The sequence below is a fragment of the Epargyreus clarus genome, unplaced genomic scaffold (assembly GCF_041222505.1).
Source record: "Epargyreus clarus isolate Ecla_fem2 unplaced genomic scaffold, WU_Ecla_fem_2.2 ptg000031l, whole genome shotgun sequence".
Classification (NCBI taxonomy): domain Eukaryota; kingdom Metazoa; phylum Arthropoda; class Insecta; order Lepidoptera; family Hesperiidae; genus Epargyreus; species Epargyreus clarus.
In genome coordinates this window covers 2,020,855-2,126,368 of record NW_027332236.1, presented here as the reverse complement: position 1 = coordinate 2,126,368, position 105,514 = coordinate 2,020,855, and the positions used below count along the sequence as shown (strand labels likewise).

The following is a 105,514-nucleotide window of genomic DNA, read 5'->3' as shown; positions in this document are numbered from 1 at the left end:
ACGTTTGCTGTTATTTTAAGGTAGTTTTTATTAGTACTTTAGGAAAATTTGTGTTGCTTTCTGAAAATAATAGTCAAATGTTTAGAGATGTTTATTTTAAAAAAAAGCATAAAATAATGATTTACATCTTGCTATAGAGTTTCTTGTGTTATGTTATATTGTTGATGTTCAAAATAAATGTATTTTTCGAATAAATTGCCATGATAGTCTCGTGGTAGAAACTTGACTTCTCTCTCTGATTTTTCAAAGTTACTTATGTGGATATAAAATATTTATTATCACTTGCTTTAACGGCGAAGGAAAATATCAAGAGAAAACCTGAGAGATCTTAAAAAATAAAGTTTTCAAAGGTATGTAAAGTCCAATATACACTTGGCCAGCGCGGTGGACTATGGCCTAATCCTTCTCATTCTGAGAGGAGACCGGTGCCCAGCAGTGACACAGTAATGGTTTGACGACACTCTAAGGATATTCAAAATACTTTTTGAATCTGCCTGCAACTAAAAATACAAAACGCAATCACGTCTAAAACATTATTTGTCTTTCCCTTGTTTTCTTTTGCTATTAAGTAATAGTACTAAAAGATTAAATTTGGCGTTTGGCTCAAATCTAAAGCAATTTTGAACGAAATGGTCGGAAATTTTGGCTCATTAGATATTCAAAAGACATGCCCAAGCCTGTTGCAGTTCGCCTTCATTATTACTTGGCAAACGGTTTATACTGATCATCTTGTTGTCAAATATTTGGGGTTGGTAGTAGGGCAGAGGGTATTAATTTTGGCAAGTCACATTGGAAGTCCGAAGTTTGATTGCCAGGCGTCTTTTCGGCTATTCTGAGGATATGCGTTTAGCTCTGATTCGAGTATTTCCTTTATAAAATAGTTAAAGTAGTAGTAGTAGAAGTAGTATAGTAGTTATAGTTTGAAGGTGGTAGAACCCTTTGTGGTTCGACTCCGGCGGCACCACCGCCACACCTATTTCTACCTAATAACTGCAGTGTTAGGTGCTGCTGTGTTCCGGTTTGAAGGGTGTGGTAAGGGAGAAAGACTTTTCCGAGGCATTCCAGCTTAGTCCTCAGGGGTAGCGGCGCATCTGAGGCGGACCTCAGGTAGGAATATATTATCCTATCTGGGGTTTATTACAGATGTCCATGGGCGGCAGTAGCCACTTACCATCAGGTGGACTGCATGGTCGTCTGCTACTATTATATTATAAAAAAAAAAGTTAACTTTGAAGGTGATAGAACCTTTTGTGGTTCTACTCCGGTAGCACCACCGCCACACCTATTTCTGCCTCATAACAGCACCGTTAAGCGCTGCTGTGTTCTGGTTTGAAGGGTGTGGCATACTTTTCCGTAGCGTTCCTGCTTAGTCCTCAGTAACTAATAACAGTTGTTAAACGCCTCTGGTTTCTAGTTTGAAGGGTGTGGTATAATATTCTTCAGCAACGCTTGGTGACGTCGTCGGGTAGAACTCTAATGTTTGGGGTTGTTTTCAGATGTCCATGAAGAACAGTAGCTACTTACCAGATGGACAAATGCTCGTTTGCTAATTCTATATTATAAAAAATGCGAGAGAAAAATATTCTGTGTATTTTTTATTTAGCAGACGTATTTAAACCACAGGCATATACTTCAAAAATTTATTCGTAGAAATTACAAGTAACAGTTGATCAATGCAATAAATAAACAAATCTATATTAATTTCATGGATTAGTAAAGATTACTCACTCCTAACAAAAAAAGGAAACTAGTTTTGACAATTGAAATTGTCACTGTCATCTAGTTTCGTGTTTGAAAAATATTTAAAAAAAATGTAGTTTTTAGAGCATTCTCCGCAGATTTTCTTTGATTTCGTGTTGTTTTTGCACCACTTAATTGCACATGTCGGCATTGTTCCGCGGAAATTACACCATAACAGTCGGAGACGTAATGGGAAGACCGTCAGCCATTTTACGTATGTGTCAGCCATTTGTGGCTTCCTTCAATTACAAGGCGGTGAGATATCTTTACTAATCTATATTAATTTAATCATCATCAACATCACTGGACAGGTATCGTACTTCGGGGTCTCTGGTCTGATGTCCTCGGAACCTGGCGAGGGCTATCCGCACCCTGGTGCTGTAGTAACTAGCTCTGATGACCAGACCAATCATCACGCTCATTGTCAGTATTAGAATCACTATGCCGACTTTTGCGCCTGTCGACACCGTGCTAGGCCGAGTTGCTAAAACAAAAAGTTTTGATTTCAGTCGTCCATTGATGATGTGTTCGTTACACATTATCAATGGATGGATGTTATGTGTTAGGTAACCATTTCTGGTTTCGGAAATAATTGGTCAAGTGCTAGTGGAAGTTGCATATGATTCCGTATCAAAAGTTTCCGAGGCGTTACAGTTTAATCCTCAGGGATAGCGGCGCATCGGTGATATTTCAGGTATTCCAGGTAGGAATATCTAATCCTCTCTGGGGACGATTACAGATGTCCATAGGCGACAGTAGCCACTTACCATCAGGTAGCCACCTACCATAGCCACTTACCACTTACCATCTGTATGCTCGTCTGCACCTCCTATGTTATAAAAAAATGTTAAATTTTTCTATAAAATTTGACTTACCTTTAAATAGTTCATGATTACTTTTCCTACTTTCTATATTTATCTCCTTATTATGTTTTCCGACGTCCATATTATCACTTTTCGGTAAAACTTTTAATTTGTCGGCTTGTGTAGTGGATGTAGTTGTCGTTGTTGCTACTGTCGTCATCTTTGCAACTTTTGTAGTAGTTACGATATTTTTTGTCGTTTTAGGAGCTACTGTAGTCGGTTTGGTAGTAGTAGCTTTTGTAGTTGTAATCTTGGTTGTAGGAGGTTTTGTTGTAGTAATTACTTTTGTAGTTGGAGGGTTAGTAGGTTTAGTTGCTTTAGTGGTTGGTTTTGGTGTCGGTGTAGTTATACGTGGTGTGGGTTTCGGTGTAGTCGTAGTTGTTGTAGATTCTGTAGTCACCGCGACTAATTTGAGGGTCTGTGGCGCTTCTTCTTTCGAACTCTTTTGAGTAACGGCGTCGTTTGATGAAGTAGTTGATGATGTATCTGTAATATAATAATTAATTGTAGACACAATTTGGAAGGTGGTAGAATCCTTTGTGGGGGTGGTAGAGTACTTTTCTGATGCGTTCCAATTTACTGCTCATGGTATCATTATGTATTACTTTATTTTATTTTATTTTATGTGACGTATTTATATTACACTGTATATAGTGATCATATTCCTAATTAATGTTTTCTTTCTTTCCTTCCTTAATTTCATTCTTCCTTCCTTATTTCTTTCTTTCTTTCTTTCTTTCTTCTTAGGGTTCCCTAATATACATACCAGGAGAAAAGATGCAGACGTCCACGTAATCTGGACAGCAGTCACCACGGCTTATGCACAGGAGGGTACAGCTGCAGGTTCCCATCAGCCGAGGTCCATTACAGCGGTCCACGCAAGATTCAGCTGGTAAGTATCAAAATCAAAATTAATAGATACATATATTTTATTCTACTGAGATTCCTTTTGAACGTGAATATATTCTACCACCACTTCTTGTTATGTAGAATAAGTGCAAAGGATTCTCTAGAATACGCTTTTTTTAAATAAAAACTCGGAGCCCCCAATTAAAAAGACTTTTAACCTTAGGCTATCGCTGCCGAAGGAAATAATTTAAATAATATTCTTTTGAAGAACTCACGGTAATAGGGCGTTGGTGTCGGTGGTGTGGTGGCATACCTCGCTGCCTCCGTGCAGTTCTCCCCTTGTAAGATAGCTACATCGTCGATAGCGATATCACTGGTGTAACTCCTCCCTCGAACACCTTCAATTACAATCTGGGGAAAATGTCACCGGTAAATATAATATAGGAGTAGCAGACGAGCATGCAGTCCACCTGATGGTAAGTACCTACTGCCGCCTGTGGACATCTGTAATGAGTCCTAGATAGAATTATTTTCCTACCTGTGGTCGGCCACAAATGCACCGCTACTCTTGAGGTATAAGCTGGAACGCCTCGAAAAGTATGTCTCTCTTACTACATCCTCCAAACCGGAACGTAATAGCACTGAAAACTGCTATTGAAATCTATTTGTTCTTAGACAGAAATAAGTGTAGCTGTGGTGGTGCCGGAGAAAAAGGACTCTACTACTTTGAGACCTTACCGTTTACCATTTATTTATTTAATTAAAAATACCTAAACTAATCATAAAAATAACACTATTAAAATAACATAGAATAAGCTATTAAAATAATAACAATAACATAATATGGGAAAAATATGACCGGTAGTGCCTAATCACATGTATTATACCTATTACACGTAACTGCGTAGGCGGTGCAAAATATAAAACTGCATTATATTATTTACAAGAAAACATTTTGCTATACAAATCAAAAGTATACTAGCCACATCAATACTTTAAATACAAAACAGGTACAATTTTTTTTTATAATATAAGAGTAGCAGACGAGCATGCAGTCCACCTAATGGTAAGTGGCTACTGCCGCCCATGGACATCTGTAATCAACCCCAGATACGATTAAATATTCCTACCTGAGGTCGGCCACAGATGCGCCGCTACCCCTGAGGACTAATGATGTCGTTGTACATGACAGGCTGGCCAATTTGTAACAAAGATATTTCTTGTAAATACCACAACCACTTTTCTACCTAATAACAGCTGTGTTCAGCGCTGTTCTTCTAGTTTTAAGAATAAGGGAAACGTTTCTCCGAGGCGTTGCGACTTAGTCCTTATGAATAGCAACGTCTCTGCGGCCTACCTCAGATAGGACTGTTATCTGTGGTTGATTACAAATATCCAGGGCCGGTAGTTGGCATACTAAGGTTGCCTGCATGCTTATTTTATGAATTTTGAAGATTATTTTTAAATATCAATAAGTTATCATGGAGAATTGCCGAATAGTATTAATTAATAAATAAAAAAGTATATAATGTATATGGTAACTTAAAGTTTATTAAAAATAATTGTATATAGAGCTAAAATATTTTAGACTACATAACAGCAAAACTAGTGGCACTCCATAAGTACATTATTGAAGTAAAACCATGAATAAAATTGCTTGTATTGTCCTGAAGAAACATATTTTAAATAAAAATAAGCGACGCGTTCTACAATTTTGCTGAAAAGTCAAAACACATGTCTGTCACGTATTTTCACTGAAATTACGAGTATTTATCTAATAGTGGTAGAACACTTTGTATTGCGACTCCGGCGGCACCACCGCCACATCTATTTCTGCCTCATTACAACAGTGCTCAGCGCTGCTGCGTTTAATCAGGGATAGCAATAAATCTGAAGCCCACAGAAGCAGGGCTTATGTTGGGTTTATTACAAATGTCCTTGCTCGGTAGAAGCCACTTAACATCAGGTGGACTGTAAATTCGTTTGTTAAAAGAGTTGAAAATAATAAGTTTAAAACCACGCTAAAATCGCTCAAGGAAAATCGTTAATCCTGACGATGCTGATGAGAAGAATGGGACAAAATTATTAAAATCGTGTATTGTCATCAGTTCTGGATAAGTTTTCTAAATTTCAAATTAATCGGATCTTTCAAAGTAGGTAAAAATCGAGTTCAAAGATTCCGTTACATCCATACAATACCTAAAAAGCGCAGTAATAAAATCAAATTTACCTGAAAGTCCACTGAAATATTTTTCAAGGGGACAACAGCGTTGTACCAGATGTCGCCGAGGTTTCCCCATTTTTCAAAAATAATATACTTTTGTCTCTCTTCATCTGTCACACCCATAATTCTTGGGAGAGCTACATCATCTGGTTTTTGGTATACTCTTAAACCTCCACATGTCCTGGAAAAATATTTTTTAGTATTAGTTGAACTTAAAGATGAAGCAGACGTGCTACCTGATGGAAAGTAGTCAACGTCACCTATGGAAACTTGCAACACCAGAGGAGTCGCAACTGCAACGCCAATTTTGAAGGAGAGCTCTTTTTGCACATTTTTGAAGAGCCCCATGCCATAGCGCTAAAGGGATTATTCAAGAGGAAGCTCATTCTACATTGTGGAGAAACTTTGGAGGACCGCCCCGAGTCCAGTTGGTGTGGATGGAACCTCATTCTTCGGCGAGTGATGCCATGGAATAGTGGCATATGCACCAGGTCAAATGTTTTATGGAACATTATACAAAACTATTATATTTCATTCATTTTTTTAGTATTTGTTGTTTTGCGGCCGTAGCATAAAACTAACGCGAAAAAATCAGACTCAATTTCGTTTCAAGAGAAATAACCCTGTGTCAGACAGACAGACAATGGAGTTTTAGAAAAAGGATTGCTTTTTGAACTTTTGGGTACCAACCCTAAAAACCCTTTAAACATGTTCCTTATGTTTCATTTTGTGTAGCCCTCTCCTAACATAATTTATGGCCCTAAGGTTTCTCGTAGGTACAAGCTTCGCATAATATCAGTCGTAAAAGCTCTCAATCATCAAAAGTACGGTGACGTCATAACCTGACCTTGAAACACTTCGTTTGTTGATTTTTGGCCGCGCGCCAAGTTCGCGATATATTATATAGGGCAGTGGTTTTCAAACATTTTAATGACGACCCCCTTGGTATGATCAAATATTTTGCGACCCCCAACTTTCCATTTTCATTACCTTTTGTTTAAGATTGGAGTAGCAAAAGAGGCAGTCCACATAATGGTAAGCTGTCACTACCGCCCTTGGATATCGTCCAACTACATATAGAGTAGGTTCTACCTGAATCTGATCACAGATGTGGTGGAACTCTTGAGGATTAAGATAGTCACAGCATTGTATCATTGTATTGGTCGATATCCTCAATTTCACATCCTTCGACCAAAATGTAAGAACTATTTCACATTCAACAGGTAAAATATTACCTAATAACAGTAATTTTAAGCGCTATTGCGTTCTGGTTTAAAGAGTGTGGTAAGGGAGACACACTTATCCAAGGCGTCCCAGCTTAGTCCTCCGGGGTAGCGGCGCATCTGTGACCGACTTCAGGTAGGAATATTTAATTCTATCTGGGGTTGATTGCAAATGTCCATGGGCGGCAGTAGCCACTTGCCTGCAGGTGGACTACATGCTCGTCTGCTTCTCCTATATTATACAAAAAGCTTTGGCGGTGGTACTTCTCCGGCCGAACAATTCTGACGGCAGTGTCAGACCTTTCAAACCTCTATTTTAAAATGTTACAAATATCAACTCCTTACAACATTTAAATTTTCATTATAAAGTATTTTATTTAAATATTGCAACCGTCCTGGGGGGTCGCAACTCTCAGATTGAGAGACACTGCTTTAGTCTTAGCAAATACCGATGTTATACTTGACAAATGTAAACTATAGCGGTATAAAGAAATAGACTCCATCTATAAGTGAGAGACCAATGCAGTGATAGCATAATGGCATACATTTTGGATGAATGTTACCTGATAATGTTGACTGCCTTTCTTTTATAATATAGACAATAATAGATATAGCAAATGAGCATGCAGTCCACCTGATGGTAAGTGGCTACTGCTGCTAATGGACATATGCAATCAATCCTTGATAAAATTATAGTTCTACCAGAGATCGACCACAGGTACGTGCGGTCTGAGGACTAAGTTATAACGAGGATAAGTAAATCCTCCCATTTATCCATCGCCACACCCTTCAAAGCGGAACACAGCAACGTTTAACACTGCTGATATTAGGCAGAAATAGGTGTGGCGGTGGTGCCGGAGTCGAATCAAAAAGTTATATCACCTTCATTTTTTTCAAGTTTAATATAAAAATACATTTTATTTAATGTCAAGATGATTTTAGGATACTCACTGGCCATACATGTGGTAGGAGAGAGAAAAACATCCATTCACCGTAAGAGATTTTTCATAAATAGGTGATATAAGGCGAGCCGTTTCGTTTTCTAAGCGAGATGAGCTTTCGATGTACATGAAGTAACCTGAAAAATAAAAAATAAGTAGGTAAAAATAAAACGTATAAAATATGTTTAAAACACATCATCATCATCAACCATAACTGTCCCACTGCTGGGCACGGGTCTCCTCGCAGAATGAGAAGGCTTAGTTCTTGCCACAAACGATCAAGATGTGGAATGACCTTCTTCCTGAAGTATTTCCAGAGCACGCTGACATGGGGCTCTTCAAAAAAGGTGTAAAAAGAGCTCCCATCCAAAGCCGGGCGACTCCTCTGATGTTGCAAATGTCCGGCAAAAGGCGGCGTTGACTACTTTCAAATAGGACGTCTGGTTAATCGTTAAGTTAAACATGCAAAAAAATACCATATTGTCCAGCCCCAAGGGTATGATCAAACGAGGGTCCAGTGAAGTGGATAGAGCTGGGTGTCTTCGAGTTACGTCGGGTCCAGTCGAAGTCATGGAGCTCGTCCTGCGTCCAGCCACAGATGCCCTGGTCCTCGAAGTCGCAGCTCAGCTGTGGAGCCGCTTTGGACGCTGTAAATCATTTTTTATCCAATAAAACTTGTACTTAATAAGATTATAAATTATTACAAGAACTAAATGCAAGTGTGACAAAAAATATAGCATATGTTACTACCATAATTTAGAAGAATCTAACGACACCTCATATGTTAAAATACGTCAAGTTGTTTGGCCAATAGGCAGTGCCAAAGATTGAGACATACATATATACGTTAAAAAAAGTTCCCTCAAAAACGTGAAATCCTTTGTAATCGCTGACGCAAAAAGAAAGACGGGTTACCATTTTACATTTTTCTGATTATCTAGCAGACGAGCATGCAATCCACCTAAATGCCTTGCCGCCCGTGGATATCTGTAATCAACCCCAGATAAGATCAAAATCCTACTCGAGGTCGACCACAGGTACGCCGCTACCTCTGATGGCTAAACTGGAACGCCTCGGAAAAGTCTGTCTCCCTTACCACACCCTTCAAACCGGAACACAGCAGCGCCTAACACTGCTGTTATTAGGTAGAAATAGGTGTGGCGGTGGTGCTGCTGGTGTCGAACACTGAGAGTTCTACCACCTTTAAATACCTTACAATAATAAAGATCTTACCAATACAAGTGGGAGCAGTAGAGTTCCACTTGCGTCCATCACAATAAATGACTGAAGAGCCAGCAAGCTTGAAGTCAGGCATACAGAAGAAGTGCACCCAGGCACCACCATGAGATGCCATGGTCAACCCGTTGGAAATCCTCTCTGGGTCGCGGCAACCTGGCCCTGAAAGGTATCCACATTTTTACATGTTTACTTAACTTGACTAGTGTTCTTTATTTGGTATAGTTTAGTTCCAAAAGATTTTCAACACTGCCATCAAATATTTCAACTCTGTTTGGAAAAACACACTTAATAAAAACTTACAAGTTTATAAGCTGATCCGTCCAAATTATAATTTTTTTTTTCTTTACTATGGGAGTGTCTCTCTTGGTGCCTTTTTTTTTTTTGATAACGAGGGGGAGACTTTCAAAAGGTACCCGGTGCCGTGGGAGTGACACAGGGTTATGTGGGACTTTTACCTCGCTAAAACCCCCCCGGTGGCGGTCCTCGGCGCTGCGTAGAGAACTCCGGGATCTCCAAAGGAACGCGACCAGAGTCCTCTCAGCGCACTGCCCCGTCGGGCTTCGCCCAGGTCAGTTTGTGTCACCACACCGTCTGGTGTATACGACGGAATGCGACCACACGTACCGCCGCCCTTCCCGGGGTCGCTAGCCGGGCGGTTCGAGCTCCCACTCTTGCCGCACGCAACCCCAAAAGCCCCTTTTAGTCGCCTCTTACGACAGGCAGGGGATACCGTAGCCCTATTCTGGTCCCGGAACTAAAGGGACAGTCTGTCTTGGTGCCTAAATTTGCCCTAACAATGTATGTTTAGCTTAGTGAAGTAATTCTAAATCCATTATCCGCCATTGATTTACTTCCCAATATGGCGGAGCAATTTTTTTACGGTCGGCTACACATACCTACGTAGCAAAGGGTAGCAAACCTTGAGGACTAAGTTCGAACGTCTCGAATAGTATGTCTCCCTTAGAACCAGAGTCCAGCAGATCTTAACACTGCTGTTATTAGGCAGACATAGGTGGTAGCTGCTAAGTCGAATCACAAAGGATTCTAGTTTCAAAATAGAATCTAGAAACTTTTTTAGAATTTTCACGAATACTTACGGACGCATACGGGGAGCGGCACGTCCCACTGCCCGTCCCGGCAGGTGGCGTACTTATTCCCCACCAGCCAGTAACGAGGAAGGCAGGTAAACTTCGCCAGCTTCGACCTCTGACGCATACGGATCCGCCCATTTTCGAAACGCGGCAGCGTGCAATCCGAATTTACGCTTCCAAAATAATATTCTGAAACAAGTTTTCAAATCAGAAAATCATGTTATAGAAGGAGAAACAACAGTACCCTTACCATGAGTTTTTACGTTTGGACAAATATGACTGTTTTGGTATTTGTTTACGTATTTGCCCATACAATTTCCTATCAGCGCCCCTAGCGAATTTTATCAGAACTATAGTGTCAGTAACGTAACATAAAATGTCTAAATTGACAAAATGGCGCTTTATGTTTTGTCTCTCTTTTTTGCGAACATAAAGTTTATCGTCACTTGAGCAATTACTTGTTGTTACGTTTACTCAGTCTACTGAAGCAAACGGAACAGAATAATAGATTGAGTAAACGTAACGTAATATTGTGGGATGTTTTAAAAACTCATGGTAAGGGAAGATAAGATCAGAATCCTGCTACCCCTGAGGACTAAGGTCTTTTAAATGTCGAGTTCATTCGTTTGATTAGTCCCGTGCGCAAAGGGTAGAAATGGGAACCTATGACGAAGCCTCCGCTGTCTGTCTGTCTGACCCGCGGTTCTATCTCGTGAACCGTAATAGACTCATTGACCTGGTTGGTTCCGATGAGCTTTTTGCAACTGTGTTTGGGGGCCCATCATGATCCACGGATCTATGCATCATGTTATTTGCCACAAGTTGAAAAGTAAAAACAGCATGCAATTAATAAACAGGGCGCTATCAGCGGACGCTCGCTCTTGGCGCGACCTCGGGACGAACTTCCTGTTGGTAGCACGTGGGCGGTGGAACCTTCGATGACCTCAGCTTTGGTTCAAGCCAACGTGTCAATTGTTATTGAAGTGAAAACTAGCGGCGTTACGCCCTTTTGGGACAAAAAACGTTAAACTCGCGTCAGGACTCGTGACCTGATCGAAAATTCGTAAGAATATCGTGTTTGTATATATCATACAATAAGCTCAATAAATTAATATTGTATTTTACCACATAAATTATAGTACTTTTATTCCCTAACCATTCCAAAATATCAAAAATTCACAACGTTAATATTCGAGTTTTCACTTCTACTGGCACTCCCGGAATGCAACCCCTTGATTTTTTTTATAATATAGAACTGGAAAGTGCAAATATAGTAAGTGGCTTCTGCCGCCCATACCTTTAATCGACCCCAGATGAGATTAGAAACACCTAAGGATTTTTATAATATAAGAGTAGCTGACGAGCATGCAGTCCACCTAATGTTAAGTGGAAACTACCCCTGGACATCTGTCATCAATCCCAGACAAGATTAGATTCCTATTTGAGGTCGGCCACTGATGCGATGTTACCCCTGAGAACCAAGTTGAATCATAGCCTCTATCATAGCCTTCGCCACGCACCTCTGATTTTTTAAAGTTAAATGCGTATTAGGAATTATCTATCACGGCGAAGGAAAACATCATGAGGATACCTGCATACCTAAGAAATCTTAAAAAAAAGATTTTAAAGGTGTGTAGAGTCTACCAATTCGCTTTTAGCCAGCGCGGTGGACTATGGTCTAATCCTTCTAATTCTGAGAAGAGATCCGTGCCTAGCAGTGGGACACGACAGAATAGGTGTTTAGAGTTGCCATTTAATGTTCTCATTTTTCCTGATATTGTTGTAGATTTAAAAACATCCGTGGAGCGCATTCATATTTATACAGTGGGAAAATAGTGTTTACAATTGAAATCACTCTTTTTTAATGTATGCATACTTTCAATTGAATCACTGAAAAATAATTATACCTACTTAAAATAAATACGGCCCAATCCAATAAAAAATAACACCCAACTGTATACCTTCAAGATTTGATATAATTTTAAAAATTCATAATATATATACTGCATACTAGAAATAAAAAATGTGTATAAAATATTGAACTAAAGCTAAAAAATATATAAAAAACTTACGAGCGTCTATAGATCCCAGAGCAAACAAAACCAAAACGCACTTCATAAACATATTGCACAGATTAAAAACTAAATTTAGAAATGTATAATGTATAACCAAATGTATAACCAATTCATTAGATACCACGCCCTTCCAACTTTACATTTAGGACGACTGTTCTGTAATTACTGAGGGCGAAATATTTTAAAATAAATTGTATGTCACATTATTTTTGATGCAAAGATTATATTGGTTCGCAGTAATGCAAGTAGGCACGAACCGCCCTAATAGGTACATTTAACTTTGCAACTCGACGACTTCGACATATGCTTTCGTTCACTGCATCTAGAAATTGCCACAGTATACATTTGGGGACATCATTTTATTATTTTTCGGATAGTAATTTATATTTATTCTGTTGTATTTGAAATATGAAGATATTATGATTCAATTGTTTCGAAGAAAATGATGACTATGAAATGAATATTTTGTAATTTCATTATTATAAAATATAAATCAACTTACTTGTTGTTATTTTAATATTATGTAAAATACTAGATACTGAAGTAACTAACCTAGCTACAAATAAAATAATTTCATAAGCACTGACAATAGCTCATGAAAAAAACATATTCAAATATATTTTTGATATTGCTTTTAATTTTCGCTACGCAGTAAGTTAAAAGCTAAGTTAGACTAAATAGTTTTTTTTATAAGAAAAAAATATCGAGAATAATTCTTGCGTTTGTTTTTAATTTAGGTAGTCAAAACGGTATAAAAAGATATCAATACACTCATGTAGGTACCTACTTTCAAAGATCTAAACATGAAACCAAAATGTTAATCTTTGACGCAAACGGGATGCGCCCGCGCAGCTATCACAGGAAGCGGTCTTTCCGATATCGACTGAATACTATCAACGTGGCGCATTTCAATGAATAAGTATTTATCCCAACTAATCGTTTGTTATCTCCACAATCTAACAATAATTTGGCTGTGATTCATTATCTCCGAATGTCTTGTTTTAAATTGCAATAGTATTTGTGTAAATTACGGAACTGGATTCCTTTATTTAGTTTATGTTCTTGAATATATTTTAATAAATCTATGTGGAGTGTACGTCCTACTCATCGCGTGGTATTAAAATAATTTATAAAACTAACCATGATGCGGCTAAAGACCTGTAAATGAAGTTGCAGTTTGATGGTGGTAGAACTCTTTGTGGTTCGACTACGGCGGCAACACCGCCACATGTAGGGGAAACATACCTTTCCGAGGCGTTCCAGCTTAGTTCTCAGGGGTAGCGGCATATCTGTAGCCGACGTCAAGTAGGAATATGTAATTCTATCTGGGGTTGATTACAAATGTCCATGGGCGGCAGTAGCCACTTACCATAACATGGGTTGCATGTAGGTTTGCTACTCCTATATTAATAATAATAATAAAAATGAAACCGATTAGCATAAATTGTGTATTCTTTGTAAACACATTTCTGGCTAGGCACCCCTAGTTTCATATATTAGGTATTATATTTCCCCCTGAGGAATATAGGCGTGTTAAAAAGGTACTTAAACCATACCGTTACAGGTCGTAGTAAAAAGGTATTTTTTATCTCTCACGATAAAATGTTTCTTATAATACCTACATATACCAGTTCACTGATCTGAAGGTGGTAAAACCCTTTGTGGTTCGACTCCGGCGGCACCACCGCCACGCCTATTTCTGCCTAATAGCAGCAGTGTTAGGCGCTGCCGTGTTCCGTTTCGAAGGGTGTGGTAAGGGAGACAGACTTTTCCGAGACGTTTCAGCTTAGTCCTCAGGGGTAGAGGCACATCTGTGGTCGATCTCAGGTAGGAATATCTAATCCCATCTGGGGTTGATTACAAGTGTCGATGGGCGGCAGTAGCCACTTACCATTAGATGTACTGTATCTCGTATCGCTTGCTCGTCTGCTACTCGTATATTATAAAAAAAAATTATACATTGACTACGTAAAAGAATTGGCTTTTAAAATCAACTGCTATAACATATGCTAATATTTCAACCCTCCCCTAGTGGGTTTTGCGTGGGTTTTTATGTTGGTAACCGTAGTCTATGAATAATAACTTCGCAGGAAAACCTACGCATTTCCTGGTATTAATCTCTAAATTTCCTCTGGCGATATCCATGGGAACTGAGGGAGGTAATATTTATAACCGATATAACCACATTCCCATGTTCATAAATAATAAGGTTGGACAAATTCTTTAGTACCTACAATTTTAAATATCAATGTTTATATGTTATGTGTAATTTACGCGGAACAATGCCAACATATGCAGTTAAGTGGTGCAAAACTAACACTAAGTGTGGAGAAATATCGTTTCATTCGTAAATGCTCTAAAAACTATTTTTTTTTAATATTTTTCAAAAACGAAAATAGATGACAGTGACAATTTCTATTGTCAAAACGGTTAAATTTTCGTGTTAGGAGTGAGGATCTTGACTAATCTATGCAGAAAATAGGTCTTTTTTTAGAATAAGGGGGTTAATAAATAGACCTCATTCCACCGAGGTGACCCAGTGTGAATTGGTAGATGGAGTCTACCCCCTTGACAACTTTTAATCAGAAATCTTACGCGTTTAGGTTTCTATACAATATTATCCCAGTAGTTCCGGGATCAGAAAAGGCCTACAGTATTCCCAGTCTGTCGTAAGAGGCGACTAAAAGGGGGGCGGAAGTTCAAACAGCCCGGCCAGCAACCCCGGGAAGGACGGCGATATATTATGTGGTCGCATTCCATCGTACACATCAGACGGTGTGGCGAGCGTCATGCTCGCCTTCCTTAAATAATCTTTGAACTAATAATCATTAAAAAAATATAAAATTTGTAGATCTTTTACCTATAACTTTCCCAATTTGTATTACCTATAACTTTCCCAATGAACTTTTTTTCATGGGACTTAAATCACCTATAATTTATATTTCCCTTTTTTTGTTATATTCTCTTCCTTTTTCAATAAGTTTCATCCTATGGTTTCATCCTACTTTTTTAATTTTTCATTTTTTTTAAAGCTATCTGCACTGGTCTATAATTACTCTGATCTAGCAACACTCTATTATAGACGGCAATTCCTTAATGCATTTAAAAATCGATTTTTCCAAAAGAAAAATATCGATTTTTAAATGAATTATAATCGCAGTCTGAAGATTCGACAAAAATATGGAAGACGTTCGATTTTTTTTAAATCGATCAGAGAATATTTAGCTTAAAATAAAAAGGGTTCCCACCACCGAAAATAGTCCACGAAAAAAGGATCAATAAAAAAGCGGAAAGCTTTCATATTATAACTATATTAGAAAATTAAATTGCAACGGACAACTCATGTTTCTCTTAACTGCGATTATTCACAAAATATGTAATGATCTTAGTATCAATTTTTAAAAAGTTTAGTAAATATATTATTAAATCAAAAAATCGATTAACTAATAAAGGATTTCGTATCGTCAGCGCAATCGTCCATGTCTAGAGTCAGTTGTGAGTTTGTGACGTTAGTAACTTAGTACTGTCAGTTCTATAAATTAAATAATGATGTGCCGAGTCGGCCATTTTTGGTATTCGAGTACTTTAGTACTCATATAAAAAAGAATCGAGTCAGTACTCGAGTCCAAAGTATTCACAAAGTACTCGAGTACTTTGCACAACATACAGTCCAATAGCACGGAAGAGCAAAAAAAAAAAAAAAACGCCACTCACTACACAAAATTAAACAAGTTTTTGCTTGTACGAGTAATAGTTGTAGTGTACGAGTATCGTCAGTATTCGAGTATTACTGGTACTCGAGTATCACTATTGGTACTCGAGTATGCGAGTTTATGTAAGTACTCGAGTACTGACTCGAGTCGACCTGACTCTGCACATCTCTAAAATTAAATATTATCAAAATATTGTCAAGAATGTCAAGATGTATCTAATGAATGGATTTTTGTTAAATTAAGATCGTCAAATAGTACTGTGTTTCATATAAATATTTAAATCTGAATAAAGTAGTTGAGCGTTCAAAAATGGATTTGGACAAAAATAGCGATAAGTTTCAATGTTGCTTGGCGTGTTTATCAAGTGGTAATGACAGTGCTTTACAGCGGTATAAGATAAACAATGGAACATTGAGAGCGATAATTCAGGTAATATATAGGAAAATATTTGCTACTACATTGAAATAAGTGTTTGGTGTCTTTGCAAGGAGTTACATGATGACTTTTATTTATAAATTCCGATTTTGAGTTAAGAAGGCACTGTTGATTGTGATTGGGGCTGTTTCCGCGGGAGACCTCAACGGAACATTCCCAATATCAAACATAATGCTTGGCTGTCAACTTCAGCTCTGCTTACAACTGTGTTGCTTCATCATCAAGCTATCACTGTCCCACTGCTATACTCGGATTTCCCCTCAGAATGAGAGAAGTTAGGCCGATGTCCACCACATTGGCCTTGTGCAAATTACTAGACATCACCTTGGGACACATTTTTTTCTTAAAGAATGAGAGAGTTCTTTTCAGGCAGCTTTCCTTACAATGTTTTCCTTCACTGTTATAGCAAGTGATATTTAACTCAAATAATTTCAAATACAATAATCTTGAAAAATCAGGCATGTGGTTGCAAACCTCAGACTTAGAGGGATATTCAGTCACCAGGCAAATATGACTCACTCCTTCATTTTGAAAAAAAAAAACGAGTTTTTTCACCATTCATCAAGATCAGAAACAATTACTCATTTATGTGTTAATTAACTGACCCGGCAAACGTTGTGTTGCTATATAAATAAAAAAATGTTAAGGGTGAACAACCCTTTTCACTTAGGGGTATGAAAAATAGATAGTAGCCAATTCTCAGACCTACTGAATATGCATATAAAATTTGGTTAAAATCGGTAAAGCCCTTTCGGAGGAGTATGGTAACTAACATTGTGACACGAGAATTTTATATGTAAGATATTGATATTGATAAAATGTAAAATGTTTTCCACAGATAGATGAAATATGTCTATGTTATATATGTAGGCACTTAGCTCAGAGGACAGAGCTATTTATCCAAAATGTGCAAAGTAACCAAACACTTCTAGAAAATATTCATAATGTAAGTATTAACCTATTAATTGATTTTATAATATACAGGGTGATTTTTCAAACGGGCCTTCAGGGTCAAACCTGGCAGAATTTATTTTGGATATGTTGCAACATTGTCTTGTACTTAGACTCACTAGGAGACCATATAACCGAGTTACTCTCCAAATGACTCTTCACCAAGGCTTTATATAAGGCATGCAACACACTCACAGCCCCACACTAGGATTAGACTAGGATTGTGGGTGCCATGGACACACACAGAGACAAATACACAAACACCCAGACCCAGGAACAGAAATCTATATTCATCATTTAGATTTCTGTCTGGCCGGGGATCGAACCCGGGACCCTCTGCGTGTCAGACCGGTATGGTGACCGCTCCGCCACGCGGTAATCATAGTAGTAGTATGATTCCACTGGTGTTAAGTAATGTTATGTATACTTATGTTATAATTTCAGATCACAGACACATTACTCCAAACCGCAAGGACACAGTCGCAACTGTTTTGTCTTACAAATACAACATTAGACTCAATAGAAGTCGGTAACAATAAGAATAAGGAATTATCAATAAAAATTGAAGTGAAAGATGAAGATGGATTTTCAGATCAGTTAGAAGGCGAATTTATTGAAGATGATAATGGTATTTGTTTTATTATTTTAAAATGTTATTAGTAATATTTAAGTATACTATTGATATAAAATAATAGTTAACTACAAATTTTAACATGTCTTCGTAGACAAGTTGATGTGAAATTTTATTCACAAACTCTTTAAAAAAAGTTTTTTTTATATATAATATAGGAGTAGCAGACGAGCATGCAGTCCACCTGTTGGTAAGTGGCTACTGTTGCCAATTGTCAGTAATTAACCCTACATAGGAAGATATTTCTACCTGAGGTCGACCACCGCGCCGATAGCCCTGAGGACTCAGCTGGGAACCCCTCGGAAAAGTATATCTTCCTTACCCTTCTTCCCTTCAAACCAGAACACAGCAGCGCTTAACGCTTCTGTTAGGCAGAAATAGGTGTGGCGGTGGTGCCGCCGGAGTCGAACCACAAAGGGTTCTACCACCTTTAGAACAACCTTTTTCCTTCCAGTCTGTTAAAACTACAGCTTAATCTTATATTACATTGATTTTTTTAGATTTCCAAGATTCAGTTGTGAAGGAAGAAGATGATGATTTCCCATTAAAAGATTTATTGAAAGACGAGTTTGCCTCTGAAGGATTTGGTATTAATTTGAGAAGGTCTTTAAGAAGAAGCAAGGCAGAGAAGAGAAGTAGTAGGAAAAAGAAATCTAGGAATAAAGAAGGTATGCTTTGTTGTGTGATGTAAGTATAGAACAGCACAACTCTGTCTTGTGATTCTCTATCTCCAATTTTGAATTCTGGGGATGCAATTTTTGTAAATTTCAATATTGATATTGATAGAGATATACATTATTACTAGTGGTGCCCGCGGCTTCGCCCGCATTTTAAAGAAATAATATGACATACATAAAACGGAAAATTTGTACCTGCATTGGAATGACAGTGGTGCCATCTACCGGAAATTGGTCTTACCAACTCCCCAACTTTGCTAAAGATCATCACTTGATCAAATGCATAGTTTCCGATTCTATAACTACTTACGAATTAAAAATTAATTAAAAAAATATTTTCCCACGGACTAAATTGTGAATCTAAGCCATTCCCAAGTCCCCTTGTGTGTGTTCACACAACAAATTTCATCAAAATCAGTCCATTAGGAGGAGTTCAGTGACACACACACGCACATAAGAAATATATATATAAAGATATATATTAGTAATATTGTATGACAAGCGATATTAACAATATTTAACGAAATACTCAAGTAAGAGGTTATTTCTCTATCATCCACTTCATCATCAACCCATTATTATCCCACTGCCAGGCATGGGTCTACTCTCAGAATGAGAAGGCTTAGGCCATAGTCCACTGTGCTGGCCAAGTGCATATTGGTAGACTTCACATACCTTTGAAGAATTCTTTTTTTTATAGATTTCTTGGCATGCAGGTTTCCTCATGATTTTTGCCTTCACCATTTTTGCAAATGATAATTAATTTCGCGCATGACTGAAAAATCAGAGGTGCGTTCCTGGGATTTGAACCTCGGACCCCTCGATCAAGAGGCAAAGTTTCTTGACCTCTAGGCCTAATGATTAAGAATTAATAGCCTAGTGGTTAAGAAACTCTGCGTCTGGCATATAGGTTTATTATGATAAATAATTAATTTTTAATATGAACATAACTAAGAAAATCTCAAAGACAAGCTTGAGGAAGGTGACTATTTTAATTTACAGATATTGAAGAAGGTCACACAAAAGAAGATTATCCATTAAGTGACTTGTTGAAAGATGAATTAAACGGAGAAGATATAGTTGCAGAGGTTCTACAGAATGGAAGTCAGAAGACAAAACTTTTTGACAGCAAAAAGGGTAAATTATTTAATTATTCTTTATAGTCCGCGCCAAACTTCTAGTCCGCTCTGAAGTTGTTGCGCGCAGGTTTAGTTAGCATATACTCCATAACGTTAGGGCACACTAACGCAGCTAGCTACCCGCGGGCGAGAGCAGGCAGCGGACGGGGGGGGGGGGGGCTGTATTCATCCCGCTAATATCTACAATTTGCTATTGCGACACGACTCGTTTCTATATTCGGAGTGGACTAGCAGTTTGGCGCGGACTATACCTGACTTCCGAGAGTAATTAGTTTTGAGGGTATGTCACATTCTTTGGCACGCCGTACGGCCCGAATAGCTTGACGGATTTTAAGGTGTGAGGTGTCGTTAGATTCGTCTAAATTGTGGGTGTGACAAAGGTTTTTAAGCAGTTCAGTTTTGGTTCTAAAAATTTTTCTCTAGTTGCATTGGGAGTTAAAAAGGTAGATAAAGCTTAACAAATAAAGCGGTGGATTTACAATTAATATTAAAAAAAAAATGATAATATGTTGATTTTTGAAAAAGGAAGATTTGTGTGTAAAAATTGAAAGAGGTATAAATTACTTTTCTGGTAATCATAATTGATGTTTCAAAAATGGTAGAAGCCTCTGTGGTTTGATTCCGAAGCCATCACACCTATGTCTGCCTACAACAGCAGTGTTTAGTGCTGCTGCGTTCTGGTTTGAATTGTGGTAAGGGAGACGAATCGAGGCATTCTAGCTTAGTCCTCAGAGGTAGCGGCATCTCTGTGGTTGACCTCAGATAGGAATTTCTAATCCTATCTGGGGTTGATTACAGATGTCTATGGGCGGAAGTAGCCACTTACCATCAGTTGAACTGCATTTTCTTTTTAATTTTTTATTGGTTAACCTAACGATTAAGCAGACGTGCTACCTGATGGAAAGTAGTCAACGCCGCCTATGGACATTTGCAACACCAGAGGAGTCGCCAATACATCACCGGCTTTGAAGGAGAGCTCTTTTTCCACGTTTTTTGAAGAGCCCCATGTCATAGCGCTCCGGAAATACCTCAGAAGGAAGTTCATTCCACATCTTGCACGTCCGTGGCAAGAACGTCCGTGCAAACCGAACCGTGGAGGACCGCCACGAGTCCAGTTGGTGTGGATGGAACTTCATCCTTCGGCGAGTGGTGCGATGGAGGAATGGTGACGCAGGCACCAGGTCAAACAGTTCCTCGGAACACTCACCATTGTAAAGCCGGTAGAACACACAGAGGGAACCTATGTCCCTCCGCAGTTTCGAAGGTTCTAACTAATGCAAAGGTTCTACCTGCATGCTCGTCTCCTACTCCTATATCATACTTTGCTACTACTATTATTTCTTGAATATCATTAAAAAATATATATTAATTTATAAATTTCAGATTTATTCAAAATTGTGTATGTGTCAAGAAAGGAATGTATGGAGGAGAGATTGAAAAAGGCTGAAGATAAAAAATACAAAGATTATACATACAAATGTGAGGATTGTATTAAAGGATTTAATTTTAAGGAGAGTTATGATAGACATATGGAAAGTCATAGTGAGGTGAGACGGTAAATTTAATTTAAACCCTTTTTGCTTCGACTCCATAGGTATAGGCCGCGCCAATGCTAGTCCATCTTTTAAAAACCATCATAGTTCAGGAAAGTTTTATTTCGACATTGCATCAGCATTACTTTGTTTCGGACCCCGACCTCCTTAAAACAGTTTTATCTTATTCCTGCCGAGTGATGTAAAATAATGAGTAATTTGTCTATTCCTTATCCAAAAGGAAACTAGTGTCATCTCTTTCGCACCACGTACTTGATTGTGTTCTGTCATACGCAGTTGAACAAAATTAAACCCTTATTCACTTTTCGCTTATCCATTGTATAAAACCAACTGAAATTGTCATTTTGCTTAAAAAGTTGAATATCCTGCAAAAAAAGAATGAACAAATTCGACCGCCATAATACAAAACTGCTTATTGTAATATTATAAAAACAATCTTACTTTAACGAAGTCGTAGTACGACATTTCAATATATGATTTAAATAATATTGTTTTAAGATATGGTAGTAATCCCTCAGGTGTAGTCTGAGCGGCAATGCGGTCGAACACAACTACAAGCATATACTCCGTAGTAACAGTAAGGGCACACTAACGGGCAGCCGAGGTGGTCCCGGCGCTGTCTTCGTTCCATTGATACAAGTTGCTGTTGCGACGCACCTCATTTCTATATTCAGAGCAGACTAGAAGTTTGGCGTGGATTATACCACCGCTACATCTATTTCTGTCTAATAACAGCAGTGTTAAGCGCTGCTGTGTTCTGGTTTGAAGGGTGTGGTAAGGGAGTAACAGTTACCCGAGGAGTTCCAACTTAGTCCCCAGGGGTAGCAATACATGTTCAACGTCAGGTAGGACTCTAATCTTATCTAGGGTTGATTACAGATTTCCGCTACCCATAGAGCAGTGGCCCCTTACTAGTAGATGAACTGCATTTGCGTTAGCTATTTAGACACTACCCTATAACTATGCGAATTTGTACTTTTACCGGTTTGCGGAGGGTAATGTTTTTCGAGTGTATGTTTGTTTGTATGTATGACTTATTAAAACATCCTGTAGCGCAAACGGCTTGACGGATTTTGACATATGAGGTGTCGTTGGATTTGTCTAAATTGTAGAAGTAGACTATAATCTTCAGCAGTCAGGTTTTAGTTTTTTATAATAATTTCTATTTTTTTCAGTCTATGGGTGATTACGAATGCGATATATGCAAACAGAGAATGAATTCCAAGGAGAAGTTGTTACGACACAAGAGGAGTCATAAGATGTAAGTTATAATATATGAGTACATATTTTAAACCAGGAATGTTATGGAACTCCATAACCGACTCCGATGTAAAAGTTTCAAGTGATTTCGGATAAGGGCGGAGTCTTAATGAGACTATGTATTATGAAGCGTTTTTGTCGGACGACGCTGTTCAGTCAAATCAAATCAAATCATTAGCTATTTTTTAATGCTATTTATATTTATTAACACGCTTTTATTAGCTTGGGTTGTACGTTTGTATGTATGTACGTAACAGTAACGGAATCTTTGAGCCCGATTTCTATCCACTTTGAATGTTCAGTTTAATTCAAAATTTTGAAGAATGATCAAGAACCGATGACAATACACGATTTTAATAATTTTGTACCATTGTCCTTATTAATATCCTCAGGATTAACGATTTTCGAGGCGAGAGAAAGCGCCTTATGGAGCGTTCAGGCAAAGTTACTAGATTGATTTTTAGCTTTGGAAAATAATAATGTTATTTTCCTATAACTCAAATGTACTGAAACATATCTATAATGCCATCTTGTAGAATGATTTTTAGGATTCCGTACTCAAAGGATAAAACGAAATCCTCCTATACAATTTACTGTTCCTTAATTTATTCCTAGATTGAAAATTATTTTCTACTTTTTAGTTGATTTTATCATAAAAGCGTGTTTTTTAGTTTTTTGTACTATATTTATTTTTTATTTTAGTCTCAAATCATAAATTGTAACTTTTTAGACTTTATGTATGTCTATTATTTTTCATATAGCCCAATTGCGACGGACTTTAATATATGAACTGTCATCGGATTCCTCTTAATTGTTGTAGTAGTGTAAGTCACATAACATTCCCTTTCAGTAAATGATTTAAATGCAATTTTGTTGAAGTGGAAACTTCTCTAGCGACGTTGTGCACTTTTTGTGATGGGTATAAAAAGTTAAACTCGCGTCAGGACATGTGGCCTGATCGAAAATTCGTAAGACGGCAAAGCAAACTACAAAAGTCAAGATGTCATGCGCTGTCAGTATGGAAAAAATATGTCATTTTTTATTTATTATATTTTATTATATTTTATTACTAGCTGACCCTGCAAACGTTGTGCAGTGATATAAATAGAAAAAATGTTAAGGGTGAACAACCCTTATCACTTAGGGGTGTGAAAAATAGATAGTAGCCGATTCTCAGACCTACTGAATATGCATATAAAGTTTGGTGTGGCACGATAATTTTATATATAAGATTCAAGTTAGGTTTCGAAAGCTTTCCCTTCTGCCGGCACTACCGGAGTGCAATCCGTTATTTTTGGTTTCTAACATTAATGTTATTACCATATATTGTATGTTTACAGACGCTACAAATGTATGGAGTGTGGTTTGACTAGGATAAATCGATTGACAATAAGAGATCATTATAACGCCCATCATCTCAAGTTGCATTCATACAATTGTCCGCATTGTTCTAAGACTTTCAAGTAAGTATTTATGAATGCAATGATAGCTTAGTGATTAAGAAACTCTGCCTCTCATTCTGCATGTCCGAGGTTCAAATCCCAGACATTTGTAATTTTTCAAAGTTTTGTGCGCATTGGAAATTAAATATCATTTGCTTAAACGGTGAAGGAAAATATTGTGAAGACACCCGCACGCCTAAGAGTTCGAAAAAAGAAAAAAATCTGAAAATGTATGTATGAAGTCCACCTAGAGCTGTAGACTATGGCCTACAGCTCTCATGTAGAGACCCGTCTCAGTAGTGGGAGAGCAAATGTTGACGACGATTTATGGAACCAAGTCAACATAAACTCAATTTTTTTTTTATTTGAGTTCAAGAGTTGAACAATGTTTTCTTATTGTATTAAATAAGTGAACGAGCATGCAGTCCACCTGATGGTATGTGGCTACTGCCGTCCATGAACATCTGAAATCAATCCCAGACAAAACAAAACAAATATATATATACAGGGTGAATTTTCAAACGGGCCTTCAGGGCCAAATCCTAAATTATAAGGATTAGTGAAAAATGCTGAAAGGAGTTACGAGGCCGATTTTGATCAAAACTAAAACTGCATCATTAGTTTTTTAAAATACTTTTTCCCTAGCCGGGAGTCGAATGAGTTCATTTTGAAAAATAACGCCTCTATATTATTCCACTATCGGATAGTATCGCTTATAAGGATCACTCCTTATAGTTTCGGAGTTGGCCCTGAAGGCCTATTTGAAAAATTCACCCTGTATATACATATTTCTAAATATAAAAATCTTTTGTGTTATAGGCGACAAGTATCACTAAGAAAACACGTACGTTATATACATCAGAACAAAGTGCGCGCTAAATGTCAGCTTTGTCAAAAAACATATGCTAACAAGGAGGTTCTGAAGTCACATATGATTTTGTAAGTATTGGAAATAAGATGTAAGAAAATTTACTCCGAATCTTATTTTCGACAATAGAAAGTATATTTTAGTCTATAATGTCAATATTTTCATTATTAATTATTGATTTGATAATGATGGATTTTTTAATCAATAACATTAATATTTTGGAGATATAATTTTAATATTTTAATATCAATAATATTATTTTTTATTTTTATTTTGGAGGTGCCTGATGATATTGATGATAATTGCTTAAATTATTCATAATGATCAACTCATAATGATATAGTTAAAATGTTGATGATACTGATAATGTTTCTGTTAATTAAAGTATCGGATATGTCTATAATGTTGATAATGATGCTCATTCAATTTTAATATTAAGAATTTTAGTATGGTCTTGATAATATTGATGAAGACGTCCACTTACTAGAAATTGTGATATTTCGATATTTGATAGACAAAGATTTTATAGAATGTTTTTTTTTTTTTTTTTTTTATAATATGAGAGTAGCAGACGAGCATGCAGTCCACCTGATGGTAAGCGGCTACTGCCGCCCATGGACATCTGTAATCAACCCCAGACAGGATTAGATATTCCTACCTGAGGTCGGCCACAGATGCGCCGCTACCCCTGAGGACTAAGCTGGAACGCCTCGGAAAAGTCTGTCTCCCTTACCACACCCTTCAAACCGGAACACAGCAGCGCCTAACACTGCTGTTATTAGGTAGAAATAGGTGTGGCGGTGGTGCCGCCGGAGTCGAACCACAAAGGGTTCTACCACCTTTTAAATTCTTCAAAGTTTATTTACTATTATCAGGAGTATATTGATAATGATGATATCTTTGAGTGTTTAGGCACCAAAATATTAACAACAGTTAATAAATATCACGGTGATGTTGATAAATTCATGGAGTTGGCTATGTTGATAGTTAAAATGGTTGCTGTTGATGATACTGATGATAATAATTTATTTTACGACGACCCGCGTGGCGGAGCGGTCACCATACCGGTCTGACGCGGAAAGGGTCCCGGGTTCGATCCCCGGCCAGACAGATATCTAAATGATGAATTTATATTTCTGTTTCTGGGTCTGGGTGTTTGTGTATTAGTCTATGTGTGTGTCCATAGCACCCACGACACAGGGAATCCTAGTGTGGGGCTGTGAGTGTAGAAAGCGTTTATTTATTTATTTATTTATTTTGTAGGAGACATTCAAGTGAAGTTTCAGCGGGCGATGTGCTGAAGCGTTACGTTTGCCAGGAATGTGGTATGGCGTTCAAAGCACCGTCGCAGCTACGGAACCACAATGTTAAACATTCACACAAGAGGGATTATTACTGTGTTGAATGTGATAAGTGAGTATGAGGTAGCAAGTTAGTTAATTCGAGATTGAAGGTTTCAAAATAAACATTTTTTGATAATAATCGTCATTCTCGTGATAAATATCAAGGTTTACGATTAGCCTATTAACTCTAAATAGACTCGTATCAATTTTCTTTTATTAATATGAAGTCGCCAATGAACATACAATTTACCTGTTCATAAATGTCCAATGGACAGTTGAACTCAATCCTTGATTTGAGTTTTACCTGAAGATGGTTACGGATGCGTTGCTTTTACTGAGGACTAAGCTGGAATGCTTCGAACAAGTATGTTATTACTTACCACACCTTCAAACAAGAAACAACAGCTTAAAACTGCTGTTATTTGGCAGAAACAGGTGTTTGCCTTCGAAGTCGAACCACAAGGGATTCTTCCACCTTAAATTTGTATGATAATATTGTATTTGTATTTTGACATCGTTTTCAGAAGCTTCAAATCGGAAGCGGCGTTGAAACAACACGTAAAGATCACAGCGCCACATAACAATTATTTAGAGTTACCGTAAGTACGTAAATATTATATTGTCAGCAAAATCCATACTCTGCCATAGATTTTTATGAAATATTCTTATTTCACCCGTTTATAAAGTCAATAAACAATCTAAATATATATACCTAACTCAAAGGTGACTGACTGACATAGTGATCTATCAACGCACAGCCGAAAGCACTGGACGGATCGGGCTGAAATTTGGCATGCAGGTAGATGTTATGACGTAGGCATCCGCTAAGAAAGGATTTTGGTCAATTCTACCCCCAAGGGGATAAAATAGGGAATGAAAATATTACTTCTTAACGCGAGCGAAGCCGCGGGCAAAAGCTCGTTATCATAATAAAAAGGGCGCACAAACTCCCCTTTTATACATATAATAGTAAAATAGGCATGATAAAATAGGTCTAGTGGTCAAAAATCTTCAAAACAGAGCATCATCTGTCATAGATTCAATTTATTCTGATTATGTTGTTTTTGAGCGAAACACTTGTTTTTTTAGTTGTGTATGATGGTGTATATTTTCTATTTTGAGTATCCTATGTGGAAGTGAGGCAGTACATATTGCATGGTTTAAAATAAATATAGTCTGCGCCAAAATGCTAGTACGCTCTGAAGTTGTTGCAAGCAGGTGTAGTCATACAATTTGCTATGGTGACGCAATTCATTTCTATATTCAGAGCGGACTAGCAGTTTTAAGCGGACTATACCATCATACATATTTGTATAGGATTGTTGCGAAGTAGTTTTTATTCAAACTTGTCTATACTAATATTATAAAGAGGAAAACTTTGTTTGTTTGTTTGATTGTAATGAATAGGCTCAAAAACTACTGGACCGATTTTAAAAATTCTTTCACCATTCGAAAGCTACATTATCCACGAGTAACATAGGCTATATTTTATATGAAATATATTTGATAAATAGATTTTGAGGCGGTACAAGGTTTGCTGGGTCAGCTAGTAGCTGATAAAGTTAATCATGTTGATAATGATGATAACTAGGGTGATGATTATGATTATGATGATGATGATGTTATCCTTCCAGGTTCCCTTGTACAAGTTGCGATAAACGTTTTGCGATTCGCCGGGATCTCGAGAGACATACAAATAGGATTCATTTGAACATTCGACCATATCAGTGTGATAAATGTGATAGGGTAAGACAGATTTCATTTTTTTAATATAGAAGTAGCAAACATGCATTTCATTCGAAGGTGGTGAATGCTACTGTCTTTCTTGGGCATCTATAATCAAACCCAGATAAGATTAGATTCCTGCCTGAGGTTGGTCACATATGCGCCGCTACCCCTGAGGACTAAGCTGGGACGCCTCGGAAAAGTATGTCTCCCCTAACACACCCTTCAAACCAGAACACAGCAGCGCTTAACACTCCTGTTATCAGCCAGAAATAGGTGTGGCGGTGGTGCCGCCGGAGTCGAACCACAAAGTGTTCTAGCACCTTCAATTTTATAATATAGAATTAGAAGATGAGTATACAGTCTTCTTGATGATAAGTAGCCTTTGCCGCTCATGGGCATCCCTGATGAACCCAGATAAGATTAGATTTCTACCTGATGTATGTCTATGCGCTGCTACCCCTGCGGACTGAGTTGGAAAATAACTATGCCTCTCTTACATTCTTGCTATTAGGCATACATATATGTCCCCCGAAGGGCTCTACCATCTTCTGTGTTAGTTATAAGTAAATTATGAAATGTATCGTTACCATTATAGGTTTATGAGACTTTTTTTTAAATTTGGCCAATTGGCTATTGGTTTTGACGTTATTTCTAATTCTACAGGCATACGTGAATAACTGGTCTTTGAATGAGCACAAACGGTTTGTTCATGAAGGGCAGAAGCGGCCCTTGAAGTATCCTTGTTCGATGTGCGACAAAGTGTTTGATGTAAGTATGATTTATTTTTTATAAAACTTTTTTTTTTTTGTTAAAACTTTTTGAGGTTTGACTTTGAAGACATCATTTATTCTAATTAATCCCTTATAATTATTTATTACTGTGTTAAATTAGAGTAATTATCACTTGCTCAAAACGGTGAATGAAAACATCGTGAGGAAACAGGCATACCTGTGAGATTTATATAAAAAAATGTCAAAGGTATGTGAAGAAGGGGTTATTTTAGTTATACTCTGGTCCCGAGTCTATAGGTATAATTTGACTGACTAAGAATGCCTTGGATTTTAATAGTGTTTGAGGCTGATTACCAAAATGATGTCCAACAAAGTTTTTTTCTTAATGGAGAACCCCTTTTTTTGTTTTCGTTCACACATTCCAGATAATACTTTTTCTTGCCCTTATATAACATAATATAAGATAAAAACATAACATATTGTTAACAATCATGTATTCTTAACAAATCAAAAATGTATTCCTTTATGCAACTCATTATAATGATTAAGTCTTGACTTATATTTCCCATCCCACAGCGCAACCAGACGCTGAAAGCTCACGTGCGCACGCACACGGGCGAGCGGCCGTTCCCGTGCGCGCGCTGCCCGGCGCGCTTCGCGCAGAGCAGCGCGCGCGGCACGCACGTGCGCCTCGTGCACCTGCGCCTGCCGCGCGCCGCGCACACCACGTAGCGGGGCTGGGGTGGTGGGGTATGTGGGTACTAGAAGAGTGTGATTAAATGTGTGACGTTATCAGGGGTTGTGTTGGGTTTAATAAAAGCTTGGAGAATATGATAAAAAGAGTGACGTCATCAGGAGTTGCTTCTTACGAGGTGTTACATTCTAATTTTTTGGAAACTAGTGACGTCATACCCTCTACTTTTGACACAAGGTGTGACGTCATCAAGAGTTACGTCATCAGAGTGAGTTTTTTAGTAACTTAAGAAATTTAATTTTGGTCAGGATGAAAATAGTTACCTATCTATAAGAAACTTCAGAATTTAGTAAAATTACATATTTCGTTTTATTGTTGACACTTGGGTGTTAGACGTTTTTCCCAAATATAGGAAACTTGATAGTAACTTTTTTTTTAAAATAAAGATATTCAATAAAATTGTGCGATATTACTATTGCGTGTTCATTTATTGATATTTACCTTGTCCTCCTTCCTTTATCCCTTCTTACCATCGTAACCAGACGCTTAAAGCGCACGTGCGCACGCACACGAGCGAGCGGCCGTTCCCGTGCGCCTCGTGCACCTGCGCCTGCCCCGCGCCGCGCACGGGAAGTAGCGGGGCGACTGAGGGCGATGTCCACTAAGATCCATTGTAAAAAAAAAAAAATCCATTGATGGATCTTTTTGCACTTTTTTGTCCACTTTAATCCATGATACAGGATTTTATTCAAAGTGGATCTTTTAGGACTAACGGGTGTCGGAAGATCCATTATGAATAAAAACATACTAAGAAACATAACTTTTTTACGGACATCGCCCGACTGAGGTGATAGTGTTATGTAGGTCTTTGGAGAGTGTGATTAAGTGTGACGTGATTATGGTTAGCTAGTTGGAATATATAGATCTTTGGAGAGCATAATCAGAAGTGTGACGTCATCACGGGGTGTTAGCTTGGTTACATAGATGCTTGGAGAATAATATTTCATCATTCACTACCCCTGAGGACTAAGCTGGAACGCCTCTGAAATGTCTGTCTCCCTTACCACACCCTTCAAACCGGAACACAGCAGCGTTTAACACTGCTGTTATTAGGTAGAAATAGGTGTGGCGGTGGCGCCGCCGGAGTCGAACCACAAAGGGTTCTACCACCTTCAAATTATTATTATTATTTATAGAATATTTTATGTCATCAAAAATTTATAATTACTAGTTTGAGTGTTAACTTCCTAAAAACTTTACTGTCAAGACGAAGATAGTTATCTACAAGATCGAAAACGAAAGATACAAGAAACAAAAAAATATAGAATTTTGTAAAATTACTCTTTTCTCCCACTGTTGGGCATGGGGCTTTCTCTCAAATGGAGAAAACCCGAAGATGGATGGTAACTAGTTTTTAGTGAAGAAATCCAATAAAATTGTACAATAATTATTGTGTGTTTATTTATTGATATTAACCTTCTTCCCCTACCTTTATTGACATACGTCATGACGTCACTGGCTAATCTTTTTACCCTACTCTGAAGGGTAATGTTTTTCGAGCGTATCAAACCAAACGGCTTGACCGATTTTATTAACCGACTTCAAAAAAGGAGGAGGTTTCTCAATTCGACCGTATATATATTTTTTTTAACATATGAGGTGTCGTTAGATTTGTCTTAAATGTTTGAGTAACATAAATTGAACTCGGCCTCTCGATCGAGGGGTCCGAGGTTCAAATCCCACGCACCTCTGGTTTTCAAAAGTTATGTGCGTATAAGAAATTAATTATCACTAGCTAACTGGTAAAGGAAAACTGTGAGATATTTATAAAAAAATCTCAAATGTATGTGAAATCTACCAATACGCACTTGGCCAGCGCGGTGGACTATGGCCTAATCCTTCCCATTCTGAGAGGAGAGCCGTGCCCAGGCAGTGGGACAGTAATGGGTTGATGATGATGATTGAACATAAATTATATTTTTAAGCAGTCGGGCTTTTGTCTTTATAATCATTATATAGTTTATGAGATTGGAATAGCTCATGTACCTAATCTATCTTGATAAGTGGTCACTGCAGCCCATGGACATGCCAAAACACCATACAAATCAGGGATTCTGCTTAAAGCCGGTAACAGATGTTAGGTATCACTCCTGAAAACTGATGGTCGTTTATATACATAAGTCAACGAGAAAAGGCATCATTTCCCGAATTAAAAGAACTACCCCTTACCATAAATATACGCCTTTTTACGCTAGATATTTACACCTTTTTTATACATACATAATATAAGAGTAGCAGACGAGCGTGTTGGTGGTGGTATGTATGGTGGTGTATATTTTTAATTTTATGCACCTGCACGCATCCTTTGAGGGAGGGAGGTTGGTAGGTACCTACATACTGCATGGTTTAAAATATATACCATCATACATATTTGTAGCGGATTGTTGCGAAGTAGTTTTAATCTTAACTTAATAGACAAGATTTCCGCAAAGTAACGCCTGATACAAATAACTACATAACATACTTTCCATTTGCCGATATAACAGTGATCTAAACAAATTCGCTGCAGGGCCTCAGCATTGTCCTTATTTATAATATAGGACGAGCTTGCAGTCCACGTGATGGTAAGTGGCTAATGCCGCCCATGGACATCTGTAATCAACCCCAGATAGGATTAGATATTCCTATCTGAGTTCGGCCACAGATGCGCCGTTCCTCTTGAGGACTAAGATGATCCGCCTCGGAAAAGTATGTCTCCCTTACCACACCCTTCGAACCAGAACAAACAGCGCTTAACACTGCTTTTATGAGGCAGAAATACAATACAAGTACCTACATAGGTGATTAATATTACGGTCTACGTATAGCTAAGAAAAAGGTTTAAAAAAGGGGGTTTTTCAGCAGCGCTTCGCTGCCATTACGAGAGTAATATAGATATAACAATGGTCTTGCACGAACAACGAAAAAATGTTGAAACTTAACCATTATGTCCGAGACTATTTAACAAATAAAAAACCTGCAATTTACAATTTAACTCAGAACATAATATTAGATAGGTAGGTACTATTAGACCGAATTAAAGGTGGTTTTAGGTGTTTCGTGGTTCGACTCCAGTGGCACCTTAATTATTTTTCTTAAGTTATTAGACTCCATTCATATCTAAAGTGGATAATACATGGGCAATAGTTACTTACCATCTTATGGACACCATGCCACTTCCTTAAAAGTAATGTAGTTCAAATCAACTGCTACATACCATCAATTGGACTACATCCTGATTTACTACTATAATATAAAAATCTACACTAATATTATAAAGAGGTTAAGTTTGTAACTTTGTTTGTTTGTAAGGGTTAATTTTCGGAAATACTAAACTGATCACGAAAATTCTTTCACAATCAGAAAGCAACACTATTCAGGAGTGGCTATAGTCTATATTTTATTATGGTCGAACAAAAATCGGGCGAAGCTGCGGGTACTGCTAATTATTTAACGTTTTTTTTTTAACTTTATATACATTGCTTAGGAAAACATTACAGAATTTATCTAATTCGTTTGTCTAGCTTCTCTAGAAATTCCCCTGCCGTCCTGCGAAATACGGCAACTGGAGTAAAGAAAACATCTACTGCTGGATTCCATGTCAGTAAACCGTTGAGTTAATATCTATTATAGTAGTATGTAGTAAATACAAGTCGGTGTCACGTAGTAAAGGCAAGTGCAGTGCGGTCCCACGGGAGCGTCGCGCGACTTCCGCGCCCGGACGCCGCGCGGCCGGCACAGAGGGCTCCCTCCCGTGGATATGTCCGGGGATATCATTATTTAAATTACAGTAAATTTATAAAACTTGAATAATATATACAATTTGAATGTGGTTAAATCCTCTGTGGTTCGACTCTGGCGGCACCACCGACACAACTATTTCTGCCTAATAACAGCATTATTAAATACTGCTGTGTTCCGTTTGAAGGGTGTGGTAAGGGAGACAACTTGAGTTACAAGTATTCCATTATTTAGAGTATGTCGTATATATGTGGGGTGGTGTCGCCGTAGTCGAATCTCAGAGGATTGTATCATCTTTAAAACAGGTCAGTAATTTGACTGTAACGACACTGCACCTGCTTTCTGCCCAAACATCTTGACAGCATAAAGCGCATATAAAAAGGACCTATTTCTAGTTACGGTCAATCACGAATGTGTTGATGGCTGAGGATTAAGTAGTAAATTATTTTATTAATATCATTTGTAAGGTATACTTTATCTAACAAATCAGAACACGATAGAGCTAAACAAGTAAACACTGCTGTTATAAGATATAACCCCTGTTTATTTTTATTTTTAAGTGAAGTTGATTACAGATTTCCATGAAGGGCAGTGACCAATAACCGTCAGGTGGAATGCACATGCTCGTTTCTCATTTTAATTAAAAAAGAAATACATCTTAACTAATATTATAAATGTGTTAAATCACATTCACATTTAATATTAGTTACATAATATTAGTTAAGATGTATTTGTGTACACTGTGCTACACTTTCACGCCTTAACCGATTGTGAGGAAACTTTGTGATAATTTTGCGAAGCTGTGAGTAAAAGCTAGTAAAAACCCAAATCTCACGACATATCCCGACACCCGTTGCCGTGTGTATCCGCCTGTCACGTCATGCGTTCACACCTAGCCGAGGAAGCGATTACAACGCTTCCCGCAGTTCCTGCCGAACCGGCAACTGGGTCATATAACTCAGACACAAAGTGGCCACGCTTCAAGCTGCGCTCTTGTAAACCTTTTCTCCCTAGGATTGGTAACTTGGACTTTTTTGAAAGTCTAAGTTACCGTTAAGTTTGCAAAGTTTCAATGGTTGGTAACTCGGATTTTTTGAGTGAAAGTCCAAGTTACTCTTAGGAAGAGATTCGAAAACTTAGACAACTTTATTGGTTACATGGATGTCCATGAGCAGCAGTAGCCATTTACCATCAGGCAAGCAAGCCAATTTGCTATTTCGTTTTTATAAAAAAAAAACTTTTATTTTTTTCTGCAAGGAATTTTTTGAGTAACACATTTTTTTAGTATACAGGAGTAATAAGTTAACGTGCGTGCAGTCCAACTGATGGTACTTACCCTGACCACTTGGTCACTCCCGCCAAATGCCATCTGTAATTATGATAGGATTACGGTCCTATCTGAGATTGGCCATAGATGCGTTGACAACTATGATAAAATCTTTTTGAACGTTAAAACTTTAAGTTAGAACACTCTGAGGACTAAGTTAAAACGCCTTATAAGTGGCCCTCACCACACCCATTAGGGCATGAATAATGTCTCGGGCAACCGCAGAATAAATCACTTACCAACTCAAACAAAACAAAAGCCTTCCCACGAAGACATTTGCAAATTTATGCTAACACCGGCACAAATCCAAGTTCGGTATGTATCGATCTTATGACCTAGTTTTCCATGGGAAATGGGGGTTAAGGCGAAGTTTGTATAAAATAGAACAATCGGACAAAGTTATTAAATTGTGTATTGTCATCGGTTCTTGATAATTGCTCAAAATTTTCAATTGATCTGACCGTTCAAAGTGTGTATAAATCGAGTTCAAAGATTCCGTTACATGCCCATACATAAAAAGCTAATAAAAGTTTGGAAAATAGGCATAATGGCAGTATGGAAGAATGAAAGAATAAAATATGATTGTAGATAAAAAATACAAAAGAAGGACTATTAAAACTACTTTATTAAACCCAGTTTTGATATAAAGTTTTACATTAATTTATAGTATTTGAACAAATTAAAAGTATACCGGTAATCTTTATGTATTTTCCTAAATATTAGATGTGTATGCAACATTGTGTGTCACAGATTATGTAATACATATTTCTATTTTACATGTGTATAGTTTATGTGTGTAGTTGGTGATAGATTAAGTTTCACTTCGAAGGTACCCCCGTCACATGTGTTTATGTCTTATAACAATAATGTCAAATATTGATGTGTACTGATTTAAAGGGTGTGGTAGACATTTACACGAAACATTCCGATCTAGATAAATCGAAATACCTGAGCCATGTCAGGGGTAGCAACGCGTCTTACTTTAGTTCTATTTGGGGTTAATTTTAGTTATTTGAATAAAAAAAAACACAAACTTCCCTTAACACAAAAATACGCGTACAATGTTATAATTTGGCGGGAAAACTCCGCCACCATTTTGTTTATTTACCGCCCAATGCGCATGGAATGGCAGCTACGAAATGTAGGAATTTGGCGCGATTTGTCGAAACAATGCTTTTTTACGGTCGTGGAAAACAAAACAAAATAAAGATCTTACTTTATGGCCAAATAAGTAACTCTTTATTTTTCTTCTTTTTTTATGATGGAATATTCGAATACAAAGACCTTTGTAAGTAATTGTGAAATTAAAAGTCACTTTATACTCTGATATTTCTATATACATATTTATGTTTAGACTGATTAGATATGTGTTTTTGAATACTGACTTACAATTGTAGCAATTTCAAATTTATTTAAGATAGTGAAGCAATTTAGTCTGGTGGTATGAGTTTAGACCTTTAAGTTAAGCGTCCCGGAATATTATCCTGGGAATCAAACCTGGAAGGGATATTAGGTATATTTGCCGATATATGGTCCGAAACTTCCTCTTTTAAGATGAAATTCTAATTTCGATAAGTAACAGAACCAATATGGTTTGACCGAGGAGTGTCACATAACACCACTTTTGACAGAAGGGTTTAGATGCCGACTAACTTACATATGATCGACTTCAGGTAAAACCTCTGTTCTATTTGCAGTTGGTTACAGATGTCCATGAGCGGCAGTACCAAGAGTTAATTACCATCAGGTGGACTGTATGCTCCTTTGTTGCTTCAATCTTATATATAAAATTCTCGTGTCACGATGTTAGTTACCGTACTCCTCCGAAACGGCTTCACCGATTTTCACCAAATTTTATATGCATATTCAGTAGGTCGTAGAATCGGCTATCTATCTTTCATACCCCGAAGTGATAAGGGTTGTTCACCCTTAAGATTTTTTTATTTATATGGCAACACAACGTTTGCCGGGTCAGCTAGTTATATATAAAAAAACTATTAGCAGCACAGTAAGTATTTCATACAAAGATGCTTCAAACTTGAAAATTATTAGCGTATGTAAAGTGAGTAGACTATCCGACATCTCAATGGAAATACGGGCCATTAAATTGAATAGCGTCTGGGTTCAAACAACTTGTTGAATGAATAAGATGATGAAGTATGGAGTAGTTTTATGGGAACGAAATGGTAAAGAAACTGTATATTTTATCTTTTTTTATAATATATGAGTAGCAGACAAGCATGCAGTCCACCTGATGGTAAGTGGCTACTGCCGCCCATGGACATCTGTAATCAACCTCAGATAGGATTAGATATTCCTACCTGAGGTCGGCTACAGATGCGCCGCTACTCCTAACGACTAAGCTGGAACGCCTCGGAAAAGTATGTGTCCCTTACCACACCCTTCAAAATGGAAAACAGCAGCGCCTAACACTGCTGTTATTAGGTGGAAATAGGTGTGGCGGTGGTGCCGCCGGAGTCGAACCACAAAAGTTTTACCACCTTCAAACACACAGCAGTAGAAGCACAGTAAGTATTTCATACCAAGATGCTTCAAACTTGAAAATTATTAGCGTATGTAAAGTGAGAAGACTATCCGACATCTCAATGGAAATACGGGCCATTAAATTGAATAGCGTCTGGGTTCAAACAACTTGTTGAATGAATCATAAGATGAAGTATGGAGTAGTTTTATGGGAACGAAATGGTAAAAAAACTGTATTTTTTTGTATATTAGATGCGAATAAGCATGCAGTTCATCTACTGCCACCCGTGGACATATGTGGTCCACCCATTATTGTCCCACTGCTGGGTACGGATCTCCTCTCATCATCATCATCATCAACCCATTACTGCCCCACTGCTGGGCACGGGTCTCCTCTCAGAATGAGAAGGATTAGGCCATAGTCCACCGCGCTGGCCAAGTGCGTATTGGTAGACTTCACACACCTTTGAGTTTTTTTTTTTTTTTTATAAATCTCTCAGGTATGCAGGTTTCCTCACGATGTTTTCCTTCACCGTTTAAGCAAGTGATAATTAACTTCTAAATTTGAAAATCAGAAGTGCGTGCCTGGGATTTGAACCTCGGACCCCTCGATCGAGAGGCCGCGTTTCTTAACCACTAGGCTATCATTGCTTTTACCACTAGGCTATCACTGCTTTCTCCTCTCATATGTAAGGGTATATTTTCATTACTATAGTTTTTAGTTAATTTACGTTAATAAGAGTCTATTTAATTGTTGGTGAGTAGCAATGTAGCGGGAAACTATGTATATTAAAAGAAATAAGGATATTATATGTTTTTAAAGAATACGATGTCATGGAATTAATAGTCGGAGAAAATAAATAATGGAGTTGTAATTGAATCTTTTAGTATATAAAATAGTATTTCAGGAATAATGAGCTTACACAGAGATACAGTTCTACGAAGTTTAGGCCATACTCTATCGCGCTGGCCAAGTTGGTGTGGGTAGACCTTTTAGAATTTTTTTTAAGATCTCTACACTATGCAGGTTTTCTCTCGATGTTTTCTTTCGCCATCATTTCACCAGAGAAATCAGAGGTGCCTGTCTGTGATTGGAACATGTAGGTATTAGATCTATCTATCTACCTATCTGAGGTCGGCCACAGATTCGCCGCTACCCCTGAGGCCTATGCTGGAACGCCTCGGAAAAGTATGTCTCTCTTACCACACTAACACAGCAGCGCCTAACACTGCTGTTATTAGGCAGAAATAAGTGTGGCGGTGGTGCCGCCGGAGTCGAACCACAAAGGGCTCTACCACCTTTAAAACCTTGCCTGAACATAAATAACAAACATCAAATGTCTACTTATTCAATGAAATATGAAATAAACAACATTCGGTAAATTGCGTATTTCATATTAATAAACATCACAGATAAAAATAAAGTCTAAGTTACACGCACAGAGTATAAATTCCCAATTTTATCGCATAAAGTTTTCCATACAGTGTCGTTAAACCTGTACCCTTACCATGAGTTTTTACGTTTTGGCAAATATGACTGTTTTGGTATTTGCCCATACAAATTCCAATCAACGCCCCTAGCGGATTGTATCAGAACTATAGTGTCAGTAACGTAACATTAAATGTCTAAATTGGCAAAATGGCACTTTATGTTTTGTCTCTCTTTTTTGCGAACATGTGAGGCAGACAAAAAGACTTGAGCACTTACTTATTGTTGCGTTTACTCAGTCTACTGAAGCAAACGGAACAGAATAATGGATTGAGTAAACGTAACGTAAAATTGTGGGATGTTTTGAAAACTCATGGTAAGGGTACTGGAATTAAACTGTTATAGAATTTGAATCTTACCATAATGGTTTTAAGTTCAGTTTTGTCTAACTGTTTTGGACTAAAATCATTTTGAGATTCGCTCCTGAATATCCTACTATGTTTATTTTTGGTTATTTCAGAAAATATTTATCTTTTTAAATGAAAATGAAAGTTGTGGTAATACCATTTACCACAACTTTCATTTTCATTTAAAAATTGTACCAAAAAATTGTACCATTGTACCAAATAATTATATTTAAAGGTGGTAGAATCCTTTGTGGTTCGACTCCGGCGGCACCACCGCCCACCTATTTCTGCCTAATAACAGCAGTGTTAAGCGCTGCTGTTTTGTTTTGAAGGTTGTGGTAAGGCAGACATACTTTTGCGAGGTATTCCAACATGGTCCTCAATGGTAGCGGCGCATTTTTCGTCGGTCAGGTGGGAATCCGGTCTGGTCTGAGCTTATTTGCAGATGTCAGGTGGATTGCACGCTAGTCTGCTACTTCTATATTATATGTAAAAAAATGCTCGTTTGCATTTATAATCTTCAAAAAGACCGAAGCATTTTGGTGGAAGGGTGAGAAGTAGGAAAATAATCTTATCTGGGCTTAATTACAAAAGTCCATGGGCGGCAGTAGCCATTTACCATCAGATGGACTGCATGCTCGTCTGCTACTTCAGTCATACAAAAACTGTCATAAATAATTATAGTTCAAAAAACTAAAAAACACGCTTTTATGATAAAATCAACTAAAAAGTAGAAAATAATTTTCAATCTAAGAATCAATTAAGGAACAGTAAATAGTATAATTGTGGAAAAAGTGTGGGGTGCTTTTCGAACCTGATAAATGGAGCACCCCACACTTTTTCCACAATTATACTATTTACTGTTCCTTAATTGATTCTTAGATTGAAAATTATTTTCTACTTTTTAGTTGATTTTATCATAAAAGCGTGTTTTTCAGTTTTTTGAACTATAATTATTTATTAATTTTTAGTATTTCTCGCTATAGCGACCACCATTATTCATCGTTTGTAAAAAAATCAAGTGTCTATCTATTACGATTTAAGAGATAAAGCCCAACGACAGACGAACAGACCGCAGAGGGTTTCGTTTTAACCTTTGAGTACGGAATCCTAAAAATCATTCTACAAGAGGGCATTATAGATACCTATGTTTCAGAACATTTGAGTTATAGGGAAATAACATTATTATTTTCTAAACTAAAAATCACGATATAAAAGTTACGCCTATTGAAACTAAATAGCAATAATTATTTGCAATCTAAAGTTGCGATGAACTTTGCTGAAGGTGTTTGAAAAATCTCGCCTCGCCTCGTTAATCCAGAGGATGTTGATAAGGACAATGGTACAAAACTATTAATGTTTAAAATATTGAATTGTCATCGGTCCTTAATAAGTATGCCAAATTTCGAGTTAATCCGACGTTTTGAAGGGGGTTAAAATCATGTTGAAAGATTCCGTTACATACTAACATACCAACATACCAACATACATACGTCTGAAGCTAATAAAAGCGTGTTAAAAAGTAATTAAATAATGATATATTTAATGTAATCAAAATAATTACAATGGAAATTCGATTACATTGTATTTATATCAGAAAATAAAAGCGTACCGCAAATTCAGTATTATTAAAAAAAAACATACAATCTTTTTTCGAATTCGATAATAACACACGAAAAGGGAATAATTACACTTAAATCAAATCGTGAATTAATAGTGAGGGTCTCAGGATGAAGGAACCTTGGCGCATGCGCGTTGACCATTCCCCAGCATCCCCCCAAAATGATCCTTTGTCTCCTCTCAGATCTCACCCTTAGCCGTCGCGTTCGTTGCTGCTAGAAATTTGGGCGGGAAATGTAAGTTGCACTTTTTTATTGTTACGTTAAGATAGATTAACACTGCGTTTTTATTTCGATTTAGAGCTCTCACGCACTGCTTCTTGCTGCACTCTTTTTGTATTTTTGGTTGTTTTGGTGGCAAACATGTTTGTATTTACGTTTAAGTGGCTTGTTTTTGGTTGAATAGTCTCTAGGATTATCCCGTGGACAGATAAAAGGAAAAAACATTGTGTTTTAGACAGAAAAAAATACGCAACTTACCTTCATTTTGGCTCTATGTGATAAAGTATTCATTAAAGTTTAAAGATAAATTCTGTAAAGTTCTAAAGATATTTCAGAGCTTTAGATCTTTTTTCGTTTTCCTTGTTAAATTATACTTGTAAATTAAAGTAAACTTATAAACTCACCGATTATTTATTCATATGCAATAATGCGGTATTTCAGTTATTTTAAATAATATTAATAGATACATACTTAATTATTATATAAATTTAATATGAACATAACACAGGCCTGTCAATGAAATTAAAATTTAAACCTCAAATAACATTACAAAAATTGCTAAAATGTTCAAATTGGATCTGACATTTCCAGAATTAAATTTCAGGCTCGTTGCAATCGCAATCTTATTACGGTATCTTAAATTAGAATTTTCTTATTTAATTTTTGCCACTAGGTGTATTGTTTTTATGATTGGTTTGCATTATGTTGACCACGCTGTCCCAGGGGAATTTGGAAAATGTAAGGGTCTAAAGCAATTTATAAATTACTAGTTTATGCCCGCGGCTTCGCCCGCGTTTAAAAGAAAATAATATAACATACTAACATACATAAAACTGTAAATTCGAAGCTTCGACTTTGCTAAAGATCATTAAATGCATAGTTACTTGATCAAATGTATAGTTTACGATTCAATACTTACTAATATTCATTAAAATAATCGATGTTTTGTGTCCAAAAGATCGATTCTCCGATTAATCGATCTTAGATCGCCATCCCTAGTTCCCGTGGGGTTTCCGGGATAAAAACTATCCTATGTCTTTTCTCGGGTCTCAAACTATCTTTGTACAAAATTTCATTAAAATCGGTTCAGTGGTTTAAGCGTGAAGAAGAGACAACCAGACAGACAGACAGACAGACAGACAGAGTTACTTTCGGATTTATAATATTAGTCAGGATTAAAAAAACAAAGAATATATTACTTACAAAGGTTACGCTTGACTACTTAGCATAATTGAAACACATAACATTATTTGTCACATGAAAGGTGAGATGATAAGTGATATTTTTATAGAGAACTTTAAAATAGGTAGACGGACAACCTACAACAGGGGATTTTTAGAAATAAACTTGTAGTTTTGCAGAAAATATTGATCCCATTTTGAGATTTGCTCCAGAGGTCGATAGAGTTTAAAATTATATCAGAATCATTAAAACTCTGATTTCCTCCCCTATGTTGCTCAAAACAGTGAAAGCCTAGCTTAAACTCGGATTTTCAATTCAATTTGAAGATTAGAATCTGAGGCACGCAACTCAGGTTTTTCATAGAAAATATATTGTCACTTGCTATAAAGGACAAGGAAAACATCGTGAGGAAGCCAACATGCCTGGGAGTTCTCCAAAAACTTCTCAAAAATAGTGTGACACTTCATCGTCCGATATATATAAAAAGCAATAGCATGCAATATAAAAATCGCAAAGGCTCTAAGTTCATTTATTTACCAATCTATATCGAAATAGTATGATGACGTATGCATGATACGAAAATGGACGGCATTATTGAACTTTGTGGCGCGGCAGAATTAATTGGCTTCCTTTAAAATGATCTATTGCACCGGAGAGGCTGTATTTAATCGCATAATCTTAGACAAGCCATTTCTTAGAAGCTTTTCTAGAAGGATTCTGTGCAAATTAATAGAGAGGATACTGTGAAGATTTTCGTACAAATCTTTAACCTTGCTTCACACTGACAACAGTGACAACACCTTGAATCTTTCCACATAATTACTTATATTTCCTAAAAAAACTTGTTATTTATTGGTATGATACTTGACCTCCTCATGTCCTTTTAATAATATTTGAGTGCCTTTATTTGTATTCCTAATCTAATAGAAGGCTTTAGCTCTATCCAGGTATAAAACTGAAATCTATATTATTTTCTTACGAGCAACGTCTTTTATCGAAAAGTGACCTGTATATTATGGTTACTGATTATATTATTGGTTTCAAACAGTTTGTAAATGCCAGCTAACTTACATATGAGGCGACCATCTTGTCTTTTACCATTCGATAAATTGCGTATTTCATATTAATAAACATCACAGATAAAAATAAAGTCTAAGTTACACGCACAGAGTATAAATTTCCAATTTTATCGCATACATTTTTCCATACAGTGTCGTTAAACCTGGAATGGAACGTTTATAGAATTTGAATCTTACCAAAAAGGTTTTAAGTTTAGTTTTGTCTAATTGTTTTTGACTAAAGCTGTTTTAAGATTCGCACCTGAATATCCTACTATGTTTATTTTTGGTTATTTCTGAAAATATTTTTTAATTTTAAAAGATTTTGGTAATACCATCATTGTACCAAATAATTATATTTAAAGGTGGTAGAACCCACTGTGGTTCAATTTCGGCGGCACTACTGTAAGGGAGACATACTTTCCCGAGGTGTTCCAACTTGGTCCTCAATGGTAGCGGCGCATCTGTGGTCGGTCAAGTGGGAAGGTGGTCTTGTCTGGTTGATGGAGAGGTCGCGTTCCGATCCGGTAGTAGTTTAAGAAAATATTGTAACTGACAATTTGTAAGTGCCGCCGTTGGCCTATACAAATAAATATATTTCATTTCATTTCATTTCAGATGTCCATGGGCGACAGTAGCCACTTACCATCCATAGAATACATACTCGTTTGCAACTATAAACATCTCCAAAAAGTCGTTTTAAAAGGTATTATTAGGAAATAAAAACATCCCGGAAATTCTGTATTATTTAGAAAGAAATAATGAAATATTTATTCGCATATTAACTACACGAAAAGGGAATAATTACACTCAAATCAAATCGTGAATTAATCGTAAGGGTCTCAGGATGAAGGAACCTTGGCGCATGCGCGTTGACCATTCCCCAGCATTCCCCCAAAATGATCCTTTGTCTCCTCTCAGATCTCACCCTTAGCCGTCGCGTTCGTTGCTGCTAGAAATTTGGGCGGGAAATGTGAGTTACACTTTTTTTGTTGTTACGTTAAGATAGATTAACACTGCGTTTTTATTTCGACTTAGAGCTCTCACGCACTGCTTCTTGCTGCACTATGTTTGGTTTTTTATTTGTTTTGGTGGCAAACATGTTTGTATTTACGTTTAAGTGGGTTGTTTTTGGTTGAGTAGTCTCTAGGATTATCCCGTGGACAGATAAAAGGAAAAAATATTGTGTTTTAGACAGAAAAAAATACGCAATTTACCTTCATTTTGGCTCTATGTGATAAAGTATTCATTAAAGTTTAAAGATAAATTCTGTAAAGTTCTAAAGATATTTCAGAGCTTTAGATCTTTTTTCGTTTCCCTTGTTAAGTTAAACTTGTAAATTAAAGTAAACTTATAAACTCACCGATTATTAATTCATATGCAATAATGCGTTATTACAGTTATTTTAAATAATAATAGGTACGTTCTTAATTATTACATAAACTTAATATGAACATAACACAAGTTGTCATTCAAATTAAAATTTAAACCTCAAATAACATTACAAAAAATCTGCTAAAGTGTTCAAATTGGATCTGACATTTCCAGAATTAAATTTCAGGCTCGTTGCAATCGCAATCTTATTATGGTATCTTAAATTAGAATTTTCTTATTTAATTTTTGCTACTAGGTGTAATGTTTTTATGATTGGTTTGCATTATGTTGACCACGCTGTCCCAGGGGAATTTGGAAAAATGTAAGGGTCTAAGGCAATTTATAAATTACTAGTTTATGCCCGCGGCTTCGCCCGCGTTTAAAAGAAAATAATATAACATACTAAAATACATAAAACTGTAAATTCGAAGCTTCAACTTTGCTAAAGATCATTAAATGCATCATCCATGCAAATACTTGATCAAATGTATAGTTTACGATTCAACACTCACTAATATTCATTAAAATAATCGATGTTTTGGATCCAAAAGATCGATTCTCCGATTAATCGATCTTAGATCGCCATCCCTAGTTCCCGTGGGGTTTCCGGGATAAAAACTATCCTATGTCTTTTCTCGGGTCTCAAACTATCTTTGTACAAAATTTCATTAAAATCGGTTCAGTGGTTTAAGCGTGAAGAAGAGACAACCAGACAGACAGACAGACAGACAGACAGACAGAGTTACTTTCGGATTTATAATATTAGTCAGGATTAAAAAAAAAACAAAGAAGATATTACTTACAAAGGTTACGCTTGACTACTTAGCATAATTGAAACACATTACATTATTTGTAACATGAAAGCTGAGATGATAAGTGATATTTTTATAGAGAACTTTAAAATAGGTAGACGGACAACCTACAACAGGGGATTTTTAGAAATAAACGTGTAGTTTTGCAGAAAATATTGATCCCGTTTTGAGATTTGCTCCAGAGGTCGATAGAGTTTCAGAAAATTATATCAGAATCATTAAAACTCTGATTTCCTCCCCTATGGTGCTCAAAACAGTGAAAGCCTTGCTTAAACTCGGATTTTTCAATTTAATTTCAAGATTAGAATCTGATGCACGCAACTCAGGTTTTTCATAGTAAATATATTGTCTCTTGCTATAACGGACAAGGAAAACATCGTGAGGAAGCCAACATGCCTGGGAGTTCTCCAAAAACTTCTCAAAAATAGTGTGACACTTCGCCGTCCGATATATATATATATATATATAAAGTAATAGCCTGCAGTATAAAAATCGCAAAGGCTCTAAGTTCATTTATTTACCAACCTATATCGAAATTTTAGTATGATGACGTATGCATGATACGAAAATGGACGGCATTATTGAACTTTGTGGCGCGGCAGAATTAATTGTAAACCAGTGATAGCCTAGTGGTTAAGAAACGCGGCCTCTCGATCGAGGGGTCCGAGGTTCAAATCCCAGGCACGCACCTCTGATTTTCAAATTTATATGCGTATTAGAAATTAATTATCACTTGCTTAAACGGTGAAGTAAAACATCGTGAGGAAACCTGCGTACCTGAGAGATTTATAAAAAAAAATATATATATATATATATATATATAGTGCGGTGGACTATGGCCTAATCCTTCTCATTCTGAGAGGAGACCCGTGCCCAGCAGTGGGACAGTAATGGGTTGATGATGAGAATTAATTGGCTTCCTTTAAAATGATCTATTGCACCGAGGAGGCTGTAATTAATGGCATAATCTTAGACAAGCCATGACTTAGAAGCTTTTCTAGAAGGATTCTGTGCAAATTAATAGAGAGGATACTGTGAAGATTTTCTTACAAATCTTTAACCTTGCTTCATACTGACAACACCTTGAATCTTTCCACATAATTACTTATATTTCAGAAAAACTTGTTTTTTATTGGCATGGTACTTTTCCTCCTCATGTCCTTTTAATAGTAGTTGAGTGCCTTTATTTGTATTCCTAATCTAATAGAAGGCTCTATCCAGGTATAAAACTGAGGTCTATATTATTTTATTACGAGTAACGTCTTTTATCGAAATTGACTTGCGTATTATGGTTACTGATTATATTATTGGTTTCAAACAGTTTGTAAATGCCAGCTAACTTACATATGAGGCGACCACCTTGTCTTCCGGAGTGACAACGCATCTATAACCGACCTGAGATAGAGCTTCAGGTAGACCTATTTAAAATTGGTCGCAGATGTCTATAGGCGGTTTGAAGGTGGTAGAACCCTTTGTGGTTCGACTCCGGCGGCACCACCGCCACACCGATTTCTACCTAATAACAGCAGTGTTAGGCACTGCTGTGTTCCAGTTTGAAGGGTGTGGTAAGGGAGACAGACTTTTCCGAGGCGTTCCAGCTTAGTCCTCAGGGGTAGCGGCGCATCTGTGGCCGACCTCAGGTAGGAGTATCTAATACTATCGGGGGTTGATTACAGGTGTCCATGGGCGGCAGTAGCCACTTACCATCAGGTGGACTGCATGCTCGTCTGCTACTCCAATATTAAAAAAAAAGTCGGCTGTGGGCACTTACAAGCCCATTTGCTATTCTAGTCCTATACAAAACCTTAAACTCAGTTCAAAAATTAAAATGTTCGACTACAGGGATACATCTCGAACTCTACAAGTTAGATCGATATTCCTTCCACGCGGGTAGTCAGTACTTTGACGGGATTTTCCTTTACAAAATACATCTCTAACAAACAAGATACAGCACCAATCTGTAACATATCCCTGCGTACCATACAGATCAACTAGATCATCAAGTGCTAAAAGGTACGCGGTATCAAGGGGGACACACCGAATGATTGAACTAATGAAACAGGCGCAATGTCAGCCGACAATACGCAGGACCCCAACGGCTTCCGGAGGGTCCAAATTGTGGAATAGCTACGCTCATAAATTCTTTCAACGGTTGACAGTTGCGTTGTTCACATGTATACCATCCTGTAGTGGATACCATGTTACATATGAACACGACATTCGTATCGAAGCATGTGGCAGGAGAACACGCGCCTGTCAGCTCCGCCATTTTGTTTTTGACGTTTGACGTTTCGTTGTAGTTCGGATACGCGCACTATTGTTTGGTTGTGTGTGCAATGTGGTTGTATTTGTTTTGCAGTGGTGTGATGCTGGTATTGTTTTTCTAGTAAGTGTTTTATGTTGTTTGTGGTATTTTCGTGTATTTAACGAAGGTTTTTCGTACGAGCGTCGGTGTGAAATTCTGTGCACGATTTCTATAAAATTTAAGTAGTTTATACAGATATTTTTTATTTCAATGTAGGCTATATAAATCCCCGTAAAATTTTGTATTTTTGCGTCAAAGTATTATCAAAATCGGTTCAGCCGTTTTAGTTAAAACAGCAGACGTATAACTTGTCAAAAATGCACAATTAAATGGGTATGTCAACGTTACCGTCAAGCCCTTACTGTCCCGCTGCTGGGCACGGATTTCAGAATGAGTGGGATTTAGGGTAGTCACGAAACTGGCCAAGTGCGGCTTGTTAGACTTCACACACCCTTGAGAACGTTTTGTCCTAGAACTCTCAGGCGTGCGGGATCCTCATTATGTTTTCTTATACCGTTTACGCAAGAGATAATTAATTCAGGTATGTCCTGGTGAATAATTGAGCTTATAACATTGAATGGAAGTAAGTTGGACAGTAAAATTATAGGCTTAAAAAGCTTTCGCAGTACCCCCTTACTACTCCGTAAACCATAGATATTTTTAGGAGAAAAAAAATCTACATAATTGTATCTTCCTGTAAATTTACCTCCATTTGCGTGAAAGCGCTATCAAAATCGGTTTACGCATGCCTTAGATAATCTGAAAGTAAAGTGGTAAATATTTAAATAACTATTTTTTATAAATAAATTAAATTAATGTGCATATGAAATGGCAGATTGATATTTTGAAGAAGTATCTACTTTTCTATTTTTAGTGTTACGACGTTATTAAGTTATTTTTTTGCCTGCTAAATATCGACGTTTGACAATTAGGTACTTCATTGTCAAATTCCATTATTTGGTAGGTAAAGATAGGTTTGGTAAGTATCAGATAGGTTAATTATTAATAATTTCGACTAGTTATCATTCATTTATCACTATCTCCAACTTATTAACACGGGGAGCTTAGGTTATAACATACGCTACAATGCTACTTAGATTTAGTAGATAACGTCTCACGTCTCTACGTGAGTTGATCGGGAATTCATCTCCTTAGTAAAAATTGAAATTGAAGACCTCGGAAAAAGTTAAACTATTCCCTTTTGATAAAATAGCATTGATCGTTAGTAGTTAAAACTTGGACACTCAGTTGAAGGGTCCGAGGTTGAAACCCCAGGCTTCTCTGATTTATCAAAGTTATGTGCGTATTAGAAATAAATATCACTTGATTTATCGCTGAAAGAAGAGATCTTTGAAAAATAAGTTTTCAAAATGATAGTTTGACTAGGTAGGACTGCGTTCCCTTTCCTGGGATTTAAGTCGGAGTTAAATTATTTAATTTGTTTCATAAGTTCATAATAAATTCTCTGAATAATATTTGAAGGTTTCGAATTTAACTTAAATTTCTATTTTTAAAATTGTTCTAAATAGTTTCAAAGATCTGTTTGAGGTTTTGGAAGCACTGACTGTTTTAATATTTTTCATCATGAATTGGAATTTATCAAACTTATAAAGAACATTCCTTTATACCAGTTTTCTCAACCTTTATTCTACGTCTGCATAATAATGCAAAATAATTTACGCTTTAGTGACTACGAACTCAAAAATATTTGACTACAAAATGAAAGCGCTGCAAACTTTTAAGCTATGTAAAAGTTTTCTCAAACGTAACATTTTTGATAACAGTTCAGTTATCTCTGCCTTTTTTACTTTTTTGAAGTTATACTTATGTTGACGCGTTTAGGAAAACAAATTAGTACGTATTTTTAGTGTGGGACGGAATTAAGCGCCGATGTAACACATATTTTTTAGCGTCGGATGAAATACGAGTAGCTCGCGTCGCTGTAACACATAAATTATTTGTACAATTTAGTTTTGGTTTTTGGTCCTTGCTCAGTTATAATTTGTATGTCTATGAATATTTTAATTACGCTACAGAAATATTACTTCCTATATACAAACTTAAGTACAGTCATGATGAATAAACGAGTCTGAGTTTGTTTAGTAAATAAAAAAAATAAAAAAATGTTTTTATTGATTAAGTACAATTATATACAAAACAAGGCGCAAGGGCCCCTGTACTGGGTTGGTAGCCCGTATTACTGGGTGCCCCGCTCATCACCAGGACAAAAATTTAATAAGTAAATGAATATTAATAAAGTGAAAAGATAATATATTTTTTGCAAAATATTTTATTTATATTAAAACTAAATGTTTTGCGTGACCGGTCTCAAAGCAGAATTCTTTATATAACAACGGGATGTACAATAGTATATAATATAATATTTTTATATAACAGCAGGTTTCTCACTTTACCTTCATGCATATATTTGGAAATAAATGCTTTTATGTTTTATGTTTTTAAAGGGTTCACTTTGAGGTTAATCTTGGATAGGACGAGAGATAATATTTTATGAAATGACCCTCTATCTGCGAGTTTCATGACACGATTGCAGCATCTACCTTTAGTTACTTAGGTATCTGTTTAACGGAGAATATTTTGTATAGGATATTTTGTAAAACAACGTTCTAACGTTTACGAGTATTTACAATGGTCTGACGTTTATTTTCTTGCACAATATTTTTAGATATTTAATTAAACTCTAACATTAACTGACCAACAGATAGAGCTTTTAAGCTTGTAATTTTGAACAGGCGTTTCCTAAGTAACGTAATCATCATCATCATTAACCCATTACTGTCCCACTGCTGGGAATGGGTCTCCTCTCAGAATGAGAAAGCTTTTGAAAAATATTTTTTTTTAAGATTTTCCGATATTAGGTTTACCTCACGATATTTTCTTCTACCGTTAAAGTAAGTGATAATTAATTTCTAATACGCACTTAACTTTGAAAGATCAGAAGAACTGGCCTGGGATTTGAACCTGGGACCCCTCGATTGAGAGGGCGTGTCAACCACATTGTCACTAAAAGATTGCAAATTTCTTGGACAATTTATAATATCCTCACATCATAATAATATGTGACAAATGTTGTTTGAGGTATTCCGGTGGCTTAAAAGTTCTCACCCTATAACTGACTCATACAAACATTAGAGTAGCTTGCTGTCATCCATTTTATTATACCTAGAAGAGTCCAATTTGCCTGTCAAATAGTTCAATTACAGGCAGTTATTCTATTTACTACTAACACGAAGCATAAACCAATCATATGTGTCATCAATCATGTCTCGTCATATATATCTCTTACCTGAGTGATATCATCAAATCGTATATGTTATATATCATTCAAAGGGAAAATATGGAACCCTATTACTAAGTCTCCACTATAAGGCTCTATCTCTGAAACCATAATAGAAAGAAAGTAGAAATGTTCACAGAATATGAATAATGATGAAAGGTATAACAACAAATGCTGGAAATAAACAACACTTGATAATAAATGGGGGTCCGTTACAGATTGTTATAGTTGAAACTGTTACAGTTGACATTTTCACAATGCATTTATTTCAACGGCTCTTAGAAGACAAAAAATAAAAAAACAATTCGAAATTAGGTAGAACGGAATCCTCTGAAATCTGTAATTAAACTCCGATAAGATTAGACTCTTAACTAAGGTTGACAACAGATGCATTGCTACCTCCGAGGACTAAGTTGGGTAGGTTGACGGATTTTAATATATTGTGTGTCGTTGGTTTAGTCTAAATTGAGGGAGTGACATAAGCCATTTTTTCGTCGGGTTTTTGGTTTTTAATAAGTCTCTAGTTACATTAATGTACTCACCTAAAGTGATAGCCTAATGGTTAAGAACCTCGGCCCCTCTCGAGGGGTCAGCGGTTGAAAGGCACGCACCTCTGATTTGCAAAATTTTTTGCATATTAGAAATTGTTTATAACATGCTCAAACGACGAAGGAAAACATCGTGAGTAAACCTGCACACCTAAGAGATTTATAAAAAAAATTGAAAGGTATGTGATGTCTACCAATACGCACTTGGCCAGCGCGGTGGACTATGGCATAATCCTTCTCATTCTGAGAGGAGACACGTACCCAGCAGTGGGACAGTAATGTGTTGATGATGATTATAATGCCTTAGCTATATTTCGTATGTCACCATTATTTCCCATTTTTAACCTTATGCAAATAAAATGTTTATTTGTTAAAACAGTCAGTAAAAATATGAATGTGAATACATTTCAGAAGGTACCTATAAAGGCTGTATACTGTAGGACTACCATGAGTTTACAAAAGTATTACTCGCTAGCGACTGCGTAAAATAAATGTATGAAAAATTGTACAGCGCCTCTGGTGGTTACTCGTAGAACTAAAATCCGTAGTGACGTAACTCGATACGTAAAAAACCTATCGAAATCAAATCGCTAGCGAATGTCATTATGATCTATTGCCATACAAATTCGGTCCCATGAGTCATTAATTTGACAGACGTTGTCAAGAAATACCGTAACGATAGTAGTTATGTTATTCACTAGCAAAATGACAATAGTTTTCTATTTACCATTTCTATAGTGGCGTTTCTATGCCAACTCATGGTAATGCTACTGTATAGATATTTCAGACACGCTCGTTCGCTATTACGTCTCTCTGTAGCTCTGAAATTGATTTTATACTGAAAATGTGAACGAACTCTACCGATATTGAGTTGTATTCGCGAGATATGCAACATGTTGATATTAAATTATGATGTTTTGTAATATTACATCTTAATTTAGTATTTTTATTTGAATTTATTGATATATGGTTATGGTATATGGTCAGCCAGTTAATATTCGAAGGTGGTAGAACACTTTGAGGTTCAAATCCGGCGGCACCACCACCACACCTATTTCTGCCTCATAACAGCAGTGTTAGGCGCTGCTGTGTTCTGGTTTGAAGGGTGTGGTAAGGGAGACATACTTTTCCGAGGCATTCCACTAGTCCTCAGCGATAGCAACTAACCCAACCTCAGGTAGCAATATTCTCTTATCTGGGGTTGATTACAGATGTCCATTGGCGCCAGTACTTACTCAGGCGGACTGCATGCTCGTTTGATACTTCAGTATTATAGAAAAAGTTCCATATTTACTTATTCAAGACTTAAGAAGAAAAACAATTCTGTCCACATATAAGCATAATCCATTGTTCGTGTAGGCATGTATGAAATAAGGCAAGACAATGGCGAACCCGGCATTATACTCGCTAAGAGGTCTGGCATGAATATACTTATCATACTACATAGAAGAAAATATTTCTTACCTTAAGGAAATACATCTTTTTATACTTAAGCATGAAAGTTATTAAAAGTTGAATAAAATCACAAAGGATTTTACCACCTTAAATGTTAGACTTCTCTTATGTAGTGATCACAAAAGCATAACTTCGTACAGGGTCGGATCCGGAGGGTTTAAATAATATCCAAATTGGACAGGATAGCAACTTTTACGTATTATTTTGATAGACTTGTTTCATTATTATTTATACTTTATTTAATTTTTACCGACATTTGCACTTAATTGATACTTACTACTCTCTCTTCTTAAATAGTTTTAATTGTATCCACTCAACTTTTGAAAAAGTGCTGGAAAAAATATCCTGTTATTCGGAAAGGAATCAGCCTCTGTTCCTTCTCTGCCCAAAAGCTTCCGAACCTCCAAATACGGCCCTTACTTCGAATAAAAAAGCTTCTGTTCGTCTTCTAGATTTCATCCCTTCATCATCTCCTACGTCATCAAAAAGACAAGAAAAACCTTATTTTACTAAAACATATTTTAATAATGTGAATATATTGTTTCAGATATAAAATAGAAGTAGAAGCAGTTTTATATCTAGTCGGTGTATTCTATCAAAATGTTGATACAGTTTCCTTGACCACTAACATAACGCAAGGAGAAACCGAGAACGAAGAAGAGAACAGATTGATAGATAAAGAAAGAACAAAAGAAAGAATAGATAAAGATAACGCAATGGACACAAAAAACGATGCACACGTTGACGACATCGAACTTACCGTTCAGGGAAGTAATAAGCCAAGGTTAGTGTTTAAAAAACTTATAAAAGCGCTTAATGTAATTCTAATACTTATTTACATAATAATAGCTAGTATAAGATTAATAAAAAGTAAAAAGAAGTTTTACTTTTGGAGTTGACACAAACGTTACAATCAAAACTACTTCGCAACAATCTGCTACCAATATGTATGACAGTATATATTTTTAGCCATGCAGTAGATATGTACCACCTTCCTTCAGATGCAAGAAATAAAAATATACACTATCATACATAAACAATAATGTTAGTATATTAGGTAGCTTTGAACTACTCGTAACTTATCCAATAATAACCTACGGCATTTACCTCTCTAATAAAGCCTTTAATTCAGACCCCAATTTCAGCTCTCATATTACGTCTTTGAAAAGTCTTTCTGAAAGAAAAACTTTTAAAATGATATATCTGATGTAACTGCTGTTAAAAATTAAGTTTTATACATACTTTTTATACTTAAAATACTTATTAAAAGATTATAAATGTTACCGATTAAATAAAAACATTTTTGCAGCGATGTGGCAACGAAATCCGACCTGCCCGAGCGGGGTTCTTGGGCTAGCAAACTCGACTTCATCCTATCCGTCATAGGTTTGGCCATAGGCCTCGGCAACGTGTGGCGTTTCCCCTACCTCTGCTACAAAAATGGCGGTGGCGCCTTCCTCATACCTTACTTCCTCACCCTCTTCCTTGCTGGTATTCCGATGTTCTTCATGGAACTCGCTATGGGACAGATGCTCACGATTGGCGGGCTTGGTGTCTTCAAGATTGCTCCGATTTTCAAAGGTATTTAAATTAATGTATTTATTTGCACTGTAATTTTATTTCTATTTCTATCAATCGTTCTTTATGTACTCATAATATAACATATTTTTAATCCTAAAAGATTTTCGCAAACTCTTTCCGATAGTTCTAGAATCGTAGTAATTCTAGGCTCTGTAGGTTCTATCATGGAGTGACTCTTTTAATTATAAAAATGTGGCTATTTAGGATTCTTACATTAACATTATTTTAACTTAAATGGCTTTTTATAAAATTGTAGACAAGAAATATTCTAAACCTAATCCACATATCCATTTTACTTTAAGTAATTTCTTACATTTTGTATAAGTATTAGTAAATATATAGACCTAAAATCAAATTAATAACAACATAGTAAAATCTACATACTTTTTAATTTTGATAAAAGTATCTCCGTACTTTAAATTTTGTAAAACCATTTCATCTCACTAAAAGGGGTTAAAAAATTACAAAGGATCAAAACAAGTGAAATCCAACCTCGCATGGTTAAAGATATTTTTGGGGACATTCAACAATAGGTTCGAGACATTCAGGACACGGAGACAGTAGACAAATGTCTCCATCACAAAAGCCGTAATTATACTGAAACGTCCGACCCTTTCAATGTACTTTCAGTTAAGGTCTTTATTTTGCGTGAACTCATTTGTTTTAATGTGGTTGACTGTCAAAAAGATGAGTTTGCACCGTATCTTAATAATCTTAGAAGATTTAAAAAAAAATACGGTTACATTACTATTTTTTGTGTGGTTGGATAAACCATAATCGGATGTATCTTTATTTATTTTCTTATTTTCTACAATAAAAGTGTACTTTCTATAATTAGATTTAGATTAGATTATATTTAAAATAGTTTGAAACTAATTGTTTTTTGTGAATCTCTCACTGTATAAAATTACTAATTCGTTAATTATTGTCAATATTTTATTAATTGTTTTTGTCCAGGTATTGGCTATGCGGCAGCCGTGATGTCTTGCTGGATGAATGTCTACTACATCGTCATCTTGGCGTGGGCTATCTTCTACTTCTTCATGTCCATGCGATCAGGTATTGTTTATTTCAATGAAAATATTTTCTTTATCTTGTCAATCCAATATTATTGTGACCTGAAAGAGCTGTACGGCGCTTTGAAGAAGCTTCTTTTTGAATGGAAGCATTATACGCACTTAGCCAGCGCGATGTACTATGGTCTAAATCCCTCCCACTCTTTCATAAAATATGTGCCCAGTAATGAGGCAGAAAAGGGTTGACGATGAATTGGCCCTACGATTAATATCGGCACGGGCTCCTATTTAAAACGAGACATGGCTTTTTAACGAAGTCTTTAAATTTAGAATAGTCCACAAATTTATTAAAAATATACTCAACAGAGGTACCCTGGCGCAGCTGCGATAACTACTGGAACACCGACACTTGCGTGAACCCTTACGACCGGAGGAACCTGTCCTGCTGGTCCTCGCCTGTCGACATGTCCACCTTCTGTACTCTCAACGGAAAGAACATCAGCAAGGCTGTGCTCTCTGACCCGGTTAAGGAATTCTGGGAGTAAGTACCTTGGAAGCAATTTCTTCTGTTTAGTGAGTTGAAAAGTGTTCTCTAAGAACCTTTCCAGTTATTGAAGCTTGGTCGTCAGTAATCGCAATCTGTCTTTGTCCAAGTCTAAATAGTTTTTCTACTGATTCAATACTAGTTCATTAATGACAATTATTTATTTGCTCAAAATTTTGCTCATCACAATTGCCAGGAGAAGACATATAGGCTATTTGAGTATACGTGTCACTTGCCACCTTTCTGCTGATGTTCCGGACTTTCTTTTTTCCTGGTTCGGGTTTCGTTATTATATGTATAAGAGGAATCCCCGGGTACATGATAGATATGAAGATTTAAAATATTAAAAATTATCTAATTAAAATATTTATTAAAAGTTAAACGGATTCTTTATTATTGTGCTTTGATCTTAATTAAATTTTAATCAGAGGGATGTTATAACATGGTCGGAGCTTTCATGCGAGCAGTGACCCAAGAAATTCCCAAAATAACCTCATCTTTATGCATGAGGCCCTTCAAGTATGGGAAAGTTTTCCATCAATCATGTTAATATTGGTTGAACAGATTAGCTACGAAGTTTTGAGAACATGTTTTTGGGTTTAAATCGATTTTGTGTAAGTTCACAATTTCTTGTATGAAATTATGTAGTTCATACTTATGTTTTCTTCACCAATCCACGTTAGATCAGTATGATGGAGTATATTTTAAACTTTTCAACTTTCCAACAAAAGTATTTCCAACTAAAACACGTTTATGTATTTTAACACTACTTAATTCGAAAACTATCTCTTAAACAAGTACCTCAACACAGATGGTAGGTACCTATATATTCCTAACCCCGACTTAAGAGTTGACCCAAATAATATTGGAGACAAGTATAATTAACAACCTTAATATCTTCCAGTTTGATTGACGAGAAATCGTTAGAATGTTTACAACTTTTTGATAGTGATGGGTTAACATGATTGATTAGAAGTTAAAGCAATAGATTGATTGCAGTGATAGTGATTGACAGTCGGTTTCAATCGACCTCACGGGGTGACCTCAAACCCCTCGATGTGAGGAGAAAGAGGAGGATTATGTCCATATCAGAAATTAGTACTCACTTTAACGGTGAAGGAAAACATGAAGTATAAAAACTGTTCTTAAAGGTGTTTGAAGTCTACCAATTCGCAATTGACCAGCGCGGTAGACTATTAAGTTCTCTCATTCTGCGAGGGAGCCGTGCCCAGCAATGAGCCTGTATTTGGTTGTTGACGAGAAGGTCTTAAACACATTAATCTTCATCAGACGCCGCGCCCTCCAAATCTCGAGTGGCATTGAACACATCGGCAACATCCGCTGGGAGCTCGCTGGAACGCTGCTTCTCGTGTGGGTTCTCTGCTACTTCTGCATCTGGAAGGGAGTCAGGTGGACTGGCAAGGTCGTGTACTTCACTGCGCTGTTTCCTTACTTCCTGTTGACTGTGCTCTTGATCAGAGGTAACTTTTGGAGTATCAATTTATTTATTCTCAGTTTATGTTTTTTGTGCAATGTATAATGTATGAGTTGATTTGAAAATAAAATGAAAATAGTAAGTGCTATGTGCTTTAGCAAAGTTGTTACTCATCAATTTAATCAATGGCTGATAGTTTTTCAAAAAGCATATAAGCAAAAAACATTAAAATTCTTTTTCAATTAAATTGTATACTAAAGTAATTTTATATCTTTATTTTGTTTTTCATTTATCGATTTTTTAAATATTTTTTCTTCTTCATTATTTTTATAGGAAGTGGATAAGTTAGTCATCTCATGTTATTGCTGAAAAGTATTAAATCCTTAATTTATTAATTTATACAAAAACATAATTTGACAGTTGCAATTATAGGTAAAAAAATATAAATATTTAAATCCTCGTGTTTATATGCCTATCCTTTATTTCTTAGTAGCTAGTTCAAATTTGCAAATAAATAAATGTGATAGTTTAAATTTATGATTTTTTCTCAGGAATTACTTTGCCCGGAGCAATGGAAGGTATCAAGTTCTACGTGATGCCAAACATGTCGAAACTGCTAGAGTCCGAAGTGTGGATAGACGCTGTAACCCAGATCTTCTTCTCGTACGGATTGGGCCTCGGAACTTTAGTAGCTCTGGGAAGTTACAACAAATTTACGAATAACGTTTACAAGTGAGTCTTATGGTGTTTATATGTCATATAACAGCAGTATTAAACGCTTCTGTGTTATGGTGTGAAGTGTGTGGTACTTATACGAGGCGAACCGACTAGTGACCTTTAGTAATAATCAACCTTAATCCATTGATTACTTAAATGAAATTTGGAAATTGCGAACAATGGTAGGGGAAAATTAGTTAAGATTGAATTGACGAGCTTTAATCCCGAATCACGGATTTCCGTAATACCTGTTATGATCACTTATCATTGAGCGGCTTATGTTCATTTGCTTCAAATGCTTTTTAAACTATTTTTGTGGTTTCATTGAAACTTTCCTTTGATACTCGTATCACTGCTAGTTCTATCAATTATGTATAATTCTTTAACTTTTTTAATTTAATTTCAGGGATGCTCTGATTGTTTGCTCAGTAAACTCTAGTACGTCAATGTTTGCTGGTTTCGTTATCTTCTCTGTGGTCGGCTTCATGGCCCACGAACAGCAAAGACCAGTTGCTGAGGTGGCCGCGTCAGGTAACCATAAGCCTAATCTCCTAATCATTATGGTTGTGTCACTCTCAAAAACTCGAGAGGTTTGGAGAAAGTGCATCTCTAGCTACTTTTATCTAACTTGACATACTCATTAATTCCAGAATTATTATATTACACGCAATTTTTGGCATTCACCCATATAATATCATTATGCACTAAGTATAATTAAAATGTCATTATTAAACAAATCGAGTCAATAAATAGATTAATACGACAGCAAGACAATAAAAATAGATGCCTAATTCACCATTTATTCCAGGTCCCGGTCTAGCCTTCTTGGCCTACCCATCAGCAGTTCTCCAGCTCCCAGGCGCTCCACTCTGGTCCTGCCTGTTCTTCTTCATGCTGCTGCTTATTGGTCTTGACAGCCAGTTTTGTACCATGGAGGGCTTCATCACCGCTGTTATTGACGAGTGGCCCAAACTCTTGAGGAGAAGGAAAGAGATCTTCATTGCCATTACTTGTATTATTTCGTATTTGGTTGGATTGTCTTGTATCTCTGAGGTAAGTATAAGCAGATATTGTATACACCATATTATATACCTGTTACATTTCTCCAAAAATTTTTAGGGATTTCTTATTAGAATGAAAAGCGTTATTTTTTTAGCCCTAAACGAGTGTGAATTCGAACCCCTCTTAAGTCTTTGAGAACTATTTTCAGAGAACTTTCAGTTATGTTATCTTTAAATGTTTATCGTATCTATTTAGACATTTCTTAATTGCTTTGTATGATTTCTAAGATGAAATATCGGAGGTCCGTGTTTAGAACTTGTGGTATCCTAGTCTTCTTATATATAAAATAATTTATGTGTATAGTATATAGCTGTGTATAGTGTGTGCTCTCAGTTCAATTATTAAAATAATGGTTAATGTGCCATGAATGATCAAATGAAATATCTTTTCCATCACCAGGGTGGTATGTACGTTTTCCAAATTCTGGACTCCTACGCGGTATCTGGCTTCTGTCTGCTGTTCCTGATCTTCTTCGAGTGCGTCTCCATATCCTGGGCGTTCGGGGTCAACCGCTTCTACGACGGCATCAAGGAGATGATTGGCTACTACCCTACCATCTGGTGGAAGTTCTGTTGGGTTGGCTTCACGCCTGCTATTTGTATAGTTAGTATTTATGAAATATTTATATAAATTATTATTTTCTGTAGCCACAAAATAAGTAGTAGGTAAATATTGCATGCAGCAATTTTTATAAGCCAAATATATCGTTACATTAAAAGTAAAAGAACAGATTAATCAAAATATATAAAATTGAATTGAATATCAGACTTCTATCGAACTAAATTTTATAACTCTATTTACTCGAATCGCCTTTAGATGATTATTATCTTTTCCAAGCAAACCTAACTTAGATTTCCCGATAATAATCCAAGTCCATGTCGGTATCATTGTATCATCTTAATTATTCGCTTCCTCCAAAGATTTGCAAGTTTCTGTAGGCCGTAAATATGTTTGGATTATATGAAATCCAACTACCAAACAAAGATTTTAACGATCTCTTATTCCTCAGAGCGTGTTCATCTTCAACCTGGTGCAGTGGAAGCCGATCAAGTACATGAACTACGAGTACCCGTGGTGGTCTCACGCGTTCGGCTGGTTCACCGCCCTCTCCTCCATGCTGTGCATCCCCGGGTACATGATCTACTTGTGGCGCGTCACCCCTGGAACCAGGATGGAGGTAGGTTCATCTTTTATTACATAGGAGTAGCTGATGACCATGCAGTTCACCTGATGGTAAGCGGCTACTGCTCATGGACATCTGTAATCAACCCCAGATAGGTTAAGATTCTTACCCGAGTTCGGCCACAGATGCGCCGCTACTCCTGAGGACTAAGCTGGAATGCCTCAGAAAAGTACGTCTCCCTTACCACATCCTTCAAACCTGAACACAGCAGCGCTTCTTAACACTGCTTTTATGGGGCAAAAATAGGTGTGGCGGTGGTGCCGCAAGAGTCGAACCACAAAGGGTTGTACCGCTATTTGATATATAAAGTATAAGCGTCGCTATAAAGAAGGTGGAATGCCTTAAAATAATACAGCCGCCGTTTACCGAACTTATAGCAGACAGAATAGTAGAATAGAAAGCAGTCTCAATAATGTCCCTTTTCATCCAGAAATTCCACACGATCGTCCGAATTCCCGAGGACGTCCCAGCGCTTCGCACGAAGATGCAGGCGGAGGAACAAGCGAAGCATACGAAGGCTTAACTGAATACTTAAAATAAGGATCTCAGGGCAGGAAGATTGAGATTCGGGTTCGGATGAGAGTTGCCATTTTTGGACCGAATTAACTAGTAACTGCCAATTAAGGTACAAATGGGTGGGTTACCGTGGGTTTTTTGATCGAGGTTTAATAATAAACTATCTTAAGTACCTGTATGGAAAAGAAGACAACACAAAGAATATAACTATTGTGTGTTGTACTTAGTGTTCAATATGACTCGAAGAAACATTAAGTAATAATTGACATTAATAATAATATATTCAATGATCTGCTAATCAAGTAAAAACATACATTTGTTTAATTGCAAATATACTCACGGTTGGAGTTAAAAGGTACATTCAAAATGGCAACTCTACATAGCTTTGTAGCGGAACGACTAGAGCAACAGATAGATATTATTAAAATATTACGAATATCTGTTACTCGTTTTTAATCAATATATCGAATATATGTTATAAATGTAGAATATTAAGAATTACGCACAATATTTCACAATAATCGGTGTGCCAATTATTATTATTGTTATAGATTAAGGATAATTATATTATACATTATATAATCGGTAGCTTAATAATATTATGTTCGTATTAAATATAATTTAAAAATATAATTTTATAATATAATGAAACGTGCCATTAATTACGTTTTAATTATAATTAATAATTTGATATTTGCCGTTTTTTTTCGTCTCGTTTTGGGTGCGTCGCGACGCGTTCATGTATGTTTGTAGTTTGCGCTATATTTGTGTTTAGTTTTAATTATAGTTTTACAATTAATAATTATTAGCGTTTAAGATCTTGATGTTAAAGTTAACTATCTTTATTATCGTCTTCCATGTAGTGAATGCTTTATATAAAATATATTTAGCTGTTTAATATAATATATATCGCGTTAGCATTAACAAATATTTATGGATAACCGCATGATATCTCTTATATAAATATAACAGTATCATATCAAAGTCAATATATTTAAGCTAAAAAACAGCTTTTCTTTAAAAACAACAACGGTTATTCTCGGAGGACTTAACTGATTAGATGTTAGAATATTTAATTTTTAATTAAATATATTCATTATTAATTTTAGGAATAAAACGCAACAGGACGCGGATAATTTTGAATCTTTATGGTGTTTTGGAAATCATATCTAAAATTTTATTATACACGAATAATCCATTTATAAAAAAATATATATTATATAATCGTAGTATAACGTTATAACGATTAAATAGGCCTATTATGCATTTTATAATAATATATGTTGGTTGTCGTTAGAATAGCTGCTAGTATAAGGAATATATTCAGTTATTTATTAATTCATATTATGCTCCAATCACTCTTAAAATCATTTACAATTCATAGCACCATTGCTCACTGTGTTCTAATTGAGACCAAATATTTATACGTCTAACTGACACAATTAATAAAAAAATAAAAAATATTCTGTAAATTTTTACACTTCCACTTTAAAATGTAACCCTATTCGAATTTCATATTTACGTATTTTATTAAATATATTCAAAAATTCCGAATGTTTTTTATATATTTCTGCTACATGTACTATTGGACATATTTTAAAATTCATTTAAGATATTATTACGTATAAACATATTTTCTATGTCTTTATCTAGTAAAACTGTAGCGTGTTTTAAACAAAATATTTATTCTGTAGTCAATTTTATTAAAAAGTTATCAAGCGCTTCAAATATATTTTTTATTTATAACGATAATTAATCTTTTAAAAGATTTTATTTACATACATGTTTAATCAACTATACAGTTTGCATACTTAAAATAACAAAAGACACATTTAAATCAACATTACTTATATTAAAAGTAGTTACAATATTTTGACAATTTGAATGTGTAAGAGCTAATTGTGCCAAAGATAGTAAAATACTTCAAGACTCAATCCAATAAAAAACTAATTTATATTTACTTACTTTAGGAATAATTTAATTTCTTAATTTAGTGAAATATTATTGTGTACTTTATTGTTTGGGTTAGTTATATTGTCTCCTCAAATATTAACAAAATTTCAAAAAAACCTATTTATTTTAAATCTTTTTTTTATATTTCATTGTAACATTATAACATATCGTTATATAACAATAACGTTATTTGTGGAATACCGTTATAGATACCTATTATTTATCGTTTTATTGCATAACACAGATATTTTAATTTTGCTTACAGGAGACAGTATAACAAATTCAGTTCTTAATTTAAGGAATATAATTTGTTAATTATTATTGTCATAAGAATCAATCAATTATATAATTTATAAACAAAAAAGCACGGCGGGACAGATATCTATTTAATTCTATCATTATTATTATTATTTACTATTAATGATAATTGCATTATCCATTGTCTATTATATAAAACACATATCTAATGTTTCAAAAATAATCAATAGATTTATTTTAAATTAAAAAAATATTTAAATGTTTATAAAATAGTTTTAAATAGCGATTTATTTATTTCATTAAATAGTAAAGATACTTGGTTGTTTTATTTTACATTTTATTTTAATGACGATTTTTATTTTTAATGATGACATCGTTTAAATTACTATCATTTAATTATTTTATTTAATTTTAAAAATGAAAACTGATGAATTCATCAACAGACACATCACAGACACAGTTAGGATTAGATATTACTACCAAATTCGCCGTTACCCTTGAGGTCTAAGATAGAATGCATCGGAAAAGTATGTCTTCATTACCACACCCTTCAACCCAGAACACAGCAGCGCTTAATACTGCTGTTGTAAGGCAGAAATAGGCGTGGCGGTGGTGCCGCCGGAGTTGAACCACAAAGGGTTCTACCACCTTCAGTAGGAAAAGATGTGCTCCTTGTTTTAAGTCAGTTAAAATAACATTAGGGCGTATTAGTTAAAAACTTAATAATTAAATTTGACCCATATTTAGCAAGTTAATACAAAACTTATAATGTTTGGTATTTTATATGTTTACCATGTTACAAAATAGATGTCAGTCCATATGTAATTACATACAATCAGTTTCTCTTTTACAACATTCCACATGATCTAACTAAATATTTGTCTACAAATGTCACATTTGCAAGTTACTAAGGGTTCGTCGAAAAGGCAGCGATTACAGTTTGCCAGCTTATTTATAAATAACCAATCCTTTCAATGTTTTACTATTATGTTTGTGTATATATTTTTTCCTCTGGATTTACCAGGTTTTATGAAGTAACACGGGCTCAGCCATGTGTTAATTCAGGTTAATAGTGTCGGGTGTGGTGTGTGTAATATTATGTAAGGTGTCATTATCACTGTCTAATTGAAGAAATTTTCTGACTATTTGACATGTATTCAGTTTTGCCGTTTTTGTAACGCAAGTTAAGTGAATTTTGGGAGATCTATTGCTTTACGGCTGTGGAATAGTTGTTTTGGGATAACTCCGGTAGCCGAAACAAATTTATTATTATTATTAATAATAATAAAAGACATTAATAGATTAATAAATACGAGAAATTTCTTTAGAAATATCTCCGAAAAGCCGTTTCGGAGGAGTACGTTAACTAACACTGTGACACGAGAATTTTATATCTACACTAAGACTATAATAATAAAGAGGAAAACTTTGTTTGTAATGAATTTTTGTTTGTTTGGTTGTAATGAAGAGGCTCAAAAACTACTGGACCGATTTTAAAAACTGTTTCACCATTCGAAAGCTCCATTATCTACGAGTAACATAGGCTATATTTTATATGAAGTATATTTGATAAATAGATTTTGCGGCGGTACAAAGTTTGCCGGATCAGCTAGTATAAGATAAAAGCTTAAACAAACCGCTGTCAAAACCCGCTCGTATTCGCCCACTTCTTTACCAATATCCTATAGTGTCGTAGGTGTTAGCACCTATTTCGGACCTTTTAGTATTCTGTCGCTAATCAGTATCGGATGGTTCTATGTTATGATGTAATCAACCGAACATGGTGTTACCTTGGGTCTTTGCGAATAGTAGCGAAGTGTGTGGCAATACTAGTTTTTGCTCGTGGGTATGCGAATTGTTTTATATTTTTTTGAATGAGGCCCTGGTTATTTGTTTTTATTATTGTTTAAGCATTAAGTATCGTTACCCACTTTTTTTTTTATTGTTATAATATAAAACCTAATTGTAATTAAATTATTAAATGAATTATAATTATTTATACTCTGTATTTCCACTTAAATGTTCGTACTTATTTGTTTATTCAAATACAATTATCACTTGCTATATCGTTGAAGGAAAAACAGCAAGGAATTTTACACGTAACAGTTCTTAATTGTCAAATGTATGAACGCTAGCAATCTGCACTTTACTAGCGCGATTGTTTATGCCTAAACCTAACCTAACCTAACCTAACCTAAGCCTTAATTATTAAAATTTAACGCACATTTCACTTCATTTCATAAACACCCAGAAAAGTTTACACAGCATGAATTAAACGTCTGTTTGGCCGGGGATCGAACTCGAAACCTTTGTCTGTCAGACCGGTATGACCATTCAGCAGTCGCCTTCAGAAATGTAGGCCATAGCCCACAATATCGCCCACGCGTGGGATGCTGGTCATAAGAACACATAATTAAAACAAATCAAAAACGGCTATAAAAGGTGCATAGAAATAGACAAGGTTGATGACGCAATATAACGTCATGCTTATGAATTGCTTAAGAATTACTGCAAATACCTTTAAGCTTATAATGTTTACATGACATTTCGACAAAAGTAAGATATAGGTCACAAAATGTACTAAAAATCATCTAGAAGATACTTGAACTTAAATAACAGTAACTCTACAATGTATATGTAGGTAATTGATTTCTCAAAATTATCTTAAATGTTTTTTACAAGGTTTTTAAGTTTTCTACGTTTTTTTTTCTTTTTGAAAGCGAAATTAAGTAATTACCTATTTCGACGTCAATCAATTATTGTTTCGCTGCTGTGTATTGCGGTACTTGAGACATTTTCTCGAGGTACTCCAGCTAACCCTCAGGGGTAGTGGCTCATTAATGGCCGACCTATGGTAGGAATTTTATCTTACCTGGGGGGTTACTACCATCTATTATTATTTTAATCATACTTTACTTTTTATGCAGGAAATTTAACTTTTTAAGCAAAATATGACAATTTCGGTTGGTTTTATACAATGGATAAGCGAAAAATTAATAAGGGTTTAAGTTTGTTCAACTGAGTATGACTGAATATTATACTGTTTTAAGGAGGAAATAAAACTTTCCTGAACTTCGATGGTTTTTAAATGATGGTGGTAGGCCCCCTGGGTTGATTACAGATGGCCATGGGCAGCAGTAGCATACTATCAGGTGAACAGAATGGTTATCTGCTACTCATATAAAAATGATTTTTATTAGAATACATATTGTACATACAAACTTATTTAAACACATATAGATAACAGACCGGAAAATATAAACCATAATACACCGATTCGTATGTGTGACGCGAAAATCCACCTGTTCATTCAGTATATGCTAATTTGAGCATTGAGGTATTGGAATTGATCCGACAATTTGTGTCTTTCGGTGAAGGCCACTTCACACGTGAGGAGATTTATAATTGGACCAAAGGACTTTTGTTTCAAATCAAATCAAAACTTTTTATTCAAAATAGGTTCTTTACAGAGCACTTTTTGAATGTCAAACTACGACCACTTCATAAGGTGTTTCCTTAGTGAGAAGAAGCGGCGAAAGAAACTCCATAACACACATCTTTTAAAAAAATGGATTTTACAATGTTAAACTTAACCTAATGGTACATGTGGAGCTGGAACTACTTCAGACCACACCGTTTTGTCAGTCAAATAATCACTTAGTTTATAGTACGCTTTTTTAACATAGCGTTTATTTAACGACATGTTTGAAATTTTTTTCTGTGAGATTCAAAATTTCTAGTTTCATTCTTCAAAGTTTAATTCTTCACTTTTTTAATATTCAAGTAACAAGCATGCTATTTGATGGTAAGTGGTCTAGCCCTTACAGATTATAAATTACATATCACTTGCTTAAACGGCGAAGGAGAACATCGTAAGGAAACTTGCATACCTGTGAAATATTAAAAAAGTTTTCAAGGGTATGTCATCATCAACCCATTACTGTCCCACTGCTGGGCACGGGTCTCCTCTCAGAATGAGAATGGTTAGGCCATAGTTCACCGCCAAGTGGGAATTGGTAGACTTCACATACCCTAGCATACTTAATTTCAAAGGTATGTGAAGTCTACCAATACGCACTTGACCAGCGCGGTGGACTATGGCCTAACCCTTCTCATTCTGAGAGGAGACCCGTGCCCAGTAGGACAGCAATAGGTTGATGATGATGATGACCCCTTATCTGTAACCATCAAAGGTAGGACCATAATATTTCTGCCTAATAACAGCAGTGTTTAGCGCTGCTGTATTCTGTTTAAGTTTAGTAAGGGAAACATAGGTGGTAGAACTCTCAGTAGTTCGACTCTGACAATACCATCGCCACACTTGTTTCTGCCTAATAACATCAGTGTTAAGCGCTGCTGCGTTCTGGTTTGAAGGTTGTAAGGGAGACATACTTTGCCGAGGCGTTTCAATATAGATCTCAGGGAATGCAAGTGTGGCCAATCTCGGGTAGTATTAAAAAAATATTGATTTAAAGATTTTATTGAAAAGAAACACGATTACAAAAAGTACAGTATTCGGAAACATCTGCAATAGTAAGAAACTGTGTCGCAGGTGTTTACGCCTATCCCCGGTAACACAGTAATGATATGTTCAATATACCTATATTAATTTTCTTATTTAATATGTACGTAAGGAATAAGTAATCAAAGGAGAATGCCCATTCTTGGTACTGATTTTTCTCCTGCGTCAAAATGAAAGTAATATTAAAATTATTCCTTGATTTTTTCACATCCGTTTGTCGATCAGAATATTTGTTTTGAACAGGGGATTCCATTTAAGACAAAATAAGACGAAATGTTGATTGTTGTTCTTAAAAATTAAAATGGCGATATTTTATACTTGGAATTCAATAAGATTTATTAGTGTTGTGACTAAACAAATAATATCATTATAATCGATAATCGATTTATAAAGTGACATTTGATAGCCAGGCGTTTTAGCGTTTGAAGGCAATGGCGTTTTACTTTGATTTAGTTTCTTGTGTGTTTGTCAATACTTGTACTTTTTGTGGTTATACACGTATTGACTGTATTATTACTGTATTATACCTTTCACATTTATCTATATTTTTTACATTATTTAGCAACATGATTAGATTATTTTAGGTTTTTTTTACCTACTACCTTTAAAAGTAAATGGAATATGTTAACTGAACTACATTATAGGTATCTACTATGGAGTTAAAACCGTTCCTCAATCTATCGTCGGATATTGTCGATTTTGAGATTATGTTACATTTCGGTAAATAACTTCAGAACCCGGGTGCTGATCTAAAAAATAATTATTGGTGGTAGTAATTCGTTAATTATACATCGTACACAACAAGTTTCAATTTGATACAACTCTGGACGGCGGTCCATACTGTCATGGGCATTGTCCTTTTATATAGAGTTGATTACACATGTCCAGTGGCGGTAGTAGCCTTACTTTTGAAGGTGGTAGGACCCTTTGTGTTTCGACTCCGGCGGCACCACCGCCACACCTATTTCTACCTAACAGCAGCGTTAGGCGCTGCTGTGTTCCGGTTTGAAGGGTGTGGTAAGGGAGACAGACTTTTCCGAGCCGTTCCAGCTTAGTCCTCAGGGGTAGCGGCGCATCTGTGGTCGACCTCAGGTAGGAGTATCTAATCCTATCTGGGGTTGATTACAGATGTCCATGGGCGGCAGTAGCCACTTACCATCAGGTGGACTGCATGCTCGTCTGCTCCTATATTATATAAAAAAAAAATAGAGTTGATTACACATGTCCAGTGGCGGTAGTAGCCTTATCATATGGACTGCGTGCTAATTTGCTTTTTCTATAATAAATGAGTCTACCTGATTAGTCATTGCTATCTGACATCTGTAATCAACTCTATATAGAACAGGGATTTTATCTGACAATTAGAGATGCGATGCTACTCCTGAGGATTTAGACGGTATTTTTTTGGCTACGAGGGTGAAACCTTCAAAAGGTACCCGGCGCCGTGGGAGCGACACGGGGTTATGTGGGATTTTTACCGCACTAAAACCCCCCCATTGGCCGTCCTCGGCGCTGCGTAGAGGGCTCCGGGATCTCCAAAGGAACGCAACCGGAGTCCTCTTAACGTGTTGCCTCCTCCTATGGATATTAGCAATCAACCCTAGACACGATAAGAGTTGTACCTGAGGTCAACGCATTCCTGACCCCTCATTATGTTAGAATGTCTCGTTCCGTACACGAAATAGTTCAAAAAGCCGCTATTTTTCGGTTTATCTTTTATCTTTTTAACCGTAATAAGTAGACAGTTCAAATGTTCACATTGCATTTACTTATTTATTTATTTTATGCTATAACTAGCTGACCCGGCAAACTTTGTACTGCCTCAAAATCTATTTATCAAATATATTTCATATAAAATATAGCCTATGTTACTCGTGGATAATGTAGCTTTCGAATGGTGAAAGAATTTTTAAAATCGCTCCAGTAGTTTTTGAGCCTATTCATTACAATCAAACAAACAAAGATTTCCTCTTTATAATATTAGTATAGATAGATAAGAAATACTAAAAACATGAAAATAATGCTACTGAACCCTCGTGGCATTTAGTCAATTCATTTTTGATATTGCTTTAAGAAGAAGATATTACATAAATGGTTACATTCGTAAAATGGTCATGTACTGGTCGACCTTGTCGCTGGGTCGTCGGTTCGGTTCCCGAGACAATAAAACGATGATCGAGGTGAGCCCTTCCATGAAGGGCCAAGGTGTTTATTTTGCAAGTATTCGCACGCGGTTTTGCTCGTAAAACAGCTATTAGCTATTACAGAGAGTTGCTTAAATTAGAGAATTTAATTATTGATCATTGACCATTACTGTCATAATTTCTCAGGTAGGAAAATCTAATCCTATCTGGGGTTGATTACAGATGTCCATGGGCGGCATTAGCCACTTACCAGCCACATTTTATAAAATAATATAGCCTCTGTCACTCCCATAATTTAGACGAATTTATCAACAACATTTGTTAAAATCCGTGAAATAGTTTGGTTTACAAAGCAAAAAATTAGCAATATACCCATACATACATTCACTCAAAAAACAAAGAATAGCATAGCTTTTTACCAGAGTAAAAAGCAGCGAGTCCAGGGGCCCTACCACCATCTTTTAAAAACAATCATAGTTCAGGAAAGTTTTATGTCAATATTGCATCAACATTATTTTGTTTCGTACCACGACCTCCTTAAAACAGTTTAGTTTTATTTCTGTCGAGCGATGTCAATTTAAACCCTTATTCATTTTTCACTTCTTGATTGTATAAAACCAACTAAAATTGTCATATTTTGCTTAAAAAATAAATTTACTGCAAAAAAAGAATGAATAATTTCGACCGACATCATACAAAACTGCTTATTGTAATATTATAAAAACAATCCTACTATAACGAGGTGGTGGTACGAAATTTCAATGTATGATTAAACTAATATTGTTTTAAGAGATGGTAGTAGGCCCCCAGGAATCAAACCTAAGGCTCGCACATGTGACTTATGTCACGTGTATATTAGAAAATACACAGTTATCACTTTAACAGCCAAAAAAATTGTGAAGAAATCCATATGTTTAAAAGTTTTTTTTTAATTTCTAAAGTATGTAGTTTATCATAAGTGCCTACTTGGCGGATTTTGGCTTAAACCCTTTGCATTTCTTTGCGACCTTTGTTCAGCAGTGGAAAAGTAATGGGTTGGCGACAAAAGGTGGAAACCTTTTGTCGCCAACTTGTTAAGAATTTTTATAGCCATCAGCCAGGTCTTGTCGACCTATGAAACCTATCTGTCAATAATTTAGGTACGTTTAATTACTATTCTATAAATTTCTAGACATTTTAACCACGTTTAAGATTATAGTTATAACCTTTACCTAATTAATATACACGATTAGCACTGATGTGAACGCACGAGTTCAAACCACGATTAACAGGCTTGGTGGAACATAATATACTATACTTATGTATGTATGTTCCTTTAAAATAAAGGAGTAGCAAACAGGCATGCAGTCCACCTGATAGTAAGTTGCTACTGCCGCCCATGGACATCTGTAATCAACCCCGAATAAGATTAGTCTCTTACCTAGGGTCGTCCACAGATGCGCCGCTACCCCTGAATACTACGCTGGAACGCCTCCGATAACTATGTCATTTTTACCGTACCTTTTAAACCAGAACACAGTAGCGCTTAACACTGTTGTTATGAGGCAGAAATTGGTGTGGCGCTGGTGTCGTCAGAGTCGAACCACAAAGGGTTCTACCACCTTCAAATTCAAACACACGTGACACAGCTGACACGTTTTATTCCTGTTACGATGGTTACGCCGTCCTTAAGATTTCTACCTTTACATTTTATCGTTATCAAGTAATATATCTCTATCTACAATAATTTCTTGTTTGCTTCTATCGGAATAGGAGAACAAATAAAAGATAGTACTGATACGGGTCTGTAAATATTTGTATTCTAAGTCTAGGGTGTACTTAGAAAATATAAAATAAAGAATCGGCGTTTTAGAAATGTGTCAGCATTGTAGGCTGCCGTATTGGCGCTCTTTTTGACACCACTAAATTTAATGTTCAGAATCTTCTCAACTTGGTTATTTTTCAGCGTAGGGCAAAGTTATAGAATAATATGAAATATAGTCTCGCATTAGTTTTATAAAATTTTAGCTTTTCATAAAAAAAAATGTCAGATACTTAATTTGAAAATAATATTTTATCAATATCCATAAATTTTGGAAAGAGTAAAATCTAAATATATATAACTCAAAGGTGACTGACTGACATAGTGATCTATCAACGCACAGCCCAAACCACTGGACGGATCGGGCTGAAATTTGGCATGCAGGTAGATGTTATAACGTAGGCATCCGCTAAGAAAGGATTTTGATCAATTCTACCCCCAAGGGGATAAAATAGGGGATGAAAATATTACTTCGTAACGCGAGTCAAGCCGCGGGCAAAAGCTCGTTTTATTATAAGTAATGAAAACAACCCGTGTTTGAGTCGCCTCTTAAAATATAATCGCAACGGATTTCGTATAAACTATTTAGAAAGCGTCTTCCACATATATCTTATTTTCCAAGATTATTACATTTAGTTACATCAGGTGCATAATAAGATAAACTATATAACTCTATATTACGTTTTAATGAAGGTTATGTTATAGATTGAAGGTAAAACCCTTCGTGGTACTCTGTAGGCACCAACGTCACATCTGTAACAGTGTTAAGCGCTTTGGTGGGTTTTAAGGTTGTAAGGCACATGAGGCGACATGAGAAGACATGAGGCGTTCCAATTTAGCCCTCAGAACATTCGGCATAGCGGAGCAGTGAACACGGTCAGACACCGTAGGCTTCCGGGTTCGATCCCCAGCCAGATATTAAAATGAAGAATAAAGATTTCTGGGTGTGGGTGTTTGTAAATTCGTCTTTGTGTGTTTGTATATTCGTCTATGTGTGTTCGTCGTCGTTACAGTTCGAAAAATACCAATTTGTTATATACGGACCCCCTTCATATTCAACTTTTTTGTTTTTAGTATTTGTTGTTATAGCGGTGTCCATCGTGTGAGAGACGGATAGACAGCAGAGACTTAGTAATAGAGTTCGGTTTTTACACTTTGGGTACGGAACCCTAAAATTTTGAGCATGCCTGCGATTTGAATCTCAGATGCTTAAAGTAAGGTCTAAATTCATACCACGATCAATGCAATTTAACTTGACATTTTTACCATCAAAATGTGATCTCTACATTTGTAGAGTAAGGATTTTTTCGAAATGTCCTGAGGCATCTCGTATGTTGCAGACTTCTTGTGTGGGAGGGAGGTCATAGACTACGCGCCAGAAGCGCTAGGCCGTACTTTATTGCCTACAACCTTAACTCAGATGTTTTTTTATTATGTAGATAAAACTGTTATATTATTTTTCGCCATGTTATTTAAGATAAGATGGTAATAATATATGGCATATGGTTAAATCATGATAGGTAGATGTTAGTAAAGTCACACACATTTAATTTTTTAAGAGATTTCAAGTGTGTCAGTCTTTCTTAAGTTTCCTTTACCAATGAGCGCATGATAATTAGATTCGCACATATTCAAATCAGATGAAACAAATTCAATTAGAAAAGCAATGTATACTAATAAAACTTAAGAGATAAGTGATTTTAGGATGGTAGAGCCATTTTGTCATTTGACTCTGGAGACACTACCGACAAATGTATTTCTGCCTAATAGCGCAAGTGGAATGCGCTGCTGTGTTCCTGTTTAGAGGGTGTGAGAAGGGAGAGATACTTATCCAAGACGATATAAATAATGTAATGTTGAATCTTTGTGAATTAATTATAATGAAATTGTTTGAATTCCAATATTTGTATGCTATTAAATTAATATAGCTGAATATGATACTAATGTATATATTGTAAGACTTGTAATGACTGTAATATTCATGGCAAATAAATGAATAAATGATTAAATGACGTTCCAACTTAGTTCTCAGGGGTTACTACCCTTCGACACAGATGCTAGACTAGATGCTACTAGACGTCTGTGTCGGTGATATATCTTATCTGGGGTTGATTATAGATTTCGCTATTCGTATATTGTAACAAAAATACTATAGATCGATATTTAACACAATTTGTAACAAAAGTGAAATTTCGATATTTACTAGGAAAAATTTGGATATATTGTGTATTAATAACAGTCGTCATTAAACTCAGAAAATAACATACAAAACTACACACATTTTAAGCCTACTCTACACTCTGCATCACTAATCTTTGGCAAGACAGAGACAGCTGCACCGCGACCGAAATAGAATGCGTCTTGCACGCACACGAACCACTCCTGCGCAACGCGCGCTGACACAAGGACCGATAAATCCCAATTCAAGTGTGACAGAGATGGGGAGAGTGTGACAGTTTTGCGATAAGTGACAATTATAAACTGTTTGTTTGTGATAAACAAGATGTGGTTTGTGTTGTCCTTCGGGCTCTTAACCCTTGCCCGTGGGAGCTACGGTAAGTTGGGACTAAGTATGATCATATTATAAACATTTTTTCATTTTAAGTTACAATGTGTGTCAAAAATGTACAATAAAATACGTTTTCGTCGATTAGTTAGTTATTTTTAATATAATTTCGTTATTAATTTTATTTAAATCATTTAAATGAGGAAATATGACAATTCTATTAAGTGAATCTAAGTTTCAATTCTATTTATAATTATAATTATTCTTTGTTGTTTTAAGTTTATTACTATTTATGAGCTAAAAGAGGTACAGAATATATTTGAATTAGGAAAAAATATTTCATCCTAAAATTTATAAAAAAATAATTGTATATTTGGGATTATTTAATACATGTCATATTAATTTGATTGTAATTATTTAATTGAGATAAAATACGAATATTACAACATGTATATAATAGTCATAATAAATTTAAATATATTTTTTTAATTAGTAATTCAGTCAACAATGATTTAGTTCATTTAAATTTTTGTTTAGACTTTGAATTTTTACGAAGTTTATGTAACTTGAGCAGCAAACATGCTTGCAGTTCATCTGATTAAGTTACGATTGAACATGAAGGTGGTAGAACCCTTTGTGGTTCGACTCCGGCGGCACCACCGCCACACCTATTTCTACCTAATAACAACAGTGTTAGGCGCTGCTGTGTTCTGGTTTGAAGGGTGTGGTAAGGGAGACATACTTTTCCGAGGCGTTCCAGCTTAGTCCTCAGGGGTAGCGGCGCATCTGTGCCCGACCTCAGGTAGGAATATCTAATCCTATCTGCGGTTGATTACAGATGTCCATGGGCGGCAGTAGCCACTTACTATCAGGTGGACTGCATGCTCGTCTGCTACCCTTATATTATAAAAAAAAATGAATGGAATACTACCAATACAATACAATACAATCCCATTACAATCCCATTTGAAATAAATCATGGATGCCTCGCTGCACTTGAGGACTAAGATGGAACGTCTCAAACTAATATCTCAAATTTGAGAAATTAATATTGTCTCCACAGTTTTGAGATTAAACATTAGATTTACTAAATACGGTTTGATATAGTCGAACTACAATGAATGCAAGTATGTTTCGTGTTTTAAATAGGTAGTTAAGACACGATGACAGTTCTTCCAAGCATTAAATAAATAAACAGAATTGAAACTTCTTAGAATTTTAATACCAGATTGCTTACGAATTTTTTGTCACGTGTCCATTTTTTTATTTTTTCTGAGCAATACATATGTGTGTTATAATTTTATTCTAAATAGGACTGAAATCCTACCTGAGGCCCTTTGGCACCCTTTAGAAATAAAGAATACCTTACTCAATGTAGAGACACTTGATAAGTGGCGTAATGTAGAGACATTTCGCCAATTTTCAAAAGAGAAACTAATATTGCTATAACTGCTGTTTTAAAACAGCAGTTATAGCAATATTAACTAGCTTAATGTTAGCTTTAAAGCTAAAATAGGTGTTACGGTAGAATCCCGGTGTCAAAACACGAAGGGTTTTCTTACCAACTTTTAATAAACATTCGTTGTTTAACAGTACGATTGCTAGTTAATATTGCTATAACTGCTGTTTTAAAACAGCAGTTATAGCAATATTAACTAGCTTAATGTTAGCTTTAAAGCTAAAATAGGTGTTACGGTAGAATCCCGGTGTCAAAACACGAAGGGTTTTCTTACCAACTTTTAATAAACATTCGTTGTTTAACAGTACGATTCGGGACATATGACGATTTTTTTAAAAACTTTAAATTGATTATTTGAAAAACGCGCAAAATTCATTTGATAAAAACATTTCATCGACTATAAGAAATTAGGAACTATGCGTTGAAATGGATTCAACTCCACATACTAAGTATATTTATTAGCTTACATACTATTAGCTTTACGTATATATATTTATTAGCTTTACGTAAACATATTTTTTTTTTATTTATTGGTTGGATTTGGTATTGGTTTTTATTGATTGGATTTTTTCTTTTAAAATGTTGCCAAACCATGAGAAGCAATAGTTATCAAATAAAATTAAAAAAAGAAATTGCTATATTTCAAATAAGAATATTTTAAACTGAAAAATCTCTTTTGGAATGAAGGATACATAGAGGTCTTTTTATGGCTTTTTCCATATTTACTAGATGTTACATAATAAATTTATAGGTAGTGCCCCTTTCTTTACGTAACATAACAAACACAATAACAGCAATCATAAGAATATCATCATTTTAAAGTAATCCGTCTTATGTGATAGTTTGAAGTTATGTCAGCGAAGCGAACTGACTTTTACAGTTGTATATTCCGCGTAAAACTACTAGTACGCTCTGAATATAGAAATGAATCGCGTCGCCATAGTTAATTATATGACACCTGCTCGCAACAACTTCAGAGTGGACTAGCAGTTTGGCGGGGACTATATTTTTGTTTTATCTTCTGTATTTTTGTATTATTTGCTGATAATAAATAGGTATATCATTATTTTGGGTAGTAAATTGAGTAATAAATAAAATTTAATATTCCTTGTACTGGGGGCCTACCACCAATTTTAAAAAACCATCTCGGTTCACGAAACTTTTTCAATAATGCATCAACATTATTTTGTTTCTGTTTGAGTTATGTAAAAGAATTAGCAATTTGTCTATTCCTTATCCAAGAGGAAACTAGTCATACGCACTTGAACAAATTTAATTATGTTTGACATTTATTATTATTTTAAATTAAATTTAGTATATGTTTAGACATCCTTATTCATTTTTCGCTTATCCTTATAACCAACCGTATATCTTATATCGTATAAAGCCATCTGACATTGTGATATTTTGCTTAAAAAGTTAAATTTCCTGCAAAAAAAGTAATGAATGATTTCGACCGATGTCATACAACATTACAAATTGTATTATTATAAAAACGGTCTGTCATCGGCTCTTGATAAATGTTCAAAATTTTAAAGTAATTGGACCATTCGGAGTGGGTAAAAATTGAGTTCAAAGATTCCGTTACATACCTACATACATACAGGTCAAGCTAATAAAAGCGTGGTAAAAATCTGCATCTGCATGATAAGTCAAATAAAAATTATTTCATTATTAATTAAACATTTATAAACAACTTTGCATGAAAGGCCAACATAATATTGTTTTATTACATTATTAATTAATAAATTGCTATAAATAGTTGTACAAATATTTTCCTGCAAGCATCGTCCTACATTATTGTTCTAATTTCCATGACATTGATTCATTATTACACAAATAGATATATGATTTAGTGACACCATTTAATGGCTTTGTTACAGCAGCTTGACAGATTAATGGTGTTTCTCAAAATAACATAGATATCTTTACGAAAACATCATTGTTAAGCTACGAATGAACCATTTTAAAAGATTTCCTTATAATTCCGAAGTTGCGCATTCTTCACTCGAATGGAATTTTTATTAGAACGGCTTTGTTTTAAATGAATTCCAAAAAGATTATTAATTTGGCTGCTTTGAGTGGGTATGTTACGCAATTTTTTGCTGATGCCTTAAATGACTGAGATTGCTTAAACATCGTGCTTGAGGCAATCACGGGTGATTTCCATGTATGAAAAAAATATCAGGAGTTTACCTAAATGAAAAATAATAATAACTTACTGCAAAAAATCCTTCAATGAAAATATTTAAGCTTAACGTTTTCTAACTTTGAGCTGAAGTTTATTTAAATTTTATTGGATTAATTTTCAAATTTTCAAAATAATGACCGTGTTTTGATTGCTTTACACTTTTTTATATGTTATGTAAATTGGATTTCAATTGAAACCAAGTTCTTTTTTATACAAAACAAAGATGCTTCAAAATTAAGAACAAAAATGTTGCAAGTCACCAACATAAATTTAAATTAAAAAACAAAAACACTACAATGAAAAAACATAAATATCGTTTTCTATGGACGCACAAAGACAAATAGACAAACGACCAAACGCAGAAACAGAAATCTAAATTCATCATGTAGATATATTGTTATGTTTGGCCGGGGATCGAACCTGGAACCCTCTGCGCGTCAGACCGCTGTGACCGCATCGTCTTGCGGGTCGACATTAAAAATATCTTCTGGTTTCCAGGGTCGCTAGCAGACAAAATGGCAGAAACGACACAGCTGTGCTGCAACCAGGGCACCAGCTACGCGATGAACCACACGACGGAGGACTGCTCCTCATCCATGCTCCCTGATGTTCCATCCACGTTCGGGTCGCTCTGCATCTTCGCTATGGACCAGTGTTGTAAGGAGTATATTCAGTAAGTATCAATTGTTTGGTAAAACTCTATTTAAAGGAGCTAGAAACTCTTCCAGATTGGAGTCAGGTGATACAACCACTACATCTATATACCTGATAAATGATCTTATCTGGATGACTGGAGGTCGACTCCACATGTCCATGGGCGGCAGTAGAAACTTGCCGTCATGTGAACTGCATACGTATTTGATACTTATACAGTGTAAAAAAAGCTCTAAATGAAGATAATATGAACTCTTCCCTATTATAGATGGACCTTCGTCACCACTTATTCTCCCTGATAATAGCAATGTTAAGGACTGTATTATGGTTTGGAAGATGTGGTAAAGAAACATGAGGCATTCCAATTTAATACTCAATAATAAGGACAACTTTGATCTACTGCTGGTACGGCACACCCTGCGGGCGCCCGCTCGCATAATTAATCACAAAATCAATTGAGTGATGTCACTTAGTACTGCGTTTTGCACGCGACGATCGAAAGCGGCGGGCGCCCGCTCCGTGCACACGCGCTTGTTTTGCAGACACCCTAAATAATTTATTAGGGTTCCTTACCCAAGGGTAAAAGCGGTGTAATAGGTAGCTAAAAATTTCATAATGCATGTACTTGAATGGTTGCTATAATAACAAATACTAAAAATAAAAAAATAAAATTTCTTGGTACGGAACTCTCCGCGAGCGAGTTGGACTTGCACTTGGCCAATTATTACATTTTAATGTGGCGATGCACAACAATTATATGAACATTAACGCAATCCCAAATAAAACTAAAATAAACAGTTTCTCGGAAATGTAATCGAGTCTAGAAATACGGTTGGCAAAACAATGAAATAGTTATAATTATTTGAGGAAAATGAGGATACAGTTGCAATAACAACTTCATTGAGAATTTTGTATGTTTAATTCAAGGTTTGAGTGTCTATCCCTCAATACTCTTAAGTAGGACATATAGACAAAGTTGTGAATTATTACTAACTTTTAGAACAACATATGTTTTAGAACAATAAGTATGATTAATTAAAAAAAAAGTTTCTGTTTACAATAAGTACAGAAACTTCTTATATTCGTAAAGTTCGAAATTTAAGAATTTTTTTATTCACCTAAATTTTCCAACGGCTAAATTTTGAAGGCAAAAATTGGTTAATGTTGGTTAACTATAAAGTTATTTACCATCACATGAAATATATGGTCGTTTGCTATTTTATTCTGGACATGGACCCATGGACATGTAATCAACCCCAGATAGGATAAGTTATTCCTACCTGAGGTCGGGCACAGATGCGCTACCCCTGAAGAATAAACTGGAACGCCTCGGAAAAGTATGTCTCCCTTACCACACCCTTCAAATTAGAACACTGTTTGACACTGCTGTTGTTAGGCAGAAATACTCGTAGGTGTTAGGTAGGAAATAGGAGTTTTCATAAAACTTATAAGTATTATTTATTACTATTTTAAGGTATGAAGATAAATACGGACAATCAGACATTTTCTTTTATTTTCAGGAAGAAAAAGGACTGTGACAGTGGTATAGACATCGCAAGAAGTGCCAACGATTGCAGAACTACTGCAGATTCAACGAAGGTACCTTTTTTGTTCTTTTTTTGTTTTCGACGACGTGGGAGCGACGCCAGGTTATGTGGGATTTTGTACCGCACTAAAACCCCCCGGTGGCCGTCCTCTTACGACAGGCAGGGGATACTGTAGCCTTATTCTAGCCCCGGAATTTTTTTTTGTTAGTTTGAAAAGAAAAATGCATTTTTTAATCTTTTTTATGTATGTTTTTGTTTTCGTTTTTAGATCAACGAAGGTATTATGTATTTATGTATATGAAAAGAAAAAAAAAACTTTTGTTACTTTGAAATAATTTTAAAAATGCATGTTTAGTTTCTTTGTGTATGTGTTTGTTTTCGTTTTTAGATTTTAGATTGATTTTGATAATTTTTCAGTTCCCATAACTTTTTTTTTTCTATTTTAGTTAATAAAACTAAAGAGTATTTTTTCCCTTACACTTTTTTTGCCCTTTTATGACATATACATACAGTTTTTTTTTGAGGAATCCTCTTCTACTAAATAAAGTAAGCCATGTCTTTTTGTAAAGTATGAATATATTTGCATTTTGATACCAATAAAATTTTATTATGAAACATATAAATTATCTTACATCCCAAACTAAACTTGATAGATAAGAAAATTAATTAGTCACAGTATTTTCCTATTTACAGATTTTATTTTAATTACCTAACAAGTATTTCCTCGTAATATAGGCATAGTGGTTGAATGTATGAATGATGGCTTCTCAATCCGGTCCGAGGTTCGAATCCAGGGGTAATTGTTGTTGTTTGAAGGTGGTAGAACCCTTTGTGGTTCGACTCCGGCGGCACCACCGCCACACCTATTTCTACCTAATGACAGCAGTGTTGGGCGCTGTTGTGTTCCGGTTTGAAGGGTGTGGTAAAGGAGACATACTTTTCCGAGGCGTTCCAGCTTAGCCCTCACTAGCGGCGCATCTGTGGTCGACCTCAGGCAGGAATATGTAATCCTATCTGGGGTTGATTACAGATGTCCATGGGCGGCAGTAGCCACTTACCATCAGGTGGACTGCATGCTCGTCTGCTACTCCTATATTATAAAAAATAACTTGTTTGTCAAAATTATGCGTGTATTATAAATATAATTAACGCTCATTATAAAGGCGAAGGAAAACATCGTAAGAGCCTGTATGATTGATAATCCTTAAAAAATATGGTCTCCAAACTGAAGTCTTTTTTTTTTGTTTACGAGGGGGAAACCTTCAAAAGGTACCCTATGCCGTGGGAGCGGTACGGAGTTATGTGGGATTCTTACCGCACTAAAACCCCCCCGGTGGCCGTCCTCGGCGCTGCCTAGAGGACTCCGGGATCTCCAAAGGAACGCAACCGGAGTCCTCTTAGCACGTTGCCCCATCGGGCTCTGCCCAGGTGAGCTTGATGCTCGCCACACCGTCTGGTGGGCACCACGGTATGCGACCACACATACCGCCGTCCTTCCCGGGGTCACTAGCCGGGCGGTTCGAGCTCCCACTCTTGCCGCCCGCAACCCCGGAAGCCCCTTTTAGTCGCCTCTTACGACAGGCAGGGGATACCGTAGCCCTATTCTGGTCCCGGAACTATAGGGATAAAACTGAAGTCTACCAATTTGCACTAAACCTGCGCAGTAAATTATGACCTTAACCTGCGAGAAGACCCATAACCAGTAGTGGGATAGTAATAACTTGACGGCAGCTTAAAACCTTAATGTGAAAACATATGTGAAAACTTTTTATTAATATATTTTTAGTATGAAATATGAGCAAAGTTACCTAGTATTAAAACAATAGTCAGTTTATTAAATTGTAAGTATTTAGATAATACTACATAACGGTTTTGTCTTTCCGCGTTGTATCTAAAGTAATTGTCTCATTGCAAACGCTAAACGATTTTATGCGATAAATCTTTCAATTCTAAGCGATTCTACGCAATTTAGTTACGTATTTATCATTAATCTCTTCTCTTCTCTTCTTAATTTCTTTCACCAAATTAACTTAACAATCATCGTTTAAAAAAGTATATTTATGCGAATGTGTTCTTACGAGTATTTTTGATAGCTTGGAACGCCACTTAAATATATAAATACTCATATAATTCTGGGGACTGAACTAAAGAGCTTTTGGCGACTTTAAAAAGTACCGCTTTCGTTTGGATAGCTTACAAAACTAGTTCTATTACTAGCAAAGACAGCATCGCTAGCTTATTAGCTAGCTAAGTTTTTATTACAAAAATTGTCTATTGTTATTTTGCTAAAATAAAAGTATTAAAATAGCAATGTTAAGCGCTGCTGTGTGGCTTTAGAGATCGTAAGGTCGTTTGTCCACCGCACCGTCACCGAGCCGATACCGAGAACGAGATTACTTTGGGGCTGATTTTATATGTCGTGACGGCGATAGTTTGTCCACCGTGACCGATATCGGCCGTTTATTTTGTTCCACCTGTCACGCGTGTGATGGCAGTGTATGGACAAGTTCCAATGTGTTTTACATTGCCGGCACATCAGCCCGTCAAAATCTCGGTGCCGATCTACTCGAAATATCGGCGGCCGGGATGACAATGCTCGGGTGACGGGCGTGCGGTGGACAAGCGGCTATATTAAATGTATGTACGCTACTTCGGCGCCGTCATTAATTATCGGTATCGGCTCGGTGACGGTGACGGTGGACAAACAGCGTAAGGCAGAAACACGAGGCATTCCAACTTAGTCCTCAGGGGTAACAACATATCTATTGTTGACTTTAAGTAGAACAATGACTTTCTTTGTATTAGCCTGATTTTCTTTGTATTAGCCTACCACATATTATCGCCATCACCCAGGGTTGACTAGCAGAGAATGCCATTAGGCATTAAGTTTACCTTTGTAATACTTACTTAGGTGTTTCAAAAAATTAAATAAATAAATAAATAAATGACCACTTACCTTACCTTGGAATACATGCTCATTTTCTATAATTTCAGCACGAATCTAAAAACGATTACATAGCTTAAGATGAGACAGATGGCTTAAATCAGCATCACCTAACCTAACCAAACATAATCTGTAAGTGGGTAATTAGGCATGCTTATCATTTCGCTCGCTTCAGATAACATTCTTGAGATAGAAGCTGTTCTTATGAATATTGAAATCCTGGTAAAGGAACGGTAATTATTTACAGCTTTTATGGCCAATAGGATTCTTGTGGTTCTAATAATTATGTGTATTTATTTATTACTAAAAAGTCAATTTTTGTACATATATAAATATTTATTTAATAAGGATTATATTGTTATAGAATTGTATAAAATCGTTAGTCATTAAATGTTTTACTAGTATATATGTACTTCTCCTGTATCCGAAGGCGGGCGTAAATAGCTGCAACACAGTTTTATAACTATAGCAGCTGTTTACGATATTAAGTTTGCTTGTGTATATAGGTGTATGATGAATAAATCTTTAAATAAAGGGCGTACACCACGTTACGTAAAGGACACACACATACACCATGTTGACTACCTGACTAATAATCACTTTGGAAATGCTGTCAAAATACTGACAATTGTTGACTAATTTCCAATAAAAGATTTTAAATAGCCAGCTCTCGGGATTTGTCCATATCCCATGCCCATGTCTAATTATGGTTGCATAGGAGTCTAGATTTTCTTATTATTTCCCTTCATTGTTTCCCTTCTTATTTTGCAATGAATAAAATTGACATCACTTACATTGTTTTGATAGCAGTGGCTGAAAAGCGGCCTCTTGAGAGGCTCGATATATCGAGAGGTTCGAGATTCAAAATCCAGGCACTTCTGATTATTCAAAGTCATGTGCATATTCGAATTCAAATATCACTAGATTTAACGGTGAAGGAAAACATCGTGAGGAAACCTGCATACCGAAGAGATCTTAAAAATAAATGCTGTCAAAGGTTTGTAAATTCTGCCTATTCGCACTTGGCCAGCGCGGTGGATTATGGCCTAATCCTTCTCATTTTGAGAGGAGACACGTGCCCAGCAACGGGACTAAAATGGGTTGATGATGATGATGGTATGCATTTGTTTTGCCTTTACTGTTAAAGTATTTAGAAAAAGATAACATTTTCATTAGATACTTAAGTATATTACGAGTATTTTGAAAACTCAATTGTTTTTCTTAGAATTCAAATCTAGGCCATAGCTACTCGTATCTGAATCGTCCGCTTACTTTTTCGAATACAAACGTCATGTGTATTCTATTTACGAATTAACCATTAATCGGTAACTGGAACAACCATGCCGCTAACTTTACTAATCTCCTAATAGATATCTTATCGTGGGCGAAGAAAGTAGTCTCGGCTACTGTTGACAAAACGTATCTAGCCCAGGACTTATCAGTTATCTAACCTATATTGTGTTTTTGTCAGAACTCGCATGATTCTAGAAGTTTGGTATTTGGTAGAGACATGAACGTAGCGGTACACCATACCGGTCTTACACTCAGTGGGTTCCGGATTCGATCCCTGGTCAGATTTATCGATTTATCTATTCAGGTTTATTTATTTAGCGTATTTATTTTATTTATTTATTTAGCGCTTATTTATTTATATTCACACACAAAGACGAATACACAAACACACGGACCCAGAAACAGAAACCTGAATTCATCATTTAGATTTCTGTCTGGCCGAGGATCGAACCCGGGACCCTCTGCGCGTCAGACCAGTATGGTGACCGCTCCGCTACGCGGGTCGTCTAGTTTTGTATTTTATAGGCAGATACAAATTTATGGCTAATTCTAATGGTTTGACAATTCGCGTGGTGGAGCAGCACCTACCGATCTGACACGAAGCGGGTTCGGAGTTCGAGCCCTGGCCAGACAAATGTAAATCTTGTATTTAGATTTCTAAGTAATTCTAATCCATCTGCCTAGTTACGTTTTGGATGTTACAATTGTATGATAACCACAAAAATACCATTTAATAAAATGACCTCACTTTGACCTTTTAGTCACTTTCTCATACTTATCATGTACATCAATGATGATGATGTAATGACGTCATGATGATTTTCCCAGAAATGTTGCGACCAGTGTATCAGAGGAACTGCAGAGGGTAACTCCAGAGGAACTGTTGCGTGTACCATGATGGTCGAGGGGACTAGTGCAGAACAACTGCTAGAAGTGGATGCTTTTACACGGTGTTGTAAGGTAAGAAACTGGAACAAAAATACAGGATATTTTTTACTGTTATAACAAAATAATAGTAAACACACCTAATAAACCCTAAGTAAACGAAAATTAAACTACAAGTAAATAAAACTAAATTATAAATTGTAATAATACAGTATTAAATTACGATTATTAAGTGATAAATATTAAATAATTATTAAATGGTTGCCTGGAAGAGAACGCTATTTAATAATATTTATTATTTAATCATATTCAATATTTATGAGGCCGCAAATTATTATTATTATTATTTTATAATTATTATTTTAAAATGTTGTATTTATTATTTCTAATTTGGTGTATAATAAAGAGTTTTATATTTTGTACCTATTGTATTGATTTTTATTTTTAATAATTATTTTCAGGACGCAGCAAGTAATGGTAATAAGAAAGATAAAGCCTTACATTTCGGACCTTCTGTGATGACACCGAAACCTCCAACAGAAATTGGTAAGTATATATTTTGTAGTAAAGTACCAACTATTACTTGTCGGTTATAGTGCGCGCCAAACTGCTAGTCAGCTGCTAGTAATTTGCTGTTGCACGGCGACTCATTAATTATATTCAGAGCGGACTAGCAGTTTGGCGCGGACTATACCTTAAAAAAAACAGAATTAATGGTGATCTTATAATGCAAAATAACCTTGTTTCATAATTTTCAAGAACCCAATTTTTTGCCATATATTTATTTTCTTGATCATTTTTGATGTTTTTTTTCCAGTAGCATACTCTCTGTGTGAAGATTTTGCTCCAAATGAGCTGTGTGCTCATCATTGTATACCTGTTCCTGGATCGTATAGGTGCGAATGTAACCCTGGGTTCATGCTAATGACTGATGGAAGAAGTTGTATAGAGGTAAGGTTGTATACCATAAGGTTGTTTTGAAGATGGTAGAACCCTATGTGGTTCGACTCCGGCAGCACCACCGCCACACCTATTTCTACCTAATAACAGCAATGTTAGGCGCTGCTGTATTCCGTTTTGAAGGGTGTGGTAAGGGAGATACATTTTCGAGGCGTTCCAGCTTAGTCCTCAGGGGTAATGGCGCATCTGTGGCCGACCTCAGGTAATAATATCTAATTCTATCTGGGGTTGATTACATATGTTCATGGGCGGCAGTAGCCACTTACCATCAGGTGGACTGCATGCTCGTCTGCTACTCCTATATTATAAAAAAAATAACAATCCCTGATGAAAATTCTTAAGTTATAAGTCATTAAATTGGACATATTAGGATCAAAAAACACTTTTCTGAATTATGTTATTCTATGGAAATTAAGAATCCTCGAATAATAGATTGACAAAATGACTTGGAATGAAAGCTTTTACGTTTTTCTTTTAAACAATATTTTGAAATTTTCATTTACTCTAATGCACATTCATAATCATTCCGCCCGTTCGTTCTAGAAAATACTTTTATATATTTTCGTCAAGTTGCGTCTGAATCGATTCAGAAATTTCCAAGGTTAAAAAAATGGTAATAAAGAAGATAATTTATTCACAGATCACAAAGAACAGATGCAAGCCCCACAATCCATGCCAACACAAGTGTAAAGACAATGGAGTGGAAGTAAAATGCTCGTGCAGACGAGGGTACCAGCTGATGGCTGATGGGAAGTCTTGCGAAGGTACGTACCGGCAGTCTTATCATCAGAACAACAGAACAGAACCAACAGGTTGACACGTATTTTTAAAACGAATGAGTTTGTTTCTTATAAGTGCAAATCTCTTGTTGTTTATTTAACATTCGAGGGGAAGAGATACGAGAACTTAATTAAAGGATTAGGTTTAGAAGGACGGTAGAAACCAGGTTAATTTTAGTGGTATTGGTACTTATTATTTAAAATACACGTATTATATGAACACAATATTAGATCTATTTTAAAACACACACGCAGCAGTAGAGCTTCTGAAGTTCGTCTAAAATTTACTGTTGTTCATCATAAGTCATAACCTAACTTCCATTTCATACTACGCTTCTTCTCTGAAACAGTCTTCTGTAGAAACAGTTCTTCCAATCCATTCCAATTCCAATTTCCTATTCCAATTCCAATTGGCGCCAATCAGACAGGTTCAGCTTATTGCATCTATACTTCCCGTTGTATTCTTCAAGTTATTGGTCCACATGGTCCATCGGGGTTACTATTATCTCTTAAAACAATATTATTTTAACATACATTGAAATTTCGTACCATGACCTGTTTTAAGGAAATCGTGGTACGAAACAAAATAATGTTCATGCAATATTGAAAGAAAACTTTCCTGAACTATGATGGTTTTTAAAAGTTGGTGGTAGGCCCCCAGGACGCTCTTTAACTTCTTCTTAAACCTACTCGTAACATCATCTAATCTTATTTACAGATATTGACGAGTGTCACAATGATCCTCCAGTATGCATGGCGCACACCCAATGTCAAAATGTCCATGGATCTTACAAGTGTATTCCGTTGAAAAATCACAAGACTGACATGGAGAAAGGTCACTGCCCGCCAGGATTTTCGAAGAACTTGAAGAACAATGCTTGTGACGGTAAGTAGAGCTTTCAAAAGGTACTTGGTGATTCCTTAAATGTGGTGTTGCGTAATTTCTTGATCAATGGATAAAGAAATATGGATACAGGGGGATATAATAAACTATACGCTAATTAGCTTGGACATAAGATCTTTATGTGGTCAATTTTACTCCTGTACTAGAAAATATCAGAGCTTCAGAAGAATAATTGTTTACAAAAGTCGTTTGATTTTTAAATGATTTTTTTAATGAAATATAAAACGAGCTACAATACACCTGATAAAGTTACCATTGCTATTCATAGAAATCTGTAGTTAATTTCAGATTTGATTCTTCTGATTCTACCAAGGTTGGCTACAGAAAAACATTACACTGTTGCTTATTACTTTTGTAGTATAGAAATCCTATTTCTTGTTCTAAGTTCTAAAATTTTCTTTCTTATCAGATGTCAACGAATGTAACCTCCCGAATCCGCCGTGCCCTTACTATATCTGCGAGAACACAATCGGTGGCTACAAGTGTGATGGAGTCTCCGGTGACCCCACGAACTTGGTGAACAAGCCTCGTCCACCTGTTGAAGACAGATGTCCCCCTGGCTTCAAAAGTAACATGAATGAGGAGTGCGAAGGTACTTTTAGAATACTTTATGATGTTCTTGGTATTGTCCAGAAATACTTTTAATTTTAGGAATTATTATCTTGATCATCTTGATATTGTTGCCTCACAAGAAGTGGAAAAATTAGCCCTACTTGGAATAACTGATAATTGGTAAACTTAAAATTCGTTTCGAAATTTTTTTGGACTCTAAAACACACAAAAATAATAACTTAATACGAGTTAATTACCAAAGTAAAAGAAGTTAGAAATTTTGGCCTTTCCTGTCACGTATATTCGAATTTCGTGGAAAATATGCCTATGTTTTCTAAATGGTCTCTAAATTGTATGAACTGTACTTGAACTAAGTCATGTAGTTAGTCTTAACTTTTTTCTCCTGAACTCTGAAGTGTATCAAGTGTATCAAGCAGTACCAAGTGGATCGACCATTTTATTTTTATTTTTATTTTATTTCAGATGTGGATGAGTGCGCCATTGGCAAGGACGATTGTAACAAAATATCACAATTCTGTATAAACACTCGAGGATCCTTCTACTGCCAGGATCAAGTCTCCAAACATTGTCCTCCTGGCTTCAAGACAAATCCTAGTACTAATAAATGCGAAGGTAATAAAAGATTTTTTAATTAACAATTTAGGTGTCCTCTTCCTTAAATTTTGAACCTTTCATTACTGTTGCCTATGTTTATATTGATAAAACTAAAATTCTGGAACATTTTTTTTGGAAATGGAAATTTCAAGTAGTGATAGATTTTGATAAAAAAGAGAGTTCGTTATTATTTTAAAACCAGGTTTTTGCGGAAAACTGAAAATTAGGAATCATAAAGTTAGTATTTTTTCGTTACTTAGGAATACACTTGGGTAGGGCCAAGAGTGGAATAGTATAAAATTAAATATATTTAAGATTCTATAAAGAACTGTATTGAAATATTTTTTCTCCCAGATATTGACGAATGTGAAGACGCTGAGGACATCTGCAGATCAGATCAGATTTGCGTGAACGTTCCCGGGGAGTATGACTGCAAACCCAAATCTTTAAAACCCACGTAAGTTACCGCAGTCTAACTTCAAATTATATATAAGGCAGTATTGAATTTGGCCATGTTATTGCTGACGTTGAATTTATGTGGAGATTTGTCACATATGATGTTTTTATTATTACAGAAAGCCGAATAAAAATGAATGCCCCGATGGCATGCGAAAGGACTCTAAAAGTGGCATTTGCGAAGGTAAAACACTTTTAATTTTTCAATGATCTTCGTGTTTTTGTGTAAAATAACCGATTTCCACTGTATTGTTAAATGACCGAATAGCTGATTAATTTAAGAAAAGCGAATTTTATAAAATCAGATTTTCAACAATTTTCAAGAACACATATTAGGAATATCTCAAGAGAGATTAGGAATATATCAGAAGAGAAGTTCCTCGAAAAATTAGCAAAATTATTTAAACAAATTCTACTTCAAGTGTTTCTTCTCAATTACAGATGTCGATGAGTGTGTGGAAGGAACGCATATGTGCGATAAACATCAGGAGTGTGTAAATACAAATGGCAGTCACGAATGCCGATGCAAAGTTGGCTTCGAGCTGGATCCCACGACAGGAGCCTGCACAGGTTAGTTAGTTTTTTTAATAATATAGGAGTAGCAGACGAGCATGGAGCATGTACAGCACATCCCCCATGTGTAAGTGGCTACTGCCGCCCATGGACATCTATAATCAACCCCAGATAGGATTAAATATTCCTACCTAAGGTCGGCCACAGTTGCGGCGCTACTCCTGAGGACTAAGTTGGAATGAATCCTTCGCACAACACTGTAGCGCGTTACACTGCTGTTATTAGGCAGAAATAGGTGTGACGGTGGTGCTGTCGGAGTCGAACCACAGAGTTCTACCAACTTCTGAGTATCGTCGACAACCCATTACTCTCACTGCTGGGCACGGGTCTCCTCCTCTTCTCTCCTCTCTCTCTCTCTCTCATCAGTAGACGATTTAATCACCTGTTTGGATTAAAATGGCCACAATTTGTATATGAAGACTTACAGACCTGACTCAGTTAGGTAGACTTTACTCTAGAGGTGCGCAATATATATATCACTGAAGTGAAAAGAGAGAGATATATCTTTTCAACTCAGTGATATATATCACTCTTTTAGCTCAGTAACTCACTTTAGCTCAGTAGCTCTGTAAAGATATAAGCGACATTTTATATCAGTATATCAGAGAATCAGATCAAAATGTTTTGACAACATTTTTGATTCCTATAATTAATACAAAACTGGCAAGAAATTATATATGAATTTCACAGCCAACACTATTTGTATATCCCTGTTTTCATATTCTTAGCAAAAAAAAAAGATTTTTATGTAGTGTTTAATACGTAATGCATTTGACTCAAATCAGACTCTCTCAGTCAGTCGCTCATTTGACTCATAATTCACTCGCGAGCGAGTATAAAACTGTTGAGTTGAAGAAGATTTTATATCCGGAATCGTATGGACCTATGAACTCAACCATGTGACGCGGATATAAAGATAAAATTCAAATTCGTTGGAGTTGATGAGTGATTAGCTCTTTGGTGAAGATATATATCTTTTATATCACTCACTCGCGAGCTACTCAACTCTACTTTACTCCTGGTCTTTCCAAATTTTGAAGGAAGATATTTATGAAGTAGATCACATCATCATCAAACCATTATTGTCCCTCTACTAGGCACGGATCTCCTTTCAGACTGAGAAGGATTAGGCAATAGTCCATCGCGCTGACCAAGTGCGAATTGGAAGATTTCATTCTTGAAGAATTAGGGCACAAATGAGAAATTAAATATTTTTGTCTATCATTGTACAAGTAACCTTTAGGGCCAAGTTAACTATTAGCAGTTAAACCTATATCTTTTAACAGATATCAACGAATGTGCAACGGACCAAAACGACTGCATCCCGGAATCGCAGCGATGTGATAATACAGTTGGATCTTACCTCTGCATCAGGTTCATATCGTGCGGTACTGGATACATACTGCATCACTCATCAAGTACTTGTGAAGGTAAGATGTGAAATGTAAAAGGGCTGCTACTGCTACTGCTGCTCTTGGAAATCTCGAATTCCTTCTCTATGTGATCAATTAAGACAGGGTAACACGCCAAACTTCAGATGTCACTATTAAATAATTTGCCAAGTACGAATCGAACTTGCACATGGAGGAGAACTTGCACATGCACAGTTGCAATACAATGCAAAGTTAATTTTATTTATGCCATATTCTACAACAGATTAAAATAGGAAAAAAGAAAGTTGTCTTACGACATATATGAATGCACCATAACAAAGTGATTAAGAAAAGCTGCTTTCTTTTACAGATGTAAATGAATGTCTTCTTGGTACGCACAACTGTGATCGCGCCGGTCCGGAGTACCAGTGTGTCAACATACCCGGCTCCTTCCGTTGCCAAAAGAAACCCAAAGTCACATCCACTCCGGTTTACGAAGATGACAATGTGTATTATGATTCTGAGTAAGTTTTTATTCATTTTTATTTATTTAAACTTTATTGTAAACCTAGTGGTTACAATGGGCAAACTTAATGCCTAGTGGCATTGTCCACCAGTTAACCCTTGTTGATAAAGAAATGTGGAATGGAGTAAGAAATGTCTCCTTACTCCATTCCACTCAACATCCTACTACAAGAAATCCTTCACAGTTTCAGCTACCCGTCTATGGAACTCTCTTCCTGTATCTATTCGCAATGCTCAATCCCTATGCTCCTTCAAAAATCTAGTAAAATGTCATTATCGTCAGTTCTAACTCTATCTCTGTTTCGTTTCTCTCCCATATGCTCTTGCTATGTGTAATTTTATTTCTTTGTTTGTTTTATCTGTCACAACTCTGTCACTGTTAAATCTAGCTCCTTTCTTTTAAATACGTATGTCTTTCATTAATTTGTTCCAAAATTTGTATTTTATTCCTTACAACTGTTATTTGCACCCTACCTCTTATTCTATTTCTTGTTACTTTAACTCCGCACCCTGTAGGTTGCCTGGAAGAGATCGCTGATTAGCGATAAGGTCGCCTATTGTATTTTTAAAATTATAATTTTCCTTCTGTATATTTCTTTTATGGGTACAATAAAGCATATTATTATTATTATTATTAAATGTTGTGGTGGGTGTTACGTTAAAAAAAAACTATATATGTATTGTATCTTAGTTTTTTTTTATATAGCAGTAGCAGACGAGCTTGCAGTTCACCTGATGGGAAGTGACTACTACCGCCCATGGAAATCTGTAATCAACTCCAGATAGGATGAGATATTCCTACCTGAGGTCGGCCACAGATGCGCCGCTACTCCTGAGGACTAAGCTGGAACGCATCGGAAAAGTATATCTTCCTTACCACACCATTCGAACCAGAATACACCAGCGTTTAACACTGCTGTTACGGTGCTGCTGTGGACCACCGGTGGTGGTGGTGGTGCCACCGGAGTCGAACCTCAGAGGGTTCTACCAACTTCTGAGTATCGTCGACAACCCATTCCTCTCACCGCTGGGCACGGGTCTCCTCTCAGAATGAGAAGGATTAGGCCATAGTCCACAGCGCTAGCCAAGTGCATATTGGTAGACTTCTAATATTTTTTAAGTTTTTTTTAAGATCTATCAGGTATGCAGGGTTCCTCGCGATGTTTTCCTTCACCGTTTAAGTTAATGATAATTAATATCGAATGTCAATATACAATTTTATTTATAGTATGATTTTTGTTAGTCAAGTGTGTAATAAACAATTTCTGTCTTAAAAATTTGTCTTAAAAACAGTTTTAGTTTCTGTGATAAGATCTGTAGCTGATACAATGCCATCGTTAAACTCATGTTTGATACTATAATTAATGAAAATGCCATATTAAAATTGATTGACTATCTTTACCCTTTTTTTTTTTGTTGACGAGGGGGAAACCTTCAAAAGGTACCCGATGCCTTGGGAGCGACACAGGGTTATGTGGGACTCTTACCGCACTAAAACCCCCCCGGTGGCCGTCCTCAGCGCTGCGTAGAGGACTCCGGGATCTCCAAAGGAACCGGAGTCCTCTTAGCGCATTGCCCCGTCGGGCTCCGCCCAGGTGAACTTATCGCTCACCGCACCGTCTGGTGCGTACGACGGTATGCGACCACACATACCGCCGTCCTTCCCGGGGCCGTTGGCTGGGCGGTTCGAGCTCCCACTCTTGCCACCCACGACCCCAGAAGCCCCCTTTTAGTCACCTCTTACGACAGGCAGGGGATACCGTAGCCCTATTCTTGTCCCGGAACTACAGGGATAGACTATCTTTACTCTGATGAGGGCATAAAAATGTTGAATGAGTTAATTTTTATTTGTTACATTTTTAGGGAAGATATCGAGGACAACAAGACAATATCACAAGCAGGCAAAGCTGAAACGGTGACAACCACCACTGCTACACCAGAAACAACAGCCGAGGTACCCATAACAGAACCGAAAAGAATAGATGAGACACCAGTACATAATGACATAGACAACAATGTTATTGACACGTATAACAAACCTGAGCCAGCCTTTCAACCAAATACAGTGCCAGATTATATTATACCCCAAGTACCTAGGGTTCCAATAATACCATACGAACCTCCAATACACGAACCGGAAACCACATACAGTCCAATAACAGAAGCAAATACCGGTGCTACGTCACCGAAATTTATTTTTTTAAATGTTAGCGACGAAACAGCAACAGTTAAAGGGGAAAAAACAAATGATGGATCCGTTTTTGTTGATACACAGGATATACCTAAGAATAAATGGACGAAAATAGCTGAAGTACCTAACTGTGACAGAGGTTTCGAACTTGGTTTCTTTGGAGAATGTAACGGTATGTAATTAATAGTTTAAGAAAGATATTAGTGTGTGAATTTCAAACTTTAATTTATTCTTCTGGTCACGGGTCTCTTCTCAAAATGAGAAGGATTAGGCCATGGTCCACCGGGCTGGCCAAATAGACGTAGACGAAGTAGACTTTGCATACCTTTGAAACCCTATTTTTTTAAGATTTCTCAGGTATGCAGGTTTCCTCATGATGTTCCTTCACATTACTTAAACGAGTAAGTGATAATTCATTTCTAATATGCACATAACTTCGAAAAATCAGAGGTGCGTGCCTGGGATTTGATTCTCGGATCCCTCGAGGAAGAGACCGAGTTTCTTAACAACTAGGCTATCACTGCTGCTTTATTCTTAATATTTTAAGTACCCGAATTTTACTGAATTGTAGATAGTCCTGAAGAGAACAATGAACTCTTTTAAATTTATACTTTTTTACTAAATTTACAGATATAGACGAATGCGCCACGAATCTCCACGTCTGTTCTACTGTAACTGAAGTCTGTCGAAACACTATGGGCGGGTACGTGTGCGACTGCGCTACTGGGTTCCGCAGAGACTTGTCTAATGGGAATTGTGTCTTTAACTCTATAGTCACTAGAAGAACTACCACTAGTACTTCAACTACTACTAGTACTACTACTACTACGGAAGCACCGACTCCTGCACCTACTACACCGCCAACACCGCCACCTCCTCCACCGACACTACCACCTACCCCACCGCCGACACTACCACCTACTCCACCACCTACACTACCTCCAACACCGCCACCTACACCTCCACCGACCCTACCACCTACCCCACCACCTACCCTACCGCCTACTCCACCACCTACACTGCCTCCAACACCGCCACCTACACCTCCACCGACAATGCCACCTACGCAACCACCAACAACACCTCCACCCCCACCAACAACACCACCTCCACCGCCAACAACACCACCACCACCACCACCAACAACACCACCTACACCACCGCCTACGTCTCCACCAAGAAGTAAGTTTCTAGAAAAGAAGATTTTCAAAACGTTTTTCCTTCTTCATTTCTTATTTTATTTCTTTAATTCTTCTATATCATATATTTTTTTAATAATATAACTTCATTGCATCTCATAAACAATCATCGTTTACGTCTGCTATGGATTAAGTCCTGAGTTTATTATTTTTCATAATATAGGTGTAGCAGACGAGCATGCAGTCCGCCTGATGGTGAGTGGCTACTGTCACCCTTGGACATCCATAATCAACCCTAGATAGGATTAGATATTCCTACCTGAGGTCGGCTACAGATGCGCCGCTAACCCTGAGAATAAAGCTGGAATGCCTCGGAAAAGTATAACTCCTTTACCATACCCTTCAAATCAGAACACAGCGGCGCTTAACATTGTTGTTATGAGGCAGAAATAGACAGACGGTGGTGCCTACGGAGTCGAATCACAAAGGGGTTCTACCTTTATTTATTAAGTTATTTTTGACTTGACAAACATCAAATTTTTTGAATTAGATATCCGACCGACATGTTGTAACATTTCATTTGAAACTATCCATAACTATCTTTTATTTATTGCAGATCCTCTGTGGAAAAATCCGTTTTGGTTATTACCCAATAGACCTTTTAGGGGACGAAACACTTGCGACGTTGGATACCATATGAACGTTAATACTGGGGTTTGCGAAGGTAATTTTTTACATATTTCTCCATCATCAACCCATTGCTGTACCACTGCTGGGCATGGGTCTCCTCTCAGAATGAGAAGCATTAGTCATAGTTCACCGCGCTTACCAAGTACGAATTGGTAGACTTTACATACCTTTGAAATCTTTTTTTTAAGATTCTCATGTATGCTCACGTCACGTTTGCTCACGATGTTCCTTCACCGTTAATTATCACCTATAATTAATTCCTAATCTATTCTTATTCTTCTATCTAATATTTTTTACTTCTTACATTTTATTGTTTCTTACATAAAATATTTAAATTTAACTTTTCCATTTCAGTTCACATCATATTTATCCTAAAAATATGACAGATTGTCCTCACTGTTATTTTTTTCTTTCTTTGTATCTTTTATATCTTTTCTTATTTCTAGATGTAAACGAATGTACAAACGGACAAGCGAATTGCGCGTCAGTAGAGATTTGTGTGAACACCGATGGAGGGTACCGATGTGACTGCCCACCTAACTGGAGACTGGATCCTACCAGGCATCGCTGTGTGCCTGTAAGAAACGATGGGAGGTTCCCGACGGGATACGGGAATGAACCTTGTAAGTTACTTTCGCACTACCGGAAAGTTCTAGTGTTGAGATTGTGGTAGGGATTTTTTTATCTATAGTTATAATGAAGAACCCTTTGTGGTTCGACTCCGGGGGCACCACCGCCACACCTATTTCTGCCTCTTAACAGCAGTCTTCGTAACGCTGCTGTGTTCCAGTTTGAAGGGTGTGGTAAGGGAGATATACTTTTCCGAGGCGTTCCAGCTTAGCCTTAGCATTTAGCGATATGGTGATGAACTTTATACATCGACAATAGCATCATTTTTCTAATTAAAGGATTTAGTCCGCACCACAATAACCGCGGCGCCACCTGCCTCGAAAATCATGAATCCTGATGATCCTGAAAAGCATAATTGGAAAAAATTATTAAAATCATGTACTGTCATCGGTTGTAGATAATTGTTCAAAATTTTCAATTAACTGACTGTTCAAAGTGGGTAAAAATCGTTTTCAAAGATTCCGTTACATACATACATACTAGATACATACAAGTCAAGCTAATAAAAGCATAGTAAAAAGAAGATTAAATGATTAATTTCCATTCATCTTCTTTGATACGAGTAATTATTGTTATTTTGTTTCAGCTTACCCACCAGTGGATCCCAACGAGATCTTCGGTCATGGAACGAAAGGTCACAAATTCATACCTCTTGACGTCACGGAACAAGAAAGAGGTATTGTCGTCAAATGTCCTTGGGGATATGAACTTGGAGAGGACAATACTTGCGTAGGTACGAGTAAGATGATGAGATGAACGGAAGCCAAATTCTGATCATGTATTAGTCTCCAGAAAGAAGTAAACTAACCGTTAAAACTTGACTATGATACATCTTTATCCACTTTTATAAAAAATATCTAAAGTATTTAAAAGTGACGGAAATTATCAACAACCACATATAAGTGATTTGTACCCTTAGTATGAGTTTTTACGTTTTTACAAAAATGTCTGTTTTGTATTTGTTTACGTATTTCTTTAATTATTTTAAATGATAATTGTCTGTATAATGTTTTGAAAAGTACGGCCTGCGTCTGCACGGCTATATAAGTAAATCCGAGAAGCTATTTGACCTGGTGCCTACGTCACCATTCCTCCATCGCACCACTCGCCGAAGGATGAAGTTTCATCCAAACCAACTGGACTCTTGGCGGTCCTCCACGGTTCGGTTTGCACGGACGTTCTTGCCACGAATGGAATGAACTTCTTCCTGAGGTATTCCCGGAGCGGTGTGACATAGGGCTCTTCAAATAAGGTGCAAAAAGAGCTCTCCTTCAAGATGCCTTTGGTGTTGCCAATGCCCATAGGCGACGTTGACTATTTTCCATCATGTAGCACGTCTGCTTTAACGTTAAGCTCAAATATAAAAAAAAAGTCAATACACATTATCGGTGAATATTTTTGCCTGATACGTTACGCGTCTGATACGCTCTGTAAATATAAATAATCTATTATCCTCCATAGATATTAACGAATGCACAACCGGAGAAGCGAAATGTGGACCGATACAGGTGTGCACCAACTTACCTGGAGGGTATACCTGCAGCTGTCCTAGTGGTTATCGGCTGATCGGTGACCATGAGTGTCAGGATGTTGATGAGTGTGACTTGGAAGGTGGGATGGTAAGTGATCTTGCACGACAAGGAATAGTGAAGGAAGTACCACGATTTAATTTTTACGACGTGTTAAGATTTATTTGGTGAGAGACATACTTATCCGAGGTGTTGCAAAGTCCTCAAGAGACCTTAGGAGTAACGCACCTGTGGACGCACCTTGCAGATGTCCATGAGTGGCAGTGACCACTTACCAACTTAAAAAAACCAACAGGTTTTTTTTTATAATATAGGAGTAGCAGACGAGCATGCAATCCACCTGATGGTAAGTGGCTACTGCCGCCCATGGACATCTGTAATCAACCCCAGATAGGATTAAATATACTTACCTGAGGTTGGCCACAGATGCGCCGCTACCCGTGAGGATTAAGCTGGAACGCCTCGGAAAAGTATGTCTCCCTTACCACACCCTTCAAAACGGAACACAGCAGTGCCTAACACTGCTGTTATTAGGCAGAAATAGGTGTGGCGGTGGTGCCACCGGAGTCGAACCAAATTGTGGACTGTATGCTATGTGGGTTGCTATTTCTATGTTATACAAATACCCGGTTAACTGTGGGTATGATTAATACTTACTTAGTCTTCAATAATTAACAATACTGTGATAATATTTAGAAGAATAAATATTAGAAAAGTCATAAAGATGGAGTTGTGTTTAATATTTGTCTGGAGAGTTAAACTAAATGCCAGGAATTACTAGAATAAGATTACTGATTTTTTCGCTGATCACTATATCATAAATATTTAAAGACTACATGACGTAACTGTGAAATGGACCTATCACAGGTATCTTCAGTGATAATATCAAACGATGAATCCATTTTTCGCAGCCTATTTGCTCCAAGAATGCTGATTGTGTGAACACCATTGGATCTTACCACTGTCGTTGCCATGAGGGCTTTAAATCAGCGCCTGTAAATGATAAGGTAAGTTTATTTTATACTTAACAAAGCCTATAAAAACATTGTGCAGTAAATCAGTTTCGTAAGCAGCAGAAGGTTCAAACTTGTCCTCTTGATCGAGGGGTCCCAGGTTCGAATCCCAGACACGCACTTCTTAAGCCCGCTTCACCATCTCGCGAAAATCTCGCGAGATTCTCGCGATTAGAAATTAGTTTTTTTTCCTCCCCTGCTCTCGTCATTTCCACATTTTAGTTTTATTCATTTTCTTAATTATTATTATTATATCTTTTATTCTGTCTATTATTATTGCTATTTTATCTGATGTGCTTTTGTTCTTTCTTTTTTTTGTCTTTCACATTTTATCGGATTCCTACATCTTATGTTATTATTTTACTGTAATTCTATTCCTTGTAGTCTGCTCCACCTCTAACTTCGCACACCCTATCCTACTTTCCTTATTTGTCCTTTTCTCTTTTCCATGCATAGGTTGTCTGGAAGAGATCGCTGCTTAGTGATAAGGCCGCCTATTGCATACTGTTTTAACCTTAATTAATACTACTGTTAAATTCTGCCCTAAGTGTGTAATAAAGTGTATTCTATTCTATTCTATTCTATTCTATTCTACTTTAATGGTGAAGGAACCCCTCTATACCTGAGAGATATTTGAAAAAGTTCTCAGTTGTGTGTGAAGTCTACAAATACGGTTGCCTATGTTCAAATCCTTCTCATTTTAAGAGGAGACTCGTACCAGTGGGACAGTAATGGGTTGATGACGACGACAAACTATAGTTCAAAGATGTGTGGGTCAATTTATTTTTTCTGTAAACAGGTGTGTGTAGACCTGGACGAATGTACCGAAGCTGGATCCAAGTCCTTATGTCAGCAACGCTGCAACAACGTGTGGGGCGGATACAGGTGCTCCTGTCATCGAGGGTACAGGCTCAATCCTGATAACAGGTATTTAGTCTTTTTTATACGTACCTTCTTAACTTTTTTCTTGATCGAAGCTTATGACAAAAAGTAGGGAAGTCTTTCTGAATTAATTTATTTTGTGTAAAAAACCTGTTAGAATCAGACTAAACGTTGCTAAATTGACAGACATTGTTTTAACGTCCGTAGTGGCATCACCTATTTTAGTTTTATAGCTATTTATTATTTGTGCAAATTGTATGCATTTGAGATGCCTATACTCAATAGGTTACTTGCAGTTGGAGTGAAGTGACCGTTATTTATCATTTTTTAGATATACACCTGTACCCTTACCAGGAGTTTTTACGTTTCGACAAATATGACTGTTTTGGTATTTGTTTACGTATTTGCCCATACAATTCCAATCAGCGCCCCTAGTGGATTGCAGAACTAGAAAATCCTATGAGCCAATACGTAAACAAATACCAAAACAGTCATATTTGTCGAAACGTAAAAACTCCTGGTAAGGGTACGGTTTGTGTATGTTCCATTTATAATATTATGTTAGTATAAATCAAAACTATAGGGTTACTTTTAAACCAAATACAAATTCAAGTATAAATACTTAACAACATAATCAAACATGATATCCCGTTATACCTAGTCAGTGAATTTTATTCATAACGTTCTTTTCAGCACATGTTCCGACGTGGACGAGTGTACAGAATATAAATCAAATTACCTATGCCGTGGGAGATGCCTGAACGAGCCTGGTAGCTACCGCTGCACCTGTCCAGCTGGATACCGGCTGTCGGTGGATAAGAAGAGCTGTATTGGTAAGTATAGTAATTATATTGGGGCAACTTTCCGCAACTCATCCAGAGATGGCGCTATTAAATTTGTATTCTGAATCACGCTATCGAATTTTTCTAAACATTTTTTATGTAAGCAAGTTTTGTGCTTAGTCCGTCAAAGGACGGGCGCTTCTCGGGCTCGGCTTTCTCATAATCCAAGCCTGACAAAAATCATATTTTGCCAAAATTATATAAAGATAGACTATATAAGCCGTCATAATTCTTAAACATCAGCGTGATATTAGATTTTTTTTTTGCCTTTATTTACATGATATAATATATCAATGCTCATCAGTATATAAATAATAAAACTTTTGCCACTCTTACAGTATGCGCTTCTTAATCATTTACTTTTATTATAAGTGGTTCTTTGCAAATCATCTTTTCCATCCATTTCCCATTTCCATCTTTACCATGTTTTCAGACATCGACGAATGTGAAACCGGAGAGGCATCTTGCGCTAAAGGAAGCCAATATGGGGATTCTAGCGACGTGTGCCTTAATACCCGTGGTGGGTACCGCTGTCAACGGATCACCTGCCCTCCTGGGTATCGGTTAGAGAGTAAACAGTAAGTAATCATTTTAAGTGAAGAAATACAAGTATGAACGTTATTTTAAATCTATTGATTATGTGACAGTATTTGATCACAAAATGGTATGTTAATAGGACCGCAATCCAAGAGGAAGGTTGCTTCCATATGGAAACTCTTAATTATTTTTATACTCTGATAAAAATTACTATATCTTTCTTAATCTAATCTATCTTTCCCATTGAGGATTTACATGTTATTTTGTCGAACATCTTTTTATTGTTATTTTATTAGTATTTTATATTATAATAGCACTATGAATAAGAAAATTCATATCAGCGCAATATGGATTTCATGTGGGACATGTAATATTGAATATTTAACGAATTGTCGTTTTGGTTCATATTATATGGATATGAATCTAAACTCAAACTTAAACAAAAGTTAACTTAATTTAAAGTTGATGAGGTATAATAAGCACTTGTCTTTCAGTCGCTGTACGAAGATTCAGACTGTATGCTCCCCCACGGATTGGAACTGCGCCCACCAGCCTACCACCATCTCCTACAACTTTATCACATTCGTCTCCAATCTTGAAATACCGCAGCCACAGGGAGCGGTAAGTACCTCACTACTATTACTTTTGAACATTATAATTATAATAAATTTTAAATAGGCTGTCACACTTGCAATCGCTCACGTTGATTTCATTTTCCTGACGACTAAGTTGGGATTTTTCTAAGCGTTTCTTCCCTAGATCTCGCTTCAAACGAGAATATCAGCGCATTACACTGCTGTTAAAGGCAAACAACTAGTTGCGAGGCGTGGAGGTTTCGTTACGATGTTTTACTTCACCGTTGTTGTAAATGATAATTTATTTATATTACGCACATAGCTTTGGACAATCAGATTTATTCAATCATGTGATTCTGCGATGTCTTCATACCCCTAAAACCTTTGATTGTCTTTAATGGAATTCCTAATAATCTTCTTCTACCCCTATATATTTCTAAGTGCGTAAGGTGTTACTGTCCCATCATGTACCTAGTTCTATATTATTTATTTATTTATAATGTTCCTAGGTAAACCTTTTCACAATGCTGGGTCCGATGTGGCCATACGCCAAGATGAGGTTCCAGCTTAAACTGGTCGAAGTGAACGCACCGCCTTCAGTTACAAAGGCCGATTTTACCGCATTTTCGTAAGTTCATAAACTTTATTACTTGTCGTAAGATTTTTCTTCATAATATATGAGTAGCAGACGAGCATGCAGTCCACCTGATGGTAAGTGGATACTGCCGCCCATGGACATCTGTAATCAACCCCAGATAGGATTAGATATTCCTAGCTGATGTCAGCCACAGATGCGCCGCTACCCCTGAGGACTAAGCCGGAAGGCCTCGGAAAAGTCTGTCTCCCTTACCACACCCTTCAAACCGGAACACAGCAGCGCCTAACACTGCTGTTATAAGGCGGAAATACGTGTGGCGGTGGTGCCACCGGAGTCGAACCACAAAGGGCTCTACCACCTTCTAAGATTGAAGTAGCAAAGACGCACACAATTTACTTGAGGGTCACTGCCTCCTGAAATATCTATCACGAACTCCATATAAAACAGGGGTTTTTTTACTTAAAGCAGATATAAGATGCGTAGCCACTGAGTACTAAGATGATCGCCTCATGTGTAAGTCAGTCTACATCCTCACACTTCGAAACTCAAGAGTTACTTAAAGCGAGAAGTAGCTATGGCGGAGATACCACCCCAGTCAAACCTTTGAAGAATATTTAAAAATTAATAATTTGCGTTGCTAGACGCTTTGTGAATGCTTTCTACATGTCTACACCGAAACATGTCTACACTGAAATAAATGCTCATTAAAATTATCTATATCTCTATAATTTTGATTACAGATTAAAACAAACGAACAACCAAGCGGTGACGTCATTGGTCAAATCACTCGAGGGTCCACAGAGCATAGAGCTGGAGATGTCTATGGAACTCTACAATAGAGACATGTTCGGAGGAATAGCTGTAGCTAGGTTATACATATATGTATCTGAATATGAATTCTAGGGTAAGGTTAGGTTACGGTATAGGTTAGGTTAGGTTAGGATATATAGGAACATCGAATAAGTATTATGTTGGAAATATTTTGTTGTCATTGACCCTATACTCTGTAGAATGGCTTCTATCGTGAATGGATAGGTGCCTTATACATCGTCGTGGTTGGTAGTAGCCATAAGACCTTAAATTAATAGAGGTATCGTGAATCAAAGTAAATATACCTCTAGGCAATAGTCCTTATTTATATCAGATATTTAACGTATCACACACAGACCTATGTCTTATATTTCTTTTATATATTCTTAAGAAAGTTGTCACAATGTAACATTATATTGCCTGTAAAATGTTACAGATAATATAATGTAACATGTCAAGTTACATACGATTACATAAATGTGGTCTAGAAAACTGCTCATATAACTCCAGTGAGATATATTTAAACAGATTATTATTACAGTAAAATGTTACAATGTTACATATTTCATTACATTCGATTTGAGAAACGCCTTACATTTTACTAGTCTATTTCTATATAGATAAATTTAAGTATTTCTTTACAAAACATCACTTCATATGTTTTTATATACTAGTTCTGTATACGGATATTTTTGTTATTAGTAATTTATTGTGAGCTCAATTAAAATGAAATATTTATTTTGTTGCTTCATTTACACCTAAAATAATAGTTGCTAGCAATATGAATATTTGTTATTCATATTGCAATAGTGCGTGACAGTAATTTTACAAACAATGGAATATAACTATCGATATCTCTATTACAATATTATTTTTAGATATAACAGTATTTATACATCTGATATTGCTTGTCAAATATTGCTTGTATATGAAATTAATAGGCAATATGAACCTTGCGTTATTTTTTACATTTCAACTACAATTATACATGTTCTACTCTACAAAGTCAGTTGAAATAAAACACGTTTTCAGTTATGCTACAATTTATTCATCCAAATTATCCAATCTTATCCAAACCGTATCTTCACATCATATATCACAAACTTAGCTTATCACAGAAAAGGTAACAACCATTAATGTCTCTTCTGTATACATTTTCATATATTTTACTTAAATTAACGCTTAAATATGAAAAAAAGAACTTAAAAAACAATATTTTAGTAACGTCATTATATTTTGCATATTATTCTCAGAAAACTTTATCATTTCATAGCCATCATCCTATGAGCGTAAATAATATTTGATTCTTTAGGCCATCTTTAGGCGACCGCTATATTGGATTCGAATAGCGACATTGAACTAATCATTCATTGTGAAATGTGAACCAAATTGAACGTGTAAAATTAAATTGTAACATTTGACCTTTAGTACGTTTTTATTTAATGGAATGTAAATCAATAAATACTCAAAAGCTACATTATAAAACTAATAAAAAATAAGGTTATAATCATCCAAGTACCACAGCACCATCATCCAAAATTGACGTCATAACTCGAGCCAACGATCCAACCGTTGGATTTTGCTAACTTAAACCTATTTCTTTATTTCTAGGGACTACTACTAATTCTGAAAATTGAACTCAAGTTGACTTCTTGTCTTTTAAACTGCATGTATAGTCCGCACGAACTGCTAGTCGGCTCTGAATATAGAAATGAGTCGCGTCGTCATAGCAAATTGTATGACTACACCTACTCGCAACAACTTCAGAGCAGACTAGCATTTTGGCGCGGATTATACCCACCATCTAAAGTTCTACGATCTTTTCGCAGGATCTGTAAGTATTTTCAAAAACAAAAAATAGCCTATTTCCTCGTACATCTATTTCTAAAATTTCCATTTAATTAGCTTCAGTTGTTTACGCTGTAGAAGAATATTTATAGATGTTTTATCCTTTCTATTGAAAAACTAACTTTTATTACCCAATTTCTTCTTTTAACGATATTGGCGAAAGCTAAAAACATTTTCTACGTAGTTTGTGAAAGTCATAAATGAATTACTTATATTATAGTTATGTACTTTTAAACAGGTACTATCTGAGGTAATATTTTTCATATGATTTTATTATGCAATACAAAATAGTATTACTTCTACGGCAAACTTAGAAACTATTTTTTGTTTACTAATTTGCTGAAATGTAGAAACAATAAAAGTTCAATAGGGTTTTTTTTTCATATTGGATGCTTTGGCATTTCTAATTTAATAAGTGACTAACTAAACTAAGTATGTTACTACACATATTGATTCTAATATTCAAGAACTGTAGCATTACCATGAGTTGGCATAGAAACGCCACTATAGAAATGGTAAATAGAAAACTATTGTCATTTTGCTAGTGAATAACATAACTACTATCGTTACGG

The 105,514-nt window shown here is 36.2% G+C and overlaps 4 protein-coding genes across 7 annotated transcripts; 3 read left to right on the top strand and 1 right to left on the bottom strand.

Moving 5' to 3' along the window:
- Window positions 1-1,626: 1,626 nt before the first annotated feature.
- Scr-c (scavenger receptor type C) lies at window positions 1,627-12,339 on the bottom strand. The gene is made up of 10 exons (XM_073089661.1): window positions 12,243-12,339; window positions 10,177-10,359; window positions 9,074-9,238; window positions 8,317-8,487; window positions 7,851-7,977; window positions 5,683-5,857; window positions 3,728-3,863; window positions 3,370-3,492; window positions 2,616-3,089; window positions 1,627-2,224 (listed from the first exon to the last, which is right to left on the bottom strand). Exons 1-10 carry the CDS (start codon window positions 12,292-12,294, stop codon window positions 2,025-2,027), a joined length of 1,806 nt encoding a protein of 601 aa, XP_072945762.1. The 5' UTR covers window positions 12,295-12,339; the 3' UTR covers window positions 1,627-2,024.
- Window positions 12,340-16,161: 3,822 nt separating this feature from the next.
- On the top strand, window positions 16,162-29,463 carry LOC140754750 (uncharacterized). The gene is made up of 14 exons (XM_073089835.1): window positions 16,162-16,387; window positions 17,232-17,339; window positions 17,789-17,972; window positions 18,476-18,643; window positions 19,655-19,789; window positions 21,175-21,338; window positions 22,520-22,605; window positions 23,945-24,067; window positions 24,866-24,985; window positions 26,178-26,327; window positions 26,782-26,856; window positions 27,892-28,003; window positions 28,649-28,753; window positions 29,293-29,463. Exons 1-14 carry the CDS (start codon window positions 16,268-16,270, stop codon window positions 29,446-29,448), a joined length of 1,806 nt encoding a protein of 601 aa, XP_072945936.1. The 5' UTR covers window positions 16,162-16,267; the 3' UTR covers window positions 29,449-29,463.
- A 14,396-nt stretch (window positions 29,464-43,859) lies between these two features.
- On the top strand, window positions 43,860-60,901 carry Gat (sodium- and chloride-dependent GABA transporter). Of its 2 annotated transcripts, none has more exons than XM_073089937.1 (12): window positions 43,860-43,891; window positions 53,258-53,494; window positions 54,020-54,291; window positions 55,249-55,350; window positions 55,674-55,848; window positions 57,142-57,332; window positions 57,838-58,018; window positions 58,410-58,534; window positions 58,812-59,056; window positions 59,465-59,668; window positions 60,075-60,242; window positions 60,679-60,901. In XM_073089937.1, the coding sequence occupies exons 2-12, from the start codon at window positions 53,427-53,429 to the stop codon at window positions 60,769-60,771; spliced, it is 1,824 nt and encodes a 607-aa protein (XP_072946038.1). In that variant the 5' UTR covers window positions 43,860-43,891; window positions 53,258-53,426; the 3' UTR covers window positions 60,772-60,901. The 2 variants fall into 2 exon arrangements, with proteins under 2 accessions (XP_072946038.1, XP_072946037.1); XM_073089936.1 differs by lacking the exon at window positions 43,860-43,891 and adding an exon at window positions 47,253-47,490.
- A 12,894-nt stretch (window positions 60,902-73,795) lies between these two features.
- Window positions 73,796-103,832, top strand: LOC140754660 (uncharacterized). 3 transcript variants are annotated; one of them, XM_073089684.1, is made up of 28 exons: window positions 73,796-73,997; window positions 78,097-78,271; window positions 79,773-79,851; window positions 84,865-84,996; window positions 85,383-85,467; window positions 85,739-85,872; window positions 86,522-86,645; window positions 87,379-87,546; window positions 87,974-88,156; window positions 88,600-88,749; window positions 89,086-89,188; window positions 89,307-89,371; window positions 89,629-89,757; window positions 91,047-91,190; window positions 91,504-91,657; window positions 93,522-94,021; window positions 94,480-95,031; window positions 95,605-95,712; window positions 96,125-96,301; window positions 96,895-97,041; window positions 97,770-97,927; window positions 98,749-98,844; window positions 99,650-99,777; window positions 100,426-100,565; window positions 101,008-101,152; window positions 101,606-101,732; window positions 102,196-102,314; window positions 103,025-103,832. In XM_073089684.1, the coding sequence occupies exons 1-28, from the start codon at window positions 73,946-73,948 to the stop codon at window positions 103,185-103,187; spliced, it is 4,437 nt and encodes a 1,478-aa protein (XP_072945785.1). In that variant the 5' UTR covers window positions 73,796-73,945; the 3' UTR covers window positions 103,188-103,832. The 3 variants fall into 3 exon arrangements, with proteins under 3 accessions (XP_072945785.1, XP_072945784.1, XP_072945783.1); XM_073089683.1 differs by lacking the exons at window positions 73,796-73,997; window positions 78,097-78,271; window positions 79,773-79,851 and having other exon boundaries at window positions 84,869-84,996; window positions 93,522-93,612; window positions 93,934-94,021; XM_073089682.1 differs by lacking the exons at window positions 73,796-73,997; window positions 78,097-78,271; window positions 79,773-79,851 and having other exon boundaries at window positions 84,869-84,996; window positions 85,742-85,872.
- Window positions 103,833-105,514: the final 1,682 nt, after the last annotated feature.

Coding starts and splice junctions, on each gene's coding strand:
- LOC140754750 (XM_073089835.1), top strand. CDS start 16,268: ATGGATTTGGACAAAAATAGCGATAAGTTTCAATGTTGCTTGGCGTGT. Junction 17,340..17,788: donor TTCTAGAAAATATTCATAAT/GTAAGTATTAAC, acceptor TTATAATTTCAG/ATCACAGACACATTACTCCA. Junction 28,754..29,292: donor TGTGCGACAAAGTGTTTGAT/GTAAGTATGATT, acceptor CCCATCCCACAG/CGCAACCAGACGCTGAAAGC.
- Gat (XM_073089937.1), top strand. CDS start 53,427: ATGGACACAAAAAACGATGCACACGTTGACGACATCGAACTTACCGTT. Junction 57,333..57,837: donor GACTGTGCTCTTGATCAGAG/GTAACTTTTGGA, acceptor ATTTTTTCTCAG/GAATTACTTTGCCCGGAGCA. Junction 58,019..58,409: donor TTTACGAATAACGTTTACAA/GTGAGTCTTATG, acceptor ATTTAATTTCAG/GGATGCTCTGATTGTTTGCT.
- LOC140754660 (XM_073089684.1), top strand. CDS start 73,946: ATGTGGTTTGTGTTGTCCTTCGGGCTCTTAACCCTTGCCCGTGGGAGC. Junction 73,998..78,096: donor CCTTGCCCGTGGGAGCTACG/GTAAGTTGGGAC, acceptor TCTGGTTTCCAG/GGTCGCTAGCAGACAAAATG. Junction 88,157..88,599: donor CATGAATGAGGAGTGCGAAG/GTACTTTTAGAA, acceptor ATTTTATTTCAG/ATGTGGATGAGTGCGCCATT.
- Scr-c (XM_073089661.1), bottom strand. CDS start 12,294: ATGTTTATGAAGTGCGTTTTGGTTTTGTTTGCTCTGGGATCTATAGAC. Junction 10,360..12,242: donor TCTGGGATCTATAGACGCTC/GTAAGTTTTTTA, acceptor AACTTGTTTCAG/AATATTATTTTGGAAGCGTA. Junction 5,858..7,850: donor TCCTACCACATGTATGGCCA/GTGAGTATCCTA, acceptor ATATTTTTCCAG/GACATGTGGAGGTTTAAGAG.